General features: G+C 45.1%; 1 protein-coding gene across 1 annotated transcript; it reads left to right on the top strand.

Annotated features, from left to right (window-relative positions):
• The first annotated feature begins 35705 nt into the window (after nt 1-35705).
• LOC118218360 (protein eyes shut homolog) lies at nt 35706-136834 on the top strand. The gene is made up of 20 exons (XM_035400964.1): nt 35706-35738; nt 35816-36404; nt 37943-38053; nt 49590-49786; nt 52055-52182; nt 54154-54268; nt 59084-59240; nt 68935-69039; nt 71710-71849; nt 73542-73705; nt 74472-74725; nt 77572-77676; nt 108398-108520; nt 109075-109188; nt 113450-113563; nt 114060-114173; nt 118406-118603; nt 123534-123655; nt 134489-134610; nt 136457-136834. Exons 1-20 carry the CDS (start codon nt 35706-35708, stop codon nt 136779-136781), a joined length of 3330 nt encoding a protein of 1109 aa, XP_035256855.1. The 3' UTR covers nt 136782-136834.
• Nucleotides 136835-144179: the final 7345 nt, after the last annotated feature.

The raw sequence follows: 144179 nt of genomic DNA, 5'->3' as shown, positions 1-144179 counted from the left end.
ACATTTATTTAGCAGACGCTTTTATCCAAAGCGACGTACAAAAAGTGCAAATCACGGTCATCGGACAACTACAAAACACAGGGTCAATGAGGTGCGATACTTTTTTTTCGTACAGCGGCTCTCAATCTCGCGGGGGTGCGGCGGCTGCCCGAAGGGAGCTGTTTTTTGGGCCCCCGTCCGTCAGAGCCGCTGCCACGGGTTCAGACCGCCGTCCTCCCTGCGGACGGAGAGACGCCTTCGAGCACGCGCGCGCGGCGATCTGCGGCAGATCGAACCCTCCCACCTCTCAGCCCTCTCAATCGGGCGTTTCCATCCTCCCGGCCCTATTCTGACGCAAATGAAAGAAGGCAGGATATACACAGCATGGTATCTTGGCTTCGTAGTAGTATCTTTATTTATTTGGGATGCTCTGCGCAGTAGAGTACTAGGGATTTGGTGTTAATATACATCACCAACAGATGCAAACAGTTTTTGTGTTTATTTATTTATTTTTCTCATGGTAATGTAATGCAAATAGAGGTTCATCATGTTAAACTAAGGCTGCGACGATAAACATATTATTCACAGCGAGTAATCAACCAATGCATTAAACAAATTAAAGTTTGTGAAACGTGTTCATTAATCTGGTTTATTACCGCACGTATGAAATGCATATTGTCTCTGCCGTAGAACAACAAAGCATGCAAAAATATAAAATCATCATGAACAGCTGTTGCACAGTTTGAGCAAGAGCATAACAGAATAGAGACCTATTAAGTGGAATTTACATGTTGACTTTGGTTTTAATGCACAATGTGCCAGAAAAAAAAATATTTTTCTGTTTGCATTGTAAGCAGAGCTTGATTTTGTTTAACAGCAGTGTCTGAGCTATCAGATGGCTTTGACTTGCTATTGCAAGTGAAAAAAATAATTAAATTCATTTTTTTCCTTTTAAACAGTGAGTGTGTCAAAATATGAACATCACAATATGTGTGATTATTATGTTGTACTGGAATTTTTAAACATTTTATAGGAACAAACAGATTTAGTGACTAAAGGGCAAAAAAAATACAGTATACAATTAAGCTATTAGAAACACTTTTTTGTGTTGCTTGCTATCTGCACAATGCAGTGACATTTCACCATTTCAACATTTTATTTAGTTTAAAAAAATAATAATTTTTATTACTGTTGCTTTTACTTTTCACAAAATGCTTCCTATATTTTGTTGCTTGATTCATTTGAAATAACACTTCCAGTCTTCCATGTTTCAGTATTCCTGTTCATATCATACAACTTTTAAAAGCGTAAGAAATTAACAAATCTGTCTTTCCATACACTTTGACTGCTTTGTATCATACTGCTGGAGGCCACTGACTTGGTTGAAGTCAAGCTATTAATTTGATTCTGACAGAAATACAATATGTACATGAGTTATCTACTGTTAGTGTTAAGTTATTGTTTTTATTGTTTGGCACTGTGCTGGTGTTCAGTTGCATCCATCTGCTCCCATTAACACACCTGCGCAAAGTGATTGAACCCATTTTAATGATGACATATGGGACACACAGACGAAGCGGAGATGCTAATGGCTCACGCATGATGGAGAGGACAGACACCTGAGACAGAAACCCAAGGCTAGCCTACTCAATTGCATATGCTTGATAAAAGAAGCATCCACCAGGTACTGCTGAAAGTATTTATTACTCTTGTCAGAGCTCGAAACCAACATGATCATCTAATCTGCAACTATTGCATAGTCTATGCTGTATATTATATATTTATTACGTCATTGTACTGTGATACATTTGAAGATGTTCACCTCTTGAACCCTGCTGCCCCTTGTAAATAGACTGGTGATGAAGTGTGTTGTTAACCCTTACAGTGCCTTCCCCAGCTGACACTCTTTGGTTATGATAAAAGTCCCAGAAGCCCATTTGTGTAGCTTCTCTTGAACATTATTTTTAAGCCATCATGGGAAGTTGCATGATTGATTTTGAGTAAAACTATGTAAGTTTTAACTGGACAATAATTAAAATGTACAATGTGTGTGTGTGTGTGTGGGGTGGGGGTGGGGGGGGGGTCATGGAGAATTCTGCAGTGATTAGACGGGCCTATGAATATGATTAGCTATTCTGAACCACACTATTTATTTATTGAGCCGGATATATTTACAGCAGTGTAATTTTAGCATGATGCTCAAGGGTACATCAGTGGTTTCCCACATGTTTTTTTTGATGTAAACATTTCAGGTTATAAGTGTGGTTCCTTATCACCTCTACCACATTTGCCACTATTTTAACTGCACTATATTTACATGCTATTGTAGTTAGCTTAAAATGACCAAGTTCTGGATCCTGACCCCTGCTTTTGATGAACCCAGTTGCTTAAATGCACACAAATGACTGGTTCAGATCATGGCGGTTACTGTTTAAACCCGAGGTACTCAAACAATATGTCCACGGACGGGGCCATTGTCGAGGGGGACAGCCTGGAGAAGTAGGGGAGGGGGTTTCGTGGTGTGTGAACTTGTGGTAAATGTTAGTGTCCTGGGCCTGTGTATTTCAACCAGCAGCCCTATACATAGAGCACGGGACCGTACCAACTTCATCCTGTGACCCTAGCTGGATTTGAGATGCTTCAGCAGCTGTTTACATCGTGCTGCTGTAAGCAGGGCAGGTCATTTGCTTTTGGGAATGGAATGCTTCTAAGAGCATCAAAGGATCAAGTATGTTTAAAATCTGCAGTTGCCATTTCAAATTTTGTAAAGCAAGCGGAAAACATTTTATTCATCCATTGCACTCAGTTTCCACTTATTTAAGCATTACGTTTTAGCAGCAATAGAAATGTCCTTTATGTCGGACTTCAATAACATGTAAATCAGGCGGGAGAAAGCCTAATTAAACTGGTAAAACTTCTCACTGAATGTTTTTCAAAATCTCGCTCTCTTGATAGTGCACTTGACTATCAAAAATGAATGCACATTGCGCTTAATCTTAAAAACATCTATAAGACTTTGTTGAAATACTTCAAATAATTATTTTTCCTTACATATATAGATAAACTTAAAGAAGCCAGCTTCAGTAAAGAAATAAAATAGATGAATCTTTTGGAGACACCCACCAGTTAAAATGAAGACAAAACAAACAAAAAATCACAGCTTTTTGTTAAGCTGGTAAAAGGCTGTTTGCTTATGGTGCTTTACAAACATTTCAGTCCCATAATCGTTTTAAGCAAAACAAATTCAAAATTGAAATTACTTTTACTTTAATGGATGCATGCTGATTTTTGTTAATCATAATCAAAATATAAAAATGTAATGGTGGGTCCCTTTCATTTAACACTTTAATGTACTGGATATAATACTGCCTAAATACAGTATATGACAGCTAATAGCTACACATACAAGTTAGCTTGTGTCATTAAGCAATAGTACCCACGAATTTGATAAAAACGAGGTCACTTGTTACACTTCTAAATAGGTTCTCAACTTTGTTATGATATTATAATCAGACTCTGCAACACTGCTGACTTTAATGAATCTAACACAATGGTGCCATGCAGCAGTGCACTGATAGTGTGGTACTGAGGCCGGCTTTGCAATCACAACATTGCAAGTTCAGTACCCTTTCTGGGTGAAGGTTAACTGAAAGAGTAGTAGAGGTACCTGATGTAAAGTTCACACAAGCAACCCTGTAACAGTGTGCTGACAATGGTTAAAATAGCTTTAAAAAGTTAAGTGTTTGTTCTAGTTTCTTTTGTTTAATGAGGTTATAGTTAGTTCCCACTTCATTACATGATTCATCGAGCGCAGTTTCAAGCATTCTTACTTTTCTGCACGCTTCGTCGAGCACTGTATGTGTATCATTCCATATACTTTTACATGCAATGTTAGCACTTTGATGAGCAGTAAGAAGTCAGCCCACCTGAATGTCTGAACTTCTTGCCCTCACACTTATTATTCTGCCAAGCTTGTACAGTGTTGACAACAGTTGATTGGTTAGGAATATTCCCGCCAGTTAGCCAGTCTGACAAATTATAATTGAGTTGGCTTTCTCTTTTTCACAATCCTTATGAAACCTGTCAGCAACTTGCCTCAGAATATCTTTGAGGTCTTTTGCATTTCCCTCAGAGGGCTTCTGCCTCTCTCAGTGGAGGTCTTACAAAGACAATCGGGGTGGTCACTGGACCCCCAAGAACTTACCCTGACTAAACAACCCACAACAAGCCCCTACACAATGGCCAGCAGCAGCAACATGGAACTAAGCAGAATAGAGCTGCCTGTCATAGGTCATTGAGATACATCTCCCAAACTATGGACCTGCACCATGACGGACCCCAACCCAGAAAGTGCTTCCAAAGACTGGTAGTGCAGATCTACCCTGTCCCAGCTGCAGATATCCTTCTACTGTTCTGTAGGATATCCAACAAACCCCTGAGTGCTTACAACAGGCCTCATTCAGCAATACAATTAATATTAGTTCTTTTCATCCAAAAGCTAACACAGTGACAATCTCCAGGCCATCAGCAAATACAAACTGGAAGGTTGTAGGAAAACTTGCCTACCTTATTCATAGACTGCATGGTCATCCCAATTGTAGGGTGGAGAGAGCGAATACCCGGATCCTGTTTGTGTGACACCAAAAATGTTAGATTCCAAGGAAAAGGTACACGGCAGAAAGGATCAGAATTCTTTATTCTGCAGAAGGGGAGTCAGTTCACACAAGAGTGTGTATGTTCAAAGCCCAGAAATGGGGGAGTCCCTCTCAGCATTTATAACATTCATATCAATTCACTAGATGTTTACCTTCAGCTTAACAAATCGTCATTTGTTATGCTCACTGGTCTCCTAAATGAGATTAATCAGGTTAGATGTACTGCTTTAGACAGAGAGTGAGCCTAGGCCCTCTACCATCTAAACTACAATATTAGTAATTATGAACTATTATTATATTGGATTATATTGATTAGTTATGTTACTGGTTCCCCTCTCCTCCCCTAGATTCTCTGAGAGTAGCAGCAAGCAGGCCCTAAAAAGTGCCAATTTCATATTACATGAGCACTTGTGGGCAAGTGTTACATCCCCTGCCTCTGTATTGTTATATCCCCTGCCTCTGCTTGCCTGGGTAGTGCAGGTGGAGGTAATTACCAGGCAGGTGGGGGCAATCAAACAATTAAACAATTAGCCTCACCTGCGCTACCCAGACAAGCAGAGGCAGGGGACGTAACAGCAAGGATGGGCAGCAGCAAGCAATGGGGGAAATGTCTGGTAACTCAAGGGGCATTTTGGGTCCAGACGGGTAAATGGGCTGGTGCTCCAGCACCATTAGGACCATGTGTGTGCATGTGTCAGCCTGGGAGGAATAAAACAACTTGGGCTTGCGCACCCTGCTTGTCTTCTTCCCCCATTCAGCATGCAATGCACCCCAGCAAGACAGCAATGTACAAAGGCAACTGAATTCTTGCACAATTTCATTTATGCATTTGCAGAAATCTCAGAAAGATATTAACTGCTCTCAATGCTCTGCAGGTCATCCTTGGTGCTTGGCCCCTGACATCACTGCTTGCAGCTATTATTATTACTATTATTTCTGTTATAAAAAATATAGTTCTCCATGGCTTGCTCTTCTAATAATAAACACTCAGCTGGATTCCATAATATCATGGCTTACTTAAAACAAGCCTAATAAGGGCAAAATTGCTGACCTTTCATTGGAACTTTTTTTTTTCTGCAAAAACTTTTTCTACAAAAGGCATTTTCAGATTTTGTTTCTCTGTGCTGTTTTAACACATATATATATTTATTTATTTTATCCCCTGATAGCTGAATTTTCCCTTCAATAATAATGTATTCTTCCAAAAAGAATAGCCTAATAATTGCCCATGGATATGAGAGCAGAGGTCTTCTTTCCCCATGTTGCTGTGGTTTAACGCTGGTAAAAACCATGGTACAATTTATATTTTTCAAAGCGCCCGAAATATTCCGCTGACCTGAATCTGCACTGACAATTTGTCTCTGGTGGTAAAGATGGAAATCCAACATGAAGGCCTCACTGATTCAGGTGGAGTATTATTGCCCTATCCCTGAACAAAATACTTAGGTGCAACTGCTTCTGTAAATATCCAGTGGTATAAATAAGCATATAAAAGTTGGTAGTAGAGCAAATGTTTTACAGGTCAGTAAAGGATATAAATGAATCAATTAATAACGGTAAAAAACACATTTGCGGTATACTGTTTATCAATAGAACCATACCTTTGCATGCATGTGTACTTACCATATACTACATTCTAGTCTTTGCACTATAAAATAGTATATGAATACATATAGCATGTAGTTTGCAACTATTTAATGGATTATTCATGATTGGCCATGATGACCTGCAGTAATTGGTCCAAGCTTTATATGCCTAATTTCTAGGGGACTAGGGGTGCTGGTGCATCTGCAATAATGTGGTTTAACTTATTGATTTATTGTGAGTGGAAATTAAGAATAAATAAAGGGACTAAAATGCTATTGCTATATTAAACGTTCTATTGGAATTTAAGCTAGATCAGCACACTGATCTTGGCCAACTCACTGTCTGTGAAAGATAGTTAAAAATCTTGGAGATTAAGAGTGAGTCAGTGCCATGTTCTGTTTTGCTTGTTGATCCACAGTCAGTTGTTCTGCATCATAAATTAATCCAGTGATGGGTCTTCCGGGTGACAAAGCCAACTAAAAGCACTCTCCCTGGATACAGTTTTGTGGAATCTGCAGATGGGAGTTTTTGGGGAGCGATACTGACACTGGTGTGTGTGTGTGTGTGTGTGTGTGGACATTGTGTGTGTGGTATTACTATCTTTGTGGGAACCAAATGTCCTCACAAGGATAGAAAGAGGAGGAACATTATGCAAGGTGGGGACCTTTTGCTGGTCCCCACAAGGTCAAGAGGCTGTTTTAGGGTTAGGACTTAGGGTTAGGGTTACAATTCGGTTACGGTTAGGGTTAAGGTTAGGCATGTAGTGGCTGGGGTTAGGGTTAGGGTTAGAGGTTACGGAATGAACGTATTAAAAGGAAGTCCTCATAAGGATAGCAGTACGGGACGGTGTGTGTGTGTGTGTGTATGTGGGTGTTGTGTATCTCTCTCAGCTAGTCCTGGTGGTCTGAGGGGGCCTGGCGTGTGGTGAGGAGAAACTAATTCACAAGTAACTCGAAGAACCGCAGCTGACTTTCTCCCACCTTAATCTTGCAAGACCAGGCCAAATGCATGCTGTCCACTATACGACATTATAGAGTCAGTCAGCCAGACTTCACTCGCACATAAATCCATCATTTGGACTTGGCATCATGGTCAGGCAAACAACATGTAGATAATTGGCTACTTGAGCTAGATAAACCTGTGTAATTTATTTATTCATTTATTTATTATTACAGTTTTTTTTTTTCAGGAACTTGACAGAAAATGTTTTTCGAAAGGTATTCCAGAAGTGAGTCATGAAATATTATTTTGGTAGAAATCAGTTTCCCAGAGCAGCCACATATAAATGAACTACTTTAAAGTTAACAGTTTTGTACTTCATCAAGCAGGAACCAGTGTGTTGATTGCAGTGCCATAAATAGCACTAAGATGGAGACAGTTAACAATAGTAACTATCACAGCTGTAGGCATAGACGGGAGAGCTACAGTAATGTATCGAGCAAGCCAGACTCAGCTGGCCCATATTTAGATGGTATGGACCATATTCAGAAACTTGATTATGATACCAAATCTGAATGATGTGCATCTTGGCTGATTTGTCGTCAACACCAAATGATGAATGTTTGTCTGATTCATCCATGTCTAACTTTCACACATGTATGACGGTGTCCTAAAATGGACACCATGCAACTGCGTCTTTCAAGTGCAAACTGCCAGTCATAGACAGCTACTGACAGAGCCAAGACGTTGGGGGAAAAAGCTGTGGTGAGCCCCACTCGCTGGGCGAGAGCCACTCTGGACCCAGTACATCCTGTGTGTTTATGAGTACATATTAAATATTGAATATACCTCCGAGCTCTGAAGATCCTAGCTGTGTCTGCTCTGCCAGAATTACTGCTACCCCAGCAAGAAAGTTCAATTAAGAGACATGCGCCTATATGCACGTCTCTCCTCTCACTGATCCCATGTCTCTCTACAATCATACACAGTCACTAAATAATGAAAAATAGGATCTGCCTGGAGATGAGCCAGACTAGTAGTAGGAGCTAGGACAACAGGAGGGAAGTGGGCTGGATCAGCAAGGATTTCCATGAAAATTTAAGGTCCTTTCGTAATCCTTGCTTGCGGAATTTTTTATTGGAGTATACTGTACGTCACATTTCACTTGTACACCAAACGCCCTCATAACCTGGAAAATTGAGTTACGAAATGGAAATGACTGCTGTTTGTAAGGCTAATCTATTGTACAACTACAGCGAACCAGAAGAGCAGTGCCCAGAACAGAAGTGTAGCGGTCAGTTGCCAGGTTGTTCGTTTCATAATTACTTGGTTTTCAGTGTGTGGAACCAATATAGATCATATGCTTTTTTTCCCAGAATGAACTCATAGCAATGTGCCAAACACATTACATACTGACAAATAATCAATGCCTCTGTTTAATACTGGAGTCACCCTGACAAGTCCAACTGCCAGCTTCATCAAATTCAATTTGCCATGCACTTAATGCACAGTGTATGTATGCTAATTTTGGGTTGAGAAAACATGATTGATCACTGACTTTTGCCATGCAGCTATTGTGGTTATGAACTTCATGCTACAGTGTGCTACGTATTGCGATTGATTCAGTGGTTGGATTGATATTCTGTTTACCGAGCAGATATATTCTTACACAGAACATTTATTCATATTGAATATACTATATGTGTCCCTATGAACATCTGATATCCAACTCTTTCAGATAAACAAGGCAATTCACCCATCAACTTTTGGCCTGTGTGGTATTTTGCTTAAAAATAACATTAGTATTAGTTGTGTAATGTGCATTAGTGATGTTAATGTGCATCATTAGGAAACAAAGGAATTATTGTACTTATTTATTTTCATCTATGAAGTATGAATAATACATTTCAATGAAAATACTTATTGAAGTATTTGAACAAATTTTTCTTGAAATAATCATTAATCATTAATCATCCTGTTCTTGTTTTAAATTATTGTGAATATTAGCCTATTTGTGTCCTGTCAGGAAACACTAATCTCGTGTTTTGAGAACTACTGCGTACTTAGTAACCCAGTACTGCTAATGCTGGACACTACAATATTGATACCCAATGCATAATTCACTACAAATGGCCTCTGCTACGGCGCGTTAGCAGCAGCGCGCTTTGAGCTGCAGAGATGCAGCGCTGTGGCATTCTGGGGCAAGGCCACGGCGTAGCACAAGATGGCAGCTCACGGGCCCAAGTAACTGTCGCTCTGCCCTTTCGTAAGGGCACCGAGACAGAGCGTTAATTAACGCCGACTTTTTATGATGTAATCATCGCCCACGGTTTAAGCACCATGAAGGTGAGACTTAAAAGAGTCCATCAAGGGGGTCCGTGGGATCGCTGGCTGCAGTGGTAATATCCTGCTCCGGGGGAGGGAGCCATTTTAACTGTGACATGGAACATTGACCATGATTGAGTATATTGAGAATAGAACGCACAACGGTCAAGGTGGACGTCTGTTTGCACTTCACAGGGCAGACTTTCTGCTCACGGCCTGATGGGTTTTAGATTCTATATAACACTGTACTCAAAATTTTTTGGCATTGATTTGCACACACACATTATGTATTGTGTTGTATCGTGAATACATGTAGTGTATTGTGATGTAATTTTGTTGTGGTTTGTTCTGGAAAGAACTTTGGCGCAACTCCTGTTGTTTTTAAACCGTGCTATATAAATAAAAGTGACTTGACTTGACACACACACACCCACATATTCTAAATAAATAAACAAATAAATAGACACTATTTAAAATGTGCTATGTATTAAAAAGCACATCGCAATTAAAACATTTTTTCTTTACAATTAATCACAGGAGATTTTTATTTTTTATTATATTGAGACTATGTTTTATTTATTTTGTTTTATTTATGTGCAGGCTATTCTGAGTGAAGAAATAATTCCAGTCAGTGAGTAAATACTTTGATACTGCATACCTTTAGGAGGTGAGAGCTCAACACAATGAGTTCTCGGGAGTCCAATTAACATCTAATTAATATGGAAAAATTAACACCACCGTACGCCGTTCACTCTTTCTTCTCAACTGATGTGAAGAACACACTGGTGTGGTTTCTCCAGTCATTCCGTAACACTACTGAAAAACATGACCTATGACATGTTACAGCCTCACAGTTACCAGTGCTACTCTATCTTCTGGTTGCCTGCATTTTCACAGGTATGTCCTGGAGCATCTTTTCTTAAAACTAATATGCCTGGTAACAAAGGATGATGGACATGGTGGGTGGGGGGTGGGGGGTGGGGGGCAAATCCCACCAATAAGGTGGTACCAACTGGGTCCTCGCCATTCGATGTGAATAAAAAACAGATGGATGAAGTTGTAGTGTGAGTGCGTGTGTGTGTGCGTGTGCATGTGCATTTGGCTGTTTATGTGTGTGTGTGGAGTATATCTGAGCATTTATTTAGCATTTATAGCATTTATTTGCTACAGCAAGAAAAAAATTACATATAGTAAAGTCTGGAATTGTGGGTATGAAGTGGCAGAGGTATTTCTTTCCTCTTATTTATTTATTTATTTTTTTTTTTTTAATGTCACAATTAATTAAAGTTTTGTAGATTATCAGTACTTGATTTAATGCATGACCTCACTGTGCTCCATAATCAAAGAGCACAACAAGAACGACGTCACCGTTGGCAAAAAGGACGGAGTGTAGCACAGTGGGTAAGGAACTAGACTTGTAACCGAAAGGTCGCAGGTTCGATTCCTGGGTAGGACACTGCCGTTGTACCCTTGAGCAAGGTACTTAACCGAAATTGCTTCAGTATATATCCAGCTGTATAAAATGGATACAATGTAAAATGCTATGTAAAAAAGTTGTGTAAGTTGCTCTGGATAAGAGCGTCTGCTAAATGCCTGTAATGTAAAATAACGAGTCTTTTAATTTTCTTGTGGTGTCTAGTGAAAGAAACCGTTGTAAAATTGCACCACAACAACAGGAAGAACTCAATGCAGCTAGAGAGAAATCGGTTCCCCTGGCTACACTAAAACAGCAACTATGATCTGCTGTTCTAAAAGGATGTGCATCTCGCTTTTCCCAATCTTTTTGGTCCAGTGGTGATGGTGCTTGGCCCACTGGAGTCTTCTTGTTAACAGCACGTAGCAATAGCCAGATAAGCATCCTTTCAGACCAGCAGAATTGGTTTCTCTCTAGTTGCATTACGTTCTTCCTGTACTTGTGGTGCAGCTTTAGGAACACTTCTCTCGCAAGAAAACACAAGATATTGGTCTGCAGCTTGATCTTCATGGCCTCCTGTTAACATCACTGCCCATTGGCCGGACCTAAGGTGCTGAGGTGCAGAAGGGCTCACTTTGGGAAAAGCCTGATCCCCACAGCCCTAGCCGCCTTGAACAATAGGCCTCGCTGAACAGGCCTGAGTGTGTACTGTTATCTGTCATTGTATGTTGTTACTGTGTGCTGTTGTGTACTGTTGTCTGATGGGTACAGTGCTGTGGAAATGAATTTCCCCCTGGGGACAATAAAGCCTAAAGTCTAAAACACTGCACTGGAAATCTTAAGCTTCTCTGCAATTTTTCACTGGGAATTACCTCCTTGCCACAATGTTTACTTGGCCCTGCACATCTAAGCCCAACTCCTTATTTTTTGCCATATTACTGGCAAGTTTAGTGCCTATTTTACTTGCATTCCAGGCAAAAGGTATTAGGCTACCTGGAGTTAAAAAAAAAAAAAAACTTAAGGTAGATAATATTTCACTCAATTTAATTAATCTACAGGTAGCCTAATACTTTCGGACTGTACTGTACGCTGAGCTCCATAGCGTTTGGGACAAAGCCTTATTTTTCTTCAGTTGGCTCTGTACTGTTCTTCCTTACCTTACCCAGGCCCTTTGCAATTACTGATCTCACTAATGCTCTCCTCTGAATGCTGTTCCAAGCAGTTGATTTTGATAAGCCTAAGGTTCGGCTTATGTCTCTGACTGCTTCTCCATCTCGAAACTCAAATGTATTAAAATACCCTTGAATAAAACATAAAAAAGCTGAGAATCTGCACTTAAACCAGATGTGCATTGTTTGACTGCAAATCTAAAATTGTGAAGTACAGAGCCAAATCAAGAAAAGGTATACCGTTGTCCCAAGCATTATGGAGCTCATTGTATATATACAATATATGTGACGGTGAATTCCAAAATTGGTAGTTCTCACTTCAGTATTTTCAATCTACCCGTATTTCAACAAATGGCAAAAAAGAAGATTTTTAACATTAACTATTCTGATCAGTTTAACATTAACTATACATCAGTTCAGTTTAACATTGACTACACATCGGTTTGGTTGACAGACGTCATACTTGAGCAATCAGAACAGGTCACCTTCCGCAGAGGCGCAAGGATCCCTTCTGACATTGGACGCCTTTGGAAATGAAAAAGGAGTCGTTCATTTGCGAGGCGAAAAGATGAAGCTGTGCATGTAAAATAAGCCCCCCGTGCAACTGGAAATCTGAGGGGTTTATGGCTGCCGCACGCTGCTTTTTTATATTATGTTTTACGGCTGACGAGGGAATAGCAAATTAAGCTGGCAGAGAAAGGGGAATTTAATTTACAGCCACACATGTCCCTTTTCAGTCAGGCCGACTATAATGCCTTTCCGACTACAAAGGATTATTATATTCACTTACGGCGTCACGATCCAAAGAGTCGCTGAAATGTACGGAGAGCTTTATGACTTGACACTCGTCCTTTCAAATCCGTATTATTACCACACAGGATCTTGTACCGGTGACATTAAAACAAATGTCTAGAGTCGTGTGCCAGATTTTGTCTTTTGTGCAGTTGCGGGTCAGTTATTTCATTCGTAGGTCCATTTCTACTTCAGTTTAATGTTTTTGTAACAGGGGTGGCTTGGTCCTCATGTAGGGGGCTGTTCCCACTGCTCCTGGAGTGAGCTCTTGCAGTAGGGCAGAGTTACAGGGGAAATGCCCTCTTCTGCGTACAGCAGCTGAATACATCAGGTCAGCTGTTCAAAAGCGCTAAATGTCAGGAGTAATTCTTTTCCAACATCTGTATACGGGGCGGGCGAGGCCAGATTTCCACGTCAGTTTATGGGCTGCATACACGCTGACGCACATGCGAACGCACACACTTACATACACATGTAGGCTACACACACGTGCACACACACACATACGCACGCACACACACTTACATACACATGTAAGCTACACACACATACGCACGCACGCACACACACATGCACGCACACACACACACACACACGCACACACACACATACATGTGTTCATACGCATACACACATACTGGTCATGCATAAAACTGAATTATGCATTTCATACAAGGCTCTATCATTAACAACATAATTTATTATATATATATATATATATATATATATATAAATAATTTACTTTTTTGTACTTAATCGTAATCTCTGACCCTCAAATCATAGGAGCATACTTAGGACATAGCTTACATTTACAGCTTTCATCTGCACTGAATTAATCTGCCTAAACCTAGGCTATACATAATTATGTGTGTTTCTGTAGTGGAATCTGTCTACACACATGATTTAGCCATATTAACCAATGTTTGTTGTGTCACTAATAGTCCCTGTGTGTGGATTAGAATGAGGTTACGTGCAAAGAGTTAAAATACAATATCTATACTCTTTTGTTGAAATACTTATCCAGGAAGCGATTTTTATTTTTTTGGTAGGAAAATGCATTCCAGGAAAGGACGTTTAACGGCTCTAGCATTTAGCATATAGCATACTTTTTCCACCACTCACCTTTTTTTTTTTTTCATAACTAAAGATAAAGATCGCCATCAGGGGATATTACTGCCAAGTTTTTATGAGACATGCCTCGAACGTTCTGGACGTAACGTTAGTGGGAATTCAACCTTCAACATCCCGTTTCAGCAGGGTACTTAATGTTATACTGTAAGCTTCATGCTGATTGTTGTTGGAGAACCTGACGATAACAACTTACTTTTGGAGCTCAAAATAAATTAATTAAAAAAATTACTATATTTCGCCAAATAGATATATACACCATATTTGCTGTATTTGCTGTAATTAAAAATAATGAAGGTCAAATATAGAAATATTTGCAACATTTAAAACGTATAAAAACACACGAACAGGATTAAAATTCTTGTTCGTGTGTTTACAAACATATGTATGGGGAAAAAAACACGCACACAAGTAGTAAATGCCCCATTATTTTGTGAAACAATAACCTGATTAAAGTGAAACAATTAATTAGTTGTCAGCGGATCAGTTATACTGACGTTTCCAACCATTCCTGGTACCGTGACTTCTTTTCCCACGTGTTCGTGCTCATTTGGTTTCCCCGTCTCATAATGCAAGACACCTGCTTCAGCAGTCTGGGCGTCAGGTTTCCTTAGCAACAGGTCCTTGCTTGAAGGGCCGGGTAGCCATTTGTCCGGTGTGCGCGCGCTATTTCCCCAGGGGAAAACAGTAGACCAAAACTTGTACAGTGAGGTCCAATTCCGATTTTTGCTCAAGCGTAAGGGGAGCGTGTAAGTGTAATTTATAATAAAAAAGAATCTGTTTTGAGCCGCCGAACTGCTAACACAGCAGTAACGGGTGCGCGTGCAGAGCAGATGGTCTCCAGATTAGGGAGATAAACCCAGCGGCCTTGTGACTGGGTTCAGTTGGGAAAAAGAAGTACAGCCTGGGTAAGAAAGTCGCGAGGTTTTAATATTCTCTCATTTGTTTAGCCTCTGATTGTTTGTTTTTGCGTACGTTTGGGGGGAGACAGCGAGACGCATTAGCCCCATATTAATTAATTGCTAGACTATGCTTTTGAGACTTGACGTTTTACCACGGGAGACTAGGTGGTCCACTAGTGTATCTCCCCAGAGTTGAACTGAAACGTACGCCTGTTTGTTATCCACGTTTTGTATACATAGCCCACAGTATAGGTGTGCGTGCGAGTGATTGAGTGAGTACGTATAATATTTGCATGCATCCATAGCTCATTGACACGTCAAATTGAAAGTGAAATGCTTTGCGCAGGAGGCTGCACTGTGCATGGTGCATCTAATGGGAACCTCTTCGCCAATGGCAGGCCAATGATATTAATTATATGCGGTAATGCAGACGTGATACTCAGACAGTGTAAGATTAGTCCCATAGTAGTGAACTCTGTTGCATGTAATAGCGTAATTGACTTTTTTTTCTTTTTTCTTTTTAAAGCGTGCATTTATTATGCAAATAAGTGTCATACTTTTGGCTTGGACCTTGCTTAAATTCATAAAACTATTTCAGAGCGATTCATATTTCTATATAAAATGTATATTATGCAGTGTTGCTCTTTTTAATCACATTTTGCTAACATCTATAAATTACCTCTCATAATGCCAAGTTCAATAACTATATATAGCCTAATCCTGTCAAAGTGTTGTAATGTTCAGGTGAATGTTCTTTCACCTACGTACGTTTTATTTCAATTGAATGGCCACTGATTTCAATATAAAGTCTATTAAATACGGTAGTGGATAAGGTAACTGAATTCTGCATATTCTACAAAGCTTTGTCATGCACAATATAATTTACATTCTCCTTGGTAGCTCATCTTGTCCTAACTCATTAAATGATATATTTGTGTGTGTATATATATATATATATATATGGGTGGGGGAGGGGGTTTAAAAAATGCAATTAAAAACATGCATGGAGCATAGGTTAAATTGCCCCAAACGTCGCTTCGCACTGAAGTACATTAATCTGCCTAAAGCTGCAAAAAATCCTTCATTTCTTGCGGTTTAGCGCCACGGGCCGTTTTAATTGCTTCTGAAATGTTTTCACCTCAGTTTTGTCACGAGGCACAGAGAGGGTTCTGAGAGAGTAAACATTGTTCAGTATCTTCGAGTTAATTGCTCGTCCCTAACCGGTGTGACCCGAGCCGCAGATCGAGCGAGCCGGGCCGTCCGGCGCAGGAGCCGTTTGCCGCCTGATAAATGTGCGTTGTCACTTCTGCTGCCTGCTGATATAGATAATGTTTGACGAGTCTGCCAATGCCGCAGCACCTTTATGTATGGCTGATTCATAAGTGATGAAGGGTGAGACTGCCACCGCGGTTACAGACAGGGGGGGCAGAGACAGACAACGGGTAGGGTCTCTCGCTCTCTCTCTTTCTGTGTCTCTCTCCTCTCTCTCTGCCTCTGTCTCTCTGTCTCTCTCTCTCTCTCTCTCTCTCTCTCTTTCTGTGTCTCTCTCCTCTCTCTCTCTCTCTCTGCCTCTGTGTCTCTGTCTCTCTCTTTCTCTCTGCACTGTGCACTTAAGACGCATTGCAATTGTGGTGTTCATCTTTTGATGCGTGTATTGAAGATAACAGGGATAAAAAGCAAACGATAAATCTTGCCTTTTGGGAGGTTTAAGAAACAATTAGCGAGATTTGCGGTCTTTCGAGTAATTGGATTGATCTGGAAATCGATAATGAAATTATATTAACAGCTTCTTTATCATGTTTCTACGTGCTCCTTATTAACCCAGTCTCTCTCACTCACTCTCCCATGCTCTCTCTATCTCTCCCCCTCTCTCTCTATCTCTCCTTCTGTCTCTCTATCTCTCATTTGAAATCCATATTTAACACACTTTCGAATCAAGGTGACTTTTGCTGCAAAGCTCCTCCGATTGACGTATGAGAAATTTCACGATGACGATGGCTCTGATTGACAGCCTCGGTCTTCATTTGGAATTCTGTTTGCAGACGCAGTTCTGCTGGAGGGACCCTCCCTGACTCAGCGCTCACGCGATTTTTCCGTCCTTATGAACTTGATTATAAATTAAACGATTTCGGGCAGAGCATCTGTTATGAAAACATTTACAGCTATCCATCTCATAGCATGGTTATGATAATGAGCACTTATAACAGGGCACGGTCTAATGAGCCTACTTTTAGCCTTTAACATGTGTTCAGAAGAGCACGCGTCCAAGTGCACTTGCAGAGATAAAACCCCATTATTTAATCAGGTCACAGTATTTTTCAGGAAATTAGTTTCTGTAAAAATTTGCCCTGTAATTACACCGGAACAATTTATTCTTGCTTTCGCTGTAAAATGACATTCAGGCTTAAAAACTTTGAATGAGCTTTAGAATCATTTGTGTGTTCGTAATTGTCACAATTTTACCGGCTTATGCACTGATTAAGAATGCATTGCGCGAACATGTCTGAATTTAAGCAGGCAGACAGAAAAGTCTCGCAGAAATCGGAGAAGAATCCAAAGTCAATATGAGATTATGACATAAATTAACACAAAGCTTCGCACAGAGGCCAACAGCAAATTCAATATGCCTGAGCTCATATTCAAATATGTATATTTAAATACTGTGTTTAGAAGGCAGTGGCCTCAGTAGCACTTCATGTACAACTGATTGGAGAAATAAGGGTTCCCATCATCTGAGGCGACACACTAGGATTGTCACCTGGCTGCCACTAACTTGATCAAGGTGAACATTGACTGACTGACCGTGTTGGTCATTTAAACCTACACCCTGAGCCGACTAGAGTAGGATGGGTTCCCCCCTTGAGTCTGGTTCCTTCCAAGGTTTCTTACTGTCTGTTGTCAGGGAGTTTTTACATGCCACTGTTGCTTTAGGCTTGCTCCTGTGGGGATTTAGGCCAGGGTTTCTGTGAAGCGTGTTGTGACAATTGTTTGTGAAATGCGCTATATGAATACATTTTTATTTGATTTCTGTAGAATGAACAATGCTTTGTATTCGAGCAAATTATTTTCAATAATTGGCAGCTGATTGTCCTGTATGCTGTTACTGTGTACCTTCAATATGTTAATTATGGGTACTGGAAACACTGATTCAGATTCTGTTTGGGCTAAACATTTAAAAATGGCAGCCTAAAAGTCAGGCAGCTGTGTGATGTCAGGAAAGAGAATGTTCCTCTAGCACTGAATCCTCCCTGTCATGATTACATTGCAGACAACACCAAGGTGCTCAGTACCCAAAGTAGCGTACTCTGACTGCCTGTGCTAAAACGAGTAGAGACTGTTTCCTGGAGCTCCTCCAGATACACAGGCGTTCTCAGTGCCTGGAGAGTAACTTGCACATTTAAACGTCTGCGTGAAATTAACCCGTTATTTACTCAGGCTACAGCTAGTCACGCGATCAGAAAATGGAACTGCCTGCTAGTCGCATTTTGAGTATGAAGCTTAGCTTAAAAGGCACAGTTAAAAGAACTCCGGCTTAGCGCGTCGAAGTATCTTCATTGGATGTGGGGAAATTGATGTATCTTCTCGACTGATGTATGGGAGTGTCCAGCGCTAAATAGGGTCTGTGGTGCTCCAGCTGTGGTGGCAGTTGTTGATTGAATCAATCCAGATGCAGGAGAGTGCAATGTTGCAAGGAGATTGACTATTTCCGGGATGGAATGGGAACATGTGGGAGGTTTTAGGTCACCTTTTTTTCGAGTAGAGTAATTATTTCAATGGCTGAGTGTTTGTCACAGAAGTGACAAGTGCAATGGCTCCCTGATTTTCTGTTTTTTATTGGCAGTTTTTTTTTTTTGTTAGTTTTTTTTTGGCAGTTTTGGATGGTAGCTGTAACGCAGTCTACAGTCAGTTGTTGTACTCAAATGTTTGATGGTCCCCGTCAACAGGCAACAGTTTTGATGCTGCTCGCTCCTTCTCCCATAGGTCCTAACTCAGACCTCGCAATGTAGGCTACAACATGTACCAAATCTATCTTTAAAAAAAGAAACAAATACACTAACCCTGGGTTTTAAATTATTTTAGTAATGTAATTTGAACATGCTGTTTCCAACAATGTTCAGTTAAAGGAAAACAGCGTGCTCTTTCCATGATGGACAAAAGCAATTAAATGAACCAGCCTTTTTAAATGCATTTACTTGTATTTTCTACTAGCGGAAACTGCTCATGGGTTTTTTTTCTTACTTCAAGCACGTGTTACTGTTGCTACAGTTGAGCATGTTATTTCAGTCATTTCCCACTGCTACGTATGTGAAATGTTGGTTTTTTTAATGACTTTTTTTTTTTTTAAACCCTCTGTAGTTTCTGCCTCTTTTTCAATTTAACAACATTGTCGTGACTGCTCTGTGACTTTAGCCAACACCCAGGCTTAATTATTGCCTGGCTGATTAATCTGTACGTTTTAATGATTTCTTGTTCGGGGAGTTGAAATACTGTAAATATTGTTGGGGGAAAAACTTAGCGCGTCTTCGAGGCCTATGCCTCTGTCTCTGTCTTGCTTGCACCTTGATTTTATGCCTGATCTCTAGAGGTGGAGAAGTTTCACACAAAAATTGACCCTCGTTAATTGCATGAACTCTTGCAAATTCAACGGAATACAGAATCAGCCACACTTATAATACCTCTGCCTGTCATTTACCCGATCCTCGCTGAAACGCATACGCATTAAGGAGGGAAGCACACCTTCTGCTGGCTCATGTAGATGACCCGCATTCTGGGCTCACAGCCCCTTGCACCTGTTTGACACATACCACGCGTGTTTCTGGGGCAGAATGCACCACATCTGCATCATGTGAAAATAGTCACAAAAGGCTTAGCACATCTGGCCCTTAGCCGTTTCTCAGCACCTCGAGGTATCATAGACAGGAAAGGATCGGGCCTGTAAACCACGAAGGGTTCAAAACTAAACTAAAACTAAAGCAAATAAAACCGACCATATACAGTGTCATCTAGGTGCTGAAAGAGACAGCCGCGTATGAGCACGATAACCTCGGAGCCGTTTGATTATCATCCCTTCATCAACACGGATTCTCTTTTTCGCCGTTCTGTTGAGCCGCGGTCGCACACAGCTGCGCTATACATTGTTCGTTTCAGGCTCAGGGTTTATAGCAGCGGACCGATCTCGCGCAACTCAATCAGTGCAGGTGTTTGCCACAGAATTCAGGCTGTGCTGCGCAGCTCCGAAACGACCACCGTGGAGCCGGTGCTTTGTCGATAGTCAGCTGTGCTCAGGAGTGCTGAGAGGAGTCACGCAATGCTAACGTGCTAAATCGCCAGCTGCCCACGGTATGGATTAATATTCCCGGGAAACCCCAGTTTGGCCAAGAAAATCTGGCGATGGATTTTAAAGTTTAATTTCAGTGGTGAAATGCAAAATTAAATATCAAATGCTATTTATTATACTGAGTGTAGATATGTATTAGCTGTGAAACTGTTTATTTGCTTACAATCCTGAATATAATATACTAATCAAATCATGAACATAATGATCAACATGAGAAATGGATTCTATATTGCATCATTTATCATAGTGTTTGTACAGCTAGGCTATAGAACGCAGTATACAGAATTATCCTAGTGTGCATACAGCTAGGCTACGGAATTCAGTATACAGAATTATCCTAGCGTGTGTACAGCTAGGCTATAGAACAGAGTATACAGAATTATCCTAGCGTGTGTACAGCTAGGCTATAGAACAGAGTATACAGAATTATCCTAGTGTGCATACAGCTAGGCTACGGAATTCAGTATACAGAATTATCCTAGCGTGTGTACAGCTAGGCTATAGAACAGAGTATACAGAATTATCCTAGTGTGCATACAGCTAGGCTACGGAATTCAGTATACAGAATTATCCTAGTGTGCATACAGCTAGGCTATAGAACAGAGTATACAGAATTATCCTAGCGTGTGTACAGCTAGGCTATAGAACAGAGTATACAGAATTATCCTAGCGTGTGTACAGCTAGGCTATAGAACAGAGTATACAGAATTATCCTAGCGTGTGTACAGCTAGGCTATAGAACAGAGTATACAGAATTATCCTAGCGTGTGTACAGCTAGGCTATAGAACAGAGTATACAGAATTATCCTAGCGTGTGTACAGCTAGGCTATAGAACAGAGTATACAGAATTATCCTAGCGTGTGTACAGCTAGGCTATAGAACAGAGTATACAGAATTATCCTAGCGTGTGTACAGCTAGGCTATAGAACAGAGTATACAGAATTATCCTAGCGTGTGTACAGCTAGGCTATAGAACAGAGTATACAGAATTATCCTAGCGTGTGTACAGCTAGGCTATAGAACAGAGTATACAGAATTATCCTAGCGTGTGTACAGCTAGGCTACGGAATTCAGTATACAGAATTATCCTAGCGTGTGTACAGCTAGGCTATAGAACAGAGTATACAGAATTATCCTAGCGTGTGTACAGCTAGGCTATAGAACAGAGTATACAGAATTATCATAATGTGTATACAGCTAGGCTATGGAATGGAGTGTACAGAATTATGCTAGCGTGCATACAGCTAGGCTATAGAACAGAGTATACAGAATTATCCTAGCGTGTGTACAGCTAGGCTATAGAACAGAGTATACAGAATTATCATAATGTGTATACAGCTAGGCTATGGAATGGAGTGTACAAAATTTCCATAGCATATATACAGCTAGGCTATTCACTGTGTGTCCTCATCTATAGATTAGCACATGGAAGAGCTATGCTACTGTAGCCTAATTCAGCAGTGTTATGTATGCAGCAAAACTACAAATAAATAAATAAATAATGCAACGATTCAATATTTAAATTGTAGCCAGTTAATGTGGCTATCCTCCTCAGGCTTACATTATATTCATAGAAAATGAAAAATGCACAATACTCAGAAAGTAGACCAACTCAGCCTTTTATTTACAGAATAATAGAAAAGCTGTTCAATTTGCATAATGACTTGTTTTTACATTCCTTGTACACAAAACAAATTCAAATACTACTTTTTATTTATTTATTTATTTAGGAAAACTGGAATAAGTTTAAACCTATATAAATGTAGTTTACCTGTAATCAGCACTATACCTCCTGTAGTGCAGTGTTAGCAGAAAGACTGGCCTGTACATGTTTGTACCAGATAAGCACACCCAACTGCTGTGCATCCCTGCAAGTGGTAAATGGTGAAAGGAAAGTATAGTGGTTTTTAATTTTATTTTGTTATTAGTTTTTATAAAGAGGTGATAGGCCAGTAGAATACTGCTGTTTTCAAAAAAACCTTTTTAGACGTTGTCTGGGAGTTTATCCTTTCGTTTCCCCAATAGACTCAAGAGCATCCTGCCCTTTGCCGAACTCCGCCTTGAAGACCCAAAAAGGTCTCTGTGAGTCCTGAGAATCTGATCCGGGCACGGATGTCTCATGTGAGAAACGGCTCCCCATGTCAGCCTGAAATTTACTGAATTTATTCCCCCCTGCTCCCCTGTGTTCTGCTGACAGATTAATCCACTGTATTAATCCCTTTAAAAATATAAAACCTTATTATTTTTGTCTCTGCTCCTCCTTTTATTATTATTATTATTATTATTATTATTATTATTCAGTTTTTTATGTCATGAAAGTACCTGGTAGAATATGTCTCTCAATATCTGTATCATAAACTGGAATTGAATGGAATCATGGGATACTTGAACAGCAGAGCTTAAAAAGCAGAGCTTTAAAAAAATAAATGAAAAAAAACCGCATGTTCCATTCGAAGAACTTTGCAAATTATAGTGTGAGTGTGTAGTGTCATAATGGCTCACCAGACAGGAAACACAGTCTGCCGCTACTGAGTTCTGATTATTTTAAAATCTTCTTAAATCTCTGCGACCCACGCATAAAACTTGCATTAAGACTAGATAAGTCCTTGCAGTGGCAGCTAATTCGCTCTGTCAGCCTCACAGCCAGATCCAGTTTGATACTCTATTTCACAGAAATGTGAGAAATGACTGCTGATTCAGTTTGCTCCACTGCTCTTTCTGGATTAAATTTTCTAAGCAGTTTTTTTTTTTTTTTAATGGATCTGCTGAATGGTATTGTTGTGAATATGTTCCATCATCTGTGTTTTAATGTTATGAAGCAGCAAAACATTTTACATGATTATAATATACCAAATAATATAAAGAAGGGATGCACAATATTATCAGTGTTTATTTATTTTTATTTTTTTTAATTAACCTTTATTTAACCTGGAAAAGCCCTTTTCTTTTGCAAGGGGACCTGACATGCAGTAAAACACAAAGTTACACAAGACAGTAGACAAATGAGTCACAAACTTCAAATGGGAAGTGGGACAGCAGTGTAACAGTGATTAAAAAGCATGTTGAAATGGTAGAAATATGAATATAAATGTAGGCTATGAGCGAGACATACATACACATAAATTCATCATGCAAGCTCACATACATTATAGCTGAAGAAACATATAGACATGGATTCAGTCATTTTTCCTTTATCATGAATGACAAATTAAATAAGTTTGAAAGTTTAAATGGGGTATTGTGTAAACGACAGACCTACTAATTATTTGTCGGTAGAGGATCTATAGGGCTAGCTAACATTAATTTAGGAATGTGGCATTGCAGGGTAGCTACAGTAGCCTAGCTAAAAAGTATTTAACAGTAGAAGGCACAGCGGTCAGTTTGAGCCTTCTCACTTTAAGGAAATCGATAAACCTGCCATGAAGTCATTATGCTGCGCCAGTTTCCGTACTACCAGCAACGTTACCTGCCGGATTAAATCTCGACGCAAATTTCATTGCTTAATTTCAGAGCCGTCTGTACTAACGTTATACACTCGGTCTGTTCACTTGTTAGCAAGGTAGCTGACGATCAAAATGGCGAAAGCAAACCAGTGTGCGTGTATTTTATTTGGATTTTTATTTGGATGAGTTTCCCCGCAAAGATTTACAGTTGCCAAATCAGTAGCTTCAATTTTATAGGCTATTATAAGTTAGCATGCAAGCCAGTGTAATGAGTTAGAGATTTGCCTCAGTCCAAGGGGGGGATTTGAACCCGTTCCTGTCACTTGTCCAAAGGTCCCACAGGTTTTGTTTTTATTGGCTTATGTGGCTAATTGTCCAGTGGTGACATATATTCTTTGTGGGCCTGGAGCATTTGTGATGATGTAATCAGCAGGAAAAAGAAGGAGGAGCAGGAAAAAATGCAAAATCTGCTAAGTTTTTTATTTATTTATGAATTCTGTCTGTTGAAATGGGGGGAAATGTAAAGGTACAGAAATTGATGTTTTTAAGGGCTAAGTGGTCATTGTGGTTATTTCTGTATGGAACCATGAAAAGTGCCAAACTCTCTGCTGTATAGGTATGGGGTATGCCAACTAACTTGGTGGGATAGCATACCTGCCTTCCTGGTTAACCACCTTGCCTATTTAAAATGCAAATACGTACAACTACACAGTTATACAAAAATTGTGCGTTTTTGTTCATTTCCACGTTAGTTTAGTCATGTGATTGAATTAACATCGACACAAAATAAAATGTAGAATATTGTATGGCTGTTTAGCTGCAGGACATTTACAATTGATATGGGTGAAGCAGTTTATAATCACTGCACGTTGCCTCGGCAAATAAATACATAGACTATATTGATGGAAACCATTATTGTGCTGTCACAGTTTAATTGCCAGGAAAGTAGATTTTGCATGTTTTTTTTTCTTCCTACTTGCACAACTAATGTGGACAAAGATGCATGTAATCATCTAATAGCACCTTTTTTTTAGTGTTTTGTTTCAGAAGTTAGGCTGTTTGTTTAACAACATTCTTTTGTCTCATCTGAAATAATATTTCTGTAGGGAATGACAATGACATAGTCTTAGCTCTTTTCCCCCCCTCATGCATATTGATGAATGAAGCAGACTATCTCCCTAAACGCGCATTTAAATAAGAATGTCTGACTTAGTTGTAATCCAAGTGCTCCAAGTGCAGGAACAATTCTCCTTGTCACAAAGACTGATTTTATGTAAACACAGTGACTTCCTCTCTGAAGAAATGTCAGCTATTTTTTACGGTGTTACCCTGAATTGTGGCTGTTTTTTTTGTTGTTTTTTTTAAACCATCCCTCAAATACAGCTAAAACGAGCTCAAACATATAACAGTAACCTTTTATTTTTACAATACTAATATGAGTGCTACTATTCACAATGTCAAGCTTTATTTTTGACACTGTGGAAAATGCTCAGTTCAGTTGCACTTGTTTCCAATGGAGGTTTCACTGTGGAAAATGTGCAGAGATAAGACCAGAATTGAGCTTTTTGGCCAGGCACACCAGCGTTGGGTTTAGTGTTGAAAAGGTGCTGGATGGATGATGCAATTGGGGTTTGCCTGCATCCCTGTGTAGTGCAGTTCTCATTAAGGTCCATGGAATCTCAAATTCCAACAGAAATGTACATTTTGAGTAAAAAAGCCTGGTGTTCTCTCCCCAGGGCCCTCAAACTCGGCCACAAAATTTAGCATCCTGCAAGACAACAGTGTCAAAATCAACAAAAATAACCGTTAACTGACCTACAAAATTAATGTTTTGCCATGGCCATCTCAGTCTCATGACTGAAAGTGAAAACTTTGATTTGAAAGGGGAGTCTCTGAGTACAGCCCAAAGGGTCTTGAAAGATTCTATATGGAGGAATAGTTTAACCCCCCCCACTCCCCCCAATAAGATCAGTAATCTCATAGAACACTAAAGAAGATGACTCAGTAGTTTTATCCTCGGGAAGGGAGGGTGCACAAAGTAATGAAAAAAGGGGTTATAATAATTTAGACGCCTATCTTTTTGGGAAATAAAGTGCTGCTTGTTTAAGAACTTTGTTCTCTGAATAATTTTATTAGTAAAAAACTATTTAATCTTCCATTTTATGAGCATAGAAAAGAGCTCATTACCAGCCTTTGTTTTGGTCATCTTTATCAAGGGTGCCAATAATTTTCGAGTAGAATGTAACTTCATTAATACTGAATTTTATGCTTTCTTCTCGCTTTTCTTCCATTTTGGAATGCACAGTGGTGCTCACCAGTCACTGCTGCAACCTCTGTTATGACAGTTGCTTGAAGAAAACTTGAGCAACGTATTGCTCTATTGACCAGCAGGGGTCACTGGTGAGCAAAGAGACTTGTTCATTCTGGACAAACCGAACCCCTCCCTTCCAGCGCTACGCTATGCTACAGATGGTTCTACATTGCCCTGTGAGGCTACCAGCCAGTGTGCGCATGCAAAGTCTGGAGTCCATAGCAGACGGCTGGACCCTTTAAAATAGGCTACCTTCACCTGATTATGAACTGATATAGTGTACTCTGCATGTGTACCAATATTTACATGCTATCTGAAAATCTCTAACAAGTACTGTCCTTACAGTAGCCAATGGAGATCTATATAAGCATTTAAACATATAATCCAGCTAAAGCCAGAACAATAGGCTTCCCCATGCAGCCCCACCGCTAAGGAAGGCTAGCGTTTAACCTGTGGGGGCTGATGCAAGGGCTGTGAAATGGGATCTAATGCTTTCCTCCAGTGAATCACCAGCTATCTAGTTAATACAAAGACAGGTTACGAATGACCGTACTGTTAATTGCGAAGATCATTGCCCCATCCGGCTGCAATAGTCCCAATTACACATTTGGGTCCACAGTCTTAGTAAGCCGAACACGTCATCCCAAACATGAACATGAACGTGAACATGCACTGGCAGCATCCTTGAATAGAACTCCCCCCACTGTGAGTTGCTCAGGACACCTGCTACCTCACTGCGGCAAACTGTGTAGGCCGGGGGTCAGAATGGTCAGCTCAGTAAGAGGCTGGGAGAATTATCTGGCTGTTCAGAAACAAAACATTCCCTTGTATTTTGTTTTTCTAAAGCAATCCTTTTCTTAGTTCTCTTGGGTTGGCTCACACCCCTTTTTGTGGAGGGAATTTGAAAATTGAGCGTAAGACGTGTCAGTTTTTTTATCTAAAACGCATCGTGCGTTTTGATGAATTGGGACATGGCCGTGTGTATACTAATGAGAAGTCTACACTTTCAGTCCTGGTGTGAACATGTCATTTCTCATTTAATCCCGTGCTTCAAAGGGAGGAAGCATTCCTGAATAGAATGAATGAATAAATAAATAAATAAATAAATAAATAAATACTTGTGATTCATCCACATGAGCTTGTAGGTATTGATCTGCTCTAGGTTTACCAGAAATCCAGGTGTTCACTCAAGAATCCAGCAATTAAACTACTGAATGCTAATCAGATAAACAAGGCTGTGGGGATGAAATAAAAATCCTACTCGTCCGTGTGAAAGTAGCGCTCCTTGTCAGAGGTATTTTTTCTTTTTTTACACACTTAAATTGTGCATAGAAAATTGTTGTTTGGAAATATGCACCTAACACACGTCTTTGATGGCAATCTTCCTGGGAAACCGTGGGTCACGTTTTGATATAAAATAGCTATTTTGCAATTATAGTCTCCCAGTTCCCAAATTGGCCCTTTTCTGAGGTGCAGAAGCACCTCCAACCCCCATTCCACCCACCCCCCCAATCCCCAATTAAAGAGGTAATAGGCATTCCCGTTTTTAACTTGATGCTACTGCATGTGAGATCGGTTCTCCCATCCTACGAGGCAAAGGACGGGGCCACTGCTGTGCGGTCGGACCTGTTGATTGCCCACGGGCTGCTGATTGCCCGTGGGCACCTCTGCCCGTCCCTTCAGCTCGGGGAGCTGGCTGGCGTGCGTTTGAGGGCTCGTTACAGGCCGATTATGGGCTCCTCACTGAATCCACACCTCCTCTCTGGCTCTCGTTAACACAGGACCTGCCTCTTCTGTTCCTGTGTTAAAATGCTGTTTGTGTTTCTCACAGCGCAACCCCCATCTCCTCAGCCCCCCCCCCCCCCCCCCCCCCTTTCCCGTTCGTCCTGCACAGCTGCTGAACTTTTATTGTAGCCATCCAGTGCATTTCTATCATGCACAAATACCCCAGGGGATGTACACCCATTACCTACAGGAATTAAAGAGGACTGGGATAGTGTACCCTGTAGGCAGGATGGACAAAATGGCGTATATTTATTTTATCACAAATTAATTGAAGGCTTTTAAGTCTTCGTAAGTCTCAAATGTGGCACCACTCTGTTGAATTAGCAGGTGTAACTGCAATTAGTAATCCGTCTCATGGCATTACTTCAGATTTAGCTATACATTTGGAACCAGTGGCCTTCCATTAATAATTAAAATGAGCAATGTTAGTGATCAAATGTTTTTTATATCAAAGGTACTGCTCTTATCTAATAGGGAAAATGTAATAACATCAATAATTTACTAGATCATCTGATGATATGGAGTCCTTGAGTAGACTGAAAATGTGGCTTACATTACATTCCCATGTTTACATGACATCAAAACAGACCATTTTAATATCATGATTTATTCACAGGTAGCCTATAAATGTGCAGAGAACACTTGCTATTCTGAACAGGGTAAGGTTAAGCAGTCTATGGCACAGCAAGAGTGTGTGCATGCATGCGTGCCTGCCCCAGAGCAGATCATATATCTTGGTCTAAGATGGTTAATCATGCAGAACGTTAAGAGGGCTAGAAGAGCCAAGAGGAAAGGGTAAACTCCGCGTTAGGGAGTTCGATGAGGCTACTCGCAGTGAGACAGGACAATAAATGAACACATTCACATTCATTATCTCAGCGAAGACTAAGCTGAACTCCAGCTATTGGCGGGGACGGTTAATCAGTCTTCCCCACGTTGTTGGCTCCAGTAATGGCCGTTGGGCTCTTGGGCGCGTGTGGGCCATGCAGCAGTTGCAGTTTGGGGAAGCGGGAGTCCTGTTTGCTGCAGGGACGGGGCGGTTGTCTCATCTTTTCCGAAGCATAACTTTCTGCTGTTGGGAAAGTTCAGTTCGGTTTGCACGTGCGATGAAAACTTGAAAAGGGTGGACTATGTGCTGTGGAGAGATGTAGTGGTGGGAGAGGAAATCTCTGGAGTGGTAGGAGAAATCCTCAGAGACTCTAGTGGTTGGATCTGAGCATGTGCGGGGGGGGGTGGGGGAGGGCCTTCGCACCTGGCCGTCGGCCGATACAGTTTTAAATACCGAACGCACAGATGGTATCTGTCTTAAAGCGACGGCCACTGTCGGTGGAAGGGTTGTCAGTCGGCCGCTGGTATCTACCGCCCCAAATAATGAGTTTAAAGTGACAGTCTAATCAAGTTGACACTGTATAGAGAGGACGCGGCATTAAAATGCATGAGGGATCATTTCTTTTGTCCACTGGCCGCTGAAGACTGACAGCGATGGTGGGGGGGGGGGGTGCTCCGGAGTGTCAGCGGAAGAGTCTAACAGTGTTTAATGAGACTGGCTGCCTCACAGACAGCACCAAATCAGATTAATTTACCCCACCCCCCCACCCCTGCCCCTCCCCTCCCCCACAACGCTCATATGAGCAGCTCAACAATGCCTTGAAGGTCAGTCATAACCTGTCTTTCCCTCTTGAAGTGTTCAACCCAGGCTCAAATGATACCTGTGTGTATCTATGGGAAAACTTTAGGAGCTAAAATGTTCTACACGGCTTTAGCCTAGTCTACACACAATAATAATAATAATAATAATACATTTTTAAAGAAATAAGAAATGAGGCAGTTTGCTGTTGATGCACTGTCTTCTCACGTTTGGATAATTGTGCTCATAATCGTCATAATCACACTTGTGTTCGTGTCCGTCTCCCGGCGGACGAGTCTGGAGGTACCTCGTGAAGCGGCTCGTTTTAATTTCAGCCCGTCTGCACCACGGGTCTCTGTTTACCAATAACCGTCCTCCCTGCAAGTCGGGACGAAAATAAATCCGTCAAAGCCCGAATCCCACGCGCGCGCGCGTTACGCGGCCGAGAGATCAAAGGGTCTCTCCGTTAGGGGGCCCCCGTTGCTTAACCGCGGGCCCGTCCGGGCCCTTCCGGGAGAGGGGGATGTTCCGTGAAATGGGCTGAGGCAGAGCCCCTCTCACGCTAGTCAGGGCCTCGTTAAGTACCTCTGGGCTCCCGCGGAGCCGCTTCCGCGCGCCGGCGTGTTTGACCTCTCCCTCTCTCCGCTCCGAGGCGCGTAAACACAGGGGCGTAAACTCCGGCGGTCCACGCCCCTCTTCGCGGTCGAGAGCAAACGAGCGGCCTTTTTAAAAGAATTTTTTACGACGACGCTGCGTCCGGGGGAAAAAACGGCAAAGGGTTCTGCAAGGACGCCGTTTCTCGAAGGAGACGGAGCCGGTAGTTAGCGCAGCTCGAAGATCGCCCCCCCCCCCCCCCACCGCCGCTCATCAGCCCCACCCCCCCCCCCCCTCGTCGGCCGCGATCAGTCAGCTACCGCAGTCACGAACGTTTCCCCGCAGGAGGAAAACAACTCGGACGGCCGGTGATAAAAGAGCACCAGCTGCCGGAGACCGAATCGTGTCACAAGGTAGTTCAGAGAGGGAAAAAAAGAAAGCACTGGCACCCCTAGACCCCTTTTTACTCTGCCAAATTTTTAGTGGGCGGCTGCGCCTATTTGTGCAGTCACAATAGGGCCGTAAGAGCCCTCGTGAAGTGCGTGCTAGTCCCGCACGCCTGCTGCACTGCACTACAGAAGAGCCGTGTCTCTCACCCATAATCTCTGCTTCTGTCCTTTGTGTTTTATTTTTTATTGTATTTTATATATATTTTTTTTTTACTCTTGTCGATATTACAGGGTTCATCTGAATTTCGTTCTCAGTAAGAGGTGGTATGCCTTTGTAAATATCAATTTAAAATATATAAAAAAAATGTTATTTGTATTTATTTTTTTAAGGTTGTGGTACGCTGAACCGATACCATCTGCTTTGACTTGAGCTTCCTTTCCCACGTCAGCACTGCTTATTTATATATCGTGGCGTGCGACATTTTCACTTTATTTCAGTGCATACATATGTATAAAGTTTATGTGTGCGATAGAAGCGGAGCTGGTCCCATGTCTATGCAGGTTAGCAAGGTGCACAGGGATTGCTGCAATACATTTGGGAAAACGCTTCAAAGAATGACTAACAATGAAGCCGAGATCTTTCTGTGGAGGAAACTCTGCGTAAGCGTATTTTCAGTGGAAGTTTTCTTTTCAGCAAAGGCGTGTTCGTATGCAGAATATTTGGCCCCGTGGCAGTGAGTCGTCTGTATGCATCGTCATGTCTGTTTAAGCAGTTCATCAACAGATGTAATTTGTGTTTTTTTAATGTTTTTTTTTTAAGTTCTGGATGAGCTAAATTTTTAATGCATCCTAACTTGCACTACATTTTCCACGTGTCCTTGTGGATATTTGCAAGCGTGGGGCGCATTAATATTTCAATTTGTTGGAATAAGGGCGGCTATCATGCCTGCTGGCTGATAAATTAATTACCAAGGCATGATTGAAAACATTCAGGTAATGGCAAGTAGCAAACATTAATGCCGTTATTTGCCACTGAAAGATTATGTCTGCGGGGCAGTGCTTGATATTTTGTAGAGGAGGAAGATATTAATTAAAAAGGTAAATTGAATGGTGACTTTATTTCTCGTTTCAGTGCAACCCCTACTCTCGACTTTTAACATTTTCATTTTACCCTTTCTATGCTGAAAAACGAAATAAAAAATACAATTAATACATAATTTATGCTGCAGTATTGCATGGACACATACTGATCAGGTAATTACAGTCGTTACTGACATTTCTCGTAGATCCGTTTCAGGTTCGTGCGTATATTAACAGGAATTTAGTAGCTGAATTTATACTATTTAAGTGCAATTTCACCCCCTCTAGATCTGTATAGTTGGCCTGGACAAAAACAAGGGAAAATAACAACTTGTTTAATTCCTACTTAGATTCAGATGTAAAAGAAATAAATAGATGTTCCTTGGAATAAGGCAAATTTAATGAACGTGTAGTATCATACGTACTGAATCTTTCCTATTGATTAAAATGCACCTTAGAGGGTCACCAAATGTTGTTTTTCTTTTCTTTTCTTGTGGTCTGAAATCTTTCTCATTACAAATCGTCTCCCTGCCAGTGCAGAAGATATTTATTCTGAGCAGTGAGTTGCAGATGGAGCGTTTGCCATAAAGCAGGACTGACCGCGTGACGCCGTGGCAACTGGTGCCATGTTTGTTTATCTCATCTATCACTTATCATCCTGTGGGGGGAAAGAGCAGAAAAAGGAATTGGGAACATTTTTGGCTCTGACCGGACCAAGGATATTGCACAACAAAATATGAAATTACGGTTTTCAAGGAAAATAAGTGTGTGTGTGTGTTTGTTAGTCTGTGGGTCTGTTTTCTTTAAACGTAGCCTTAACTGGTGCTGCAAATGTATGCGTGTGTGTGTATGATTGTGTGTATAAGTGTGTGTATGCGTGTATAATTGTGTGTATAAGTGTGTGTATGCGTGTGTGTGTGTGTGTGTGTGTGTGTATGATTGTGTGTATAAGTGTGTGTATGTGTGTGTGTGTGTGTGTGTATGATTGTGTGTATGCGTGTGCGTGTGTGTGTGTGTGTGTGTGTGTGTGTATGACACATGAGTATGTGTATGTGAGTTTTTGCGGTCCACAGAAAAGCCTGTTAGCCTGTTATTGACTTTGGTAACCCAAAGCCAGTCTGCACACGCGCACTCATTTAAACTGATTTAGTGCTTTTATTTCCAGATGACAGTGCATCATTGCTCTCTCAGGCCTAGTGGGATCCCAGGCCTTTGTTTGCTCTGACTACAGCTTGTTGTCAGTTCATTTCAGACGGGTGCTGGGGAACTGGGGACCTCTCTTCTTTCTTTCTCTCCCTCCCCGAACCGGGTAACGAAGGAGCCAATTATGACAGAGAGCGCCGAGCGCGTCCGTCTCTCATCTCAACGCTAGAACGTTCCGCGGCGCTCTGCCCGTGACGTCGGGAGACCTCGTAGCCCCCCCCGCCAAGCACGCAGAGGTTTTTACCGTGACCGAAAGCAGCAGTAAAGCAAACCCCCACCCCCGACCCCCCCTCCTGGCCGGACCCCGATCCCTCGGTGTCGAGTGGCGAGGCGGGGCGGAGCAGACGGCTCGGGCTCTCTCCCCCGGGCAGCCCGCCGCCGCCGCCATGCTCCGCAGATAAAGGGACGCCGTGTGAAGATGAAGAGCCGTCTCCGTCACCGCCTATTCCCACTCCGCCATTTTGCCGGCGACGAGCGGCGCGGCTAACTTGTGCCCGTTGAGCGATGAGTAACGCTCAGAATGGGGAGCGTGGAGCAGGGGGTGGGGATCGGGTCACGTCCTGATCGAAGACACTGATTGATAAAGCAAAGCTGACGTATGCAAAGATATCCGCTATATTCCTGAATATCCTTCTTGTCCTCCTCCTCCTCCTCCTCATCATCATCATCATCATCATCAAAAAAAGGATTCTTGTGGAGAGAGAATTTTTCAGTTTCTGTGTGGAACACTGGGCCCACAACCATAACTTTGAAGAAAGCTTGATTGCTGTTGGCCTAAAGGGTGATCACACGTTAGCTGGGTATCTCTTCACTGTCAGAGATGCAAAGCCGAGGCACATCCTGACCGAGTGCAGGCCCAGCGACCGCAGTCTGACCGTTGGAAAAGGCCGTTATGCCTGGTCATGGTTTGCCAAAAGCCGAAACGCTGTGTGGTTCTTGTGAGACTGGTGAGGAGGAGACAGGTGTTCTCCACAACACCACTGGCTGTATAGTCTGTGGCAGTGTCTCATATCCTGAGAGGACCCCATCCCCCAGCTGCCACTGCTGTTGATTTACAGTCCATGCCAACAGTTGCTTGGCAATATTATGCTGATGTGTCGTCATGCCAATAAAGCTTATATGGATTTGAATTTGACAGTGCATGACAGAGAAAATGCATTATTATAGACTTTTCATATTTCGCATACCTAGCGTACCAGCACTAGAGAGAAAGACAGCAACGGTTTAGCTATCGACTACCAGAACACGGTTCTGTTACAGTTTTCATATATATAAATAAATAAAGTTTTTTATGGAAAGACTGAGTGAGGGGAAACTGCACATCCAGCACTGAGTGTAATGAGCAGGAACCTCTCAGCAGATGGCTCTGTCAGCGTCTGTGTGTGTGTGTGTGATGGCCGACCCTCCTGTGTGTGTGTGTGTGTGTGTGTGTGATGGCCGACCCTCCTGTGTGTGCATTACCCCGACTCGGGTGCGACGCACCGCGCCTTTTAAACCCCTGCCTCGCCACACCCCCCCCCCCCGCAGCGAACAGAATATTGATAACGTGCTACGCGCTGTGGTATACACCAAACAAATATAGATTGTGTTACCTGTATTTGTTCTATGTATCGGTAAGATAATATATCCCCCCCCCCTCACCTGTGACACCAGTCACAGAGGCCATTTTAGGAATTGGTGTCAAATCTGAATTCTAATATTGTACTGTAGCACATACATGTCCTTGTCTTCCCGTTATATTCAGAATACAATGGTTGTATTTCTTTTCTAACAATAAAAACATCAGGTTGTGAAATTCAGAGAAAGCAACTGATCTTAATGCATTTGTAATGGACGGACAAACAAAGTTGTATTCTGTAGTTTGGATTTGAACGTGGCTGTTTTCGAAAGAGCCCATGCCACCATTATGTGCTGTGTTATGCATGTTGCTGAGTTGTGTCCACATGCATCTCTGGGTGTTTGCTGTGGAAAATGTATGTATGGAATGAAAATAATCCAAATACTGTAGTTGCCCCTGATATATGGGTAGAAATGCCTCTACCTGTTAATATTACCAGTCTCCGTTCAAAATATCTCATTTTTTTGCTTTAGGACATTTTTCCAAAGGATTAATTTACCTCTCTGAAGGATGTTGATTCTTTTTTTCATTTTTGTGATGTGACATGTTTATTTAAAATGACAGTACAATACAACTATGTCATAAAACAATGTCAGAATGTTTTCTTTGAAACATGAATTAGTTTAGATGTGAAATTAGCCCCACAAAACTGATGACATTTATGGTAAAATAGGTTGACGTCCCAGTGTCTGCATACTTAATACTGTTTTCCATTAAAGACAAGTCTGGACTTTGTGGCAAGATGAGAGTGTGAGTGTGACAAGATAATTGCATAAAACATTTCATAATGCGTACAGACTTATAATTGTATCGAGTTGAGATTCATCCAGCCACAGCCACCCAAGTATTTTCCCACAAACTTATGAAGATGGAAAAAAAAAAAAACATTTTGAGAAAGTTATTTCTTCAGAGATTTGTGTGCTTTAAAAATATATATATATATTACTGGTAAAACTGAAATGCAAACTCAGGGAGAAACTCCCTAAGAATCCGAACAGGAAGTAAGGCGTAACTTTAATTGTATTCAGTAATGCACTATTTATGGTCTTTTTGTCGTATTCAGTAATGCACTATTTATGGTCTTTTTGTCGTATTCAGTAATGCACTATTTATGGTCTTTTTGTCGTATTCAGTAATGCACTATTTATGGTCTTTTTGTCGTATTAAGTAATGCACTATTTATGGTCTTTTTGTCGTATTAAGTAATGCACTATTTATGGTCTTTTTGTCGTTTTTAGGTTGATATTTTGCTGCGGAGCTCCTTACGCTAGCCATGGGAGACGGATAGCACAGTTCACCAGAGTGCAGACTGCCTTCCCAACCTGTCCCTTGAACACGGTTTCCTGCTAGACCTTGAAGACCTCAATGAGGATGAAGATGGTGGCTGAGGTCGTGGCGGAAAGAAGCAGGAAGCGTGTGCCCGTCCATGCCCTCTCGCTCTTCCTCCTCCTCCTCCTCCGTGTGACAAACGGCGGCGCCCGCGGGCAGACGGTCTGCGGCCTCCCCGCCGGCGCAGAGTGGCGGCCCCGCCCCCAGACCGTGCGCGTGGCGTGGAGCCTGGCGCGGGGCGTGTGCGGGAGCGAGGCCGAGTGCTGGGGGGGCCCCGGGGGGGCGGGGGGCGAGGGGCCGCGCCCGTTCCCTCAGCTCTGCCCCCTGCAGGTGCAGCTCGGCGACCGGCTGCTCTTCTCCCCCCTGGACCCGGCGCTGGCGGCCTACGGCGTCCGCCCGCTCGCCGTCTCCGAGGAGGACTTCCGAACCTGTGCCCCCCACGGCGGGAACGCCGACGGGACGGCGGAAGCGGAGACGGAGCCACTGCCCGCCGGCAACCGCTATTTCTCCTCCGTCCACCAGGGCGGCGCCAATCTCTGCGGGGCGGGCCTGCGGCTCAACGTCACCGTGAAGGGGCACCGGTGCCGCGGGGCCCCCTCCGAACCGCTCTGCTCGGGCCGGGGGGCCTGCCGGAGCCTGCCGCGGGACCCCGAGTACCGGTGCCGGTGCCCCGCCCCGTTCTCCGGAGAGTTCTGCGAGCGGTCGGACCCGTGCGTCCCGACCCCCTGCGCGTACGGGGCGGCCTGCGTGAGCGCGGGGCTCGGGTACGAGTGCCTGTGCCCCTCCCACCTCACAGGTGAGCGAGGTAATGGGGCAGCCAGCTCTGCGATTGGTCGCCCTGGCGCCCGACGCGGCTAGAGTCCTCCGCACCGTTCGCCACCCCGCTCTCTCATTCAGAGTCCGCGCCGCGGTAGCCTCAGCGAACAGGGAAATAAAACGAGCTCGTTAAGTTAAATCGCCATGACCAAATGCACCTTACATGGAAACAACCACCCCAGTCCTTTTCAGCCATGCCGTATATATTTATTTATTTATCATAATTACTGCTTTTTTTCTCATTTAGCCTTTCTGCAATTATTTCGAGAAGGTACAGATGCCCCTATGGGCTATTTATTTGTGCAGAATTTGCCGGGACATTTTTTTTCTTCTCCCCTCTAATCACCATAATTATTTCTGAAATGGTTTTCTGTCCCACCTGAAAGCTTTCTTAATTGACTGCTACCTTATCCTTTTTCCCTCCTCCCTCCGTTTAATTTAGATTTTAATTTCCCTCCCTGCGTGCCTGTCAGTGAGTGAGATCTGGCTCAGGCCCGTTATTTAAACTTTTTCAGGCAGAACATGCTGTGGGATATCACATGATTTTTTTGTTGCTGATAAGACCAGGTTGCGTAAATGTAATGAAGTGCTGTTGCCATGACGGCATGTTTATGTTGTGCATGTGTTGTGGACCAGTGGTTCAGTAGAACTTGTGTTGAGTACCAGTGGAAGAAGAAGAAGAGGAAGAGGAATAAAAGGAAGAGGAAGAAGAAGAAGAACAGAAAAAAAGTAGGAAGAAGAAGAGGAAAAATAAGAAAAGGAAGAGGAAGTAGAAGTAGAACAGCAACAACAGGAATAAGAAGAAGAAGAAGAAGAAGAGGATGAACAACAGCAATGACAGGAAGAAGAAGAACAGCAATTACAGGAAGAAGAAAAGGAGGAAGAAGAACAGCAACGGCAGAAAGAAGAAAAAGAGGAAGTAGAGGAAGAAGAACAGCCATGACAGGAAGAAGAAGAAGAAGAAGAAGCACACCAACAACAACAACAACAACAACAAATAAAAAATTGCACTAGTTACATACACTGTAAATACATATTCCATATATGAACTTATAATTGTTTGGGGGTGGGTCACAGTATGTGGATTTATTGAGCAGATCCAGGAAGTCTGGGGCCAGTCCTGCAAAATTACAGATCCCCCCCCCCCCCATCAGAGCGTGTGAGTTAGAGGAGCCCTGCAGCGGGCTGGCTGGAGTGCGCTCTCTGCAGTACCTGTAATAACGGGAGGGGGGCGCGGCGTCTGGCCACTCCCTCCTTCATCCCCGCGTCTCACATCAGTCTGAAAGAGTGCTCCAATGACAGGTCCTTATGTCTGCATTCGCTTTCAAAATAATCCATTCAGTTCTGCCAAATTAACTAGGATAGCTATATATAATGATTCTTCATCTAAAAAAAATATATATATATTAGGATGTTTTTGCCTGTTTTTCTTTTCTTTTAACTGTCTCATTTGAAAAACAAAAAATAAAAAAGTTCCTTTTTCATTTGCAAATACATTTTGAATTTTACATTTTTCAGGTGTAAACTGTTCTGAAGTGATTGGGAATTGTGACAAAGGATGTCTCCGTGGAAGATGCCATCAGGTGACTCCAAACTCCTTCCGCTGCATCTGCGATCCAGGACACACGGGTAATAATGACATTTCTTTCATTTTTATTAGAAATAACATTTGATTTCTTTTTTCTTCATTCCTTTATTTGAGAGGGAGCCAATAGTGCAGCGGTTAATACATCACGACCATACGTAGTCATCATATATCAACGTGAAAACACATGAAATGATGTCCCTGTTATGATCGATTCATTTTGTTTTTGAGTTTAAATGCCTACACGTTGTACAGCCCAAAGCATAACAGGTTAAAGTGTTCAACACTTCTCAATTGTTTTCAATGGAATATTGATTTTGTGCACACATATTTTGAAAATCGCAGATCTTAAAAATCCTCCACATCATTGTGTTGAGAACATTTCCTCAGCACTCAGTCCCCAACCTCTGCCTTGCTGTCTTTCTTGTAAAGTGGGACCGGTCTTTGGAAATAGACCGAATCGCTGTGTAGGCTATAGTATTGCAGGTTGCATTTGTGCTTTTAGAAATCTAGTTATAATCTTGTCTAGACCTGGAGACTTGTTAGCACACAGAGAGGGCCGTGCTTTCATATCCTTCTCTTCTGATACAGATGTCAATTCAAAGGGTTTTTTTTCCCCTCACCTTTGTTCTGCTAAAAACATTTCATGAAAAGCTGTTCCATATTGCCCTGGGCCTATTGGAAGGCATGAGACCAATGTTTTGGCAACTGTTGTCAAATATGTATTAAAATGCTCTGCGTTTTTTCAACTTAACAAAATGGATGCCACTGCCCATATCAAGAAGAATGCCTTAGTTTACTTCTAGTAGAGCTAAGCAAAAATAGATCTACACAAGATGTGCAAAAAAAAAAAAAAAAAAAAACATTTTTTGTATCCACAGAATACAGTGCCTAAAGGTCACGACCCCGCACGTGCACCTATTGCCTCACAAGTGCATGGAATGCTCCGTTGCATAACTTGTTTAGTTACTGTCCAGACGCCATCTGCGATGAATAGGAAATGGTTCTGGCCGTGTAGCCTGGGAGAGCGTCCATATTTGACACTCGGTGAAAATTGGTTCAGTAAAACTTTATTAGCAAGCCCTTTTCCAGTGATGGGTCTTAATTTCAAAGCGAGTCTGCCATGTACGGAGGTAATTGTGTGGAGCTCCAGAATGTGCTTCGGACTGAATGTTTGGCTGGGGCACTGCTGATGTTCTTTGAGGAAGGAAATTCACCTGGAGAACAGGTAACGGTTTGAATGTGTTCTGTACATGGAAATGGGAGTGAGTTGCATGCAGAAGGTGTGATTGGGCGGTGTGAAGGCCATATAAACATTTCCCAGAGCATCCACTACCCTGAAAAGTGTGAGTGCGTACATACTGACTTAACCTGAGTAAGGTACCTTCCACCTATATGAACGTACTGTATACACATGCAGGTGCACCATAATGGGCAAGGAGCTGGGCTTGTAACTCAATAGTTGTGGGTTTGATTCTCCTTAGGGGCACAGCTGGTGTACCATTAAGCAAGGTACTTAAACGAAAAAAGTGTTTAAAAATGGAAATATAAATTTGTATGTGGATTAGTATGTAAGGCACTCTCGATAGTCTTCCTAATGCCACAATGTAAAGAATGGGCTGCCTGTGTTTTTATATATTTTATCATATAATTTGCCCTGAGCATCTCTCAAGTGTTTGATTGCTGTAAGTGCAGTTTCCACCAAAAATGAAATTGCAGCGTGTGTGTGTGTGCGTTTGCTCACGTGTGTGTTTGTGTGTGTGTGCGCACGTGTGTGTGTGTGTGTGTGTATGTGTGTGTTTGCGCACGTGCGTGTGTGTGTGTGCACACGTGTGGGTGTGTGTGCGTGCGCATGTGTGTGTGTATGTGTGTGTTTGCGCACGTGCGTGTGTGTGTGCACACGTGTGGGTGTGTGTGTGTGCGCACGTGTGGGTGTGTGTTTGTGCATGTGTGCAGCTTCCTGTTTTTCTTGTCTAATTTGGCCTAATTGTTTGCTCCATTTGCCCGTGCGCTGATGAGTAATTATATGTTGCAGCCTGTGAGATCACGCGCTGCGCACTTGGTGCCTATTTTCCATGTTGGTGGTAATGTATACAGCTACTCAGAGAATTGTACCAGTTAAGCCAGGGCCTATAGCTGAAGAGTGTAAAAGCACTCACACCGTCTTCAGGGAATGAGATCGACAAACCACTGTTTAGCATGCAAAGCTGGAGGAAACTGTAAAATTCAGGTAATGTAACGTGACTGCCTTTTGTGAAGATTATGCATACGCGGTATTTTAGTATTTTGCAGTCATTGTTTCTCAGCCAGTTTTTTATCTGCCTTCTGTGGGAAACTGTAATGCAGCAGGAACTACAAATAGAATCCTGTTTCTCTCTTGGTTCTACTGTCCAATCTTTCCTGTGTGACCCAAAGGGAAGAGGGTTATATGTTCCACTTGGGAAAGCCTCCTGGCTCTGTCAGATCAGAGTTATGCTGGAGAGTTTGCTGAATTTGATGGTCTTACGAGCATCTACATTAAAAGACACCTTAGAGGAGATGTGGAAGAAGGTTGGTGGCTAAGATGCACTCTTGACATGTACCGCCTTTACTGCCTTTATTGCAGACATTGCAAAAGTGTCTTTGGGTGTGAACTTCTTGTAGATTTGATCAGAATGGCCAACTCATATGGAGGGTAGGGGCTGGCCAACTTTGCGGTAAAATTGTTCAAAGAAAAAATGAAAATTAATCTAGAAGCAGCAACAATCTGGATGAGCTGGGGGTGGGAGGGTGGGGGGGGTTGGGCAAGAGGGGGAGGTGCAGTAGTCCAGACGGGAGATGACTGGAGTCCTGGTCATCTCGTGTCTGAACTACTGCACCTTCCCCCCAGCAGCTCACCCAGAATGCTGCTGCTTCTCTGACCTATGCAAGTGCTCCCTGGGCTCACACATCTCACTGCTCTGCTTATCTTCCTCCTTCCTCCTGGCTACCTATATCAGCTCGCATCAAATTCAAAACCTTCATGCCAGCCTATCAGGTAGCTGGGACAGCTCTGTCGTATCTTCAGAAAAATCACCAGACCCTGCACACACCAACCAGACCAACTGACTTCTCAGTTCTGCTACCTCTGGTTGCTTTTGAGAAAAATACTTATTCCTTGATTAAGATTTTTTTTTTTTTCTTTGAACAATTTTACCACAAAGTTGGTCAGCCCCTGCCCCCCATGTTTGTTCAGACTGAGTTGGCCATTTCTATCAAATCTATAAAAAGTTCCACACACACAGAGACAGTTTTGCAATGAAGGAGGTATACCGGTCAAGAGTCTTAGCCACTACCCACATCTACTCTAAGGTGTCTTTTTTTGTAGATGCTTGTAAGACCATGAAATTCAGCAAACTCTCCAGCATAACTCTGATGTGTGAAGAGCCAGACTGCTTTCCCAAGTGGAACATATAACCCAAGAGAGAGAGAGAAACAGGATTCTATTTGTGGTTCATGCCAAATTACAGTTTCCCACAGAAAGCAAATGAAAAATTGACTGAGAAACAATGACTGTAAAATTCTAAAATACCGCGTATGCATAATCTTTATAAAAATACAGTTCTGCAAAACACGTTTATCTGACCCCATTCATTTTCAGAACCTGTAACCTGGATGTTTATGTGTGAATACGGGTTCACATATACAGTAGCGCGTACGTTGACTGGGGTGTGCTTTTATGAAAGACCTTGAAACCCGGAGAGCTATGTACTGCCAGGATCTTCTCTCCGTGTTCGCGTGGGTTTCCTCCGGGTACTCCGGTTTCCTCCCACAGCCATAGGGAATACAGATGAAAATTAGCATTCCTATAACTCTGGCAATTAATGTGCATCGCCCCGTCAAGTAAACTAACATTAATAAACAGAATAGTTGTCTGACACGCTGGCGTGACGTTCTCCGAGAGAGACAGTTTGTGTTCCTAGCAGATGGAGAGGGTGACAGTGTGGTGCCATCGATGGTGAGGGAAAGGCCAAGACATGGAAAGACTTGGCTGGAACAACTGCCAAGACAGAATAGTTTTTGGCAGTTTGAGCTTTACGTGGTGGTTTGTCACCCAGCTTGAAATGTCTTGTAGACAAGCTGAAATGTCTGCCGGTGGATTGGATTGGAGAGGGAGAGAATGACTAGTATAATGTCGACGAACTGCCTTGCAGTTCTAGGTGGGCATTAAAATTACTTGGGGCACAGAGTATATTAAAGGGCCAACAGTATGTCAAAGTTTGGTCCATTTGAACAAACACATCCAACCATCTAGATTTACCTGATTTGCCTGATACACTGTTGTACCAAGTGTAAGACTGCGGTTGTTTCAAGGCCATTTCTGACAACTTAAGTGGTATTAATGGCTTGCAGCTTGGCTTTTTGCTATATCAATAATTTGGTTGCAGAAGTCTTTGAAATTAGACATGTCAGAGAGAAAAATAGTTCTTAAAAATACCCTTTTCCCCCTCATTGTATTAGCGACCGCATTAGTATTCCACGAAGTTTGATAAATTATGAGCGCAATTTACAAATATGATTTTAATATGCGCAATAAAAACAATGATCATTGCACCAGATAATTCAGCACATCCGATTCCAAAATTATTCACCTGTGGTAAATGGGAAAAACATTTTTTGGCCAACTGTGCGAGATTGTGCTCTATGGTGCTTGGAGCACCTGCTGGCTGACCATCAGCACTAATGCGGTTTAGTTCAGTAATTTAACAGCAGTTACAGGAAGTAATTTAGAAGCCCTGCACATGCCCAGTTCTGCTCAATTTCTGTCCGCAGCTTTAATGGTGGATGACTGGATCTATAGTCTGCCAGTAATGTGACACCATGACTTCCTATCCCTATTATACTATCTCTGCAGAGAAGTAATGTTGGTCCTTGTTTATGCAGCCTGAGTCTTAATGCCTCCTGTGCAAGTTGGCTGTCCTGGTCAGTGAACTGGCTTAATGTTTGGTTGTGGTCTGATATTTTCCACTGGAGGGAAAGTTTTTCTGGACTGAGAAGAACACAGAGATTTAACAGCCTTTGTCTGTTTGTGTGATTGGCAAAACAGTGGGAAGTCATCATAAACTGAGAAATACACACAAGTATGATGTCAGTATGACAACTCTGTTCTTTTGCTAATTTATTATTGAAATATCCAGTTCATATTGCAATTGGCAACAGCAATGAGGAAAAAATATTAAAACAAAAAAAAGTCAATTTGACAGAAAGCTGTCAAAGACTTTCACTGCCTCTACCTTTCTGCATGTATGGTCACTGCTGAGATGCAGACATTTGTTAGGCTTTTTGTGTTTTTAGTGAATGCCACTATCTGGACTGTGGGACAAGCTTTGGAACACCAGGAGCGTCATTTGTCCTTTTTTTTTTACTTAAATGAAAATAAGGCGAGTATTGTTTTTAAACCTTATTAACATACTGTGATTTGGCCAGATACTTTTGGTGGCTGCAGTTGTTTTATGTAATTGAGTTAAAAAAGAAGAATGCTTATTTAATCAGTGTTTTTGTCTCCCAATCACGGCATTCTTCATAATCATTTATATAATGAACCTCTCTCGTGTGATTGGGAAGCGTGGTCGAAAATTACCAAATCCAAATGAACTAAGTGATGGCTCTTGTCTGTTTGACAGGGGAACTGGAAGAGGTCACCAACCCTCTCTGTTCTAAAATGCTTAAAACCAAACCGACATTTTGAATGTACCCTGTAAGGATTTGGATTTTGTCACAAGGAGGAAAACAAGTTTATCTGACCCTGTTCATTTCATAACCTGTGACCTGAATGTTTATGTGTGAGTACGGGTTTGCATACACACGCAATGACTGGGTTCTGCTTATACAAAATAACGGTTGGCAAGACCCTGAACCCTGAAGAGCAAGACTATCTACTGCTACCAGTCATTCATGATGATTAGATCACAAGCCATTATACAAGGCATATCAGTACTAACACTAGATTATGGGGAGTACATTTCTTTGATCCCAGAGGAGGAAGGGTCTCCTGGTGGTTGGGGTGGGGTGGGGGCTCCCTGAATGGTCATTTTGGACTTCTCTTAAGTGCCATCCTGAGCAAAACCTCCACATTTCACAGTTCCCTTAGTTTGCCCAAATAAGGTCTGGCCAGGAATCGGGCTGTAACGCCCGCCCAACCCCACCCCCACCCCCCAACCACCAGGAGACCCTTCCTCCTCTGGGATCAAAGAAATGTACTCCCCCATAATCCTAGTGTTAGTATTGAGATGCCTTGTATAATGGCTTGTGATCTCATCATCATTTTACCCATCATTCCTGCACGTACTCCTCTACGAGGGTCCAAGGTGGTGGCTCCTTTGATCCAGACACTAATGTACATACGTACTTCACTTTCCACTTCATACCTTCCTGTGATCATAACCTCCCTCTATCATCTCGTAACTGCTCAGTGTGCCTGTCTGTGTATCGCATATCTTCTGCGTTTCAGTCGATATTATTCCCGGTCCACCACATTAATCTAATCATCCCCAGTCATGTACATGCACGTAGTAATGCTTTTATTCAGTTGAGAATGTTCCTGTCTGGCCCAGGGGTGTCTGTGGGGGCTTTTTATGACACGAGAACAGACCACGTCCTGGTCGTCTGTTTGCCCCACGACTCGCCCTAGGTTCTGCCTCCTCCAGTCCATGGTGGGTCGGTAGGGGTCATCTCATTCACATAAAAAGGCTCATGTCTGGTCTCCTCTGGTGGTTTGCGGCTCCACCAGGGTGATAAAATTCCAGCATTTTCCATAATTCGGACAAGCTTAAACATCGCAGCTTGCTTCCCCACCGAGCACTGCTATTTCTGTAGTTTGGGTAAACCGCCCTGCATTGTACGGTCTGTACCATGTCATCGGTACTGACAAGACTGAAGTCGCTTTAGGAGCACTGTGCGCTATAAGAAGAGTCCGCCTGTTTGACACCATCATTCCCCAAATTCCTCTTAGGTGATGCTGTCATCCCTCTTCCTAATTCTGCACCAGTACGGATGTGTGGAGTGGTGACAGCAGCATTTTTAGCACATAGAAGGGGGAGGGAGGAAGGTATCTTTACATTCACCCAAAAACAATGATGGCGATCACACCAAACCGACGTGTTAGAATCACCCCCCCCCCGCCCCCCCGCTCAGCTCCAGATCCAGCAGCTCAGCTCTGTTATTTGGGAGGAGTACGCGTCACGCACAGCTGGAGTCCGGCGGCTGCAGGTGCTCAGCTGTTGCCGCGGGCGCTGAGGTAAAGACAATCACACCCCCCAACCCCCCCACCCCCAGACAACACTACGGCCAATCATATGCAGCCCGATTACAGTCAGCACCGACGGGATTCGATCCTGATCACGAAAACTTGGCACTCAAACCCGCTGTCTCTGCAGTGAGAACCACTCAGCAGCCTCCCCCACCCTTCGCCTTACTCTCTTCCTTCCTTCCTCCTTCCTTCCTCCCTCCTTCCTTCCTTCCTTCCTTCCTCCCTCCCTTCCCGGTCCCCGTCATTCGGAAGTGCGGCGGCTCCGGCTGCTCCAGAAGGCTCGGCTTCGAGGGTCCCGTCCCGTCTCCTCCCCCGCCCCCCCCCCGCCCCGGCGCACGCTCGGCGGGCCGAACCCCCTCATTAATCACCCCGGAGTTAGCGGCCTCGGCCGGGGCCGCGCGGAACAACGAGCGCGGCTCGCGGGACGCCTCAAACCAGATTTCCCTCCGATTTCCCGGCCCCCGCGCGGCGTCCTCTCGGGCGTTTAGCGCGCGGAATCGCCGCCTTAATGGCCCCGCGTCCCTCCCGGGGGCCCCGCTCTTAATGGGGTTTTAATGCTCTCATCTCCCCGTTCTCCAGGTAAACACTCGCGCCGTGTCGTTTCGTGTTGCGATATATTATATATTTTTGGGCTGTTGCTTCGGTGTGTCGCTGGGTTGCATCGTGATGTTATTCACAGACTAACGCAAGCTTTAGACTGCCTCCACCCCCCCCCCCCCCCAAGGTTTCTCCAGGAGAACCCTATGCTCCTTCAGCCTCTAAGAATTTAGAAGAAAATTGATCCCACTGTGGTTCGCATTAATTGTTTCTTTTTTTTTTTGTTGCTATTTGTTTGTTTTTGAGTTGATTTGGTTTGGAAGTAGTTTAAACCTTTCGCTTGCCTTGTTACTGAGCCACATCCCACGGGCCTTGATTAGATGCTGTCCTGTGCCCAACATCGACCTGGCCTTTGGACCACTGCCCACTCACGGAAAATAATGTGCCTTCCGGACGCTGTGCGTGCCCGTCTGAACACAGTTTCCTCAAGCAAATAACAACTTCAGAAGCCAGAACACCCAAATAGCAAGTACATAAGGTAAAAAAAAAACTCCCAGTGGGTAGAAAACCCTCAAACGGTGGCGAGAAAAAACTCCCCAATGGGAAGTAATCACGAGAGGAACTCGGCTATGGAGGGGGAGTCCATCCTCCACTGGCCAGCCTGGTGTAAAGCAGCGGTAGAATGGAATGTGGCAGAAATGCTACAAGGGATCTATCACAGCAAATAGAATGGGTTAATAGTGCTGAGGTGAAAGCTAACGGGAATAACTAAATGGTATGACCCTCACTTCTTACACCTTTTCCACGCAAACGCGGAGTACTGCATACGCAAGGTGACGTTGTTGTAGTGGCAGATTGAAGTCAAAAGGATTACAAAAGACTACGAATGAGCAATAATACTTTTAATAAGGTTCCCAGGTTTGTGGAGGAGGCCCAGTGCACAAGCCCAAACTCCGATGGCGTGCGCGAACGTAGACAAGCCCGCCGAGCGTGCGGACGCCGAGTCCGACGCGGACCGAAGCTTCTCGGGAGACGGCGGCGGACCTCCGGGACGGGCGAGCCGGCGTCGCCATGGGGATTAGCGCAGCGGAATGCGCTAACGAAAGGAGCCGCCGGAGAGACGAACGGGTTGGGGCCGGCGGAGGGAACGCCGAAACGGAAGGCCCCGCCGGGGAATGCCGTCAGACCTCGCTCACCTTGAACCCGGGGCGCGTTCCCCTCTAAATTTAACCCGCGACGCGACGGCGTCGGCTAGGCTAGGGCCGGACGCGGGGAAGACACAAAGACGAGGCTCTTGGTGTATGTCAGCATGGACGTTGGTGCTGGTAGATGCCCCCCTGCGTCACCCCCCTGAAAGTCGGGAGACATCTGAATGAGAAGACGCTCATGATGTCTGAGTTCCCCCCCCCGCCCCCCCCTTTTTGTTTTCTGGAAGGAGGGGAGGACGGAAGGAAGGCGAGGGGTGGGGGAGACTGCAGGTGGCTCTTCCTGCAGAGGCGGCGGTGTTTGAGCCCCAAGTTTTTGTGATCTGGTTCGAATCCCGTCGGTGGCGATTGTAGCAGGGCAGTGTATGATTGGCCGTAGTGTTGTCGGTGTGGGGGGGAGGGGAGGCTTGACAGAATGCATTTGATGCCGACAAATGAGTTTGGAAATGAAACGCCAAGGTCGCCCAAATGCAGGAGTTCTGAGCGGTTATTCCGTTTGCTTATGTAAGTCATGCCAAAAAAAAAAAAATGGAAAGAAAAAAAAAACTGGATCCGCTACAAAGGAACGCCGCTTTCTGAATCGAAGAGAAGAGTCCTTGAGAATCTCCGCCATTCTCTGCATCATCTCTGAAGTTTGAATACTTTTAAAAAACGATTATTTATTTTTGTTCTGCGGCTTCAGATCCATTAAGATATTGAAGGTACCGTTGGCAGGCTGCCATTTTGGCGTTATTTAACTCCAGATAAATAATTTATTAAGTAACCTGTCAACTTTGTTTTGAGCGGTCCCCCGGCGGTGTGTGGACCGAGGAGGAACGAGAGGAACAAAGACAGTGTACAAATTAGAGATTCATTAGTCTAAAATTGGAATACAACAATACATCTGAGACAGAGAGCGCAGAGCTGAAATCAAGGACAGCCCGTGAAAGAACTCTCATAAAAGTGATAAATGTGGTTGGTTCTGATTAACTGATAGCTCCAGGGACTTTTTTTTTCCTTGATCCAACCGTGTTTGTTCATTTCTGTGCAAAACTTTCATGTTTGACTTCAGTATAAATCACCGATCTGTGGGAGGAAGATTCCACTGTCCATCATGCAGTTTCGTACTGTTCCATGGTAGATGCACAGGACATAAATGACAGGTGCGTGTGTGTGTGTGTGTGCTTTTATGTATGTGTGTGCATGCGTGCATTATTGTTTGCGGGCGTGTGTGTGTTTGCATGCATGCATGCATGTTTGTGTGTGTGTGCACATGTGTGAGTGTGCATGCGTGAGTGTATGTGTGTGTGTGCCTGCATGTGCATGTTTGTGTGTGTGTGTGTGCTTCTGTGTCTGTGTGCATGCGTGCATGTTTATGTGTGTGTGTGTTTGTGTGTGTTTGAGCATGTGAATGAGCATGCGTGAGTGTATGTGTGTATGTATGTGTGTGTAAGTGTGTGTATGCATGTGTGTGTGCGCGTGCGTTCTGTCAGTAAAGTAAACGGAGACCGGAGAGGGAGTTTTGCCTGCATAATGAATGCAAATACACAATTAACAGCCTGCATGATTCAAACGTTCTTTCTGCCTCTCATCCAGAGATGAAAGGATAAGAGGCAGGCGAGCGCCGGTTCGAGTGCACTGTTTTGTGTTGGCAGATAGGGGCCGGGCGTGCCCGAGAGCTCCTTCAGGAGAAAGCGAAGATGATAAAGTGCCGTCGGTCCTGCCTTGTGAAACACGTGTCTGTGCTCGGGAACGCGTCTAATTACCTGAAATGGCGGCTGATGGCGGAGTGCCGAGTGTATCCCCCCCCCCCCCCCCGCGGTTCGCCGGGGGGCTCTGCACCTGCATGGCTCTGTGACTGGAGCCGTCGCATCAGAGCGCATGCAGGTAGGTCTGCCGCGGGTTGGAGAGAGAGGGCGAGCCTGCTGAGAGGCAGGCCGAGGGCCCAGGCTGAGGGAACTCACCTGACCAAAGGGGGATAACGCTGTGATCTGGACTCCGCGTTCGGAGGTGTATGGGTGTTTCCCGAAGTCCGCTGCTCGTACAGACTCTTGCGATACAGAGCATGAGTAGTGCTGGAGAGTGGCCCTGGGCCATGTGAGCACGGTCTGAGGAAGTCTGTTTCCAAAGTCTGGAGGTCCACTGGCACACATTCTACATGTACAAGGAGTAGGGAAACCCCATGGTGACCCATGTCTGTTTGTGTGCGTGTGTGTGCGCGTGTGTGCATGCGTGTGTGCTCGTGTCCGTGCATGTGTGTGTGTGTGTGTGTGTATGCGTGTGTGTGTGTGTGTATGCGTGTGTGTGGGTGTGTGCGCGTGCTTGTGCGTATGTGTGGGTGTGTGCACGTGCTTGTGCGTGTGTTTGGGTGTGTTCGCGTGCTTGTGTGTGTGGGTGTGTATGTGTCTGCTTTAGTGAGTGCAGGCTAAATGTGAGTCCGCTCAGTAAAAGGCCCTCATGGAGTCATACTCAGACAAAAGGCTCGCTCTCACGCTCCAGCAGGGTCCCACAGTCGCTCTGTCAGCGTTTACGGCGAGCTGTAAACCCGCCGCGACCCGTGCCCAGCGGTAACGTCCCCCTCTTTATTTTCAGGTCCCCTGTGCGAGGAGCGGGCGGGCCGCTGCGCCTCGGCGCCGTGCCGAAACGGAGCCGCGTGCAGAGACGGCGCGGACGGCTACGCGTGCGAGTGCCCGGAGCGCTTCACGGGCCGCCACTGCGACGTCCAGCTCCAGCGCCGCTGCGCGTCGCCCGGGTGCCAGAGCGAACCGGACTGCCTCACCGAGCCAAACGTGAGGGCTGCTGAACTCCTTTCCTCCGCCTTACATCACATTACAGGCATTCAGCAGACGCTCTTATCCAGAGCGACTTACACAACATACTTCATACCATTTACGCTGCATCCATTCATACTGCTGGATATATGCTGAAGCAATGCAGGTTAAGTACCTTGCTCAAGGGGTACAACGGCAGTGTCCTACCCAGGAATCGAACCCGGGACCTCGAGGTTACAAGACCAGCTCCTAACCCGTTATACTACACTGCCTCCTCCTCCTCTAATTTAACCTCATAGGATCTTATTATTATAAAATGTCACATAATATTATTTCCTTGTGGCATATCAAGTGGAGGTATTCTGAAGGTCACAATAACAATTAATAAGTCTGTTTGGGGGAGAGGGTGTAAGAAGTGAAGGCACTCAAAGCTGCTTTGATTGGAACAGTACGGACCGTTGCATATTTAAACAGCAGATTGAAATGGGTCTTATAAAAAGTTCTTTGTGCGAGGTGTCTCTTGCAATTTTCAATTTTCAACCATTCTCTGGAAATGTTTCTGATGCAGATTCTGTGTGGCAGCGCCTCTATTATGCACCTGGATGAATCAGGAGAGGAGACACAAAATGGCTGATTGTCTTTGGTGACCTTCATTTGCGCAATTATGGGATTCGCCACATGGGATTCACAGCTACTGAGCAATAATTGAAAATAAGAGGCATACGGGGAGAGAATGGAGGGTTCTGCAGAAAATAAATGTTTAATGGATCTGACCCATATATCCACAGGTGCATTATTATTATTATTATTATTATTATTATTATTATTATTATTATTATTATTATTATTGCTGTAGTTGTTGTTATTATTATTATTATTATTATTATTATTATTGCTACAGTGTCTTTCACAATCTCAGTGTAATTGACAATGAAGAGGGAAACTCTCCTAATAATATGTATTCCATGTCTGGGGGATGTACAGCAACCGTTTAGAACTGGAGTGCTCACCACAGTTTGGTTGAAGTAAAGAGAGAGGCAGTTAAATTTGGGGTGGGGGTGGGGGGCAGGGTGTGATTAGGTGACCAGATTAAGATTCCCAGGTTGGCCAGGATACCGGCATACTCAGGATACCGGCGAGCCCAGGGTCCTGCTAAGCCTAGTTTAATGGCCATACTGCGTTAGAGAATCAGGCTGTAATTAATTAAAGTATGATAAAAGTTTATTCAGTGCAGAAAAAATAAGTAACCATATGGGAGTTTGAATAAAGAACTACTCTGCCATCCTTTTTTCAGTGAAATGTGCTCTTACGAGCTGTGGAATGTTTCTGTTTTCTAACAGGTGTGCTATAAGCTCAGTTAGAGGCCACAAGTGTGGCATCCTGTGGAAAGTTATCACCTGTAGCTGCCGCTGATGCTCCCGGCCCCGCTGCCTCTCCTACGAAGCCCATAACGCTCAATTACAGTGGAGTTCCAGCGGCATTTCTCCCCCTGTGTGTTTGCCGACAGTGACAAAGGCCTTATTTTCCCCTGCGTTTATGGAATTACGCCATGTCGCTAACCCAGCCCCCTCTGTCACAGCTAGCCGTGTGGCTAACCCAGCCCCCTCTGTCACAGCTAGCCGTGTCGCTAACCCAGCCCCCTCTGTCACAGCTAGCCGTGTCGCTAACCCAGCCCCCTCTGTCACAGCTAGCCGTGTCGCTAACCCAGCCCCTCTGTCACAGCTAGCCGTGTCGCTAACCCAGCCCCCTCTGTCACAGCTAGCCGTGTCGCTAACCCAGCCCCCTCTGTCACAGCTGGCCGTGTCCGCCTCCTCACCCCGCGCTAACACTCAGAAGCACCTTTCCCCTGGAAACCGTTCCTGCTTTTGTAACGCCGAGAGGGACTGTCTCCAGCAGCCTCCGCGATCTGCGCTCCCGCCGATTTGGCGTTTCTCTTCCCCTGTTTGTTTCTCTTTTTTTCTTCCTCCTTCCCCCCCCCCCCCCCCCGATACCTTGGAAACGGAGAATATGGGGAAATAGAGTTATCCGCGCTGCCGGGAATCTCCGAGCAAAATGCACCTGGCTAATGGCCTGCCTGCATGTCTGTTTTCAATCTGTGTCCGTCCGTCAGTCTGTCCTGCTGTCCTCTGATCACACGTGCGCTAACGTTCCTGACATGTCCGCCTCGCCCTGCGGGGGGATGGGTTGGGGGGGGGGGGGCGCTCAGAGAGGTCTGTGTTTGAGCTGCTCCCCTTCTCTCCGCCTCACTCCCGGTCGGGTGTGTGTGTTCTCTCTCTCTCTGCGCAGAACCGCGCGTGTGTCTGCGCAGACGGCGTCGCGGACGCGCGGTGCAGGGACCGCCGCGGGGCCTGCCAATCAGAGCCCTGCCTCAACAACGGCATCTGCCTGCCACAGGGGGAGGAGTACCGCTGCAGGTGGGAGCAGGGGCGCGGCTTTCAGGGGAGGGGGGTGGGGTTTTGGAGAGGGGCGGGTATTTAATACCGGGGGTGTGGCTGAATGTGGGGTAGAAGGAGTTAGTGCACGCAAAGGGTGGAGTTAAAGTGGAATGGGATGAAAGTTGATTAATGTTAGTGGCTGCATGGCTTTAAAACTCCCTAACTGAGGTTTTGTTGGTGTAGGAGCGCTCGTGTATTGCTTCTGCTCTATTTTCCTTAGGCCCCCCCCCTCCCCCTCCCTCCCCCCAACACACACCATTTTTACAGAGTAGTGGAGAGAGGACGAACCCAAAGGTGCTCTAACACCTGGCCCATGCAAAACTAATTAAGAGTGAAGGGTCACCTTGGTCTAGCAAAGCAGGAATATGCACACACAGCCCCTTAAAGCTGCCTTTGGGCGGGAAGCCACTGCTTCACAACCGCTCCGATTCACACGGGCTGCAGCTTTGTGAAAGAACAGCCTGTTTCATCGTGATGTTTCCCTGTGGTTGGCTTTAAAGTGACATACAGGCGTGCTGTACGCGTAAACTCTACTGAGCGCATAATAAAAATCATATGGTGAAAACGCCAATAAGACACTGTTTCCCTGCTTTTGTTTATTTTCAAAATATCAGCAACTGTCTGAATGCCAACTAACTGGTTTCTTAGTGTCAAGGAAAGGTTTGTTAATGTCTTAGATTACTTGAAATTGCTCAACTTATAGTTAATATTTTTTAAGGCGTAGTTTTTTGTCAAGAATGATTACACGTAGGTTTTTAATTTCTACTTTTGCTATATATACAGTATACATAAATACGGTATATACAAAATGTAAAATTGACTTTAATATGTCATAAATAGAACATTGCTATTTCGATAGACAGATGATACTTCAAAGTGATTTTCAAAGCCCTTTTCAGCACATCCTCCGTCTGCTATGCTGTAAGTACATTTTATAAATAACACGCCGCATCACTGTGTCCATTCGCTTGGCAGTCTTCAAAATGCCAAAACCGCTCTCCTCAGATGATCCCAAGAATAATGACTCAGCAGGTATAATGTGTATATATCTCTCACCATTATCTGATGTCATGGACCATGACTGAATGGCTATGTACTGAGCTGTGTACAGTTCTCGGAGTACATGTTTGCGCCAGTGTTATACAGACTCTCTGGGGTCAAAAGAACTCCCCAGAGGTCGTGTGGACGCTGAGGCGGTGGCGCTCAGCTACACGCAGCTGGAGCTGTCCCGTGTGTCGGGAGCACGTGCGCTTGGGGTCGGAGCGGAGAGGAGAGGAGAGGAGGTGGAGGCTGTTGTCGGGGGCCACAGGGGAGGTGGTGTTAATAACAAGGGAGGAGGGGTGGATGGGGGGGGGGGGGGGGTGGAGGTCATACTCCGGCCCGACCCGCGAGCAGCACTTAAGAAGGTCCCCCTGGCTCCCGACGGGGGAAATGTTTTACCTCGAAGCGAAATGACACTCTGAAAACTGGGAGGGCGCAGAGGCCACGGCGCGGACGGCGGAACACGCCGGAACGAGCGCGTCGGCGCCGGCAGGGGCGTTCGACCAGCGGGGACGGCGCGGTGCCGCGTAGCTCGGGCGGGGAACTCCACGCAGAAAAGGGGCGTCGATCGCTAACCCGCGCTCCTGTGGGCCTTTCAGAAAGGCCTGCAACTGCCAGTCTCTGTTCCAAGTTAGGGAGAAAAGGAAGGACGAATCTAAGATACGGTTCGGCTAATTTCAGCGGCACGTGCTCACGGTGTTTTAGCGCGTGTTTGCGAGATTCGTTCAGGCGGCGCGCTCGTAGCCGCCGGTCACTTTAAGATTGAAGTGCGGTGAATTCTGAATCGGCGTCTGATTGGTACAACTGTGGCTGGGTGCGGATGTGCCCGGACTGCCGAGCTGTGCGTTAGCGGCTGCTTTCGCGCGGAAGCTAAATCGTTGTTAGCCTTTTAGCGCCGTCTCCCCGCAGGTGCCCCAGAGGCCTCGCCGGAGAGAACTGCGAGAAAATGGCCGACCGCTGCGGGCAGCTGAACGTCACCTGCCTGAACGGCGGACTGTGCCTGAACACCGTCGATGGACACAGCGTGAGTGACCTCACACGCGCGCTCAAGCTAACGGCTATCTCTCCCACTTCGGATTTAGCGTCCTCCCCGTCAGACTCTCCCCCACAGCACACATGAATGGAGTACAGGGAGAATGACCCGGTCTATTCTCTTTAGTACAGCGAGTTTAGCACCGTGATATTATGGCGATATTATGTCTGCATTATGGCAGCGAAAACCTTGAAAGTAATATTGTACGAAACACCAGGACTAAAGACAAGGGAAAAAAAAGAGAACAAAACAATAAGTGCATCCACGCATTTCTCACTGGCTGCTACAAAGAGGGGAAAACTAAAAAAGGATTCCTTAAAAAGCTGAATTCGGATCGCCAATTTCATTGTTTAAGTGTCACGCCTGACATTACAGACTTTTATATTTCACGCTGTTCTTACACCCGCGTATAAACACGTTCAAAGAGATTTTCACCGCGGGGAGACATTTTATCTCGACAAAGAAGACTAGGCCCTCTCCGACCGAAACGCTGCTTCATCACGGAAGTTACGATCGACTCTAAAAGTCACGAAAACGAGGGAAATAACTGCCGCGGTATCTTACTCGCTGTCTCAGGACTTGGGAGATTTTTTTTCTGCTGAGCGATAATAATTTATGAATCCAGAGGTTTTTCGGGGATACTTTCTCCTTTACATGTGGAACCGGAGTTGATCAAAGGAGAATGATTTGGAAAGCAGGGAACTTGGGGCCGGCTTCCAAAATGAAATATAAACGCAGCACTCCCAAACCTGAAAAGAGCAGAGCAGATTAGAGCTTTATCATTTCATAGTCTGGGCCCAGACGCTGCTTTCAAAGTTTCTATTTGAATTTGATATTAATGATGAATTATTTAGTGCCCGGGAAAGAATGAAAAAATATTAAATAATGTGTGTGTGTGTGTGTATATATATATATATATATATATATACACACATATACACATACACATAGTTTTTTAATGTGTCCCCCAGTACAAAAGTAGTCCTAATACCTGTGTAACTATATTTCATCTCCACAGTAAGGTCTTATGCAACACTGTGCATTTGCACATTGTTGTTACGTAGTACTTGAAACCTGCACGTGGCCTGCATATTTATGCGTGCGACAAATATTATTGCTGTTATTTTTTTTCATTATATTAGTGTAACACGTAAGAAAGAACATGTATAGCTCATGGCAAATGTGGTTGGCTTTCTTTTTTGTCCTGTTTCCTGAATGTCAAAAATAGGTTGTGCTATTTTTTCTGTTCCTTTTTCTATACTATTTAAAACTATCACACTCATCTATTGGCTTTATCCTGATGACTGAATGGCATGAATTGTTACGACCTCTGTCTTAAGTTTTATGTTTACATTTATCTGTGCTTCATGTGTGTCTCATTCTTCTGGTTCGTCATCAAATTGGCCTTTTCCATCTCCAGTTACTCAGGTTGAAATAGCGACTGTTTGGCACTTACCAGTGGAGGCTAACTCTTGAAATCTCATGCTCGGAGCCTGCGGATAGTGATTACTTAATTTGCCTTCACGTGTTTGACCTCATTTTGTTCATTAGAGCGTTCCCAGATGGATTACAAATCCTTCCATCGGGATGCTGTTTTCTTATTTTGCTTTGTTATTTATCTCTTTATCATTTTTGAAGGTAACTCTGGATGGAAATTTTAAATCTCCGTCGGGGGTACAATACACTCGGGGGGACGGTACACTCCGTCGGGGGGGACTCTTGGTCTCAGCCTGCAGACGAATTCTCCCGAGACTCAGCTTTCAAGGCCGCCACGTACCCAGAAAGCCTTCGAAGACTAGCCAGGTCTAGTTAGTTTGGGATAGGCAGATAGGGACTGGAGTTACACGTTAGCCTGCAGTAGCATTCCCATTACCCATTACCCACTCACTTGCCTTATCCTATTTCCTGTTACCCACTCACTTGCCTTATCCTATTTCCTGTTACCCACTCACATCCCTTATCCTATTTCCTGTTACCCACTCACTTCCCTTATCCTATTTCCTGATACCCACTCACTTCCCTTACCCTATTTCCTGTTACCCACTAACTTCCCTTATCCTATTTCCTATTACGGTTTGACCCTGGGCCAGTTTGTAACAGAATGCTTAGTGCGTGTGCAAATGAATATTCCTCTTTCTCTATCAGTACGCGGCCTCTGTGAAATGTGGTGCGCTGTGGATTTATGTACAGTACCAAAGAACATAAAAACACTAGAAAGTTGATGAAAGGAACAGGCTGTTCGGCACATCTAAGCTCATCGCCTTTACAGCTGTCTTCAACAGGGCTTTGCAGGCTAGATTCAGGAGGCCATGCGTGTCTTAGTAATTTTCCACACAGCATATGATAGAAAATGAAAGCCGTAGGTGATCTGACTGATTGAAAGTCCCGCGGTATGAATACGGGACATTTATCCTTCGTGGATTGCATAGCTATTTCTGACACAATGTTGCCTTTAAAGCAAAATCAAATTAAGGGCAGTTAAATGCTCCTTAAAATTCAGAGGTTGCCATTATGGCTGGCGCAATACCCAGAATGCACAGCGGGTCCCCTGGGTTCTAGTATGAAAACCCTTGGTCAAACAAGGGAAGCTCAATGCATTTCACACCGATATTAAACAATGAATCCGGAATAACCTCTCATTTATTTTTCCAAGTTTATTTTTCGAATCCCAGAATGCAGCGCGTTTGCCCTGGGGGTCCGCACTCGGGCCGAATTTCAATCTCGCCGCGCGGATCGCACGAGACCCGCTGCGTTCCCCACGGATACGGAGGAAAGGCAGTTGTTGACCGCTCCACGGAGGGCTCCTGCGGGGGAAACGCGGCGGAACGCGCAGCCTAATTGACGCGGGGGACGCGACTCTCCGGCGCGGAGCGGCGCTTTTAAGCGCGTAGCTGTCGGTGCGCGAGCTCGGCGGTACTGGCTGGTAAAACGACCCTTTTAATCACGGCCGGCTGAGTCACGGCGTTCGTCTTCCAGATTGCAAAACGCACTTCTTTTTTTTTCCCCTCTTTGCGAAAGGAAGAAATGAAGAAACGCTGAGATGATTGCCTGGTTCGTCTCCTAAGAACCGGCCTACCCTTGCACCCCCCACTCCCCCCCCCCCGTCAGAGCGATCCTTCCCTGGGGATTTAAGCGGGATCCATTTTGCGGCCGTCAATGTGCCAGATACCTACGCTCCCAGGCCCACTCTCCCGAATTCTGCATAGTCAATGAGGAGCTCATTCTCTGTCACATGCACAAACTCACCATCCATCATTCTGAGCCCACAACCGCTACCCGACAAAGGGGAAGAAAAAAGATTGAACGACATAGAATTCCGATAAAGTTCCCCCTTTTATTTATTTATTGATTTTTTTTTTACATAGTCATGAATGTACGCGTTGATGTATTGTATTTCTAAGGGTCGGCGGGATTGGGTTTGCCGTCGTCGTGCCTGTGCGAACACGCACGACGCTACCTGCGTATCCCCCTACCTTCAACGTCAGCTTCCTGTCTCACACTTCCTGTCAAATTAACGGCTTGCCTGACATCCCAGCAAAAAAAAAAACGAACAAAATTCAAAAAGCCCTGTTCCGTCACTCTGGATAAAAGAGCATTTGAAAAATGTAATAAAACATAAAACGGTAAAAGAATCCCCCTACTCCCGTGTGCTGATTTGATTTTAGGAGAGAACAGTGTGTAGACTTTCATTGCTTCTTTAATGGTGTTCTCTCAGTCCGATGCTCAATCTAGCCCATGAGTGTTTTGCTTCCTGTCTGATCCCTCTACCTGAAAACAGCAGGGGGTCAGCGTTGGAAAATGTGTATTTCTCATGCGTGCATTTTCAGACTTTTCACAGAGACATGCAACATGATTTATTTACACAGTTCACTCTGTGTTTCATAAAAGCTCTGTACCACATGAAAAGCATTTAATGCACAGTTGTGCATTTTAATAAAAGTAGCAAATGTTGAAACCGGTGTCTTAATCTTCTCAGAAATAAACGATGTGAAAGTACGATATTACTTCTGTCGCGTCTGAATTGTGTCGCTCTCGAGACATTTTTAATCCATCACTTCGAACACCATGTACTAATTTACCTCTCATTTCGGCTAGGCGCTCTCATTTATAATATCTTTCTGCAATATCTGAAAACACGCAGGACCGCTAATGCACTTTCTAATTATTCGCCGTCTGTCTCGGTTAGATGCATGAAATTGTTCCGAAGATTAGCCTTGGTTCTCTGCCTGCTTTACAAGGCCATTATATCAGGCTTCTTGTAGGTTTTTTTTATTTTTATAATCAGTGTCAACTGTAATCAAAACACTGATGCTGTCCAGCGCAAACAAACCGTTCCATTACCACTTTTTAATTAACGTCTGCAAAATATCAATAAGGCGAACGTGGTGGTCTCGCAAGGGGAACCGCGGGCCTGTCTGTCTTTTGTCAGGTTAATTTGGAGCGTAGTCCGTTTAAATTCTCTCCCCCGTGATGTCCCCTCGTGTACAGTGGAAACCCCACTCAGCACCCGCGTCAGTGTTTTGGAAGGTTTGATCATTTTTGATAAAGTTTGATAATTATGCTAAAGACCTCAGCACACAGCCTTACCTGTGACCTGGCTTGACTGGCAACCCTACCTCTACTTATCAACGGCACCCAATGATGTGACCTGCCTTAACTGGCAACCCTTCCTCTACTTATCCAAGACAGCCAATGATGTTCCCTTCCTTAACTGGCAACCCCGCCTCTACTTACAGTATAAAAGGTTAAAAACAGGCTCTTTGATGTAACAGACCGACTCTGAGTGATTTTCTCTCCCCGGCGCAGTGTCTGTGTGCCCCCGGATGGACGGGCGACGCCTGTCAGCACGTGGAGGACTGCTTGATCCACCCCGGCCGCTGCCTCCACGGTGCCACGTGCGTGGACACCAGCCTGCCGTGGACGGCCCCCCAGTACCGCTGCTCCTGCCCCCAGGGCTACACAGGTAAAGCCCCCAGTCACCTCCGGCAGCCCCTGTCATGTGATCACCAACTCCTCCACCCCCACGGTCTATGAATAAGGGGGGAAAAAAAGACTGTATTGCTGGTAGGGTCACATTGTGGACAGGAGAAGGTTTAGCTGGTTTGCAGTAAGAACTGCTTGTGTTTGCAACGAGAGGCCTGTCTTCTTATCTACAAGGGCTTTCTGTGGAATTGAAGAACAGTTGTGGAATTGTTTGTGTCCTTTCATACAGAAAGTCACCGTATTTTCCTTTTGTGCTGCACTAAATGAATCCATTCCAGAGAATCCACTATAATCAGTATTTTTCCTGAATAAGATTTCATTTTTTTTATTGTCAGTGAGAATACACTACATTCAAGTTGTTGAGTACAGTATGAAAATAGTAGACATGTTTCATGTAAAATGTTTAAAATTTTTAAAAAATTTTAAAGAGATATAAAAGAAGCTAATATTTCAAACTGAATAGGACACCTGATTGGATACAGAGAGATACATATATTAAATTTCATATTGGGACCCTATCTCCATTTAGGCCTTACACATGATTTGTACTTTGAGCCGAGAAAAATAAGCCAAGCTAATTACTGGCATCATTTTGTGAGTGCATATGCCATTTTGCATATTTAACATGGACATGTCAAACACGTATATTTGTTTGAGATTAATGTTGCATTCATCCATAGTAACTACAGTAAGTGCACATGATTGGTATGTATTTATTGACCTCCTAAATTCTCTCCAGTTTATTTTGGTATTCATATTTTTTACATTTAGCCAATGACAAGTTAAAGTGCCTCGACTCGCATAATGGAGTATAGCAATAAACAGATTAATTTAATCTGGTGAGAAAAATAAAATGTTCCGAGATATGTTCTTGATGTACGGGTGCAGTCGCTATATTTTGAATACAAACTATCTGTTCATCTGCACTGAGGCAGTATCATTTTGGGTTCTAGAGAGAGTATAAACACATTCACAGTTCACAACATAAATTTCAATATAGATGTGCAAAATTCACACTTCACATATATTTGTGTAATTGTTTATGGAAGTTCATGCACTTTTTCAGATGACAGTGCGCTCAGCACTTTGAGAGTTCTGTTCAGATGTTAGGCCGTAGTTGAATTACCAAACTGTAAGTCACGTCTGTAAAATTCAGTGGTGCATATATTGGAAACGTATATTTTGTGGGGGGAAAGCACTCAAACTTTGTTATGGAAAAGTAAAAAAAAAAAAAAAAAAAAAGCTTTCAGCATTGTTTTAAACCCTGTATCACAGTGCAAAGGTACAGTGTGTATGAGTCCAAACTTTTTACAGGCTCCCTGTACAACCTGTCAGGTCATTTGCAAGAAACTTTGCACAGAATGGGTCGTTCTCACCCACTCAAATCATTCGTCTTAATGTTAATCTTATAAGATATAGCTCAGGAGGTAAGAGCGGTTGTCTGGCAGTCGGTGGGTTGCCGGTTAGATCCCCGCCCTGGGCGTGTCGAAGTGTCCCTGAGCAAGACACCTAACCCCTAACTGCTCTGGTGAATGAGAGGCATCAATTGTAAAGCGCTTTGGATAAAAGCGCTATATAAATACAGTCCATTTACCATTTACCATTTAGATAGCCTGGTCCTGACTGTCCTTAGGTAAGACTAGCCTTCACTGGCTAACTATATTAGCACCTTCAGTTCATCTCATTTGCATTTATTATCTGTCACATCTCATCCCATCTCTCCCCAAGCACGAGTTTGTATGATAAATACTGCCTGAAAACACACACACACCACTCTGATCTGATTTGCTTTGTTAACACAGAATATCATTACTGCGTCCATTAACTGTAGTATAAATTAGTTAGATTTCATGTGTAATGTCTGTTTATCCAAGATCTTTGAAGATGTGCTTCCAGGGGGAGGCAACCTAAATTTATTTGTCCCAATTTTTCTCTGCCTATATTATATTTTATTTAACTTTACTATCGGTTTGAAGGTTTAATATAGACTCTACAGATATGTAAACATGATATCACACTCTTATATGGTAAGTATATTCCATAATGTTATTTAGCACATGCTCACAATCTCTTGGTAGTGATGTAAAAATCAGACTTCATTTATGGTTTTAAATGTATTTTTAACTAATTTCCTTGCAACTGAAATATAGTAGACCAGGGTTGTCAAACTGAAATATCCCAGAGGTTTACTTTAAATTAGCAGGTAATTGAGGCCTTGGGAACAAAGTGTGGGTTCTTTCTCTGATCAGCAACTCAGTGGTGCTGAAACACATTGAAAACTCTTCAGGACCCCAGTTTAACAATGCTGGAGTTTAACCTGTGATATAAACATGATCAAGCTGCTGGTTACTAGAACACAATTATTTTAAAAAATTTATTTTATTTTTTTAACAGATTTCTCCTTTTGGAATATAAATAAATAAATGCTGCTCAAAAGCATGGGAACAGTGGAGTGAAATTAGGTATTGTTGCTGTATGCTTAAGCCATTTAGATTGAGATAAAAAGATGGATGTGATGTAAAAGTACAGACAATCAGCTTTTGCTTCATGGTATTTACATGCGTATATTTTTACCAGAAATGGCTGCTTTTGTGTCGAGTCCCCCCTTTTCATCTGTGCAATAGTAAGTTAATGGAAGACAGACGAGCGTTAACTGTTGCTCTGGTGTTTTCTTTTGCGTGGATGCGTGTGTGCACATAAAAGAACAGTGAGTGGCTAGACTCGGTTTTAGCCGTTCTTTCAATCTGTGGAGATTGCATCTTGGGTCAGAGGCATACGCCATCATAAAAACCAGAGGATGAACTATGGCTTAAAAACAACTAATCTGCAAACTGGGAGTGCAGAATAATTCAGTTAGAATGGTTGTCCAGAAACAGGGTATACCAAGTATAGCAATTTGCAAAGTCTTGAAAAAGAAACAAACCACAGGAGGACTCAGAAATAAGCACCGTACAGCTCAGCCAAGGAAGACTACTGCAGTTGAGAAAAACCATAAAACAAGAGTCAGTGAGATCACCTGTTGTCTCCAGAGAGCAGGGGTGAAAATATCACAAGCCATCGTACGCAGAAGAGTTGGAGAACAGAATTATAGAGGCTACACTGCAAGATACAAACCTCTCATCAGCAGTAAGAATCAAAAGCCTATATTAGAATTTGTCCAAAAAAAATACAGAGACAAGCCAGAAGAGTTCTGGAACAAAGTTTCATGGACAGATTCAACCAAAATAGACCCTTACCAAAGCCATGGGAAGCTGAAAGTGTGGAGAAAGGAAGGAACAGCCCCATGATCCAAAGCACCCCCCCCCCCCCAATCATGTTTGGAACAGGCTCGCTCCTCTTTTGGTGATGTACTGTAATGGGGGATGGCAGGAGTAGGATGATTTTGGAAGTGTACAGACAGATCTTGTCTGATAACGTATGAAGGAAATCCTCCAGCCTCATTGGCCGGTTCTCCATCCTACAGCAAGACAATGACCCCAAACACACTGCCTACACAACCAGAGCATTCATCAGTGGGAAAAAGCTGAATGTTTTGGACGGGCTGGAGCATGCATTTCACTTGGTGAAGAGGAGACTGAAGACAGAAACCCCCCCGAAACAAAGATCAACTGAAAGTGGCTGCAGTGAAGGCCGGGAACATCATTTCTGAAGATATCGAACGATTGGTGATATCACTGGCTCCTTAACGTCGTACGGTTACTGCGTTTAAGGGCTATGTAACCAAATATTACGCTTTTATTTACTTGTAAATTCAACAATTAACATACGTTTGCCCAGCTGAAAATATGGGTAATCAACACAAAAACAGCTGTTTCTGTAAAATGATAAAACACATATGCATGCAAATACTATCAAATAAAAACTTGATTGTCTGTACTTTTGCCTCATATTCATATTTTGGTCTAAAATGCAAATGTGTTAAATGTGTTATTTATCAAAAATACCAGATTTCTACTGTCCCCATACCTTTGGAAGGATCTTTAAAATAAATAACACCTCCATTTATTGTTCAGGCCAAAATTATTTTAATTCAAAGGTGTTGTATTGTAGACGCGCTCAATGTGATACAGAGTTCAGTAAAACAAAACCTAGACGCTTAGATTTCACACCGCGCTCGTACGCTTTCAGGTTCAACCTGTCGTTATTCTCCCCAGAAAGATTGTGTTGCGCCAAAGGTTGGCTGAAGCCTTCGAGCAGCAGATCGCAATCTGCGAAGAATAGGCTGAGGACATGCTTAAGAGAAACCGCTCTGTATCCCCAAAGACGGGTTAAAGCTGTGGGAAGGTCAGATCCCTCCCGATAGATAAGGCCTTTGACTCTTTATCAGTCCCCTAGCCCTACCCAGCTCCTATCGGGGGTTTAATTGAAATGCACACAGACGATGAAAACCCAACGACTCCCCGAACACCATTAAGTCTGAACTTAACAGCCTGTTCCTGGGACTCGTTCTCTCCCTATTCTGCAGACGGGCCTTGTAGGAACATTTCTGGGGTTAGCAGGTCTGATACATATGTACACACTGACACTCGCACACACAAACACACACACACACTCGCACACACACTCTCACACACTCACATGCACACACACAATCTTACACACACACACCACACATTCACACACACACACACACACACACTCACACACACACCACACATTCACAGACACACACACTCTCACACACTCACATGCACACACACACTCTCTCACTCTCTCTCTCACACACACACACACACACCACACATTCACACACACGCACACACACTGATTGGTTTTTACTGGAGCAGCAGTCTTGCAGCGACATTTGCCAAGACTCTGAGTAGATACACTATGCTTTACTCATGCATGGACATTTGCTCACTTAGCAGAAATTGTGTGAAGTGTAAAGGGGAAACAGTCACATTAATGTCCCATTTTTATAATTTCGGCGCACTTACTGTTGAGGATAAGACTTTGTTATTTATTAATATTTCATGTCTTTTTGACAGAGTGCTTCATAAAGCCTGTGGATGACACTGGGCCTGTGTGATAAACTGTGTGTGTGTGCGGGTGTGCGTGTTGCGTCTGTGTGTGTGTGAGCGGGGGTTGGGGGGGCGTGTCGCTGGGGCACTGGGTGTGACTGTTTTCCTGGCTGTTTTTGAAACCTTTCGACGGAACAATTCATCATTATTCTCGCATTTCTGCGAGGGCTTGCATTCCGCCACGCATCCGGCCTTGGAGAGGGCCCAAAGACTGCGGGTAGGAGCCCAATTACCGGCCGGGCCAAGGCCCCTCCACGCGGTAATGAACCGCCTTTATGCACCGGAGATCCGAGCTTGATCCTCGCGTCCCGTCTCGACTCTCATCAAACACACACGCGCACACACACACGCACACACACACACACACACCGTGTGACCCACATCCCTGCGAGAGAAGCGTCACCCTGTCAGCTCAGCCCTCCTCCCGTTTCTTCATTAACGCGGCTTCCGTTTCTCAAACCTCCGCATCAAACAAACAAAAAAAGCGCACCTCCGAAACGCGAGCGAGCGATGACTTCATATCGCCGGGGAAGTCCGGTCCGGCCTCGCTCAGTGCGGAATGAATGCTAATGCCAACCTCATTATTTTCTTCTCATAACTCTCAGCTTTTATTGCGAACATAGTCACCCCCTGCTCATGCTCAGGCCACTTTAAACGTCTATTCAATTTAGGAAAGAAAAAAAAACAACATTATGGGATAAACAATTCAACCAGCACTTGTTACGGATCATTACATGGCCTTCAGTAATTGTTTTTTTTTTGCTTTCCTAGTTGGTGAAAAATACAAACCCTCACAATGTAATGAACCAATTATCCCCTATTTTCCTAATCAATATTGTACATCTTGCATATCTGGAGACCATTGCGTATATTGCGTGTAAACCTTGTTTTTTTCTGTGAGCAGGGGATATGAGCGTACGTCACACTGCTCTTTGTTCCTCTGTTCCCAGCGTGGAAAAGCTTGAGCGTATTATTCTGAAGAACCAACCGTGGGTGAAAATCCAATATTCCTGAGATGCGACAATATCAAAGGAAGCGCACTACGGTACAGCCTCGAGGATGTCGAAAAGTGGATAAAATGCCTGCCTGTCCATATTTTTATTAGAGTAAATGAGGAGAAACATTTGTCTTTCTTCTCTCTCTCGAGTTCCAACGTGATCTCTGTGATTTTATCAGAACAAAAGGGAAAAATCGGGCCAGATAAGGCGAAACAGCATAAGTGTTATGGAATAAGAAATTCTGCATTCACTGAAAAAAACGAAAAGAAACCAGCTTTTTACTTTTACTTCACTCACAACACTACATATTCGTTCTTAAGTGACATTAGTCTTGCAGTCTTTAAAATGGAACGACGTCGAGACATTAGAATGGAAAAAGGCTCATCCATTATATTCTTAACCATCATGTTATATCTCCTGGGAGTAACAGATAGGTTCTTAGAAGCTATAACCCAAAAGCTATGATTTTAATACATCGCACACTAATTGTATTACTTTGATCGAATCCAGGCCCGATAACACAATTTCTATGTCTTGTGGGCAGCTGAAAATCGCATCAGTGATGATGATGAATTTTTTTTTTTTAACCCCTCGGGAAACGTAGATCTCCTGCTCGTTTCATTGGTGCTTTGCTGCTTTTACTGAGGAGAGAGAAAGGCTTCTTGAAGCCCATAAGCCCTGGGGAAACCATCCTCCATCTTAGCACCTATAAGGCGGTGAGGTCTTCGCTCTGCGTTGCTTACAGTTGGAACGGATTCCTCCAAATCGGCAAGTCTTTGAGTGGACACGTTTTGTTTGGTTTACTAATCCTCACCCTGCTTTCATGGTCTATATTAGTGCCCCTTTCAATACCCTGTAATGTTTACTGCTTGGTTTTTTACTGTTCTGCCACCCCCTCTGGTTCTTTCCTGATTCCCCCTCTTCAGGCCGATGTCTCCTTCACTCTCTCCTTCGCTCATGACGTGGCTCGCTCTCCTTCGCTGTCACCCTCTCGCTCTCCCCCATCCCCATTTCAGCTTCATCACTTTCAGCTTAACCTGCCCTTATCTGATTTTCTCCAGAGCCATGTCTGCGCCCCCTACCCTCCCCCCTCCACACCCCCCCCCCCATTTGACCGCTGACCTTCCTCTGTCCGTACACCCTGATTGTGCGCCGTACTGCCTGTTGCCATCTCAGTCAGTATTTCAACCAGCACCCATAATCCCTTGCTTCAGGGCTTCGGCATTTTTTTTTTAGCTGCTGCTGCCGTTGCTGCTGCCGCTGCTGTTTCTGCTGCCGTTGCTGCTGTTGCTGCTGCTGCCACTGCTGCTGATTTTGCTGCTGCTCCTGCTGCTGTTGCTGTTCTTGTTGCTGTTGCTGCTGTTGTTGTTGCTGTGGCTGTTGTTGCTGCTGCTGCTTTTGTTATTGCTTGTTACTGTTCTTGTTTTGCACATTTGCTTTGTCTCTCAGTCCCTCGTCAGCAGCGGTAGTGGCTCTCTGAACGTAAGCCGAGCTACTGCACTTCTCCCCCTGGGTTCCCACAGTTCACTCTCCCCTGACAAAGTTCATGATACCACTCTCACAACAGATAACCTGAAAATAACCTGACTGAAAACTAAAGAAGTAAATAAGTAAATGTTTGTCCTTAATCTTTGCACTCGCAGTTATTTGTTGTAAGTGGGCGAGCCCCCTGGGAGCTCTTATTGCACACATATTAGCCCTTGTCATGTTTATTGTAGCTTTTATTGTGATTTTTAGTCTACGCGCGTGACGCCGCAAGACAAATTTCAGCCGGAGGAATAACGTGTTAACAATAACGAGTTTTTATCCAGCACTTGTTCACCCGTGTCTGCTACAAAGCTTTAAATCAAGCTCTTCACCTCTTCTTTACCAGCCCTTACCTTCTCTACAAAAAAATAAATGAATTAATTTGAAAAACCCAGAGGCTTTCGGCAATTCAGAGAATCGGATTCTTATTTTTTTGGGGTTTTGTTGCTGAATGCCTGATATTTGGCAGGAGCAGACTAATACTGAATCCAAATAATACTGAAGCATTATCCATTGTTGTGGCGTAGCGATGTTTGCATGCGTACATAATTTGTACACGGTGTCATTTAAATTCCTGCTTCCGTCCCAAAATCGCTCGTTTAGTAAACTGTCACTTCGTTTGAACGTTCATCCTTAAATTTGACTCGCAGATAATGGCGGGGGTTTGTTTGTCTTTACAGACACCATCTGGGAGGTTAATTACCGGAAATTGCCACAGTTTAGCTGCGGAGAAAACAAAAATGCATTTAATAGCGAGCCGAGACTCGTATAATTTGCAGAGTGAGAAAACTGACTACCGTGTGCGTTTTAGATCCAAGCGCTACAGTACCGTTAGCATATTCCCCAACACCTGATTATTGGACTCGTCTTCAGTTCACACTTTTGTAAAATAATGCTGAGCTAGCCGAGCCCTTCTCTGTTCCTCTCGCGGTTTCCACGCTGTGGCTCGGGATCAGTCGACGCTCTTTTACGTCTTTCAAACGCGCGTTTCAGTTCCAAACACGATCGGTCGTTACCGTTATTCAAAGCAAACACGTTTTTAACTGCCGAGAGCGATCGCTAAGCTGGGCTGACCCGTTCCCTGTAAAGAAAAGAAAAAAGAGGGAAACGGCGGCCATTAGAATTAAGTTGAAAGATTTTTGATCGGATCCACGCCAGTGCTAGGTGAGAACGCCGTCAAAAAGAAGTACAGATAGATTTGTCTTGTACAAAAATAATAAAATATATAATAAATACAAAAAAAGCTTCCGGCCATGTCAGCGGGGGGCGCCCTCGTCCGCCCGCCGTGTTGCAGTACTGCAGCTTTAGAAGGAGGGCCCGGCCCGAAGTTCCCTTCCGCTGACCCGTGGGATGCAGGCCACCCGAGGGTTACTTAAAGCCCCCCCACCCTTTCAGCAATTTTATCCCCAAAACTGTGGGTCGGGACCCACTGCTGGGCCATGGGATGGGGGTTCAGGTGGATCGACCGGATCATCTGACATACATAAACTAATTCATATACTTCCTGTTCACACCAGTCAAATGGAACAATGCGCTATATTATTTATACTAGTTTGAGTATGCATGCATTTCTTGTGTATAGGTTTTTAAAAAATTCCTTCCAAATTTGAACATACATCAAACAACATTTTAATGTAAAGTGGTTATTATTCACTAACTCGTTGATTCCAGGGCTGAGAAGGTTTTGGAACCCCTGCTTCGTGAGATAAGCCGAGAGAAAAAACTCAGTTTCCTGTGGAATATGCATAAGACGTCTGGAATGATTGCTGATTATTTAAATGAGTCATGACTGGAATTACACCTGTTGCCGTGGTGATCTTGGCTCCCTGGTGTTGAGGCTAAGAGGGTGCCCCAATCCTTTAGTAATCAGATATGCTGTGAAAAAACGTAGCATTTGATGTAAATGAGGTATTTGTAGGCACTTGTAATCTTGAGAAAAAAATGAGACCTTTCCTGTGCATGGGCAAAGAGTTACGGAGGCACTCAATGGGACACAGTATAAATTGGAATGGGTTTATAGGGTTAATAAGGCGCCATGCCTTGCTGTTCATGTCAGCGCACGTTAGAGCACGTTAGCGCACGTTAGCGCGCCCGGCGCGGCCTTCATCAGCGACGCCGTCTCTTTCAGGGGCCCACTGCGAGACGGAGCTGAAGGAGTGCGACTCCGCCCCCTGCCTGCACGGCGGGACCTGCACGGACCTGGCGGGCGGCTACAGATGCACCTGTCCCGCGGGTAAGCGGGTTTTTCTGCATGTCGTCATCCCCCCCCCCCCCCCTCGCCCACCCCCCTGACTGAATGACTGACAGCTGAACAAACGTGGCAGTTTGCTGCCAGAGCTCATCAGGGCTGCAGAATTGTGTCAATATTGTGTCATGATGAGCTCTCCCTTTCGCCGGCGCCTCGCATTAATACCATTCCCGGTAATTTGTTGACTCTGCTCCTCCGCCTGAGGCTCAATTTGCATTCACTGATGCAGCCCGAACCCCCCTCTGCCTACCCTACCCCCTCCCATTCGACACCCCCGCGGTCCCCTCTCCCCCCGTCTCTCACACTCGCCACTCCCCACAGACCTGCACGTTGCTGGAAACCGGGCGCGGGTCGCCCGTCCCGCCGGCCCCGCCCTCGCGTCCGCTCGGCTGGTCGCCCGTCCCGCCGGCCCCGCCCTCGCGTCCGCTCGGCTGGCCGCCCGTCGGCGGTAACCCCCCGGCAGCGGAGGCCATGCCAGGTGCGGTCGGTGCCGGCTCAAGCCCCGGCATCAAAGGGACTCAGTTCTGAAAATGGGATTGTATGTACATTTTCCGAACAAAAGGAATCTTTGAATCTTTGATGTCCCCCCCCCCGAACCCCCCCAGCCCCCCACACACACAGATTCCTCAAACGGGACACCTCTCCCTTATTTTTCCGGCGCTCTCCTCCTTGTCGCCGTGGCATTCGGGGATAATTGCGGCGCACGAGGACGCTTCTCCCGAGCGCCCTCGGGGCGCGCCGAGCCGCGATCCCGACAGATTGAAATGCATAATTCAGACGGCTTATTGCGCGTTTTGATCTCTGTGTTGCGCGGGAGATGCGTTCTGCGGCTCGCCCGTGGAAAAGCATTAATTATCTGACATCCGAGGCTCTTTGGAAATGCAAAGATATTAATTGAATAGACCGAGATGTAGGTAATTGCGCGCTGCTCGGATAATTGAATGCATCATGATATTTGCTTTGCTGGACTTGAAATCAATTTATCTTGGGAAAATACACTGAGCCAGATGCTGTGCTCCCTCTACCCTGGGAAACATGCAATCTTAGGTACTGACACGTCTTCAGAAGATAATGAAATGGAAAAAAATGAAATACAGAAAATGCATTTATTTCTTAAGCAGACTGTGTCATGGCATCATCATCGTCATCGATGGTGACTCATCATCCCAGATGTACAGCTTTCCCCTGATGCAGCTCACATTTTAGTAGGCTGTAGCAATGCAATGCTAGGCTACGCTCTGAGACAGGAACCCAGTGAATATGAGGAGCTGCTCTCTAACACTGAGACAGGAACCCAGTGAATATGAGCTGCTCTCTAACACTGAGACAGGAACCCAGTGAATATGAGCTGCTCTCTAACACTGAGACAGGAACCCAGTGAATATGAGCTGCTCTCTAACTCTGAGACAGGAACCCAGTGAATATGAGGAGCTGCTCTCTAACACTGAGACAGGAACCCAGTGAATATGAGCTGCTCTCTAACACTGAGACAGGAACCCAGTGAATATGAGCTGCTCTCTAACACTGAGACAGGAACCCAGTGAATATGAGCTGCTCTCTAACTCTGAGACACTTAACCAGTGAATAAGAGCTGCTCTCTAACTCTGAGACAGGAACCCAGTGAATATGAGGAGCTGCTCTCTAACACTGAGACAGGAACCCAGTGAATAAGAGGAGCTCTCTAACTCTGAGACAGGAACCCAGTGAATAAGAGCTGCTCTCTAACACTGAGACAGGAACCCAGTGAATATGAGCTGCTCTCTAACTCTGAGACAGGAACCCAGTGAATATGAGCTGCTCTCTAACGCTGAGACAGGAACCCAGTGAATAAGAGCTGCTCTCTAACACTGAGACAGGAACCCAGTGAATATGAGCTGCTCTCTAACGCTGAGACAGGAACCCAGTGAATATGAGCTGCTCTCTAATACTGAGACAGGAACCCAGTGAATAAGAGCTGCTCTCTAACACTGAGACAGGAACCCAGTGAATAAGAGCTGCTCTCTAATGCTGAGACAGGGAGCAGCCTGCGGACTGTAGCCCTCTGTACCTTGGGACAACTGTGCTCTGTTACTCAGTCAGCACTGGAGTGGCGCGGGTTTAATTTTGGGAACATTAGGAGTGTTACTGGTATTCATTTTCAGTGGCATGTGGGACCCTGCATCCCCCCCAATTGTTATGCTTTATAAACATTTATTAATTAGTTTTCTGAATGGATCATTTCCACAGTGATTATAAGCCGTGGCTGTATCAATTAACATATAAATTGATCTGTCTTTTTAATGTGAAATTAGGGGAAAATGGAAGCAGTGCAAAATAATCATCAGGTCTGCTTGCATTGCATTGGTTGGTGTCCGAAAATGGAGAGAGACCCACCATTTGAGGAATGTTCCTGGACATTTTGGTTTAAGTTAGATGCTGCAAGAGTAACAGTGAAACACAAAAAGACTGCAGTGTAAACATTTTTCATATGAGGGTACTGCTAGTACTACTACCGCTGCTGCTGCTACTACTGCTAATACTGCTACTACTACTGCTAATGTTACTACTGCTGCTATACTACTACCACTACTACTACTACTACTAAATAATAATAATAATAATAATAGCTTGACAGGCTTTATGTTGATTGTGGGAATTGTGCATCATCTCCTGCAGGGTTTTTGGGCGAGAACTGTGAGGTGGATGTTGACGCCTGTGTCCTGCCAAACACCACCTGCCCCCCAGGAGCCCTGTGCGTGGACCTGCCCGAGGGGCTTCAGTACACCTGCCGCGTGCCCTGCCCACCCCACACACAGGTGAACTAGTTCCTCACCTCTCCCTTCAATAGACCTGCTGCTTGCCCCGCCCACCGCACACACAGGCGCACAAGTTCCTCACCTCTCCCTTCAATAGACCTGCTGCTTGCCCCGCCCACCGCACACACAGGCGCACAAGTTCCTCACCTCTCCCTTCAATAGACCTGCTGCTTGCCCCGCCCGCCCACCCCACACACAGGTGAACGAGTGCCTCCTGCAGCGGTCTTACACACACATTTCCCCGCTCCCCAGTTAGCGGCGCAGTCAGGTGCGGCTTCAGTACAGAAGTAAGACTAGCACGTTAGCGCGTGCGCTTTCTTCCAGGCCGCGTTTTGAATCTCCCTCCATTTCGTTTATGTTTTTCAATGACATGATCGCTAATCAAAAACAATAATATGGCTAATAGTGTTTTTTACAACAAAAGAAAACTGTGTGGATGACTGACATTATTTTGCCAAACCTGTCTGTGTCAAACGTGTCGAATAGCCAACGGCAAGCTGCTTTCTTTACCTTTCAAGCACAGAATTGTGACATTGAGAAATTGTTTGTATTGTTTTTGTTGTTGTTGCTATTGTTGTTGTTGTTTTATTACTAGTGTGTTGGCATGGAAAGCAGGTTATTGTTTCAAAAGCACAGGCAGCCCTGATAGAGACGAACAAGCGCCGCAGAGGCATGTGAACGAGCGTCGTTAGCACGAGCTTCGTTAGCACGAGCGTCCGAACCGCACGGCCTCCTCTTGAAAGCGCGCGGCTCCAGGAGTTCCGCCGTTCTCAATCAAAATTAGCGCCCCGGGTCCCCCGGCGGTATTTACCCCCCGATGATAAATGCCCCGCTGAATCGCTCACAGTGTACTCCAACGCCTTAAACTGTCATAGAATTGCAAAAGTGCCGAAGAAAGATCGGTTTCACCGCGCGCCCTGGGGGGGGAAGGGGCTGAAATGCCTGATGGCTTTAACTGCCCCGGCGGATTAAAAATTGGATATAAAGGTACATTAGATTTAGAAAATTATCGAACGCGGTCCTGGCGTTCGGGAGAAATGCAATTCCGTGTGTGTGTATTAACCACAATATTGCATTCGTTTGGCAATTACGCCGTGGATAAAAATGAAACAAAAGATATAACGAAGGTAAATTCCTAGCTCTGTCACCGTGGTGATGTTCACGGGGGATGAAAATATTAAATTTATGATGTTAATCACACAGTCTGCATGCTTTTATGGGTCCAAAACAGAAGTAGTTTCATAACTTGGAAATTGGGAGTGGAAATTTTATATTTTTTTGTCGATTTTAGGCGTCGTTCATTTTGGTGAGTCATGCAGACTGGTAGCTTATGGAAAAGGAAGGAAGAAAGAATGCAGATTTTGTATTAAGAGTGCACATTAATTCAATTCCTTATCTTAATTTATTCATTTTTAACAAGCACCATGGACACATGCGGGCATCGAAAAAACAACAGAGACCGTGACTCAGAGATGACGAGTCACTTGGACACGACTCAGTTATTGTTAGATAATTATTTAGATGATACGCAAATGTGTCGCTTGATTATGCATGCATACCATAGCAGATGTATAGCGGTCTGGCTTTGCATTCAGCGCGAAGCGCGTGAGACCGCTCGCCGCGTACCATGTGACGCCAACGGCGTCCGCGCGTTCGGCGAGACTGAGCGACTTCCTCTCTGGACCCCGCCAGCCGTGCGCCAACGGGGGGCGCTGTTTCCTGGACGACGCCGGCGGACGCGGCTGCGCGTGCGCCCCCGGGTGGACCGGACACGCCTGTCTGGAGGACGTGAACGACTGCGAGAAGCACTGGTGTCAGAACGGGGCCACCTGCGTGGACGAGGTCGACGGCTACAGGTAGGATGACTCGGCATCGCGAAGCTACCTCCAGCAATGCAGATCCGCTTTATTTTTACATCAGGAGCTTGTTCGGCTCCCTGTGCATTTGAATAAATACGACCATTATGACTGTTCGTGCATTGATGTAATGCATTCAGAACATCTTCAGATTGATCTTCAAGCAGATCCTGAGAGAACCCCCTCTTGCATCGTGACGGAAACAGCTTCACCTTACCTTCTGATTAAGGTCAAGCGTAATTGAGTTTAACGCAGGTCTGTTTACCACTCTCCGTCCGGTGCTACAGTGCGCGAGTGACTGTGGCCTTCGATGCCATCAACATTTGTTTTTAATATTGGGTTTGCATTCAATCAGGAGCTAAAGGTAAGGACAAGCGTGGATTGCATCCAGGCCTTGCTCTTTAAATTTGATTTGCAAAATGAAGATTTATGGGTTATTATTTTTTTTTATCTGTTTCCTCACAGCAGAGAAAAGAGCCGTGTAGATAATAATGCTGAGTGATTTGGTGTGATGATGATGATGATGGGCGGCAGTGTAGTATAATGGGTAAGGAGCTGGTCTTGTAACCTAAAGGTCACAGGTTCAATTCCCGGGTAGGACACTGCCGTGGTACCCTTGAGCAAGGTACTTAACCTTTGTTGCTTCAGTGTATATCCAGCTGTAAATGTAATGCACTGCTTATGTAGAATGTTGTGTAAGTCGCTCTGGATAAGAGCATATGCTAAATGCCTGTAATGTAATGTAATGATTGTGTTGTTTGCGTAGGTGCCTGTGTCTCCATGGCTTCACTGGGCCCTACTGTGAGCAGGACGTAGATTTCTGCGTCGGAAACCTGTGCTCCGAGCACGGCACGTGCCTCGACCAGCGGAACAACTACACGTGCCGCTGCATGCTGGGATACGAGGGGAGGCACTGCGAGCGGGAGACGGACGAGTGCCGGAGCTCGCCGTGCGGGGGCGGGGCCTCCTGCGTGGATGCGGTCGGGGGCTTCCTCTGCCTCTGCCCCCCCGGGTTCGAAGGTGAGTCACCCGCGGACGGTTCCTCCCCCTCGGGCGTGTCCTGAAACGCCGGACACGACGAATTCCGTTATGATAACTGTAACCCTCGCGAAAGCTTTTTTAAATTGCGCAAATTAGGACTGAGTGCAGCTGATTATGCTGATGGCTATTGAAGGACATTAAATGATTATCTCTATCATTAGGATTGCTTTCAGTGTAATCTATGACATACTGTAGAGCAGGGCTGTTCATCTAGCAGCTCAGAGACCATATGCAGTCCACCACAGCTGAACTACTGGCCGTCTGAACAATTACAGTCAAATGGATAGTCAATGGGCATCAAATAATATCCAGGTTTATTTAATTTTCCAGTGTTGTTTAATTTGTTTTAAAAGTCCTCTTGCCTGTTCTAAAACAAATGCGCCGCACATTACGAGCCAAGAAAAGGAAGTGTTGATTCTTCAATATGATGAACAGTAACTGTGCATAGTTTAAGAGTATGCCAACATTTTTTAATTGCATGCACACACTTCTGTTGCATGCTTTGTTCAGCAGCAGCTGATCTTTGGACAGCCTGTGACATTTAAAAAAAGAAATACTCTGGTCTGCATTGAGTCAACGGTGCAGGCTGGTGGTGGAGGTGTAATGGTGTGGGGAATGTTTTTGATGGCACACATTAGACCCCTTAATAGCTAGTGAGAATCATTTGAATGCTGCATCATACCTAAGCTTTGTTGCTGACCGTGTGCTTCCCTTTATGGCCACAGTCTGCACTTATTCAAATGGATACTTAGAGCAGGATAGTACGGCATGTCACAAAGCACACATCATCTCAAGCTGGTTCTACGAACGTGGCTGTGACTTCACTTTACTCCAGTGGCCTGCACAATCCACAGATCTCAGCCCAATAGAGTACCTTTGGGATGAGGTGGAACAGGAGGCTCGCAGCATGAACGTGTGGCTGAAAAATGTGTGATTCTATTGTGTCAGCATGGACCAAGATCCCTAAGGAATGTTTTTGGCACCTTGTTGGATCTGTGCTGCGAAGAATTCAGGCTGTACTGAGGCAAAAGTGGGTCCTACCTAGTACTAGATAGGTGTAACGAATAAAGTGGACAGTGTGTGTGTGCGTGTGTATGTGTGTGCATGCATGCATGTGTGTGTGTGGACACGTATTACTATATTTGTGTGAACCAAATGTCCCCACAAGGATAGAAAGATGAGGAAAATTACGCAAGGTGGGGACCTTTTGCTGGTCCCCACAAGTTCAAAAGGCTGTTTTAGGGTTAGGACTTAGGGTTAGGGTTAGGGTTACAATTAGGTTAAGGTTAGGCATGTAGTGGTTGGGGTTAGGGTTAGGGTTAGAGGTCATGGAATGAATGTAGTCAATGCAAAGTCCTCACAAATATAGCAATAAATTCTTGTGTGTGCGTGCATGCGTGTGTATATGCATGTATATGTGTCTGTGACGCCGCCAGTAATCCATCACGCAGTGCCTGTCCTACTGCTCGCTCATGCCTGTTCCTCTGGATTTACACGCGGCCCCGCTGTGATTTAATGGACGGGGCCCCCGGATCCGGAGAGCTGGCCCGGGGAACATTAGGCCTGTTATCCTTACGCATCCCCTGATTTACGGCCATTTCGGCGCGCAAATCTACTCTCCCCCTGAGAGCTCCGTCCAGCCCGGGACGTGTTCCCTTCATCGAGTCGGAAATGGTATCAATATCTCTCTTTTTTACACTTCATTTCTGACACAAGACCGGGTTTGGGGGGGGGGGTGCCTCTTTCCACCAGATTTAAGGACAAAATGTCTGTCCGCTGATTTGCTCTGATTTGCAGCTCCTGTTCGAATGCTTTATTTACCACAAGCCACGCCATTTCCAGCCTATTTGCCCTTCACCATGCGACGCCTCCTGCCTTAAAGCCCCGTGGTGCGTTGTGGGTAATTCGCCGTTTTGGATTCAGTTTCCGTGCGGCTGATCAGTGAGATACGGAGGTCCCCGATTGGCTTGTTGGCTGCCTGTGACCGGGCCGGGGCTGTACTTTTTTAGGGATCGTCACGGAAGCGCGTATCAGGTGTGCCTGATAATGGAACTGGATTGGCTGCTCGCTTCCCTCTCTTTTCACTGTTTCTCCATTGTCACGGTCATTTCTGACTCAAGTAACTTTGTCAAATTAAGCAACTGAACATTAAGAAGACTGTTCAGCCATTTTAAAAGGAAAACTGACATTTTTTTTCATGGACCAGACATATTTTATTATTCCAACTGATATTGGTTAATCTGGAAATTGAGATGTTATCCAGTCAACATTTCTTGTGAAATAAATGAGCTTTTTTATTGCAGTATGACTGTCATTTTGTTTTGGAGATAAACCCAAGGAGGGAAAAAATTTGATACTTGCATTCATTTGCAAGTTCAGGGATATTTGAATATTTATTGATACCGAGGGTCATTGGCCTTGCGCTGACGCCATTCTTTTATACATGCATCTGTATGAAAATGAGTCATTCCGAAACTTGTTAGATATCACGAACACTGATGTGACGGTAATATTAGATTTAAATTTGATCATTTTCTCAAAATTGCAAATGCGATAATTAGCCTGGCCCTAACCTAAATCAAACCTTTTGCCATCCCATTAATCTCAAATTGGAGACCAACGTGCAGTGATTTATTATGGAAATGTTTCAGACAATATTTAGACAGAGCCTGAATCTTTAATGATCCATCATCAATACTGAGCTAATGGACGGTGGGAACCTAATTACATGTACTCAGACACATCTGCCTGTTAAATATGAGCTTCACTTTACGGTCTGCTGGGATTCGCATGTGAGTGACGTGCCTGTGCCGTTCTTTATTGAGGTGGAACATGCGAGGAGACTGCGAATCACTGCCGGTCTACACCCTGTCTGAACCAAGGGACCTGCGTGAATCTGATCAATAACTACACTTGTGTTTGCCCTCCCGGTAAGTACAGATCGCCACTGTTTCCTTTCTCCGCCGAAGGGATGAAAATGTGTTTTTTTTTTTGTTTTTTTTTAAACAACTGTTTACTGCTGGGGATTGAAATCCGAAGACGCCGCACGCTTTCAGAGCTCGACTTGGCTTAGCTTCAGCCGCGCAGTGCTATCGCCGCGGTGTTGGGAGGGCAAATAGTCCCCTAAGCGAGAAAAACAACCTCCACCGTCCCCCACCCACCCCACCACCACACCCACCTCCTGCACACAGGCACACGCATAAGGCAGCTACAAATCTAATTTAAAATTGTTTAAAAACTAGTATGGCTACTGGGGACAGATACGTGCAGTATCTGGGATCTCCTTCAATTTTCTGTAATTATTTTGGATGGGTTTCAGTCTCAGCTGGTAAAATCTTAAGTATAAAAAAATTATGTACGTAGAGTACCATTTAACATAAGAACTTTGGTCTTTAAATCATGTGCACTAATACAATCCAGATATATAATTGAGTGTCATTTACATAATACATCTGCATGTACGTTTTTGTCATATACAGTAATGAAAGAGTGTGTATAGCTGAGGACATTTAATATTGAATATTTGAGGACTCGGTTGGCATTTTCTCAGTCTAGTTCCAAAACAATTTGTCATTAGATTGCCAGCATGCCGTAGAGCTATTCCGCAAATTAATATGTTCAGTACCTCGGAGGGCTCGGGGAAAATGAGTCTCTCGCGCAATCCGACCGAAAACAGACGCTCTAACCTAAATGGACTGATTTATTATGCAGTGTTTACAGAGAGGTAATGATTTGAAAATGGCATCATTCCGCTTCTGCGTGGCTGAACATGCCACCGTGTCTCACACCGCGTCCTTCTTTAATGCACGCTGCGCAATGTGACTTGTTCGTAAACTGCGGTATGTGTCGCGCGGTGCTGTTCTGTGCGTAATGCAAGAACAATGACCCCAATTACCATGTAATGCCCATCACATTTTATATATGAGAATGAGGAGTTAGAGACCATATTTTAAATGTAGCTTTTTTTGACTTGAACTCCAGCGTGCGATTTGCAAATAAATAATCTATGCAAATATTGTGGCGTGCCAAATGAAAGCAGTTGGACAGCCGAGATGATTTTGACGAGGCGAATCTCATCGTAGTTAAAACTCATCAGTTGTGTAATTTGTGAAAGATGTAATGAGTGTGGAAAGTGGGTGGAAAGAGAAGTGGAGAGACTGAATGTACGGATCCTGTGAAATGAAACAAATACACATGCGCAGCTTAGCTTCAGACGCTCCGTAGAAACTTCCAGAACCCTCTTTTTTTCCCCCTGTAAATGGGTCAATGCTAAATGTGGCCATCTATTCATTATGCTGTCACGCTGGACACATCAACTTTGATTAAGCTTTCCTGGAATCTCGCGCTGAAGCTGAGTTTGGGAGCTCGTGTGTCCCAGGGTTGTGCCTTTCTGAAAGAGATAATGTGAGCCTGCAATTAATTTATACATTCATGCAGCATACATATACACCGAGCAAATCACCCATTTAGGTAATGTGAACAGGTGCTCTTTTTTTGTCTTCAGGGGATGATTTTGGGAAACTGCACTGTGTACTCCCACGAATGATTAACTCTTTAATAGCTGCTAATTCATTGTGATACTTGTACACTTGCAAATTATATCATTGATCAATTACCAGTTACATCCATTTAACGTAAAATGATCTGTACTGCACTTTGACCGGAATTTATAACATCCCATTTTTCAAGATATTGTTACCGGAGTGTTTTATTTCTTTTTTCCCCTCCCTCCCCCTTTTACGGCTGTCCTTTCTCTCAAGGTCAGTGTTGTGCTGGTAGGTGACAAATGAATGCATTGTTTATCCTGAAGAAAAAATAGCTCAGCGAAATCTTTTGAAGACATCATCTAAATGCACCAGTGCAAGTTTGTTCATGACACACCATATGGAAATATGGAACATAATTTCATTTAGCGGAACATATGCTTCAGAGTGTATTTGAAGATTGTTATAGCTCTCCCAGAGCAGAGTAATTGGTGCCTTAATTTTATCAATTTGCTAATCTAATGGAGGAGGGAAACATCATTGTATATTTACAGTGTACTCCGGATGAAAATAACTTCTCAGTCATTTACTTAAATCTGACGTTGAAGAGGAACAGACCACCTCCTTGTCAGTAAAACTTCCATTACCGCATTGATTCTGGTGGCAAATTTTATGTCTTAGGTGTGCATAAGCCATTTATCTTTCAGCAAATTGAATTAGGTAAGTGGTTTGCTGTGTTTACTTGACAGATTGAACAAAAGTAGCAGAAATGGGGTGGTGGCTAACCTGATTTTTGCAATCACGCTTCAGAATTTCAAATCGGTCATCTCCCGTGGGGCTGATGTGCAAAGTTACATAATACTTCCTGGCAAGAGGGTGGGGCTTTTTTCAGTGCACGTATTTAAGCGTTTTTGTGGGTTCAAATTATGCTATTATACAACTACGGTACTTCAGGTGAGGGAAAGGATTTCTTTGTTGTTGGTTTTGGTTCCTGCATGTTTAGTTTTATAGCGTATAAAGTTGCGTAATGGAGACGGCAGCTGCTGCAGTCATTTCTGGGATTGAAATTCCCAGTTGGTCCATGTAATGAAGCGGCTAATCCAATAAAATTAAATCATATATATCATATATTTTATTACGTTGTTTATTTGATGTTATTTTTTGTAGGGCAACCGTAGCTTTGCTTGTGCTGGCCAATAAAAGTAAAAGGTTCAAAACGCTTGAATTGAACTAATAGCCATTTTTGTACAGCGCCATTCGCTCTTCACGTGAACTCTTATATTTCATACGACACCTCGCTTCCTGAAGACCGGGGTTGCAGTGGCCTCGCTGCTTTTGCGCAGACAGGCGTTTTTATTCGGCTGTGACCCGGTCTTACCCACCACGGCCGCAGCTCTCCTCCTCCGGGGTTTAAAGGACTAATAATTAGACACATGTATTGTGACAGGTCTTCGGCTGCTGCGCCGCGTACGGAAGGCTGCGTCTAATTATCTCCCAGACAAACTCGGCTGGAGAAGACGCCGAGGCCAGCGTAGCTTGAAATGATGTTTGCTTGTATGGCTTAGGTGGGCATTTCCTAATGGGCTAGGTGGGCAATTTTCTGGCTGATCCTGCTTGATGTTGCGTGATTTTCTTTTTTATTGAACGGTGGGATATACGGTGCGTTTTATTGCGTGGTGTTTTTTTTTTCTTCTCGCTTTAAAATCTCTGCTTCACCGTTGGTTGACAGGAGATTTGGATGTACCGCTTGCAGTTTCGGGAACATAATGATATGCATGTCAAATAGCACTTGCCAGACACACACGTGCGTGCACGCACACGCACACATACACAGTTAGATACTGTTATTGGACAGTATAAACTGGTACAATTTACTGATACTTACCGCAAACAGTGATAACAGACCATATTTGTATGTATGATCTTTAAAGAACATCTCTGCCACAAAGAGGCCCTTTTTGGTGCTGACTAATGACACTGATGCTTTTCCCCCTGATCATTCCTAATCATTGAAAGCATCTTATTATAAGGGTGGTTCATTTTCTGTTTATTTTTAGAAAATAGTATTTCAATTTTAGCGTATGGGTGGCTTTACAATGCATGGATTAGTGGCATGCTGGGGTTCGTGGTCCAAAGCAAGAAAATACCTGTAAAGCTACTACACTTCAATCACCTGGAGTGTGTTTGTGTTTGCATGTGAGAACATTCAGATATTTTCAGATGCAACCATAGGCTGTACTACTCAAAGAGTGAAAAAATAAAACATTTTTGTCGTGACAGATAGAACCTTTCATGCTTCTGTAAGTTGAATTTTAGTGGCCTGTCTGCAGTGCCGTTACAGTACATGTATTGCATTAAAATGTAGAAAGCGCATTATCTGTAACCCAGAGGACATGAGTGAAGGGTGTTTCCTGATTGCCAGACATGCGCTGTCGAGCGTAGCTTCATTAATTGCTTTTGTTCAAAAGGAACATGTAAATACCGGGGCTCGTATATTAATGTCTCGAATCAATAAAGACCGTTTCACAGCCTTTGAGCAATAACATTATTCGCCAGCTTTCAGATACTCTTCACGATCCGGTTTGATTTATTTGCAGGACAATAAAATTTAGTTTCAATTTTTTTTCCTCCTCATTGAGCAACGTCTCTTCCAAATTATAGTGGCTCAGGTTAACCGGAATCTGAGTTTAATTTGTGGGTACTGTCGGATCTGGGTAAACTCTGTTATTATGACACTTTTCTCCGCTCAGTCGACACAGGCAGTTCCCATCTGCGGTTCACCAAACAGTTGCTTTTTAATGATCCCAGGGTTTGCACAGACCTAGTTAAAGCTGTTATTGTTTTTCCTGTGCGCCATAGGAGAGAAATAATTTGAAGAAACAGCTCAGACAATGCACCATTGTACCCCCTGTTGTTCTTGAAACATTTGTACAAAGCGCTGTGTCTCAGGTATGTAATTGTTTAAATGTTAAGATCTTGCAGGACAATTCCGTTTTTCCCCTTTGTTCTCCTCTTTGAGAAACATCCCTTCCAAATGAATCTGACTCAGGTTAACACGGACTTAAAAACTAAGTTTGATTTGTGGGAGCTGCCAAGGTTTGTGTGTACTGGAAACACACCCCATGCATTCAAATTACTCTCAAAATGAATGTAGGGAACGGGCTGTGTAAAGCAGTTTTGTTATTTGTATAATTCGGGATTTTCACAACTCCGAGTAATCTCTTTAATGTTTTGTTTGCTGTAATGTATAGAGGTGTAATCAACAGCCATACTTCACCACTGTTTGCACATACACTACATTTTGTTTCCGCAAACTGAGGTCGTAAATTCATGTCTGAGAAATTGTATTTTTGCCTGAACATTAAATATTTATTCCAGGGCTTGCTTTTCAGACGTTGAAGTGAAATATTTAGTTGAATAACTCTCACGTTCATTTTTTTTTCCATCGTGGATATTTAAAGCAAAATTTCCATTTAATGCAACCAGTTCTGTTTTCCGGATGCTCCAGTATTCATCCCGTGCGATCCTCAGATCAGACGGGGAATGATTCATCCACCCCGTAATTTGTCCATTATTAAGCCACATATATCAGCCGGTTTTATTTACCGCATTACTGTATCGAGCCGGCATTGGTTACGCCGCGCGGACCGTGTTTTATTTAGAACAAAAGTTATTGACGGGCTCGTTTATCAATGAGCCGCAGACCGCGCCTCCGCCTCTCCCGACAAATGTGATATAGATCCGCCTGGCAGGGCAGGCCTTCGTGTCTGTGATTCACCCAATTAGCATAGCGGGCAGCAGGTAGCCTGCCAGACAAAGAATCGATGCCTCCATAAATCTGCCCCAGAAAGGGTGTCTTTACCTAATAAAACATAAAGCAGTCGTAAATGTGTTCCGCATCTCCGAACGCGTGCTTTATGACCCGTTCGCTGAATTTCAGTTTTTTTTTTTTTTTTACGACGCCACCAAAACCTCAACCATGTGCCTCCTGAATGTGTTTCTAGGAAATTATTATTCGCAGAAATGTATGTGATATGTAATAATATATGTATGTTTTTGACCTATCAGGTACCTCTGTGCCCACCACTAGTCTTTCTGACTGCAGAATTTAAATATGTGTATATTTAAATTGTAGTTTAAAGTGTATATTTAAGTATATGTACTGTATATGAAATGAGAGAGATCCATTCATGTAGGCCCCTGACAGCAGAAACACACCGTAATGTGGCCCAATAGAAAGTGCTTGTTAATGTCTTGTGTCAATAAGAGATGACTGTCAAAATATAGCACATTTGACAACACTAGAAACATCGAAAGCATTTGCCAATGCTAAGGATGTGCTAATTTGAGTAGTTTAATGGATACCCCACTTCAATTTTCTATAAAAAAAGGAAAAATCTGTGAGATGACTCATTAGTGTTTATCTAAATGTAGCGTGTTTTGCATAGTAATGCACCATCCACTCTCCCTTGATTTCTTGACCCAGTCCATCCTTGTGCTGCTATTTTCGGGCCTCTGATCAGTCCAAGGCCACTCTTGCAGTGTTGCTATGTATATTTATACTGTCACGACTTTAAATGGAAGGCTGGCTGCATCTATTACAAATGACAAAAAAAAACGACATTCCACCTGCCGCTCTGACTTTCAGTGTGCGCTTGGTTTGTTTACACGCTCACCGTTAAAACCGAGAACCACGCAACTTCAAACCAGCCCATCGCGTAACCTCGCTGCTGCTGTTCTGGAAGGCTTGAGGTACCACATCTTATTTTGTGTGCGTTTTGTATTTCGGATAGATTGACGCAATCCACACCAATCCGTCTGTTTCCGAGGTGAGCATTGGTGTTACGCACAGGTTTGGGAATCGATGCAGACGTCTCTCGACTTGAAACCGAACTGAATGTTATGATGGAGACGCCAACATTTTCAGAATGCGCCGCGCGTTTTTCTCTGATTTTTTTTCGGCTGAAAAAATGCAGACACCTGTGTTAATGTACCCCTGAAGCAGACAATTTCATCATTTTGTTATAATTATTTTTATTGAAGTGAACATGCTATTCGTCAGCAGCATAGTCCACTACTGTAAAATTAGCTCTAGTACCTTTCAACTGCCATTTTAAGAGACTGTGAAAATTAAAGATAGACTTAGCTATACCGTAGGTTTTGCTGAAATGACACCACCGGGACTCCCAATTTAATAAACTAGTTTTGAGACAATGTCATTCTATATGGGATTCTATAGACAAATAGAATTCTACTAGTAGAATGAATTCACAGATTCTAACGGTGCATAATGGTCACTTCTGTATGGACAGGCTGCTGTACACCTGAAATGCAGTTTTTCCTGTGCAGTCTATTTTTATTTTCATTTTCTCACCTAACTTAAAAAAAAAAAAAAGTAAATAAAAAATATATATGAATCTGTTTAACTAGTGTTCAAGTTTGCATGACTCAACTGAGGAACCAATGGAATCATATCACGAACACAATTTTCCTATTGGTCTGAATTACGCACACTGGGTTTGCTGTTGCTTAGGGAATGAGCACGGGCAGCGCTGCCCGTGACTGTGAAAGATGGGGCCTGTGGCTTCCAGCGAGAGATTACATTTTATCATGATAATTACAGCTTTATCTTCATCAGCTCAATAATGCAGCTCGCTATTTAAAAAAAAAAAAGGGACCCGGACAAACTATTACATTATGTATGGGCAGCACCTGAGGCCAAACGTATTTACAAACCTAATCCCCGCGACGGGGATCCCTGGCTACGCGCTCGCCAGTCCCTCTCGTTTGTAGGCGCGTCACACCGAACCGCGGCCTCCTCCTCCTCCGCGGCGTGGTTTTCCTTTTGCCGGATAGTTCCGACGCTGGCTGGCGACGGTGAGACGCGGTCGTGTTTAACGTCGACCGTTCTGAACGAGGCGGCTCTGGCGGCCGTCGGTCGCGGTCCAGTTCCGGTCGAACTTCGAGAGCGCGCCGCGCGCGCTGCGCGCGCGGGTCCACCGAATAGAGGCGTGAGTATTCAGGACACGTCCTCTCTGAGCCTGCGGTGCGGGCGACGTGGCCCAAATCACAAACCCACAGCACTCCAGGTACCTCATCATTCTGTGAAAAAACCATATTCGACTGCTAAAAATTCATAGCGGACAAACATTTTCCAGACGTCACCCCCGGGGTATCTCGAAAACACGCCTAAACCTTTTGCACTTTTTAACTACCTATCTAAATAGGCTACCTGGCTGGCTGTAACCCACATAAACTGTGTACTGAGGCGAAATACAAAAAAAACCGAACCGTGCACATTCAGGAGCAAATACTAAACCAGGCCCATAAAGGCTGGCAATAAAACATGAAGGAAGGGGAGTTTTCTCCCAATTGAAGAAAAATATATCTGCCATGTCAGAGTCTCCAAAATGGGTCTGGGGACTCCTGGAGGTCTGTGAAGGAGAAGTAGGTGCTCATTAAGTACATCTATTTCTCCCACACGTGTATGAGATTTTTATAGGACATAGTAATAAAAAAAATAAAATATAGACATTTGTGCTGGACGTTTCAGAAGTAATGATGTTCAGCCTGGCCACTGCTCCAGCCAGAATGATCTTTCCAATAAGTCTATTCCCTGGTTTTGATCAACCTTTGTCCTTAACTTTGACATAGAAATGAATGCAAGTGTACATTTGTTTTATTTATAAACCCAATCTGTCTAGGCCTGCAATCTCCAAAATTAACCTTAACTTTGGCAATTAAATGTGAATGGTCATTCATTTTAATTGATCACCACTGAATTGCCAACCTGTGTTTTGAAGGAGGGGGGAAAAAAAAGTTTTTTGTAATGAGGCTTGCTTTTGGTGTGACTTAAAAAATAAAATAAAATAAAAAAGTTAAGGACAAATGTTGATTAAATCCAAACTCTTGAGTCTCCTTTCCCCAGAGTGCAGTACAGTTCTCTCGCTTCAGGACATCACGGGAGATGTTGCAATGTTGAGTCAGTCTCACGATGCTTTCATTGGCACCGATAAGTAGTTGATTCTCAGCGCACTCTTGGCCTCTAATCAATTCTGAATGGGGGAAGGCCGCTACAGTATATCATTAAATAAACAGGGACAGTCTCTCTGGCATGATTAGCAGTAAATTGGAGGTCTCTGTGTTTTCAACATCTCACACGCTACAAAAACCTCCTGATAGGTTTTCGAATCCCTATACCCACACCACTCCGCCCTACTTTACATTACCAACAGTATCATTCTCCAATACTGTGGTATGTCGTCCAGCACAAGCAAATGCTAATAAATTTGTTATGAAGGAGGGTAGGTCTTGAAGATTAAATAAATGCAATGCAATAGAACTGTTTTTGTATATTCATCCCTTAAACAGTGCATGCCGCACATCGGTGTGTACATTTTACAATCTGGCAACCCTGTCTTTCTCTTTAATCCATTTAATAGCTCTTATTAGTATTGAATTAAGCATGCTCTATATATTGGTCTATGGCTGATAATTCAGCTATGAAGGCCTAGGAAAAATGGACTGAATTATAAACTGCTACTGAAACACATACCCGGTATGGGCTAGCGTAGCCTGCTTTAATGTCCTGAAGATGACTGTCGTCTCATTATACAGGTTAGCCACATCTGGGATTAAACAGTATTTCATAACTTTAAGTTTAAAACTGTAAAATAAAGGGACAGATTTATTCGGGAAGCTTTGACACCATTGTATTTAAGGGATGGTTTGAGTGTGTTTTTTTAAAAAGAGTAACTGCGGGTTTGGTGAGGATTCAGCCTACATAGCCATCGTCTTCCAGCTGCACAAATAGGTTAGTGAACTGTTCTTGGAGCTAATCTTTGAAATCCTTCGTAGGGGGAAAAAAGCATGTTTCTATTAAGATCCTGCTGTTATTATTACTGCTGGTGTGATTATTGTGTAATTCAGAGTAGGCCATAATTAATGATGCAACACGTGTATGAATTTTTGACATTTTCAGGAAAAGAGAAACAGCAGAACATCTTCAGATACGAACGCACTGAGAATAAAGGTCACGCAGACAATCGTAGATGCAGCTTTGAAAGTGATGTCAGGATGCACCAGTTTTAATCATTTGTATCTGTGTATCTGGTTCTCCTGGTTCTGGTTCTCATGGGTCTGCTCCTAACACCAGCAGAAGTAGCCGTGTCAGTGCGCTTGAATTTAATTTACACCTGCTTTTCTCCGGGAGTTAAATAATGTGTGAAACCAGTGAAGCTGCAATTGTTCCTGATGTGACACCATAGAGCAGAAGGCGTCAGTAGGGTCGCCTATCATAAAGAGCCAATAATCCAAGGATGACCAAAGGGTAAAACCCACAACAAACTACATCCCCCAGATGCAGGATTGCAACTGTGACTGCAGCTAAATCAAAAAGATTGAAGTCCAGACATGCGACTGCTGATCATCTGGACAGCCCTTGGTCTGGGGCTGTTTTTCATGGTTTGTACTAGGCACCTTAGTTCCACTGAAGGCAGATCTTAATGCTACAGTATACAATCACATTCTAGACGATTCTGTGCTTCCCCAACAGTTTGGGGGAGGCCCTTTCTGCATGACAATGCCCCCGGGCACACAGCGAGGTCCGTATAGAAATGGTTTTTTCATGAATGGTGTGGAAAGACCTTGACTGGCCTGCACTAAGCCCTGACCTCAACTCCATCCAACACTTTTGGGATCAATTGGAAAGCCGACTGCAAACCAGGCCTAATCGCCCAATCAGTGTCCAACCTTACTAATACTTGTCTCGTTGAATGGAAGCAAAACTCTGTAGCAATGCTCCAACATCTAGTATAAAGCCTTCCCAGAAGAGTGGAGATTGTTATAGCAGCAGAGGGTGACCCAACTCCGTATTAATACCCAGAGATGAGATGTTGGACGTCAGGTGTCCACATACTTTTGGCCATGTAGTTTACAAACTTTGTACTGACCACTGACTGAACTCAATACTCACTGACTATGAGAGAGAAACCCATAGACCAGCAGGCAGAGTTCAGCAGGCAGGGTCTCCAGGGCCATGCAATGCTGATGTAGCATAAGAATGAATCATTCTGAACCTTTGCTGGCCTTGTGTTTTACATCCTTTCTTCCAGTCTTGATTCCTGGACCATTTCCACTGCATTACCATCCCGCACGTGTACTTGTGCATGCTAATTTAGCATTATCTCCCCCGTACATGTGTAGCTCCTGAAAGGGCATATGTACAAAGATCAGCTCCAGCCTTACTGCCGCTCGTCCGGCTCCGCGCTGCCAAAGCTGCCCGTGGCACCTCAGAAGATGCCAAAATTCCCTGGCAGGTGAGGGCTACGCAGCCCCACAAGGCCTTGATAAATCTGCCCCTTTAATGCAGTTTCCCGTTCGACTAGAACCGGTGTCAGCATGGCTAATATGTTTGAATGCTTCAGAGAATCATTCCAGAAATTTCCTCCCTTGCTTGGGGATTCTCAGAAGTTTTCAAATGCTGACAGATTTCATTTGGTATTGCTGTACGTGGGTTGAATGAGAGACTGCGACATAGATAATATGTCAAGTAACACAAGTTAAACTTCAGATAAAAGTGAAGTTGGATCCTGGAAACTCAACAGCACAGTCCAAAAAAAAAATGGAGAGCCAGGATATGCTGAGTCCTGTTAAACATGCTTTAGGCATGCCTCTCTCTCTTTCTCTCTCACACACTCTCCCCCTCTCTCTCACACACTCTCCCCCCCCCCCCTCTCTCTCTCTCTCTCTGCTGACATCATATGTGCCAGCTGCAAACAGGGCAGGTGGGCATTATGATTTTTTTCTGTGCTTAAAATAAGCACCCACAGTTGCTACAAGACAAAATTTATCCCAGAGAATGAAAATATATACAATATATGTGTATGTATATATATATATATATATATATATATATATATATATATATATATATATATATATATATCCTTCCCCACGGGTGTTCATTCCCAAGTGCCTTGTGCACCCAACAAAAACTTTTCCTGGGGTAACTTCTTGATTTTTTCTTCAAAGCTTTATTTAAAATTTGTTTGTGAACTGTATGCAGTCAATATTAGTGAGAGTAGCAACCTACTGAGAAGTTCTCAGAATGTGCTCCATTCAAAGTGATTAGTTTTTTCTCCCTCACTTAAAAATAGCATACGTACAAATGTTCCCATAAACCAAAGATTGTCATTGAAGTCACTTAAAAAAAAAATATTACAACAAAGCTCTTTTGAAGTAGTTCAGTCGTTTCATTCCCTTTTCTGTTTTTCACAGTGGTGATAGTTATTAAACATTACTTCACATTACATCACATTACGTTGCTTTGCGTTCGTTTAGCTGATGTTTTTATCTGGAGCAACTCACAAATCAAAGAGGAACAACAAAGAGGCCCATTGAGAGTGTTTATGAGTGAAGCAGCGATTACGGAAAAGAAGAGCATCACACTGATAAAAAAGCAAATGGTGTGAAATAGAAGCATTTAAAATGTACTGGGGTTAAGTTTCCTTGTTCAGAAACTTCCCTTTCTAACTTACAGATCCTTACTTGAATTGAGGATGAGCGAGAAATGTCACTTATTAAAAACCATTATTTATTTATTTGTTTATTTATCAAATTGTGTAGTGCAGATGTAGCTGAAGTTGAGACTCATCCTTTGTGAGCTGAAGCCAGAGCTCACGCTTGGCAAGCATATCCAGCAACATCCGGTTGTTATCACCTCGTTATCCGGTTGTTATCGTCTTCTGCTTTGTTACGCTCAACCTTTTTTTACCACTTTGTCCCCCTTTCACATAAATTCTTCTTTGAATTCATGGTAAGTTCTCATTAACGGAGGTTAGATTGCGGACGAGTTCCACAAGTTCATTCACTGAAAGTACGGTGGCTGTGGGAAGTAGCCAGCCAATTATATCCACGTATCTCAGCAGATCCTCCACTCTGCCGAAAGCCTAACCCTCACTGTGCTGTAAGACGTAAACCATTTCAGTGTGTTTGCTCATTTTAACATAAATCTGCCAGTGTTATCGAAAATTATATGAACGTAACATTTAACTGTGTGATGTTGCTAAGGCGATAAATACGTCGGAATGTCAGCACTGCTTCAAATGTTTTCTGCCATCATTTTAAACAGTCAGTGTAAAGCAGGCTAGGCTGTTTGCTGAACATTTTTCCCTTAGTCGGTCAGGAGTATTCATGTGCCTATTAGGTAATATGTAGTGGAACATTTCTTTAAAACAGGCCTATTTTTCCACCCTCTGTTTCTTGTCTTCCTTTTCTCTCTCTCTCATTGTCTCTCTTTCTTGCATTCTGTTATTCATAAACAATTATGTTTTTTGCGTTATCTTATTCATCTTATATGCATTTTCATATCCATCCCAAACCAGAGCAAGTTTCAAACAGCTTTCATTTTGTGATGTGTTTGTTGAAAACAGTAGGTTAACTTTGATTTTGGACACATTCTTGCTTTGAAGTAAATGCTACACAGACCCTTCTTCATTCCACCGGCTCGCTGGCACGTATGACTTGATGAAAGCTCAGTCTTTGCCAGAGCACAGCGAGTCTTTGATAAAGAAATGCAAACATTCAACAGCTCAGTCAGTTACGATTAATGAAACGGCACTTCCGCATGTTTGCTTCTGTTTATAAGTCTGAATGCGGTGTTCATCAAAACCCACAGGCCTCGCTCGCACCGAAACCAGCGGCTGACTGAAAACGAGCAGTCAGCCGTTTATCCAAACGAACGGCCGGATCTGCATACCCGTCCGAGTTTGTCTCCCGGTCTCCTTCTCGCGTACTCACACACCACGTACAAACGAAGATCTAATTTGCATTTGAATTATTAGTTTATAGCGCATTCCGTACTCTGCCTAACCGTATCAATTACCGAAACTTCATTACGGCGGCTGCACTCGGACCTGACTGGGATCGGATTGACGGATCGTCAGTGATTTCTTATGCAAATGAGATCCGCCCTGCGGTGCCCCTTCGCCCCCCACCCCCCCCCCCCCCCCCGCGCCACCCCGTCCTTCAAGGACAAATTACCGGCCGCCGCGTGCCGTCCCTGAATGACGAGCGCCTCCCTGTTCCCGCCCCCCATCGCACGTTCCCCGTCTCCCTCCTTCCTCTTTGATCTGAGGTCTCTGGGCCCCCGCCTGGTTTCCCCAAGTCCGCGTGTTAAAGCCAACTTACCGCGAAGCGCGTTAGCACTGAGTATCATTTCACTGGCTTAAAGTGCATCATTTCTCAGGCAATAAAAGAGTCTGTCAGAAATGTGCAGCGGACCAATTGGCAGGGCTCTCTGTTGAGCCGCAGGTGGAACTGACACACACACACACACACACACACACACACACTCTGGCAGGAAGCAGGCTGCTACATTTGAACTGTGGGACTAAAACTTCCAGCGTTACACTGCTCTCAGAAGCTTTTCTTGGCCCATTAACTGCAGAACCGAAGCCATTCTGTAAGATGGTGCAAAGCGCATAACTGCGTTCCATTACTGCCTGGGTTCCTGTTCTCCATCGCTGTGTAGGAAACTGCAGAACCGAAGCCGTTCTGTGAGATGGTGCAAAGCACATAACTGCGTTCCATTACTGTCTGGGTTCCTGTTCTCCATCGCTGTGTGGGGAAACTGCTGAATGGAAGCACCAAGCTTGCTTAAGAGAGCCCGGTGTGTGTATTTATGTATTTATAAATCATATTGATTTAGGGCCTTAGTTCAATATAAACTGTCTTTTGCCTGCCTTTCCGTAAGAAGCTTAAGCTAACACTAAGTTTGCTGTCATTATTTATTCATTAAAGTAGCAACTTTCTCAATCAGTCGCAATGTTGTGGAGACAGTCCCTATAGTTGTTGGCCCTGCCTACTGAGAAAGAGACACACCCCCTGCTCCCCCTCCCTTCCCACCCACCTGGTCGAGTGTGCACATCAACGCTTGTAGCTACACAGCAGCTCTCTCTATGTCTGACCGTTCCCTGCTATCTCTTTAAAAAAATAATAATAATTAAAAGGTTTTCAAGGTGTCAGAGAAAAAATGAGAGTCGGGGTGTATATGTGTGTGTGTGTGTGTGTTTCTGTGTGTGTGTTTCTGTGTGTGTGTGTGTGTGTGTATACACTTACACCTATTTTTGTCTGTATAGGAATTACGCTTCTGATAACCTTCTCTCTAAAATGTAGCTACAGAAAAAGCGGATGATGTTCAATTAGCAGATAACCCGTTGCCCTTTCCTTGAGGAATGCTATCAAACATCTGTCTATAAATATCTGTCTTTGCCCAAACTTTATCAGAAGTGAGATGCGGTCATGCTGAGCCTCAGCTTCATCACTCAAGTGGCCATTTTGTCAATTTCTTCTTACCAGACCCACTATTTTATACTGGGACAACCTGTTCTCATTCCTTCATATTGCTTTGGTCATATCAACCTACCGTGAAACCAGATGCAGAAGCTGTTCATTGAACTGGAGTTGTTTTAAGAGGAGTTCTTCCTAATGTAATTTGTCCGAATATATTGTCAGTTTTTAAACCTTTGAAACCGTGGGGGGGGGGAAAAGCAGTCTAGTCTCATGCCCTTTGTGTTGGTGGGCTGGTGTCTGAACAGACAGAGGACATTATAGCAGGCTGTCTGAGAGCTTTTGTGATATTGCCCAGTTTAACGCTCGCTGGGGGACGCTGGCTATTTGCTTCCGGCACTGGCTTTCTCACCTTTATGACACGTGTTCCCGACCGCCGGTCCCCGGCCATAACTGGCACGAGTGTTTCAGGACCTAGTTAAGAATTCATTGAGACTGGACCCATGGTGGAATTCTCGTTGATGGACTGCAGTCTTCATAAACATTAATAGAACTCTGAGAGAGAGAGGGAAGTACATTTTGCACTTGTCCGGGTACAAAAATTGTTTTGCGATTTTAAAATTTGATAGGAAAACATGAAAATGGACAGCCCTTGTATATCACGGTTTTCCCCTTGTGTAAATGGTACGGAAATAATGTACGGCGTACGATGCATGCAGGACATATCGCTTTCCTTAAGTCTGTGGCTTTGCTGAAAGTTGGATAAAGTGGTGGCCAAGTCTGAATTGCATGAGTGGGGGGAAAAGTTGCTCTTTCAGAGCTGTACGGAGAAGAAGATACCACTCCATCCTTTCATCTGAGGGCCAGTTTAATTACTGCCCTTTCGCAGTGATTGCTTTCAGTCGTGGGCGTAACACAGATTGTTTGCATATTTGAGGCTTTGGATTTATTTTAATAAAATAAATAATATTGGGGGAAATTCAGGAGGTCATATTGAAAAGAGAATACTTATTCAGTATGTTGAGAAGACATACATACCCAGATGCTACTGCATTAACTTTATTATAAATCTTTCCTAAAAAGAAATTATTTCAATATATTTGTTTTTGTTACTCTGTGTGCATGTAATATTTATATAATATGACAACAAAGAAAACAAAGAAAAAAACATGTCCAAGACCAAGTAAATAATAGATGGCCAATTCCATTAATAGTGCATGGTCAGTATGAGAGCTATGCATCAATATTTCAGAAAGTTTGAAAGGAAACATGGAAGGAGTAGGAGTAACATCAGGTCAGTCCTGCCTATCTTTGGTTCTATTGATGACAACTCTCTGTTCACACCCCCCCCCCCCCCATACACACACACACTCAACACACACACACAGAATGGGCAAATATAGCTTTATAAGTGGGACTTCAGTCTTTAGAAGTGACGTGAAAGTGCCGATGACTGGAGTGCATTTCTGAGTGGGGCGGGGGGGTGGGGGGGCGTGGGCGTGTAAAAGTGTGGGGACAAAGCTGGAGAGGGTTCTGTGTCCCGTGGAGCCATATTTTCTTTGTGGGCTTTGAGGAGGCCAGATTCGGAAGATCAGCTGACCTCCGGGCCCCCGCCGGCCTCCGGGCCTGTCCCTCCTCCTCGTCCCGACCGCTACGCCACCGGTTTGGCCTCGTTCGTCTCTGTCTGACCTGTGTGTCCGCCCGGAGCCGCTTCTGTACTAGCGTAGCGCCCTCAGCGCACCGCTCTCTCCCCGGCCTGGGTCCAGTCCGGAGCCTGGGGACCCGTCTGAGCCGAAATGGCCGAAAACCGTGCTTTCTTATTTATCCCCTTCACAGCTCTCACTCGCGGCCCGGTGCATGCAGGTGAAGTCCGCCTCCATTTTGGGGAAATACAAAAAAAAAGAAAAGAAAAAAACCCCCCTTTCCTGCGTCGTGCTCGAACCCGCTGTAGAGCGCGGTGCTCTCTGCAGCGCAGTGAAGCCTCAGAGAGACCCGAGGCCTGCTAGGCCCTTAACGAGCCCAGAGAAGACGGAGGGTCAAGCTACAGGCTAACTCTGTCATCACGTCATTTCAGTTCTCTTTTTCCTTTTTCTTTTTCCTATATTTAAAGTCAGCCGCACCCACGCAAAGAGCAGTGCACTACAGCCTCTGCTCTTTTCCCTGCTGAAGAGTATTTGATTTACTTTATTTATATTCACTGTCATTATAGTAATTACACAGTGAATAATGAATCTGCAATGCGAGTAGTATTCTATAAGGAAATGATTGGGAACGTGCATATTTTCATTAATTTATGTATGTATTTGTTTATTTATTTGTGTATTTATTTATTTAGCTTCTGTTAATTGATTAAATACATAGATAGTATCTCCTGTGTCTGTTTTCCATCATTTGCCTGTGGGTAATGAACAGAGGGAGAAAAACCAGTGACTGGGATAAGATAATGCTAGGGAAATTGTGAAATATGTGAAAAAAGTTTCAATTTTTAATTATTTCATGCAATCTTCAGGCAAACCCAACCTACTATTTCCATCTCATTGAGTATGCATTTATAGTGGTGTAAAATTTGCTGTCCCTTAAATGTAACTTTGCTGTTGCAATGGTTTCATAATGCGTCTCTTTGTTATCTATTGCCATTGATGGAGTCAATGTTGCGTGCGTGCGTGCGTATGAACATGCGTGTGTGTCTGCGTGCGTGCGTGTGTGCGTATGTGTGTGTGTTCACTGAGGAAGGAGGATGCTGCTTGGGAAAGGTGGGGAGATCAAAGTTGAGCTTTGATCCAAACTGGTTCCTTATAATAAATTATAATAAATTGGTGAAGCGATGACGAGCGCTTGCTAGACATGATTAAGCGATCCAGAGAGACAGGCATGCCCGTTCCCCCCCCCGTGAGCCCTTTCAGTCAATAACCGCTTTGTAAGTCCGATTATTTTAGTGGAAGACAAAGTCATGCAAGTCCTAATTGGCTGAACAGCGAGCTTCATCGCACGGAAGCAGCTCCTGTGACAGTACTGCTCGTTCTTGTTTGGGCTTAGGCGGGTCGTTCTGTGAGATGAACCTTAACGAATGCGAGTCCACGCCGCGTCTGAAGCGCGCTGGGTGTGCGGACCGCGTGGGCTGGTACCGGTGCTTCTGCCCCGAGGGTCAGCTTCCACCCCCACCCAAAGGAGGTGGATATTTACCAACAGGAGGTGGATATTTACCCACATGAGGTAGATATTTACCAACAGGAGGTGGATATTTACCCACATGAGGTAGATATTTACCAACAGGAGGTGGATATTTACCCACATGAGGTAGATATTTACCAACAGGAGGTGGATATTTACCCAAACAAGGTGGATATTTACCCACATGAGGTGGATATTTACCCACATGAGTTGGGTATTTACCCAGAAGAGGTGGATATTTACCCACATGAGGTGGATATTTACCCAAACGAGGTGGATATTTACCCACATGAGTTGGCTATTTACCCACATGAGGTGGATATTTACCCAAACAAGGTGGATATTTACCCACATGAGGTGGAAATTCGCCCACAGGAGGTGGATTTTTACCCACGGGCAACCAAAGAGTGTTGTGGCAGATGAAGAGGCCAAAAAGGTGTTCAAGACCAGGTTTTACACAGTGCAAGATACTCTAGACATCAGGCAAAATAAGAAGCCTAGATGTGCTGAATGGCCTATTCCCATCATTATGTTTACGCACAGACTCACGCAGGCACACACACACACACACACACACACACACACACGCAAACACTCACATCTTCAATTATTAATCTTCAGTAGCGTTATCCACACGCTACAGAGATGGGTTTTGATGAGTGAGGCGGATCTGCAAATGTCAGTGAAGTTTGTTTATTTTCATATCCCTAGGACCTCATTAATTGTCAGATCATGTTCTTGCTATTAAACAATTCCAGTAATGTCCTTAATGGTGCTAACACTGAATCAAACGGAATTCTTCCTGAAAAACAGTAACTGAAACACCACAGAAATATGACTAAATTCAGTTTATCAACGAAGACTTGTGTTACAAATGCGTCAGAACTTTCTACTTAACTGATATAATAGTTTGGTGTGTAAGAACATGTTCACATAGAAACTCTGATTGGGAAAACTGTGAAAAAGTTGTGCTGTGTTCTGCAAGTTACCCGAATTACCCTAGCCATATATCTCTGCTCAAGCCTATATATAACCACACATCAACTCAAAGCCCACTACCAATGAAACCAAACCCTTACTGCAATTATGTAGCTTCTCTAATAGTGTTAATCTGCACAACGATAGTGTCTATATATACACACTTATAATACAAGTGTGACCACGTGATCCGTGTCATTAAAAAAAGTAATATCTTTTTAAAAAATGAACTTGTCATTTTTCATTTGCACACGAACACTGCTGTCAATCTGAATCACCGTGTCACTGGAATAAGTGGGTATTTACAGCGATAGATTTGGCTGCCGCGTGCTGCGGTGTCACAGGTATATTTCAAGGCGGGATGGATTCGGGGCGTAATGAATGGAGATGTGTTCCTGTTTACCTGCGCCGGCCTGTGAGGTGCTTCGTCTGCGGCGCCCGAGCTTTGTCTGTGCGGAGCTCTCGTAGGAGCGCACGTGGAAACACGCTGGCGGAGCCGTTATCGGTGTCGCTAAGGCCAGCGAGAGCCGGCCTCCGTTTGCTCCAACTGCACTGAGAGAGACCAGGAGAGAGAGAGAGAGTGAGGAAGGGAGAGGGGGAGAGAAAGAGACAGGGAAAGAGAGACAGTAGGGAAGAGAGAGGGAGAGAGAGAGAGAAAGAGACAGGGAAAGAGAGACATAAGGAAGAGAGAGGGAGAGAGAGAAAGCGAGAGAGAAAGAGTGAGGAAGGGAGAGAGGGAGAGAAAGAGACAGGGAAAGAGAGACAGTAGGGAAGAGAGAGAAAGCGAGAGAGAGTGAGGAAGGGAGAGAGGAAGGGAGACTGACTCACCTGTTCCCTGGCTGTGGTAGCGGGTCTCAGGTTATTAACACCGATAGAACAACAGTTGGAAAAATCCCTGCGAAACAAGCAAGTCATGTGGGTGGAAGGAGTAGACATGGGTGAGCATGTGTTGGGAGAAGGTCACAGAGTGTCTGAGGGTAAAACTATATATCACAACTCATTATATTCCCCGCTGAACGCAAACATGTAGAACAATTGTTTAAGTTGTTTACATTCAGAACTGCATATTTATACTAACTTCAATAGAAGTCTGCTTCCTTCCAATTAAACAAATATAATTTCATATTATGAAACTGAAAATAAATGAGAAGTGATCAGTAGAAACGTGTGAAATATATTTTAAATCCCTTCCCAGAGTGTTACGCATCAGAGGATACCTTTGTTTTAAATCTACACCCCACGCAGCCCACAAGAGAAACTGATTTGACTGCCGAGGACGAGTGTGTAGCCCGATACCCTTCTTCAGCATCCTGTGTGTGAGCTATAGGCTACATCAGCGCAGGCTAATTACCACCTACTTTCAGGAGGTCTAAAAATTCTCATGCAAAAAGGGGAGTCACAACTATTGCGTGCATTAGTAAATTAGACAGAATAATTAATTGGCCTAATTTGCATAATCCCCACCCCGTTTTAGCGAGTCCACTCCACATATGTGTGCATGAACACGTTTAACGTGTGACGTAATCCCAGCAAAATACCTCCTGATAGCGATTTTGAGCCATTGTGACCGTTTTAGTAAATCCGATGTTTTGCCACCTTGTAGCAGATGCCTTTAGTGAATCTGGCCCTTGGTGTTTTGGTGCTTCTTTTTTCTTTTTCTTTTTTTTTTTCTTTGCCATTGAAATGGGCAAAGAAAACAAAAAGCCTTTCTTAAATTAAATATTTTTAATATTTTGGACCACTTTTTAACGTCATAACAAGTGAATACAATGGTCTTGCACACAGTGTGAGTGCTCTCTAATGTTGTTCATTGTTTTGAAACTACACTTCTTTAAAAAAAGGTTTTGAATGATCAGCCTTATATTTAATAAATATCAAAATTACACCAATTGTTCCCATGTTTTCACATTTTTTAGGACTGTTGGAAATGGGCATTAAAATGTTATACAAATTTGCTCCTCAGTTGGCTAGACTGTATTTCAGTAAATTTGAAATTGAGTTAATGAGGTAGATGGTTTAAGCTATTTAAAGATCATTTCCATGACCAAAACTGCAGGGCACAGGTGGAAATTATTGTTTGGTAGTAAATTTCATACTGACATTGAAAGAATGTATTTTTCTCAGCGAGTTCTAAATGCATGTGGTTAACTTGCTGGGATTCATAATTGAATCCGAGTCTCTCAGCTACTTGATGTCCAAGCTTGGCATAGCGATATACCCACTCCAGATTAAATGAAGATCTGAAGTAGGTATGTTCTTTGGATGGGTCTTATCATTATGCTTTTTAATGAGATTCAGTAGATTAAATTAATGGCATAAAATGATTGCTAAGCAGGACACAACTCAGAATGTTATGATATAGCTGTTTCTTTTTTTTCTGGTAGAGGAGACCAGATGGGTAATTTCTTAATTTGGGTAAATTATGAGACATACGTTTTGAAGAACAGGTGAAGAAGCATGCTTGTATGTGAAGTGTTTACATTGAACAGCAGCTTTATATTCAGGCCATGCTCTGTGTGATTGGCTCTCATGTCCTTGTGCTTCTGCAGTCGTATGTAATTATGTCACGTGCAAGGAATGTTATATTAGAATATTCATGCAGCTGCTTTTTTTTTATGTGGCTTATTATTACTATTCTGATGTGAAAGCAGTTCCACTGTTTCTTCACTGCTGAGTAGATAAAAGATAAGATAAAAAAAAGATAAAACTCAAAAACCAGTTTGTGCTTGGGCCCTTACATATAAGGTACTGGATGTGATGCTGACATAAAATAGGCAATTACATCAAGAAGATCTATACAGCATATAAATCAATGTATTTTAGTTAACAATATATTTATAAAATATATAACATCTGAAATTGATACCAGTTTGTACTATTCCGTTACTTTAACACAAGCTTAAGTACAGTATATTCTTATACAGACACCCCCCCCCCCACCCTTAACTGTTTTTTTAGAAATATCACTTTCATTTGCAATCATCCAGTGTCCCCCCTCTTTGAATAAATAAATAAGAAATAGTAAATAAATACCTGCACAAAAAAGGCAATTAATTTGCATCATAAATTTCCCACGCGTCGCTAATGTCTGTGAGCCGGAGAGATTATAAATCTGGGCAATTTTGCCGATAATTTTTGTTGCCCTCGCCGAAGCCGTACCTGTGAGACGCGGGCCTGATTAAGGCGGGATGGCGCGCGAGGGGCCGTTATGCATTATTAATGAAGTCCGGGTAATTGCCAGACTTTATGACATAGGGAGCAGGGGAAATTGGTTCCATGGTCAGTTTGAGGGATGATGAGAATTTGCCCTCACGTCGATGCCGCTGATAGCCTAGCATTAGTCATGCACCCCCCCGGAAGCCCCCCCCCGCCCCCGCCCCCGCCTCAGCCGCGTGACAGCGTTAATGACAGCCATTTCGCGGCGTGACCACGCCGCGGCTCGCGTTTACGAGAACATAAAGTGGCGGAAACCGGAGCGGAGCGCTGTCCTTCACTTTAAGGTATTAACCTTTCGTCCGTCTCTCAGAACGGGTTAATGTGACCCGGTTCCAACCGTGTGACAGAATGAAGAACCGCAGCACAGGAGGCGGAATACTGAGCGTTTCTCTCTCTCTCTCTCTGTCTCTCTCTCTCTCTCTTTCTCAGTCCAGGTAAAATGGGCCCTGACACACATCTTTCCAGAAATTAAACCCACCGCGGCGAGTCGCTTATCGACGATGACAACGCACCTCAGGTGTCGTCTTTATGCACGGAGCTGGGCTCGACGGCGTGCGTTTGCGACGCGACGCGAAACGTGAAATACGCGTTCGTTTTTGTTTTGTTCGTCGCCCGCGCCTCCTCGTGTTCTACATTCGCCGATTGATTTAGCCTCCCGCTCGACCTGGGCGTCGGGGGCGCGAGCTGTGAAATGGGCTGTAATGGAGGGGGCCACGGATCGAGCGCCGATAGCTCCACGCGCGTGGACCCGGTGGCTGATTATGAATGCCTTCGTCCCTTTGGGATTTGCCGCTAAGTTGTTCATCTTCCCCCCCCCCTAATTATTCTGTTTATTGCCGCTGTCACATCGTTTGGAAGTTCAACGAGACTTTTTGTGTGTGCGAGCGTGCCGCTTGTTTATGTGTAGTTGTGTGTGTGTGTGTGTGTTGCTGTGTGTGTGTGTGTAAAATATAAAACATCATTTGCAGATATATAATGTAGCCAGGCGTTGTATAAAATTAAAGATGGGAATTCTACTTCTGTAATGTACTTCATTCCTCCCTTGATACACATCCTCATCGAAAATGATCAGCCTTGTAATTTTGATCATTTTTAATTGTCCATTTTGAAATTATTGGAGTTAAGATTAGTCGTAGTTATTTGCTCGTCCTGCTGCTTACATTTTTTTGGCCCCTAAATGAACCCTGACCTGAGGGAATGATCTTGCACTCGGGGAGGAAGCTCCTGGTCTGTCAGGACGCTGTGATCTGGCTGGGTTATTCTGTTTTATACTGGGGATGTTCTGGCTGGATTATTCTGTTTTATACTGGGGATGTTCTGGCTGGGTTATTATGTTTTATACTGGGGATGTTCTGGCTGGGTTATTCTGTTTTATACTGGGGATGTTCTGGCTGGGTTATTCTGTTTTATACTGGGGATGTTCTGGCTGGGTTATTATGTTTTATACTGGGGATGTTCTGGCTGGGTTATTATGTTTTATACTGGGGATGTTCTGGCTGGGTTATTCTGTTTTATACTGGGGATGTTCTGGCTGGGTTATTCTGTTTTATACTGGGAATGTTCTGGCTGGGTTATTATGTTTTATACTGGGGATGTTCTGGTTGGGTTATTCTGTTTTATACTGGGGATGTTCTGGCTGGGTTATTCTGTTTTATACTGGGGATGTTCTGGCTGGGTTATTCTGTTTTATACTGGGGATGTTCACTCCTGCTGCAGCTCGCAGAATTATGTTGAAATTCTCTGCACTGATTAATTGTTAATGAGCCTGAGGTTAGTCCAGTCCACTTTACCTGAGTGAAGCTCTGTCCTCCCTCTCTCTCTCTCCCTCCCTCCCTCCCTCCCTCTCTCTCACACACTCTTTCTCTCACTCTCTTCCTCTCTCTCTCTCTCTCCCTCCCTCCCTCTCTTTCTCCCTCTCTCTCTCTTTTTCTCACTCTCTCTCTCTTTCTCTCTTTCTCTTTCTCTCTCTTCCTCTCTATCCCTCTCTATCTCTCGCTCTGTCTCTCTCCCCCTCTGGCTGTGTTGAGTTCCTTTTATTTTGACACACACAGTTGCATCTCTCCTTCCTCTGAATATGGGGCCGCTTGTAATGCGGGTCAGACAGGCAATGTCACATCCTCATAAAAAAAACCTCACCTCATCCCTCCCTCCTCATCCTCCTCCTCCTCTTCCTCCCACTCCGTATGCCCCACACCTCCTCCTCCGCACGAATGCTACTTTCTTTTCTCTTTCTCTCTTTCTTTCCCCTTGTTAAACACTTTGAACTCTCCTCACTCGCGGATGGAAGGGATGGGAATGAAGAGCAGAAAGAGCGAGGGATCTCCTGAGAGAGGAGTGCAGAGGAGCGAGCCGCGTCTCCACGCTTGCCGCGCGCGAGAGAGATGCAAAGCTACGGCCGTGGGGGAAATATAGCGAGGCTCGGCGCGGGAAGGAAGTAGAACACACGTTCGCGCTCACCTACAGGCCAGTCAACATGACAGCAAAGTCAGGAAATCACAGAAGAAGAAGGAAAAAAATCAAAATAAAAAAGTTTGGAAGACATGGCAGCACTCACAGCTCTAGATTTAAAAAAAAAAAAAAAAAATACATTTTCTAAACTCCAGAGCTATATCTATGTCAGTTTTCCGTGCAATGAGTTATTGTGCTGTGGCTAGGCGAAGTTTGTATGTAATGAGTTGTTGTGGCGTGACCTTATGAAATTCATATGGCTTTTAATATGTCAGCCCATGGCCGTTGGCATTATGCCTAATGGATGCCCTGGTACTGGGGTACGAAAACGCAGACGTTTTAGTCATAGCCTTAAACCAACTCGAAAGGATGACTTCTGCCATTCAGTTTGTGAATCTCCAAGTTAGCTAGCGCTGGGCTGGCAGCCAACACTGGGGCTGGTCGCTCTCTTGTGGTTCAATGAAAACCCATAAAACCTACATAGAAAGAGAACCCCAAAGCTAGTACCGCCAAGAGTACGCTAAAAACGAATAAGTAAATGAATTAATAAATAAATACATTTCCGGTCTGTCGTCAAAAACATCAAACGTATGAGGGCGTATTAGGTTATAAATTTAGACCGGGGCGCTTCTTAGCATCAGGAATTAGCCCCATTGTTATGCTAATGTGAACCGCGAAGCGGTTCAAGCGACAGTGGCGCCATGTCAACAGCGCTAATCGGTACACGCGGAGGTGCGTGTGCCTCTTATCGCGCGCACTGCCGCTTCACCCTCGAGCGAAACGTTTAACCGCAGTCGCACGCGTGAAATACGACGCTTAACGAGACGTCGATAGCGCTGTATGTAAAATCTGCGCTATGGAGATTGCTCTGTGTAAAGCTAACACTGCGCACACTACACAACTGTTTTACACACTGCCCCCGCTCCCCCCCCCCCCCCCCCCCGCCACCTCCATCCCCCCAGCCCTGCAAGAAAGCCACTGGGAGACCTTAAAAAAATGAAACCTCCGGATTGCTTGTCAGAGAAGACGTCCGGCTTGACAGCGATTGGCGACGTGCGGCGGTTAAGAGGAAAATGGATTCGGCCTTTTTCGGAGGAGGAGGGGGGCCACCCCGGGCCCGTCGCCCCGCGGCTGACAGACGCCGAGCGAGTGAAACCTCGGGGGGGCGCGGCCGCCACCGGGCGCCAGATGTCCCGTTTATTTCCGCTTTAACGGACCGTGAGGAGCGCTGTCCTCTTTTGGCACTTTCAATTTTCTCCCGATGATTGCAGGCTAAGTCCGCGGAGTGCGTTACATTTAGGCCAAGATCAAATGCACTTATTTATTTATTTATTCCGCGGCATGATCACACCTTTGCGGCACTCCTTAGAAACCGAAACACCCCCCTTGCTCTGCAATATGTACCCACACGTACCGTACTCATTAGTGCGCTTCAAATAGGCTACTGCACACCGGGTTTGTTCAGACCCTCTGCTTCCCTGCAGTGTTCTCCTGTTCGGTACAGAGCACAGTGTGTTACCGTGGCCTGGTTCTGTGCAGCATTTTGCTCATAACTTTCAGTTTGCAATGAAATTCTGCAGTAACCTTCATTTCTCACGTCGCGCGCGTTTTCCAAACGCAGGCTAACGCGCGCTGAGTGATTTTTATGACGCCGGCGATTAGTCATATGATGTGCGCCGCCTCGTGAGGTTGCCATGGCGCTCAGCCGCCGAAGATCGTCCCGTTTTCATGCGTTTGTGAGCGTGAAGAGACGGCAGTAATCTAGCGGGGATTCTCTCGTACCAAATTTCACGCGCTTTTATTTTTTATCTTTAATGCTTGGTTTAAAAACTTCTCTTTCCGTGCTTTTTCCTGTGAGCCAGTGGGTGAGTGAAAGTGCTTGCGCCCATTTGGGGCTGGTGGCTGGTTTCATAGTAAGGTCTGAAAATTGCCATAGACCGTACATAGGGGCCTACATCTTTAGCAGTCCCATTTTTATACTTAACTTCATGTAGATCCTCTATGTATCTAGAACAGTTCTAGCTGAACATGTGTCAGATGGTAATTAGCCATGATTAAGTGGTGATTACTTGGATAAAGACAGTGATAACGATGAGCTGCGTCGCGATCCGACAAATGATCACATTTGCTGCGTGGATTAGACTGACAGTGGATGATGATCATCTAAAAGCCTTAGCTTTAACAAAGCCATGCGGCTAAATCCACCTGATGGGAAATGTATATAATGCAGTCCATAACTGCATTTTTTTTATAGCTCTTTTATCCAAAGCTTTAGAATCGATGCCTCTCATTCACCCATTCGCACACACACACTCACGGTGAAAGGCTGCCATGCAAGGTACCAGTCAGCTCGTTGGGAGCATTTAGGGGTTAGGTGTCTTGCTCAGGGACACTTCGACACGCCCAGGGCGGGGGATCGAACCGGCAACCCTCCGACTGCCAGACAACCGCTCATCTCCTGAGCTATGCCGCCCACGACTGTCCATTCGGATTTGGACGGTGACACAGTTTTTGTCATTTTGGTTCTGTGCTCCAGCGCATTGGATTTGAAATGAATCAACAAGTATGAGGTTAAAGTGCCAACTGTACAGCTTTAACCTGATGGTGTTCGCATCCATATTGGGTAGACCATGTTGGAATGAGACCCATTTTTATACATGAGTCCCCCCCTTGTTGGCCCAAGTTTATTATGTTGTATGCCTGCTTTGCTTGAGTGCTGAACACAAGCGAGGTGAGACGCATGCAAAGCTATATCTGCTTAAAACACAAAACAGTCACTTAGTGTGGAATGTGTATTTGGAAAGTGATTCAATCAGTGGTTCAATCAGCGCGGTCTTCTTTCGGGCAGCAAAGCGGTGTAATACTAAGCATTTTCTCCAAAGGGGATCGCAAAGATGGACACAAACAGATTATCTGGGCAGAAGCTCACTTAAAAATAAATGTAAAAACCTGGGCTCCTGCCAGCCACCAGGTGTCCTGGTTTTTTAGCCCTCGTGAGCAGCAGCCCGCGTTACAAACACGAGGCGCGAGGCCGGTTTGATCGGATCCAAGCAAAGTCTTTTTTTTTTGATATTCCAAAAAAACGGCTAAGCGTGTTTGATAGAATCTTGGAGCCGGTCGTGCCGAATCCTAAATTGCTTTGCTCCTTTGCAATTTGAATGAACGAATGAATAAATAAACAAGCAAATAAATAAATAAACATTGGAAAAAATGTTATATATACAGTAGCTGGCCAGTGCCTGAGGTTGTGGAAATAAGCTGAAGCTGCGAGGAGAGGCCGTGGTGGAGCTCTTGCACGTGCGCGAGCCCCAAGTCGACGGGCGGAGGACCCGGAAGGTTCCGGCGCTCCCCTCGCGCGCACATCAATCGGGGCTTTGATGCCGAACCCCCGCAGGATTGGCTGGCAGCGGCGGCGGCGGCGGCGAGCCGGCGCGGGTCCGATCCCCGCCCCCCCCGAGGGGAGCCTCTCCTGTGAAAGACCCGGCGGGAGGAGGGGGCTTCACGTGCGCGTGCCGACGCACGGGCGCGCGGGAGGGACGCCTCTGTGAAGACCCCCAGCCAGCCGCCGCGCGGACGGGCTCTGTCAGCACGCGGCGCGCTGCGCGGAACTCTCCGGAGGACTCCGGTGCCATTGTTTGCCCGGTAAAGCCTATCAGCTGGGCTGAAATGCACTGGGTGGGGAGCGGGGGGATTGTTTCAGGTGAAGGATTTAAACACCGGCAATCCGGATTGGCTGTCAACACGTCTACACTACTGTACATAGAATACAAGCACATAAACCCTTGTTCACAGTGTACAAACGCATACACAGTACCCTACTCTAAACAGTTTTCAGGTGCTTTCTTACAAATTTGAGACTAGCATTGCTGTTTCTCTTGGTTAGTGGTGGTTCCTGCCTTGCTGCTCTCCCTTGAATCCCATTTTTTCCCAGTCACTTTTTGTGCAGTCATGAACACTGACCTTTGCTGAGACTAAAGAGGCCTGCAGTTTTTTGGAAGTTCTGGGATCCTTTGTGACTTCCTGGACGAGTTGTCGCTGTGCACTCCTGGGAAGATTCCCCACTGTTCCAAGTGTTCTCCTTTCAGAGATAATGGCTCCCACTATGGTTTGGTAGAGTCCTAGACCCTTAGAAATGGCTTTGTAACCCTTTCCCGATTGATATATTTTAACAACTTTTCTTTACTCTTCTGGAATTTCCTCTGATTGTGACATAGTGTGCTTGTGGAAACTTTGTTGTGACTTCTTGTCTCTGATGAGTGAGGCTTGGAGTCAAGGCTGGTTTAAAATGAAGCCTGGCTGTGTTCAGTTAGCTAGGTGTAAGTATCAATTAAATTTGGTTAATTGGTTGAGTTACTAAAGGGGCAATTACTTTTTCCCATGGGCGATATCAGTGTTTGATAGATATGTTTTTCTTTGTCTAATATTATATTCATTTTATCAAAAGATCTGAAACCATTCAGAACACATATACCCTACTGTACACAGTATACGAACACATATACCCTACTGTACACAATATACGAACACATATACCCTACTGTACACAATATACGAACACATATACCCTACTGTACACAGTATACGAACACATATACCCTACTGTACACAATATACGAACACATATACCCTACTGTACACAGTATACGAACACATATACCCTACTGTACACAGTATACAAACACATATACCCTACTGTACACAGTATACGAACACATATACCCTACTGTACACAGTATACAAACACATATACCCTACTGTACACAGTATACGAACACATATACCCTACTGTACACAGTATACAAACACATATACCCTACTGTACACAGTATACAAACACATATACCCTACTGTACACAGTATACAAACAAATATACCCTGCTATACACAGTATACGAACACATATACCCTACTATACACATTATACGAACACATACACTCTACTGTACATAAAATGCAAACACTACTATGCTATTCACAATATACAAACACATATACCATACTGTACAAAAAATGCTAACTCGTATACCCTTCTGTACACAAAACACAAACACACATAAACTGTGTACACCATGCAGTTAAAGGGGGAAAAAACTGCCTCAAAATACACGTACAGGCAATGGCCTAATATTTACAGTGCTGTTGTGAGTATAATCCTGGACGCTGTAATTTTTTCCCTTCAGCTTCCATGTCCCTTTGCCTCGTCCCCTTGCTCCTTTCGTGATGAAGTGTTTGGCTATTCCTGAAAGAGGACGCCACATTTATAACTTTGTGTAAATAAGGAAATTACCCCACAGCCTCTGGAGTTCAGAGATAATTTAGTAACAGAGGAAAAGGCCCCGCGACAATACTCAGGGGGTCTGGATTTGAATATGTAAATTTCACTGGTATTAGCGCTGAGAGAAGACCTTCCCTGGAACGAGGATGCGTTGGGTGTATATTTTGGGCCAGTGCAGATGTTTGCACAGCCAGTTAATCTGGCCTCTTTTCACACTCCCTCGAATGGGGGATATATTGCATCTGAAACCTCAATTAGATGAACGAATCCAATGCCAAATTTCCATTTCAGATGACAGGCTTGCAATCATAATTTTTGCATCTGCTTATCCATCTGAAATTTAAAATATTTGATTATCACTTGGATATGTTGGATTTTGGCACCGTAAATTTCACACAGATATCGTAATGCCTGGACCATTTCCACAACATAATACCTGTTCTTTTTTTTTTGGAAATGCTTGGAAATTGACTAAATTTATTTTTGTGGATGTGTAGTGCATTATTGATTGATTGATTTATTTATTTATTTAATCACTGTACTCAACAAGTTTGTGAGGGAAAAAAAAACAGTCAGTCAAAGCTAACAGGAAATGCTTATTGAATCCAGTCCCTTGTTTGTCCGAAGAGTGCGTAAGGCAACCCTTGGTCTTCAAATGAGATTATGGAGACCCAATGAGACATTGAGAGGAGGGACTGGAGATTGGAGGGGACGTAGGGGTTTTGGTGTTGCCCTGTTGCGTTAGCCGCTCTGTTGTGACCCCGGTCTGTATTCGGCCCGGCGGTGCAGGTCTGACTGGGCGGTTTTGTGAAGCGGAGACGGGCGCCTGCGAGGACAGCCCCTGCGGGCCCTTCGGTGTCTGCAGAGACGCCCCGGGCGGCCACCGCTGCTTCTGCGCGCCCGGCTTTATCGGTACGTCAGAGCGCCGGACACGCCCCGAACACCTCCCCGCCCGAACGCCTCCCCGCCCGAACGCCTCCCCGCCCAAACGCCTCCCCGCCCCAACGCCTCCCCGCCCCAACGCCTCCCCACCGCCGGTCATGTGCAGGGCCTCGCTCCCACGCAGCCCCGCCTGCGGGGTCAGAGACGCCCCGTCCCGCGCGGACCGCGATATCGGAATCGGGTTCCCATTACAGCTCTGTCTTCCACCTCGATCATGTCCTCTGACGCCTCTTTGAGCGCAAGGAAAGAGCTCTCCCTTTCTCCCCCTTACATCATTAAGTGAGCGTTATTCTTTTAGGGGTGTGCTTTTTTTTGGGGGGGGGGGGGGGGGGGGCGGTTAGCCCGGTGAGTAATTGGCTGGTTCTTGAATATCTCTCTCTCTCTCTCTCTCTCTCTCTCTCTCTCCCTCTCTCTCTCTCCCTCTCTCCCTCCTCCTTACACTCTCTCTTCCTCCCTCCCTCTCTCCCCCTCCCCCTCTCCCTCCCTCCCTCCCTCTCCCCCTCTCCCCCTCTCCCTCCCTCCAGGCACTGAATGCCAGATTGAGGTAGACGAGTGTCTGAGTGGACCCTGCCGAAACGGCGGCTCCTGCGTCGATGAGCTGGACGGCTTCAGCTGCCTCTGCCCAGCTGGGCTCACAGGTGAAGCCCCGGCACTGCGTCTCAATCACGCCGTGCCACAGAGAGACTGTGTGTGTGTGTGTGTGTGTGTGTGTGGGGGCATGTTTTACTATCTTTGTGAGAACCAAATGTCCCCACAAGGATAGAAAGATGAGGAAAACTACGCAAGGTGGGGACCTTTTGCTGGTCCCCTCAAGTTCAAGAGGCTGTTTTAGGGTTAGGACTTAGGGTTAGGGTTAGGGTTACAATTAGGTTAAGGTTAGGGTTAAGGTTAGGCATGTAGTGGTTGGGGTTAGGGTTAGGGTTAGATGTTACAGAGTGAATGTAAGTCAATGGGAAGTCCTCACAAGTATAGCAATACAAACATCTGTGTGTGTGTGTGTGTGTGTGTGTGTGTGTGGGTGTGTGCGTGTGTGTGTGTTTGTGCGGCTATGGTACCTTGTGTGTGTGTGGCTATGGGACCTTGTGTGCGAGTGTGTTTGGGTTCAGGTGCACTGTATGTTTTGCTAGCTACCTAACAACTTGCTAGCCAGCTTGCTATCTACTTTCTTTTTTGGTACACCAGTATGAATTCACACAATATTATTCATTGGATGGAAAACAATAAAACATTTCAATATCATTGTCTGTATTTTATTGTTTTCCATCCAATGAATGTTAAAATTGCACATTGCACAAGTATATTGCAGAATTTGCAACATAAACTTGAGGTGAACTGCCTGTTTTGGATGAAACTTGCACCATGTCATTAAAAAAGTGAGGTTGCAAACAACATGTGCGGAGAGGTTTGTGGAAACACACGATGGAGTCGGAACGACACCCTGCAGTGAAACCTCCCAGCCTCCTCTGCTGCATCTGGCTGCACTTTTACATCATTAAGGAATGCCTGGAGATAGGGCTGTGGAAACCACAGGGCCTTTGCTTTGCTAAAATGGCAGATATTTCCGCAGTGTAAGTCTGTGAGTAATACTGAAGCCGAAAATACAACACAGGCAGCCGGAGGAGTTTACATTGATTTGTCATTATCATCTGTTGACTGACCCACATCAGACGACACCCTTCCACCATAAATTTCAAGTAAAGCTGGACAGTGATCTGGCATCAGCTAAAGATTTCCTTCTGGACTTCTGGAATTCTGTAGCCCTGTCATCACATGCATTTAAAAAAGAACATTTTTGCACTACTCTTAAATAAAGACGTGTAACTTTGTGGAAAACTAAAGTGTCAAAACTTATTAAATAATGCAATTATTCCTGGCACACATACACTGTACATGAAAATGTAAAAAGAAAAAAAACATAAAACATCTCATGATCGACTTGCTCTAATGTGCAAATATCTAAAAGCCATCAAATTCTACAAGGGTTTCCGAGGGAACACTGCCTTTCACTTTTGAGATTTGTTTCTGTAGAATTCTTCAAGAACTTGACTAGAGCGAAAAAGTTATTTGATTTTTGATTTTTTTGTTTGAGTATCTGACATAATCAACTTAGGGACTATATTTTGCCAGGCAGCACTAATCTGTCTTCAGAACGACGGCTGGAGTTTTAAATCTGGCTGTTTAAAAGGCTGTGCCAGCCTGGATGGTAGGAGCCCAACCACTGAATGTATAAATACCAACTAGGGTTTGTGAGAAAGCTTGGCCTCCTGTCTTGTTCCTCCGATTAGTTGATTGACTTGGAAGGAAACCAATCGCTATTTAGACAATAAAATGTAAATCAACCAATCAAACATTTTCCCCACCAAGATTGGTCGCTTTAAAGCTGGCAACAGCTTTAATATGTATGGACCCATTTTGGATGACTATCACATTTACATCGACAAGTATTGTATATGCCAGGCTTGAATACAATGTATGGACATTTAAAACTTTTTTTTCCAAATGATTTATTGGGGGATCTGAATCATTGACCTGAAATCTGAAAGGGTATAGGTTTTTTTTGGTTTTTTTCCATGCAATGATATACGAGAGAGGGTGACTGTTAGAAAGTACATTAAGAAAGGTTTATGATGTGGTTCAGCGGGTAATGAGGGGTCAGGGGTCGGGGAATCTCCATTAGTTTGTTTGCCCTGAGCTTTGGGGGAGGAGCTGATAAGGGCCAAAGCGGGGACGCTAGCCGCGGTCTTCTGCTGGCTCCGAGCGTGAACCTTGCCGTCTGTTTGTCAGATATGTTTTTAATAAACCGCGAACGTGCGGCGAGTCCAAATTCCCGCGGGCGATTCCGCCAACCCCGCTGGGGATCCGGGGTTAAAGAGAGGGAGCGATTAGATTAGAGCTACCGATTGTCTTTTCCTCCGACAATTAAAGGTAATATACAAAAAAGTGCCGAGGTGTATCCGTAGCAAATGCTTGTTTTCGACAAGCATCCAGCCTGCCCCTTATGAGGGAGTTCATATACATGCGCACACGCAGGCTAATTGGCCACTTTAAGGGTAATTAAGGATAATTATTGTAGTGAGGAGCCCTTAGGTGCCCTTTCTGGATATCAGCATACCGTTCTGCATCATAAAGATGGTATAGCAACCAAATCAATGCTGCAGATGCGCATTAATCATTCAGGGGTCAGGGAAGAGGAGCAAAAAATATTCAGTCTTTTATTGGCTGTCTTTTTCATGTTGGAGAAAATAAATTTTGATGAGAGCGGTTGAGAAATAGAATATTCCTATTGAGGGCACGTCTGCTTCAAACATTTGGGGAGAATAATGATGCCTTGCTTGTCATGAGAGGTATATGGAGACCAAGCATTAGCTGAGGAATTCTGAAGGAAAATGGACAGGGAAATTTAAATGGAAAGGTTTCTATTTTTCCACCAAATGGCAGAAAAAATTACATATAATGGTGGAAGGCATTTTTTAAATTTCTTTATTTTAATTCATTATGGATCTTAGGATTCTGATTATTCAGGTTTGTTTTCCTGACCTTACAACAGTTTTAAAGTATTTGAAGTATTAAAAAGTACTGCTCTATTGAATGAATGTTCTGCTTACTGTACATTAAATAATGCACCAACTTTAGTGTCTACATTGGTTTTTCTGTGTAAAAACGATTTTTGCCAATTGAAAAAAGACTAAAAATAGGTAATTCAGGTATTCCAAATGCAGGCACTCTTGTTTTAATCTTCGTTAGGATAGTGACGCACGCCAGTAGTGATGCATCGCTTTTCAAAATGGTGCCGTACCGTGTCTGGGTTCAGACAGGATGTGCTCACCAGTAGGCGGATCACTGCGGATTCCGCCACTCAAATCCCTGGCATTCACTGGAAACTCACTTTTTTTTTCGTCTGGAATTTAGCGGTGTAATCCCACTTTAATCTTTTTTGCTGTGCACGCATGCTTACGTACCACTTACAGCAATCCCTGAATAACCCCTGAATGTTAATCTGTCTGGTGTCACCGCAGTTAAACGACACGTTCTGCATGACGCAGCATTTGTAACTTTATTTGTCGAATACCAGGGGCCGTTTTGTGGCGGGTGTTTAATTACATAAGCCAAAACGCCTGCATGATGTTTTATGATTTTTTTATTTTTCGTCTTCTCCAGAAGGACAACCTTCACACTGAGCCACCCATAATTTTCCTTCTCGGTTGTGTTCAGTGCCTCGTTCAGAGCACGGAATATGTCTTCTGAAATTTCTGCTATTATACGTCTGTCATTTCCTTTTATCGCTTTACGGATATGGCACACCGCTGGATTTTGGTTGGATGAATCTGTGGCCTTTCCTGGCAGTGCCTGCTTTAGTAACTATGCAACAGGACCTTACACTCATTTTTATTTTTAATATGACTTAGATGCTGTTCAGGTTGTCAGTTTGAAATACTGCAGTGAGTGATATTCTTTTTGCTCACTTTTTTTTATTGCATTCAGCCTGGTCTTTTCTTTTCTTTTTGTGGAATTTTTTAGCAAGGAAATTGTACCTTTTGCAAGATGTGCTGATCAAAAGATGTTTTTGGTATCTGGCAGGATAATGGATTCTGTCTCCGTCTCTCTGCCTCCCTTTCCTCCTCTCTCTTTCTCTACCTCTCTATCTCTCTCTCTGCCCTCTCTCTCCCTCCTTCCCTCCCTCTCTGTCACTCTCTGTCCCTCCCTCCTCTCCTCTCTCTCTCTCTCCCCCTCTCACTCCCGATCTCCCTCCCTCTCCTCCTGATCTTTCCCTCCCTCCCTTTCCCTCTCTCTCCTTCCCTTCCAATCCCTCACTCACTCCCTCCCTCTCTCTCTCTCCCCCTCTCCCTCTCTCCCCCCCTCTCCCTCTGCCCCTCTCTCTCTCTGTTTGCTGGGCTGCAGGCTACTCATGCGAAATCAACATAGACGAGTGTCACTCATCGCCCTGTCGCCATGGCGCCGCGTGCCGCGACCTCGTCGGCGGCTACGAGTGCCTGTGCCTCCCCGGCTTCGAGGGTGGGTGAGACCGCCGGGCCCGAACGGCCAATCGGATCGCGCCCCCTCCCCTCCCTCTCTCCCCGCGCCGCCCCTCCCCTCCCTCTCTCCCCGCGCCGCCCCTCCCCTCACGTCACCCCATCGCGCGCGTTCGCAGCGTGTCGGCGGCCTCGCCGGCGTCCGCCGCCGGGCCGCGGAGATAAATCGGGGGGGCCGTGACGCGGAGCCGCTCCGGAGGAGAGATTAGCCCGGGCAGCCCAGTTTGTTTGCGCGCTAAAAACAAATGTACCCCCGGGCTAATTTATGACGCTAGCCCGGCGGCGTCCGTTTATCTTCATTTCCCCTCCTCTCCTCCCCTCCTCCCCCTCTCCTCCCCTCCTCCCCTCCTCCCCCTCTCCTCGGGCACGGCTGCACGCCGCGGCACCTGTCCCGGTCTGACCCGGCTCTTCTTTACTCGTTTTTTTATTTAACGTTTTCTCTCTCTCTCTCTCTCTATTTTTTTTTTAACGTATTAAAGGCGCAGAGTGTCAGGTGGACGTTGACGAGTGCCTCTCCTCTCCGTGCCAGAGCGGGGCGGCCTGCATTGACCAGCCTGGTAATTACGCCTGCCAGTGCGTGGCTCCATTCAAAGGTAATGAACACGGCGGAATGAGGTGTGTGTGTGCGTGTGTGTGTGTGTGTGTGTGTGGGGTGGGGGGCGGAGGGGGGGGGGGGGTATGGGGGGGTGGTGAAAAGCAAAGTTAATTATCTCCAGAAAGCACTCCTTTCACCTGTCTGAGCTCATTTGGCTGGTTTAGAAACATTAGCACATCTTCATTTTCCGCTGAGCACTTTTTCTGAAGGGGGGTGGGGGGGGGAAACCTGGCCCCAACGCGGAAAAAGATCGCATCCAATTCCTTCCGCCCTCCTCCTCACCTCTCGCATCACGGGTGGGTGGGGGTGGGTGGGGGGTGGGTGGGGGGTTGGGGGAAGATGAACAAGGACACCACCCAAGGGCATGTTTGGGTAAAAACAGAGCAAACTTTAAATGGATAATTGGACGCGAGGAAAGGAGGGATCTCAATCAGGCGCCGCGTAGTTCCGCACCGCCGCTGATTGGCATCATTAACCGGATTGATTGGAGGGGGTCAGAGCGCCAGCTCTCCCGCCCGCCAGCAATCACTGAGCAACGGTGCCCACGACCTTGTTAGCCACGGCAGCCCCCCATCCACCCCCACCCCCCCCCCCCCCCCTCGCCCCCTACCAGTCAGCTTGGAGGTTAAATCGTAGCATTGACCTCCGAGCGCGCGTTGGTCGAACCGGATATCGCAGTAAGGTTAATGCTTTTCTCTCAGCCCTGTCTAAGCATATCAAGAAACCCTTTCCAACTGCACCGGTGCCAGAATATTAGAATCGGGTTTAGCTGTGTAATTGGCTTGTTTGATGTGCTGTGTTTTTTTTTTGTTTTTTTCTTCTTATATTTCATTGCAAATGAAAATAAATACTTTAGAGAGCTTCGCAGCGGTCAGCGCCGGTAAAGGCTCACCTGTTGTGTAATTAACTGGCCGAGGCTGTGTCACACCAGATAATGTAATGCTACACCCTGAAAAGGAGAAAAATAATGAAAGTGTGGGCGGAATGAACGGGTATTCTACTGGCCCAAAGTTTCTATACGAGTTTTATAAAAGCGTAAGTATTGGGGGGAAAGAGACTTCGTTACTGTGTCGGTGAGCGTTTCCGTGCGGGTGATTGCTGCGTAGCGCGTCTGGGCTGTGCTCCTGTGTCTGTCTGCCTGTCTGTCTGTCTGCTTTAGGTTGACACCCCGCTGATGCTATAGCACGCCACTGTCACACTTTTCTGAATAACTCTTCCCTCCAAATTATTCTTCTTTCCCCTCCCTGTCCCCTTTATTATTTCTGAGTCATTTTGCATAAATTAGCAGAAGTTGGAGTTGTATTTTGCTTTATTTTCGATGTCGGTTTGCAGCGTTCACGTGCATTTTGGTATACGGTCTTTCCTTTACTCGTTTGGCCAAGTGATTTGATATGCACTACCTCTCTCCATCTCTCTCTCTCTGCCAATTCAATTTCAATTTCAAAGTGCTTTATTGGCATGACAAATATAGGCACTTGTGTTGCCAAAGCTGTGATTACAAGATAACTATATACGATATATGCTAGATTATAAAATAGTTATTTTAAAAAATAGGAAAAAAAATGTCTTTCTATCTCTATCTCTGTCTGTCGCTCTTCCATTTTTTTTAAACTGCCAGTGTAAAAAGTTCTCAGCTTGTTGGTGTTCTGTAACCGTGGGCTCGGATCGAAGAGTCTGTTTTTTTCCCGCTCGTGCTTTCGGAAGGTTTAGCTTCGGCTGTTTGTCAGTAAACCGGCGGACATTTTGGATTCTTCAGAAGCGCTGCCGCGTCGCGTTCGCGGTCTCCGCCGCGCAAATCACCGTGGAAACCTGTCGACAGCTTCCAGTCAGGCGCCGCTCCTCCTCTTACAGCGAAACTCCCCTCACCTCCGCGCCTCCATGTCCTGTTTTCAAAATGAGGAGGGAGAGAGAGAGAGAGAGTGAGAGAGAAAAAAAGTTTTCCCAAGTTTTCAAAATGCATCTCAACACTCAGATTTACTGAAGTGACAGGCGGGAGCTCAAAAAATTCCCTACCCCCACTCACTAACTGTCGTCGAGAAGCTGATGTCGGATTGGCATCACGAACGGCTGGTATATATCAGCACAGTGACTGCTGAGAACCATCCTGTTAATAAAGGCCTGACTGGATCAGTAAAGAGGCCAGGAGGCCTACTGGGGAGGGAAGGTGACCGCCCTCATCATCATACCATTATGACTGAGCATTATGACTCCTTCACTTACCCACAACCCCACCCAAATTCTGCCTCCTCCACTTACCCACAACCCCGCCCCAAGTCTGCCTCCTCCACTTACCCACAACCCCGCCCCAAGTCTGCCTCCTCCACTTACCCACAACCCCACCCCAATTCTGCCTCCTCCACTTACCCACAACCCCACCCCAAGTCTGACTCCTTCACTTACCCACAACCCCACCCCAAGTCTGCCTCCTCCACTTACCCATAACCCCACCCCAATTCTGCCTCCTCCACTTACCCACAACCCCACCCCGAGTCTGCCTCCTCCACTTACCCACAACCCCACCCCAGTTCTGCCACTTACCCACTTGGGGAATAGTCTAGCTGCATGTAGTTTAACTAGTAGATTAATTTCATTTTGAAGTAGTTTTCTAGTAGATTTAAGCGCATTCAAATTTGTGGTTGTAGTAGTTAATTTCTTCTTTGTCATTTTGAAGTGTATTTAACTACAGGAACTACCAAGTTTGACCAAACACTGACTCACAGTGCTGGTTCTCCCCGCTGAGCTGTGTAGTGGTTCTCCCCGTGTGAAAAAAGTTTATGATTATTTATTTATTTATTTATTTACAAAGTACATTTCTTGAGTAATTGTAGGCTCCCCAGCTTCACTTCTCTTTAGAGTAGCTTGGCTGAAGTTCAGCTGCTTTCCGTGAGAAGCACTGTAATTGGTAGTTTCTACAGCCACACTTTCAGAGTAGTTTCCCCAACTCTGACTGAGCACCTGCAGCCTACCTGCGCTACCTCAGCATCTGAAAAGTGCGGAGGAGGAGGAAGTGCTTCAGAAGACAATCGCACTAATTTCCCCCACACCCCAACGATGGGACAGGGCCCCAGACGCAATTAGGCCATTCTAAATTGGGCGAGGTAAAAGCGAACGTGACTAATTATAAAACAATAAGAGTTTAAAATGCCTCATTTCTGGTTCGCCTCTATTCAGTTTTACTGCGCGGGTGTCTCTCAGAAGCCTAACATCTCCCGTGCATAATTCACAAGCCGCTACAACCGCCAAAATATGCAGCGCCGCTGGTAGCGGGACGCCGTGGGTAACATTTGGTCGGGAGAGGAGCGCGCCATCAAATTTCCATTTTTCACCAGGCTTTCCCCCCTTCGTGTCGCTCCGCACGCGAAAGCAAACAGCTCGGGAATTCAATATGTCACGTCTCGAACGCGCTAGCGGGTTCCGCGCGGACGAAATCGTCCAAATTTATAATGCCAAACCCAGCTGGAGGTAATTTGCGGTAGCCCATAACTTATTTTATGACGGTACCTTACCGCTTTTTCGCTTTTGTTTCGTGGTGAGTAAGTTGTAGTGAGTACATCTGAAGAATCTCCAAATGCCACTCATGCGAGGAAAGCATTGGCATTCGTATCAGTGTGTTATCTGTCATCTATCTGCTAGAATATGGTGGACAAATGGATTGCAATGTACGTATGTGAAGCAGATCTTAAAACGCGGTTGTTAATATCTGGTTGGACAGGATAACCACATTGACTAAATTGAGTAAATATATGTGACACAGGATTTTATATCCTCCAGTGCTTTGATAAGATTCATACCTTAGGGGCATTCTATTTTGTCCCTTTGTCTACCAAGAATAAAGTTTTTATGTTTTTGAAACTCGTAGAATTTTATATTAAAGGCTATGTGTTGTCTGGCATGTGTTTATTGGTCTGTAATATTAAGTCTGCATAATATTATACAGTGTCCTCAAAGTGAAATGATGAGTTTATGAAGCCTATCCATTATGACTGGTTTATAAGTACATTCAAGCATGTTTTGGCCTCTTTTTACAGGCCTTATTGTGCATGCAGTCCTAAATTACTAAAGCTGGCCCCAAAAACCTCTCTCACTCTCCACGTTTTTATAAAAACAAAAATAGTTATACCAAACTTTTCCATTTGCCAGTATGAGGTCTGATCAGCTAAGCTCCTGAGGTTCATTTCCAAGTACTGACAGCCCCCCTCCACCCCCCCCCCCCCTTCTCTACCCCCCAAGGTGTGAACTGCGAGCCCTCGCCGTGCGAGGCCGGTGGCCGCTGTGAGAACGGAGGGGAGTGCGTGGAGGAGCGCGACCGCGCCCTCTTCCCCCTGGGGTCCCGCTGCCGCTGCCCCCCCGGGTTCGCGGGACCCCGCTGCGAGCTCGACGTGAACGAGTGCGGCTCCGCCCCCTGCCTCCACGGATTCTGCTACGACGGTGAGGAGATTTTTAAAGAAGTCAATTAAAAATCCAATTCCAGTGTATTTATACGGCGCGTTTTGGAAAATATCTGTTATGATACGCTTCACAGTATACCCTGGCCTAAAACCCCCCCACAAGAGCCAGTTCAGAGTGGCAAAGGAAGAACTCCCTGGGTGGCATTTAGGATGACACTTTGGCAGGGAACAGACTGTGTAGGCAGAGACCAGTGTGTTCCAGGTGCCCAGCAGGGCTCAGCAGAGTCAGTGTTTCAGAGCAGTCTAAGCGCTTGACTGGTTGTGTGGCAGCAGACGGAGGAGGCAGACTTGGGGTGGGGTTGTGGGTAAGTGGATGATGCAGACTTGGAGTGGGGTTGTGGGTAAGTGGATGATGCAGACTTGGGGTGGGGTTGTGGGTAAGTGGATGATGCAGACTTGGGGTGGGGTTGTGGGTAAGTGGATGATGCAGACTTGGGGTAGGGGTGGTGGTCAGGAACAGAGGGATGGAGGAGCAGGCTGCTGGTCCAGCAAATGCCCTGCTAAGCTGCATGTCTGCACAACACTGCAAATATACCCACCCTATTTTCATTAGCAGGTAATGTACTTCCGTCTTTATAAATCCTGTATCCACTTCTCTGCATGCAACCAGAGTTCATCACTTCAGTGTGTTAAACAGCCTCTTCCTATGGCCACAGTGCTTAGTGAGACTGCAGAGCCCGTAAGGTCCATAAGGTCACGCATCTCTGAGTCAGGACACCACCACTGAGAGCCCACCCTAGGCTGTTTTTATTTTCTGTTTCTTCTCCCCCGACTCTGATGATTCGCCGGTTTCTGTTTGCCCGGGTCACGACCGGAGCTGATCGGGAGTTTTTTACGAGAGCGGAGCCGTTCCGTCTGATGCGCCGATCCGATCCGAACCGATCCGAACCGATCCCATCCCATCCGAACCCAACCGATCCGATCCGATCCAATCTGATCTGATCCGAACCGATCCCATCCCATCCCATCCGAACCGAACCGAACCGAACCGAACCGAACCGATCCGATCCCATCTGAACCGATCCGATCCCATCCCATCCGATCCCATCCAATCCCATCCAAACCGAACCGATCCGATCCCATCTGAACCGATCCGATCCCATCCCATCCGATCCCATCCGATCCAAACCGTTGCCGCCGTTACCCGCCAGAGCGGGCCTTCCCGGGCCTCGTCCCTCCGCCGCGCGAGGAGACCAATCAAGCGCCGACGCCGCGGCGCGATTAGGATAACGGACGACAGACGGCCGCGTGGACACGTCCAGAGCCCGAGACGGGGCGCCGCTCCCACCCTTTCGGCAGCCCGGTTACGCCCGTACCGCGTTCCCTCTCGAGGGTGAATCATTAAGCACCCCGCGGGTCCCACCGGCGACGAGGGTAGCCGAACGGATTTAATAACCCGCGCGGTGAATTATTTCGGCCGTAACCCCGTCACGACACCCGAGCTCGGGTAAAAAAACACGCGTAAGAACCGGAGCCGTGTATTTACTTACGTTTATTTATTAATTCAATTTATTTGTTTTGTTTGTTTCCTCCCCCGCAGTATTTTTCGAGGCGGGTTCGCGAACCTGGGGACGTTTTTTTTTTTGTTTATCGTCGAGCGGTAAATGCGGGCGTGACGCCCACGTGCCCGTCGCCGTCGCTGTAGCGCGCAGCGAACCGTTAAACCGGCTGTGAGGTATCCAACAGGACGGCCCTGTATCTCCCGCCGTCCCCGTACCTCCCCCGGCGCGGGCGTCGACCGGGGGGTCCGCACGGACGCTTCTGCTTCCGCGAGTGCCGGATCTCAAACCGGCTAGAAACCCTACCACCCCCCCCCCTCCCCCCCACCCACTGCAGAGACTCTGGGACAGGGGAGGGAGGGTCCAGGAGGCAGGCCCGGCACGGGGGGCCACCGAAGCGCAGCAGGAACGGGCCGCGCGGCTCCTTCCGCCCCGGGGGGGCGATCCTGCAGCGCCGCGGCTCCCCCCTCCGGCTCACGCCGTCGCCCCGAGCCGGACCCCCCGGGCCCACGCCCCCCCGGCCCTCGGGCGGCCGCGAGGGGTGGAGAGGGGCCGGCGCAGGATGAGTAATGCGGCTGCCCGGCGGGACCCGGGGCGTTTAATGGGAGCAGCAGCAGGTACGCGCAGGGAGACAGAGTGACAGCGCAGATTAGGCGGTAAATCTCGGGCATAATGAAGAGTCCTGGGGCCTCGCCTCGGCCCGTAATAAATTCGCTCCCGTAAGAAGCACAATTACCGCTGTCGCTGGCTGCCTCTGCACCGCCGCAGCACCGCACTGCCACACACCAAAAACGCACAAAAACTACACATATACGTGTGTGTGTGTGTGTGTGAGTGTGTGTGAGTGTGTGTGTGTGTGTGTGTGTGTGTGTGTGTGTGAGTGTGTGTGTGTGTGTGTGTGTGTGTGTGTGCGTGCGTGCGTGTGTGTGTGTGTGAGTGTGTGTGTGTGCGTGCGTGTGAGTGTGTGTGTGTGTGTGTGTGTGTGTGTGTGTGTGTGAGTGTGTGTGTGAGTGTGTTTGCGTGCGTGTGAGTGTGTGCGTGTGCGTGTGCGTGCGTGTGAGTGTGTGTGTGTGTGTGTGTGTGAGTGTGTGTGTGTGTGTGTGTGTGCGTGCGTGTGTGTGTGTGTGTGTGTGTGAGTTTGTGTGTGTGTGTGCGTGCGTGTGAGTGTGTGTGTGTGTGTGTGTGTGTGTGTGTGTGTGTGAGTGTGTGTGTGTGTGTGTGTGTGTGTGTGTGTGCGTGTGCGTGTGCGTGTGCGTGTGCGTGTGCGTGTGAGTGTGTGTGTGTGTGTGTGTGTGTGCGTGTGCGTGTGCGAGTGTGTGTGTGTGAGTGTGTGTGAGTGTGTGTGTGTGTGTGTGAGTGTGTGTGTGTGAGTGTGTGTGTGAGTGTGTGTGTGTGTGTGTGAGTGTGTGCGTGTGCGTGTGCGTGTGCGTGTGAGTGTGTGTGTGTGTGTGTGTGTGAGTGTGTGTGTGTGTGTGTGTGTGTGAGAGTGTGTGTGTGTGTGTGTGTGTGCGCATTTGTTTTCGCATTCATAATGATTAAAGAGACGTACGGATGGATTATTAGCTTTGGGAGAGCCTGGCGTAATGTATGGCCGCACTAACATTTCGGTCTGCACATTAGTTATATTTGAATAAAAATTATTACGCTTGAGATAAAACAGGTTCCCCCCGTGAGGAGATTCTGTGGACCCGCTGCTTCTCCATTAGCTCGCCGCGGACTCCGCGTTCGGCCTCTCCTGACAGGACGAGAGCGCAGGGCGAGGGGGAGAGACGCAGGAGATCAGCCGAACAAACAGAATCCTCTGATATACTGCGCTGCTTTTAACCGGAAAAGAAAGAAAGTCCTCACACAACATTACGCTGGTGCTCAGAGTGGGGTTGTACTGATGAAAGTAAGACAGAAAAACAGAAATCTTTTTTTTATCTGGAAGTTGGGGAAGGATGGTTTCTAGATATCTGTGCCCTGAAATGCTTTTGTGTGACTGAGTTTATGCCAGGAGGGCCAACAGAACCAGGTTTTTTTTTTTTTTTTTAAAGGTTTCTGCCTGCAAATCCCAGAACATTTAGTATAAGATGACTTGCCAAAAAAAGATAAAAATATTCTGTATTTATTGTCATGGTTTTTTGTATGAAAAACGGTACGGCACTTATAGCTAATATGCTGAATCCCCCCCCCCCCCCCCCCCCCCCCCCCCCCCCCCCCCCCCCCCCCCCCCCCCTTGGGACAGTAAAGTTACCCTGTAATTATTATAATTGGTTTTTAATCCATATATAATTCTGTTATCAAGTGTCTTTTAATCTAGTATTTTATTTATGTTAATGTTAACTTCGCACAGAACATCTCATAAATATTCTCCCCACTTAACCGCCATTGCTTTTGGTAGTGATTTGATAGCGAACATTTTTTCGACATATAGACTGCATTAGCTTTCCATTCAAGCTGGAGGTAAAATGGGTGCAACCCTAGCTGTTTCCCAAAGGAAAAGTGTTCCCTGCGGGAGTGTTCTGTGTTTATGTAACTTAAGAGGAAGCACTTTCGGGTTATCGGTTGCAGCAACTGGATTTCTCTAAACAGAACTACGGAACATTAAAAACAACTGTTGTTACTCTAGCCAGTCACCTTTTACAAATGCCTCCCCAAGCTGGCTATTGAGTTGAAATTGGGTTTTTAAATTATTAACACTTAACTGTAATGCTAGTATTACAGAAGTAATTGGAATTTAAGTGTAAATAGGCTTACTGCGCCTTAAATGACCACGGTCAATCTTTCCATGTACATTCTTCCACTCTTTTCATGTACAGTCCATTTATAAAGGGGGGTATTTACCGAAGCAGTGCAGGTTAAGTACTTTGCTCAAGGGTACAACCTTTTCCCATCAGCCACCTGAACGCGCAGCCTTGGACTCACGCGGCCCGTTCCCCCTAGCGTCGCGCCGTACGGCCTTAACACGGCACGCCTTCTGCTTTTAACCGCGCCGTCAATATTAAAAGCAATTTATGGCGCAAAATAAAAAGCTAATAAAATTGCTACACGGCACTGACAAGGTTATCAAATCCGGTACATGTGCGCGCTGTTCGAATTTTATTGCCGGTCCCTACGGTGAAGACAGAGCCAGCTCTGGAGTGGTGTGTGTGAGCGAGTCCGGGCTCCTGGCTGTAAACAACTTCTAAGCCACTGTGAAGCAGTATTTAAAGGAGAGGCTCTGTACTGGATACCTATAGTGCTCCCGAAGTCCAGCCTTCTTTAATCGTAGAGCACATAGAAACCCATCAATGGCACGCCCATCAATAATAATAAAAAAATGAACAAAATGGACGATGTGTAGAATATAGACTGACCGTGCTGGGTTTGGGAGTGTTCTTTCCCTTGATTGGACCCCATGAGCGGGGTGTTCCTTTTTTTTCTTCTCAGTCGTAGGTGGATTTTACTGCCTCTGCGATCCCGGCTACGCTGGAGCGAGATGCGAGAGGGGTATCGACGACTGCGTCGGCAACGCGTGCCAGAACAACGCCACCTGCAGGGATCTGCATCTGGTGAGGCTGCCCGTTAGCTTAACCGTTAGCTTCTCTCGCTAACCGAAAACAGGTTAAAATGAGCCCGAATCTGCACCTGCTTGATTGCAATGAAAAAGAGGGGATTTATAAGGAGACTGTTACACAGTTGGCCCATACTTGCCGAGGCACAAGTGCTTGGTTCTCAGAACAATGATGGAAAAATTAGTTAAAAGCTCCAATACATCTTGTTTCCAGGCTGACTATTATTTTTAAGCCACAATGAACATTATAGCATAACGTTATCACACAATAGGATTCTTACCGGAATCTTCCTCAGTGTTCTTGAGATGCTTTATATCAGTTGGGTAGCCCGGTGAAGGGTAACTTTGATTGGCTTATTGGGCCAGCTGTATGCACGTCTTGATTGGGCAGCTACGAGTTCCACTACAGCGTTCCCATTCACAAAATTCAGTGACGACCATATATTTACAACGCTACAGGGAGCACAAAACCCCAGTCCAAAACAAACAGGAAATGTGTCTATAAAATCTCCAGATCTTTAAGAGTAACAAGTAACAAGGGACCAGGTAGTCATCTTCTCGGTTAGCACCCTCAAAAGCCCTTCAGATCTGAAGACTCTCAAACAGTGGGTCCAGGGTTAAATAAACATTTGTCCTTAAATGTGACTGTAAATAAATAAATAAATAAAAATCAGGTTTTCCTTTTTTCCTCAGAAATGCAGTTTTTTGAGTTACTTGTGGTGTAGGCTGTGTTTACTGTAAAAGCTGACACTTACTCTTTACAATTTAAGAACAAAGGTTGGTTGAGTCCTAGCCTTGGTGTCAGTGAAACACATCAGACACCATCAAAGAGAACTAACCTCATTTTATACGGCATTGCTGCCTTTAGTTCTACTGGAGGTGCTGCATCCTGTTTTCGATTCCTTTATGTTATTTACTTTTATTTAGTAAAAGGTAAGGATTGTATCATTGACACATCATTGAACCTGTTTTGTATGTGTATGAGTCATTTGTATGTGTAAAATGAATTGTATGCATGGCAATGGGTGATGAACTCAAACACTCCATCCTTGCTCGTCATCACGAGAAAAAGCGCGAGAACAGGAAGGGTCCTTTACGTCAGCGAGCACACGTCGCCAAATCGACACGACGCCTTCTTCCGCGTCTTCCCGTTAATAAGTCAGGGACCGCACGGCGGCGTGGTTCTTTCGCCGTCTCATGCCCCCCCCCCCCCCCCCCCCCCGAGCCTTCGGTCAGCTCCGTTTCCCCCGCCCTCTGTTCTGATCTCCGCTTCCCCTCGCGCGACCCGTCTCGTCACTGTTTATACGGCCGGCGCGTATCCAGGGCGACTTGCGTAGCTCGAAACTTTTACGTGCTACCCGTTTTTTTTTACAACCGAATGTTTAACGGAGGCAGCTCAGGTTCGGTACCGTTCCTCTGTACCGGTGAAGCAATGGCAGAACCTCACCCGGGGACTCGATTCGAAAGCGTAGCGATAGCGTTGGGGTCAGAAGCCCTGCTCCATTAAAAAGGCGACGCCGTGTGTATTCTCTCATCCCCCCCCCTTCCTCCACCCTGTTTACACGCACTTCATTCACCGCCACTCTCGGGGCTGAGCACTTACCGCCAAATTATAAAGAGGGCGTGAGGATGAATACCCGCGTTCTCCCTCAGGGAGCAGAGGGGAGGGGAGGGGGAGGGGAGGGGAGGGGAGGGGGGCGGGTCGTTTATTTATGCTGAATAATGTCGCCTTTGAGAGGCTCGGCAGATGCTTTCCTCCACTTTTTAGCGGACATTGTCACATTAATAAGAACTCCACTTTGAAACGGGGCGGGCATTTTGTTTGGTTTTTAGGTTGCTACAAGCACTCAACTTTTATCTAGTCACAGCTTTAGCCATTGTACGGGGTGGTGGGGGGGTGGGGGGGGTGGGGGGGTGGAGGTGAGAACACAGGTATTGCACAAGTCGATTGGGAGTAATTCCGGTTCAGTGACACATTTTCTGTTGCAATAACCTGTTAGATGGCTCGATGTTTCCAAAGGGAAAGAAAAAAATCAATTGTATTTTAGTTTTGAAATATTAAAATATGTTGGCGGTCTCTTTGATATTGAGTGTTTAAGGCATCATAATAAACAGCTGTTTTTTTTTGGAATCTTGGATCATAGAGTAAAACTTCCTATATAGGCCCAAAAAAATGAAAAAAAGTCATTTTTAATTTTGGTTTCCCTTTGCATTTCTGAAACACTAATTGATTAATTGGTACCTCTTTCATCAACATTTGATTGATATTAGTTGTGATGTGAATCTTTTATGATACCCTTTCTTGCTGTCTCAATTCCTTGCAAAGTGCAAACATTTTCCGTCCTCCCCAGTGAAAATGTTTTTATCTCATCCCCTCTTGGTTGTTATCACAACTGAAGTTCTTTCCAAAGCTCCAAATTACCGCCGGCTCTGCATGTCCCTTCACAGCAGAAGTACCTTAAGGTGGAGTTATTTCTCAGCATTTTTTTTTCATCGGTGGTACTTTAAGTTGCATAAGATTTTTTTTTTTTTTTGCATTTAAAGGTTCAAAAGATAATATGCAATCGGTCTGTAAACCGTGTTGACAAAGCAGCGCTGGTCATTAGCTTTAATCTTGCGCATCTATGATTCATCAAATACGTGCTATCAGTACATCTGATTGGCTGCTGGGCTCCCTGAGGAAGTGGTGTTCTGGCGTATCTACAGTCCCGACGCTGCGCTGTACAGCACCGCTGACATTAAGCCAATCGCACTTTTGGCAATTTTATCGACGAAAACCTGAAAACAAATTACGAGCAAATAAAAGCGTTTATTTAATAACCTCGTTTCTCTCACGTCGTACTTGCACGCTTTCGGTATTGGCACATTTTTATAGATTGTTTGTTTAAGGGATTACAAATTGCTACCGTACCGGATATGATTTTCATATAGGGGCGACATAGCTCAGGAGGTGAGAGCGGTGGTCTGGCAGTTGGAGGGTTGCCGGTTCGATCCCCCACCCTGGGCGTGTCGAAGGTTTTTTTTTTGATTTTTAAAATGTGAACGGAAAACCTAGAAGGACTGCCAATTTTTAAAAGGGAGCAATGGGAAAATGTCACTCGAGGAGAGAAATGACATCCAAGGAACACGGAAAATAGCCTAATTTTTTTATTTCTGTGATATTTTATGAATCCCCTTTTTTATCAGTCTGGTGCTCCTTGATTATCCTGACCCTGAGGTAATATCTAAAATGTTCACATTTCGGAGGAGAGCAGCTGCATTTGGGCTGCTGGGTAGTGAATCAGCATGCACTGTGCCAGGAGGCCACTCTATCTTTACAGAGAGAGAACATGAGTAAAGTACCAAGCAAGGCATCACACACAACATTATTCCCACTTCCTGAAAACTTCCACGTCAGGACACAGCACGGATAAAGTGTTCTTCTGTGGCATAGATATACGGGTACACCTGCTCGTTTGCACAAATAACCTGCTCCTACAAACAGGGAATTAGATGGCTGCATCTCAGTCCATAAAGCATGCAGTCAGAGTGAGGAGGTTGGGTTATTGTTTAATTCAGCATTAGAATGGGGAAGGATGCTTGATCATAGGGACTTTGGTTGTCGTGTGATTGTTGGGGCCAGACGTGGTGGTTCCAGCGTCCCAGAAACAGCCGACCTCCCGGGATATTTACGTACTGCAGTTTCTAGAGTTCACAGAGGATTGTGCGGTTTATAAAAATAAACATCCGGTGCGAAGCAGTTCTGAGGCTGAAAAAACTTGTTAATGAAAGTAAAGCAGATAATGGGCAGACTTGTTCAAGCTGATAGAAAGGCCACAAATGCACAAATAGCAGCTGTTTACTCCAGTGGAGTGCAGAAGGGTATCTCTGAACCTTAAAGAGGATGGGCTACAGCAGCAGAAGACCACGCCGGGTTCCCCTCCTTTCAGATAAGAACAGGAAGATGAGGCTACAGTGGGCACGTGATCACCAAAACTGGGCAGCCGAAGACTGGAAAAACATTGCCTGGTCTGACTAATCTCGATTTCTGCTGCAGCGTGCAGATGGCAGGGTCAGAATTTGGTGTAAACAGCATGAATCCATGGATCCGTTCAGCCTTGTATCAACGGTGCAGGCAGCAGCTGGTGGCGTAAGGATATGGGGAATGATTTCTTGACACACTTTACTGTTGGCACCTCTTAATAACCATCCAGCATCATTAAACGGCACGGCGTACCTAGCCGTTGTTGCTGGCCATGTGCATCCCTTTATGGCCACAGTCCACCCTTTCTTAAATGGATACTTTCAGCAGGATAACGTGTGGTGTCATAAAGCACACGTCATGTCAAGCTGGTTCCACGAAAATGACAGTGATTTCATAACAGATACTCCAGTAGCCTACACAATTCCTGGATCTCAATCCATTGGGGCAGATTTGGGATGAGGTGGAACAGGTGGTTTTCGTGGCATGAATATGCAGCCAAAAAATCTGCAGGAACTGTGTGATGCTATCGAGTCAGCAATAGGTCTGTCAAACGAGGGTTCAGCATTCGAGTGCTATTCGAATTGCAAAAGGAAAAAGACATTTGAGCGTGAAATTTAAGGTGAAAGAAAGAAAAAAATCTGCGTGTCTTTATTGCAAATGTCTTCCTTTCTACTTGGGTTGTGTTGAAGCGAAAGTAAATCTGGCTCTTTAGCGCCTCCTCTGTCTTCCTTTCTACTTGGGTTGTGTTGAAGCGAAAGTAAATCTGGCTCTTTAACGCCTTGTCATACGGGTCCTTGCTATGCTCTTTCTTGATGGACACGACACTTTCATTTAACTCCTGGTTCCCAGGTGTGATTGTTGGGAATATAGTGAATGAAAAGAGATACTGGCAGGGGTGGCAGGGGTGTAGGATCCATGGGTGGGTCTTTCCAATATTGCCCCCAATATTCGAAACAGCTAAACTTACCCCCCCCCCCACCCTCACCCCCACCCTACAATAATTGAATGGGGGAAAAAAAGGTTTGCCATGGACTTTTATTTTGAAGGCATGCTGCGGGAGCGCAGTCAAGTCCACCCGATACAGCAAGTATGATTCCTCCTCATGGAGCCCAATCTTTAAAAAAATATCCTCTTTCAAATCGTGCAGTAGGTACCTACTAACCAGTAAGCTCAGTAGGTTGCAGTCAGATTGTTGGACGGGTACGTAATCGATCTTTAAAAAATCACCCCATTAAAATCGTGCAACACAAGATTTTACGAGGAAGTTTGCAGTCGTATTAGTGGAAGGTAACATGAATACTACGCTATTACTATTAACATATTAAAATAAGTTGCTTGCATTGATCAAATTGTATTATGTATTTATTATAAAGTTATATGTATTGTTCAATAAAACATAAATTGAACATGCAGTAATTGACTTGTTTTTGGGTGCCTAAAGGAACTACAAAGCCAAATTGGATAAGGCTAGTAGCATGTATCTTTTATGGATCTTTAATACCCATAGCTGGCTCTGGAACCAATGAACTTTTCCACTAGCTATAATATTTATTGTGGGGGTGTGCCCCCCCCTCCCCCCCGATGTCAAACTCAATCCTAGGCCCCTGGGTACTGGCGTCTTTGCAAGTGAACCGTCTGGTGTCTCTGGCAAATAACCTGCAGGCCTGACGCTGGCTTACAATGCTGAACAAGCTCAGTTAGTTTTACTTCTTTCTTCTTCCCCGCTAGCATTCTGGGAGTTCTAGCATTTTGGCAGAAAAATGTTGAAACTATGCTGATCTAGTACCCTCTCCAAAAGGGCCAAGAAAGTACTTTTCAGTTTTTAATAGCACTTTAAATTATCTGTCAGAGTCTAAATTCTTTTTAGTCAGATTTCTCAAAATTGTATGCCTTAATTTTATTGAAGCAAAATTATTATAAACATGCACAGCAAAACGATTAAACTGCACGACAACTTTATTGTGTCTATTTTTAGGTATGAAATCTATTTTTTTTCAGTTTGACATAAAATTCCTGGGGATTTTAATCTTTTGGCCATGCATGCGTGCTTGCGTGCCACTTATGCCATCCCCTGATTATAATCATGTTCTCTATGTAGATCTTAAAAGCCATTTTGAATGTTCATATTAATGTTTTTTTCAGCTTTGCATGTTTATATTCAAATGAAATGTATGTACATTAGTTACATCTCTCGTTATATTGGTTTGCTGTCTTGTGGGCTTAACGTGAAATTAACCCAGCCATAAATTTGGTCAAATTCTGGCATGTAAATCAACATTTATATATATATATATATATATATATATATATATATATATACATTCAGATACATTCAATTTATGTGTTTTCTGTAGGAATATTCCCTAAGCAATGTTTCCAAAACCTTGTGGAGCCCATGCTGCAAAGACTTTCTGGCTGTTCTGGAGGCAAAGGGGACTCCTACCTAGTAGTAGATAGGTGTTACTGATAATGTAGCCATTATTCAGGCAATTCACGTGTGGTTAAAGTGCAGATCCTTGGCTTTTATAAATGGGTATGTTCACCATGTAGAAATTACAACAGTTTTTAAACAGATGCTACGGTGCCCTGAAAGTGTTGTGGGGGAGGTGGTTCTATGCATAAAAACTGCTGTCATTTCTGCCTGGCAAACCAAAATGTCAACAGGGAAAAAAACAATATATATCTTTGTCCCAAACATTACGGAAGATACTGTATATCAGGATCATGCGCCTTTAAAAGGACATTTCTCTTATTCTGAAACGGTGTATGTTCACGGGTGTAAATGGTGAAGGTAGTGATGTTTAGATGAGGTGGTAATATTACTAACCAGAGCAGACCAAGCACTGAAGAGGTTTCATTCATGAAACCCAGTGCATGGATGCAGCTTCATGCTTCCAGCGTGACTGACTGCTTTGAACAAGCTGGCTTTTTTTCGGGAGGGGGGGGGGGGTTGAGAGAAAGGGGTGGGGAGGGGGGGGTGACAGAGGCGCTGGTCTCCTCGCTCCCCCCCGCCACAGCTGGAGCCGCGCGGCGCCCACGCAGAGCCGCGCGCGGCTGTCTGCTCGCATCGCTCCGGCGTGTAAATCAAACGGTCTTCCTTCCTTCCACAGATCTCCCTCTGTCAGGCTGCTCTCCCAAGCACACTCACAAATCTTCCTTTCCTCCCCCCGCCCCCCCGCCCCCCCACCGTAGCAGGAAGAGAACAGACACGGTGGCAAACAGAGCTCTTGTTAATGTATTGCCTGTTTGATCAGGGCCCCCGACCCCCCCCCCCCCCCCCCCCCGATGCAGATCACCGGGCGCGCTCACTTTGTGTTTTGTCGTCCCCGGTGCTGTAATGGATAAGAAAGGGCTTAATGATACACCTGCGCACAAAGCCCCCGGGGATTCACACTGCTCTTCTGCCATATTACATGTGAGAGTAACGCCACGCATTAGCATTTTAACTCTTTACTGCGGCTCACACACGCACTCACACTCACACACACACACACTCACACGCACACACACACACACACACACACATACGCACTCACACTCACTCACACACACACACGCACTCACACTCTCACACACACACGCACTCACACTCACACACACACACACACGCACTCACACACACACATATGCACTCACACTCACGCACACACACATACGCACTCACACTCACACACACACACACATACGCACTCACACTCACACACACACACACACATATGCACTCATGCACACACACACGCACTCACGCATATACACACACATCCACACTCACACACACACACACACATATGCACTCATGCACACACACACGCACTCACGCACATACACACACATCCACACTCACATACACACACACACACACACACACACACACACACATGCGCACACACATACGCACTCACGTATACACACACCTATGCACTCGCGCACACACACATGCTCACGCACACATATGCACTCGCGCGCACACACACACACACACACACACACACACACATTCGCACTCACGTACACACACACCTACGCACTGGCGCACACACACTCCCACACTCACGCACACACATACACACTCACGCACGCACACACATACTTTCTATTTCTCGTGAGAATTCATTTTGAAGTTGAAAGCTTCTGTCTGAACTGGAGAAAACCGCAAATCAAAATGCTTTCAGAATGTGTTGACTTAGTTTTTTTTTTGTGCAAAAAGGAAAAAAAAAGAAAAAGAAAATAAAAAAGAGGGGAAAAAGAACTTGCTATGCTTTCTGAAATGTTTTCTTTGTGACCTTAAACTAAACCGTATTGATAAAATTGCTTTTTTCCCGCAATAGAAAAGAAAAAAGAACATGTATCCCCTTCCGCTGTTGTTTTGTCGCGAGTTGTAAGATCTTCCATTTTGAGCCTCTCTTGCGTGTCACTGAATGAGGCAGATTTAGTGTCCAGCCGGGCCACCTCAACCCCTCTTTGTTGGAAGTGGTTACACTCTCACAGCGAAACCTTCCCGTCCGCTTTGTCGAGCCCCGTAGTTGAACCCTGGAGACGGTCTCTCATCGCACCTGTTACTCCCAGGGGCTGTAAGTTTCCAACACACAGCCACAGAACACTGCTCCATCTCTATGAAGTATTGATAGCGAGAGAGAGCGAGAGAGGGAGAGAGGGAGAGAGGGAGAAAATGACATTCCCCCTCCATCAATAATTCTATCTTGCGCCGCGTTTTTTTTTTTTTTTTTTTTTTACGGTGGAATTTTTCAAGATCTTTTTGAGGTCAGACTTTCTCACCGTTCACACAGGGCTTGAGTGGACATGGGGCGGGGGGCGGGGGGTGGGGGAGGGGGAGGTGGAGGGCGAGGGGGAGGGGGAGGGGGGCGGTTGACGTGGCAACACACTGCGTTAAATCACAGAAAAGCCCGCGACCGAGCCCCCGCCGCGCAGCGACTCCAGAGAGGCAGCGACAGGCGTGCAGAACGGAGCGGAGCGACTGCGCATGCCTCAGCCCCAGCGCGCGACAGTGCGGCCCCTTGTTCTCAGCAGAACGACGGTGTTCGCGGTGGGCTGGGGGCTGGGGGCTGGGGGAAGCCTGAAGGACGACCAGAATCCGCCCCCCCCTCCCAAATTAAATGGATGCATTCAAATCCCCCTGCTGCACCTTTTGTGTACATCCTACCTAATTTAAAAAAAGAAAAGAAATTTCTCTCTTCAAGATCTACCGCTGTGCTAAAGCTTATAGGGGAGAGTTGGACTCCCTGAAGGTGATTTAACAGGCAAAATGAGATTATATTTTCTCTAGCCGGGGGTGTTAGAGCTGAATCTCCTGGAGGCCTCTAATTTATCATAAGACGTCTGTTTTTTTTTTTGTTCCCCCACCCCCCCCCCCCCCCCCCGTGTGAATACGGCCTGCGGTGTACAAATTATATTAGGCAAAGTTGAACATCTTTCCCCACAGGAGCGCGAGTGCCAGATAGGCGCGCTCTTGAACGACAGCCCCACCGCCTGTAGACACGGGGTTTTCAGTGAAACTCACCAGAGTACCCCGTTACCCTGCACCCCCCCCACACACCGCCCCACCGCCCTTAATTTGGTGTGCGGAGGTACAGTTAAATCGCAACCGCGCCTTTGAAACTAATGCACAACAAACCGTTAATCTCTTCCGCCATGATTAATTATCATAATGAAGAACTTAATGACAAACTGGAGGACACTCAATCCGCAAACTTAAACTAATACAGAGAGAGAGAGGGAGAGAGAGAGAGAGAGAGAGAGAGAGAGAGAGAGAGAGAGGGAGAGAGAGAGAGAGAGAAGCTAGAGTCAGCCGAATCCCTCGTAGATTTGACTGATGCCTAAAATGCAAATGATAGTCTCTCACCGTCCTCTCGCTGGTGTAAATTGTCATTTATTCGCCTCCTGCGTTCTGAGCTGACAGAGGTCCGCGGAAAAGATTATTTGCGCGAACATATCGATTTCCTGAGCGGAACCCAGGACTGACAGCATTTCCATATTATTCTCTGTATTTGTTTGTCTTTCTGCCGAGAGGATAGGAAAATGATGTCTGCCAGAGCGTTAGCTTTGTAGTTCACGGTATTACACATGAATGGCACGCATGGCATTTCAGTACAAACGCGACACCTGCATCTGTCTGCCAATCAACCTCTGTTTTTAAATGATGAGCTCTGTGTGCTGGGGAGTGGTCGTGATATCTGATCTCATGGGTTTCAACCTGTTTAACCAGGTTCAGCCAAGCCGTTTGGACTCTGGCTCAGGACAAGCTCAAGCCCAAACTTTTACCACTGCTGCTCAAGTGAAGGGGGCCTCAAGTTTTCTTGTGTGAAAACTGGTTTAAAACAAAACACTGATCTCATTGGCGAAGACGTACGAGCGCAGAATCAGCAGACGACGATGCTGAAGTGCGATGCTGATGTCATGGCGGCGGATCGAGGCCATGGGAATGCTGTTAGAACATCAGATGTGGGAACATCCCTGAGGCAGATCGTGCACCGATTCATTTTGCGTTCATGTCTTTGCATGTGTGTACATTCGTACGCGCGGCTGCATTTGCGTGGGTGAAATGCTTGCGGATGCTTGCATGCATGAGCGTGTATGAATGTGTCTGTGAGAAACGTGCGTGCATGAATACTTGCAAGCAGTTGTGCAAGAGTGTGCAAGATTGCGTGTGTGTGATGGGTGTGTATAGCCGTATACGTGCACTGTGTGTGAGGTGTGGGCGTGGGCGCATGCATGCACGTGTGCGTTGCGTGCATTTTGCACGCGTGTGCATTAGTTGGATTGCGTGACCGGGTTTGCGCTTCTGTGCATGTGCGTGTAATCTGTTTTCTCCTCTCCTGGGGGGTGGGGTGGGGTGTGTTTCTGGAGCAGGGGTACCAGTGCCTCTGCCAGCCCGGCTGGGAGGGCGAACTCTGCGACCGGGAGACAGACGAGTGCTCCTCGGGACCCTGCCGAAACGGCGGCGTCTGCTCCGACCTGCTGAACGGCTACAGGTACGAGGGGGGGGGGGGGGGGACCCTCCGAGGCTCCCTCTCGCTCTGTCCGGTCTTCGTCCGTCCGCCAGCATCCCTCTCTCTCGCCGGCGGTTAAAACAAATGGATCGATTGCCAGCCTTCCCCCCTGGCAGGGGTTCTGAAGATCAGACTCACTGAGGAGAGGGAGGGAGAGAGGGAGCGAGAGAGAGTGAATGAGTGTGTGAGAGAGAGAGAGAGAGAGTGAGTGAGACTATGACTACTGGCATCCTTCAATAAACCATATCCCCTGCAGACACTTAAACAACCTATGACACATACAAATAAATAAGTACATAATGAACCCCCCAATCCCGACACCCCACCCTCTAAGCCAACATATACCTGCCCCACACCTACACACAACCACCCGTTAATCCCCAAAACCAACCAGGCTAGTCCAGTCACATAGAAGTGACCAGTTCCCTGCCCCTAATCACACAAACAACCCCATTTACACACCATACTGAACATTCGGTCATTCACAAAACTAAAAAATACAGTCCTAATGCGTGTAGAGGCAAGTCCCCTAAACATTATAACCGGATATACGGGCCCACAACTGTGGAGTTTATTCCTTCGTATGAGTCGTGTGGCCAATTCAGCCTGACCAAGAAGGAAATTCCGTAAAACACTGAGAGAGAGGAGGAGAGAGAGAGTGAGGGAGAGAGGGAGGGAAGGAGAGACAGTGAATGAGTTTGTGTGTGTGTGTGTGAAAGAGAGAGAGAGGAAGAGAGAGATAGAGGGAGGGAGGGAGGGAGGGAGGGAGAGTGAATGAGTGTGAGAGAGGGAGAGAGATTGAGAGAGAGGGAGAGAGAGAGCGAGTGAGTGGGTGAGAGAGAGGGAAGAGAGAGGGAGGGAGTGCTTTGGTGAAGAGTGGGGGATGGTGGATTTGGTGCTCTTATCTGTGGCAGCCCTGTGCGCTCACTGCCCCCATGTGGAATACATCTACCTAACACACACACACACACACACACACCTACACACACACACACACACACATACACACACACACAGGCTTGCATTCTCTCATCACACACAAGTCACACCTGTACACACACTCTCTCTCTCTCTCCCCCTCTGTCTCTCTCTCTCTCTCTCTCTCTCTCTCTTCCCCCTCCCTCCTTCTCTCCCTCCCTCCCTCTTTCTCTCTCTCTCTACCCACCCCCCCCCCCGCCTTCCCTGGTAATCCCACATCAGTGCCTCGACCTCATGTCCTATATCTCGCCGCCTAGCATTTAATACTCACCGAAGCGCCGGCGCAATTAGCCTGTTAATCCGCCTGACCGTTAGAGAGAGCCGTCCCATCTTAACGTCGCGTCCCGCGCGCTCAGGGCGCTCCGCGGCGGCAGCACAGGCGCTCAGAGCGCCCCCGGATTACTCGCCTCGCTTTCACATCGTCTAGACACGCCGGCTCTTATTTTTAGCGTCTTCCCCCGATGCTAAATCCGTCCTTAACTAGACTGCTGTTCTCGTGCGTAATGTTCAACGAGCACTCACACGTGGGGGCACGCACGTGTATGTGTGTGTGTGTGTGTGTGTGTGAGTGCCTTGTTTGGGGCTTTATTTAACCAGCTTGGTTGGCTGAAATCCTGAACCAAATGTTTTCTCTCATTTTACAGCTTGATATGTAACCAGTAGTGAAAAGTGCTAAAAAATGGCCCAAGTTCACCATCATAACGGTCACTGTCTGGCTATGTGTCCACGTCTGCCTGCTGAGGCGCTATGTTGGGGTAAATAAATTCAGGTTTAATGGGGGGGGGGGGGGGGGGTTGTACACTTATGTGCTAATCTTTGACCCCCCCCCCCACCCCACCCCACCCCACAGGTGCGCGTGCTCCGCGGGCTGGGAGGGGCCCGACTGCTCGGAGGACGTGAACGAGTGCGACTCGGACCCGTGCCTGAACGGGGGCCGGTGCGCGGAGTCCGCCTCCCCGGGCCGGTTCTCCTGCTCCTGCCCCCCGCTCTTCACGGGACGCCTGTGCCACCTGCCGCGCGACCCCTGCGCCGCCCCCCACGACCCCTGCCTGCACGGCTCCGCCTGCGGCGCGCGTGCGGACGGGTCCGTCTCCTGCACCTGCCTGCCAGGTGAGAGCGCGAACCGAACGACCCCCGGCACGCTGAGCACTTCATCATCTCCACCATTAGCATAGCTATTATAGCCTACCGGTGCTGTTACAGCACGCCTGATTCATATGAGTCATTAGCATTAGTATGCTAGTATCGCTATTGCGGTTACAGCGCTGTGATTTCGACGGGCCCCATTTCTACCATTCAATACGAGCCCTGTGAGTGGACAGCGAGGCACTCGTCTGTTTATAACACGGAACACGGCCTCTTTGTGTAGAAGGGCTTCCAAATGGGCCCATTCTTCAGCACTGTTATTACTGGCCAGTAATAGCCGGTCTCAGCCTTATTCATACCCATACCGAATTACCCTAAGCCCCAGTTTCTCCTCTTTCTGTATTGGAATATGTAAGCGGGGAGGAGTGGGCCTCTCACAGCACTAGATAAATGCTTAGAGCTACACATATTATTTTATTATATTTTTGGCATTTCAAATTTTTTTGCAGTTGTTTTCCTGACTATACTTTTACATTTATTAAACTGGATATATATATATATATATATATATATTTATTTTTTTTTAGAATTGTTGTATAATTTGTATAGTTTATTAACTGTGTTTCATATGTATATCTGGTAGAGAGTTCAGTGCTTTCAATGTTATCTTATGTAGAGTTAAAATTTTTGGTTCAGTCCATGGAGTCGATGTTTTAAAAAATGTGTTCATTTTTTAATAAATAACTTTGGGTCATTAAATGACACTAATGGGTTGATGTTTGTAGCCTAACCGCTCCCTGCATTTTATTTAGTTAAGCTATAATCCGTGTTATTGCTTGCGACGCCTGGTTTAAATTGGGTAATGATGCAACTCTGCTATTATCCGAAATATTTTTGTGCAGTAAAAATGAATAAAATAAGCTTTGTACATGGCCTTGGATGGCAGGAGTACACCCTGCGTTTAGTTGAGTGTTATTTTGACTAGCGTGGCCTATTTAATTTGAGTCTTTGAGACCGCAGTTAAATGAAGCGGAGACTGAGAATGCCTGGGAGCTAACATAAAGACAACCTTTTTTTAAAATTTTCGAAGTGATTAATAAATCGTACTTTAGCCTGTTATCCAAGCTTCATTTTGTGAACTTTTTTTTGTAATAATTTTTTTTGAGTCCAAAGAACAAAACTGAGTAATTTATCTACCCTTTTATTGCATTATTCAGTTTCTGTTCAGATGTATTTTATTTGACTTGCGAAACAACGTGTTCTGTTTTGGCTACTCATATTGACTATTTCTTTGTTCATGTATGCGCAACAAAGTCACAATCTGTATATGTTCAACCACCTATAATTATCTATGTATCTGTATTCAGGTAGAAACCAGAACTAGATGTGGTCTAAACCAGAAGTGACTGGAAAATTTATACCACTTAAGTTTTTTCCAACTTCATTTCACTCAAGTTGCACTTGTTGACCCTTTAAAGGTTTAAACTGGCATTTATATCAACGTCTTTTATTATATTTTCAGAAAAGTGCTTTGATTTATTTACTGTATTTTAAGAAATAAAATGATACATTTTATTTTAGATAAGTAGATTTTGTAAAGTGGCTAGATATAGGCCTACTGAGGCTATGTTAAGGATGAACTGAGCCCCACCTCCACCGCACTACTTTAAAGGACAGTGATCAGTTAGGAACTCAGAAAACGGAGCATTCATAAACTAAAACAAGCTAATTACAAATGTGCATATTAACTATTTTTAACCCCCCCCCCCCCCAATTGAGAACAGTTTGTTACGTTAAATCTTATGCTTATCATCATCATCATAATCATCATCATATCACCTAACCTTGCTAACAAATTTCATGATGTCAGGCTAACCTTAAGATTAATTTCCCGATTTACGTCAAACGTGGCATTTTAACGCTACAAGCTGAGCAATAAATAGCGATAAAAAATATTCCTGGCTTACCGCTGTGCAGCCACATATTCCTTCCTGGTACATTTTTACAGAACAGCTTTGCAATGGGTCAGTTCTAACGACTTTTGAAAGGAAGACAAGCTGAGAGGGGGCCGAGTAAGAAGAAAGGAAATATATTTGTTCTTTTATTTCTTACATTTTTTTTATGGCAGGCTCATGCAGTGCATCACAAAGCTATAGCGGTTCTGAATAATGTTAAAAAAAATATTGTCTAAAGTCACAAAGTTGAGGCAAAGTTAATCAGAAAATCATGGTAAACAGAAAAAGAGTGTTTCGAAAAACATTAATTTATTAAAGTAACCAATAGATCTCATATACTGTACAGCAGTGGGAAATGGTTGAAATGACATGCACAACTGTATTATCAGTAACTTGGCTGAAGTTAAAAAAATAAAAATAGGTGGGCAGCTGACACTAGTTACAAATACCAGTGAAATGCATTGATAAGCTGGTTCATTTAATCTCTATGGTCCATCACAGAACAAAAGAGCAGGCTTCTTTGCCTTCAGCAGAATGTTGTTGGAAACAGATTCAATCAGAAATCCAATCAAAAACTTGTCCAAATAAGCCTCAAAATTGGCCAATCTTGAATCATGATAGTAGCCCACATATCACTTAAAAAAGATTAAAAAAATAAAATAAAAACAATAGCCACTATAAAGCTTGATGTTCGGATCATTATCTGGGCTTCTATCTGAATTGAAATGTAATGTTTTGCATGGGCTAGACTCTAGCCGCTAGAGTATAGTTTGGACACAAGGTTCTTGGGTTCAGCTTAAGTCAGCATATAACTCTTATGTTTGAGCCCCTCAAATTCCAAGCGACTTCTGGTGTTTTCTGGTGAATGGGAAGAAAGGGTGAAAAAGCTGTGTGCGCACGCTGTTTTTATTTAATTAATCGCGTTTTAATTCGGCACTGTGACTGTGACGAGTTGATATGATCAAGCAGCTGAGCAAGCTGAATTTTCAAGGTTGTTTGCTCGAGTGACCTGACAGCCTGCAGTCAGAGTCAGCTTTGCGTGTTCGATAATGCTAGCCTGTATAGCGCCTGTTTAACACGATGGGTGTGAATCAGAGGAGGGCAGGTTAACTTCCTACATACAAGAAAGGTAACCTTTTTCAGAGAAAACGTGCAATGGGAAGACATTTTGCCAAACAACCGCACTTTATTTATTTATTTTGTATTTATTTACTTTATTTAAGAAGGGACAACAAATGTAAATACACCAGATTTAGCCAAAAGGCTCATTTTCAACTGTAGTCCCCGGCCAAAGTGTTATGAAAAGGCCTTCCTTCGCTCTTTATAATTTATGTGTGGCCTCGGTTGCTGGAAATATCATTCTTTTAATAGCGCACGAAACCTTTCTGTGTCATTTCTTTCAAATCTTATTTCGGTGACATACACACGAGAGTACAGACGAATTAAATGATTTCACTTCATCACTCTTGTTCTATTTTACATTGGATATTATTTTGGATAATTGGTTTCGGGGCGCCCGTTATTGAATCTGCATCCGTGTAGCAGAAAGTCTAACAGATTACATAAGAGCTAACGGTCCCTGGGAGGGATCGAGAGCGCGGTAAATCGCGTTCGGGGAACGGCTGCTCGGCGCGCCCCGATTCGGCACGGGTTGCCGTGGTTGCGCCGCCGCTGCTTTGCGCCGCGGAAGAAGCTCCGATGCTGATGAAGTCCCGCCCTTTCGGTTCTGAGCGTTGCGCAACGCGTTGGGTTCACCGACCGCCGTAATGCTGATGCGAATCGGGTGTGAGGGGTCGCGAAGCAGAGCTCTGATTATTGTGTGTGTGTGTGTGTGTGTGTGTGTGTGTGAGTGTGTGTATTTATGTGTGTGTGTGTGTGTATCGGTGTGTGCATGTGGGCGTGTGTGTGTGTGTGTGTGTGTATGTATGTGTGTGTGTGTGTGTGTGTGAGTATGTGTGTGTGTGTGTATGTGTGTGTGTGTATAGGTGTGTGCATGTGGGCATGTGTGTGTCTGTGTGTGTGTGTATAGGCGTGTGTGTGTGTGTGTGTGTGTGTGATGATGTAACCAGTTGGGGTTTCAGTGAGGCCACGAATAGAAAAACAATGGTTGTTAAAAATAGAGAGGTTTGGCGGGTTGAGGAGTGTTTCATCTCTGAGAGGTACAGAAGATGAGCTGCTTCTGCTGTTGCATTCATTACAGAGAGCAGGGCATCACACGCCTCCCGTGCATTACAGAGAGCAGGGCATCACAGGCCTCCCGTGCATTACAGAGAGCAGGGCATCACAGGCCTCCCGTGCATTACAGAGAGCAGGGCATCACACGCCTCCCGTGCGTTACAGAGAGCAGGGCTTCACACGCCTCCCGTGCGTTACAGAGAGCAGGGCATCACACGCCTCCCGTGCGTTATGGAGAGCAGGGCATCACACGCCTCCCGTGCGTTATGGAGAGCATCAAATACCATGGAGCTCAGGGTAAATTCATTACAGAGAGCGTCCAGCACAGATCCCATCAATACAGGGAGCGTCTAGCACAGATCCCATCATTACAGAGAGTGTCCAGCACAGATCCCATCATTACAGAGAGTGTCCAGCACAGATCCCATCATTACAGAGAGCGTCCAGCACAGATCCCATCATTACAGAGAGCGTCCAGCACAGATCCCATCATTACAGAGAGCGTCTAGCACAGATCCCATCATTACAGAGAGTGTCCAGCACAGATCCCATCATTACAGAGAGCGTCCAGCACAGATCCCATCATTACAGGGGGCGTCCAGCACAGATCCCATCATTACAGAGAGCGTCCAGCACAGATCCCATCATTACAGAGAGCATCCAGCACAGATCCCATCATTACAGAGAGCGTCCAGCACAGATCCCATCATTACAGGGAGCGTCCAGCACAGATCCCATCATTACAGAGAGCGTCCAGCACAGATCCCATCATTACAGAGAGCGTCCAGCACAGATCCCATCATTACAGGGAGCGTCCAGCATGGTTTCTATATGTTAAAGACAGTGAGGGAACGGTGGGAGTGGTGCAGGGGGTTCCCATTCCCAACCTATGTCAAGTAGCTGTCTGCATGGTGTATATGGCAGACTGTACTTTCCCACAGAAATGACCGCACCCCTTACCCCTTTTGAACAATCTCCACACTTAATGTGGCAGCAAACCCCGTGAACGCGCGCTGGGACAGACAGCCGGGCATTAGGGGCCACTTTACCTGGTCGACCGGTCTCTCCCTCTGGGACTGCTTCTCAGAATGCAGGAGCTCCTCTCCAGAGAATCGGCATCTCTCCGCGCCAGCTCCGTCACGCTAGCTCACGAGTGCGCTGCGCTCAGTCAGCGGCCGCAGAGCGCTTCAGTCTGCAGGCTGAGGACTCTCGGTGTCGCGCTGTCACTGAACAAGGCCACCCTTCCAAAAAGCTTTGTCCTGGCATCGCATAAATCAGACGCCAGACGTGGCAGCCTTCTGCTCACCTCTCGCCACCCTTACCCAACTCTGCACCGTTCTGTCAGAGTCTCATATTTTTATAACCAGAATACACACAGCGTGCTGATAGGCTGTTAGCGTACACACAGCGTGCTGATAGGCTGTTAGCGTACACACAGCGTGCTGATAGGCCAAGTGTACACACAGCATGCTGATAGGCTGATAGCGTACACACAGTGTGCTGATAGGCCGTTGGTGTACACAAAGCATGCTGATAGGCCTTTGACGTACAAACAGTGTGCTGGTAGGCCGATAGTGTACACACAGCGTGCTGATAGGCCGATAGCGTACACACAGCGTGCTGATAGGCCGTTAGGGGCGGCAGTGTAGGATAATGGGTAAGAAACTGGTTTTGTAACCTGTAACAGTTAGGTCATGGGTAGGACACTGCCATTGTACCATTGAGCAAGGTACTCAACCCGCATTGCTTCAGTATATCCAGCTGTATAAATGGATGCAATGTAAATGCTATGTAGAATGTTGCTAATTGTCTGTAATACACACAGCGTGCTGATAGGCCTGTCAGCACGCTGTTAGCGTACACACAGCCTGCTGATAGGCTGTTAGCATACAAACAACATGCTGATAGGCTGCTAGTGTACACACAGCCTGCTGATAGGTCGTTAGCATACACGCAGCCTTGCTGATAGGCTATTAGCTTACACACAACTTGCTGATGGGCTGTTAACATACACACAGCCTGCTGATAGGCTGTTAGCATACAAACAACATGCTGATAGGCTATTAGCGTACACACAGCCTGCTGATAGGCTATTCGCGTACACACAGCCTGCTGAGGGTACATGTGAAGTTCCAGGGCAATTATTTTATTTATTTTTTCAGAGAATTCTCTTTAGTACTGGACTAACATGATATTTGTGAATACTTTGGAATCATCAGCGTATTGAGTTGTTTCTGTAGGTTTGTCTGAATTCTCACAGTCCCATTGGTAAAAGGTCATCCAACTTGCAGGCTTGTATGCCATGCTTGTTATCTGAGCGAGGAAGCAGTGCGTTTATCTGTGACCTTACGAACTGAGGATTACCAGCAAAGGAGGCTGTCACTCAAACAATCCAGGAAGACCTGTGTACATGCAGTGTGTTGTATCAGCTACTAAACGCACGTGAATAATATTTGCTGTACAAATATTAAATTTGGTTAGTGAACTTAATTCGGGTAACACAAGAAATCCACACCCATCCAACCTTTGAGACTGTTGCCAATATTTAAAAGATTTCAAATCCATATCAATTTAGCTATCACAGCACGTGTGCACACAGCAAATAACTTATTGAGACTAGGGGATAGAATAGATGGTGTTATTAATACCTTTTAATACATTTGTGGGACTTTACTTTAGTACTTTTTGAAATTGGCAGCCACGCATAACAGAAAGTATGTTGGATTGGTGCGTTGGAGAGAGTGTTATCATGTGGCTGTCAGTGCATTACCGGACAGAAGCCATCTCGCGTGGGCGTGAGTGCCTTCGTCTTCGGTCTTCATCTCGTCTTCGAAGTCGCGGGCCCCTTTCTGGCGAAGAGGAGGGAGATTATACAACTCCAGCGCTGCGCCCCCCCCCCCCCCCAACCATTCTCCACCCCGGCGTGTAGGCGGCTCGCAAAGCCTCCCCCCCCACCCCCCCATTGCCCCAAACGGCTCTTTCCGGCTCTAATTAAATTAGAATTTGTGGGCTCTGTCAGCAGCAAAGAGGGAACCCGGAGATTTACTGTACAGCTTCAGGCGCCTCCTTTTCCCTGCCCCGCCCCCCACCCCCACCCCCCAACGGTCACCCCATACCACCCACCCACCCACCCAGGCCCCCAGCCCCCCTTCCTCCAACTTCCATTTCCACCCGTACAGATCAAGATTAACGGTTTGTAAAATCAACAGCACTTCTTGCCATCAACAGTACTGATTTACCGGGCCAACCGTATTGCTCTTTAATTTGTGCCGGTGCATTTTGGTGACACAAGTGACGAAGGGTCGATTTGACCCCCTGACACACAACTCCGTCCCCAAAATATGGAAGCTATCGCAA

Source organism: Anguilla anguilla, chromosome 18 (genome assembly GCF_013347855.1).
Source record: "Anguilla anguilla isolate fAngAng1 chromosome 18, fAngAng1.pri, whole genome shotgun sequence".
NCBI classification, from domain to species: domain Eukaryota; kingdom Metazoa; phylum Chordata; class Actinopteri; order Anguilliformes; family Anguillidae; genus Anguilla; species Anguilla anguilla.
Note: the sequence above shows the minus strand (reverse complement) of the source record. Positions and strands in the feature narration are given on the sequence as shown.

What these genes read in the sequence shown, in the direction of transcription:
- LOC118218360 (XM_035400964.1), top strand. Translation starts at nt 35,706, where the DNA reads ATGCCCTCTCGCTCTTCCTCCTCCTCCTCCTCC. An exon ending in CTGCGATCCAGGACACACGG is followed by an intron (nt 38,054 to 49,589) that starts GTAATAATGACA and finishes CTTTATTTTCAG; the next exon opens with GTCCCCTGTGCGAGGAGCGG. An exon ending in CTGCCCCCCCGGGTTCGAAG is followed by an intron (nt 74,726 to 77,571) that starts GTGAGTCACCCG and finishes TTCTTTATTGAG; the next exon opens with GTGGAACATGCGAGGAGACT.